The sequence below is a fragment of the Odocoileus virginianus genome, chromosome 2 (assembly GCF_023699985.2).
Source record: "Odocoileus virginianus isolate 20LAN1187 ecotype Illinois chromosome 2, Ovbor_1.2, whole genome shotgun sequence".
NCBI classification, from domain to species: Eukaryota; Metazoa; Chordata; class Mammalia; order Artiodactyla; family Cervidae; genus Odocoileus; species Odocoileus virginianus.
The window spans coordinates 45,293,054-45,437,232 of NC_069675.1; the positions used below are offsets into that span (position 1 = coordinate 45,293,054).

The window sequence follows — 144,179 nt, forward strand, 5'->3', positions numbered from 1 at the left end:
AGATAGAGTACTGTGTATAGTATCACTACTGAAGTGTGATCTATCTCCCAGCAGCACTGGCATCATCTGGGAACTTGTTTGGAAATACAGAACCTTGTCCTCATTCTTTTTTTTTTTTTTTTTGATGTGGACCGTTGATCATTTTAAAAGTTTTTATTAAATTTGTTACAATATAGGTTCTTTTTCATGTTTTTTAGGCTGCGAGGTATGTGGGATCTTAGCTCCTCAACCAGGAATCGAACCTACATCCTCTGCATTGGAAGGAGAAGTCTTAACCACTGGATCACCAGGGAAGTCCCTTGTCCCCATCCTTGACCTACTGAACTGGAATCTGCATTTTAACAAGATTCTTTACAGAAACACCAGTGTTTAGTGTGATCCTATAAAGGGGAAGCCTTCTCATGTGTCATGGCAAAAATGGATAATCATCTGCCAAAGTCCGACCTTTCCTTCTACGTTAACTTCTCACTTTTAGCTGGGTGCATGGCCACCAGGGGCAAAGACTATGTTTCCCAGTCTTTCTTGCAGTTGGGTGGGACCATGTGGCTGAGCTCTGGCCAAGAGGACAAGACTGGAAGTGAAGAGGGTCATTTCTGCATTGTGCCCCTAAAAGGGACATTGCCCGAATCCCACTGGTTGTTTCTTACTTACATTGTCTTTTTTTTAAGTGTGCACTCATTTTATTTATTTATTTTTGGCTCTGCTGGGTCTTTGTTGCTATGAGGACTTTTCTCTAGTTGTGGTGAGCAGGGGCTACTCTTTGATGTGATGCAAGGGCTTCTCATTGCGGTGGCTTCTCTCGTTGTGCAGAACCCCTCTAGGGCATGCGGACTTCATCAGTTGCAGCACACAGGCTCTAGAGCACAGGCTCAATGGTTGTGGCTCACAGGCTTAGCCACTCTATGGCACTGGGATCTTCCTGGACCAGGGATCAAACCCGTGTCTCCCGCATTGGTAGGTGCATTCTTTATCACTGAGTCACCAGGGAAGCCCTGTTTCTAACTCTCTGCTAACTGAAACCTATCAGTCACAGTATCAGCCACTATATGAGTCTGTTCAGCTGCCATAACAAAGTACAACAGTCAGAAATTAACTTTCTTCCAGTTCTGGAGGCTGGAGAATCCAAGATTAAGATCTGGCAGGATGAGACCTCTTTATGGCTCCCAGGCTAATGTTTTGTTCCATCTTCACATAGCCTTTCTTTGGAGTGTGTGTGTGTGCGTGTGTGTGTGTGTGTGTGTGTAGAGTTCTCTTTCTTTGTGTGTGTATGTGTTTACTTTTCTCTTTTTCTTTTTAAAGACCACCAGTCTTTTCAGATTAAGGCTTCACCCTTTTGACCTCATTTAACCTTAATTACTCTCTAAGTCCATGGGGTCATAAAGAATTGGACACAACTGAGTGACTGAACTGAACTGAAAGGCCCTGTTTCCAAATACAGTCACGTTAAAGGTTAGGATTTCAACATATGAATTTGGATGGGGGACACAATGGACTCCACAGCAGTCACCTGTGACTCAGCTAGAAACTGCTGCAAAGATTGCCATTTCTCTCACCTGCTTACCGCTAAACTGTTAGATGAGAGACAAACTAGTACATTATTCAAGACTTTGTACTTTGGTTCTCTTTGTTACAGCACCTTAGACTGTTTCCTAACTGACTCTTACATTTGTGTTCCCCAAGGGCCACTGAGCAAGAGGAAACATAGGAAATGAAGCCCTCTAAATGGTTACTGTTGATTGCTACAAGGGTGGGAGTGCGGAATGAATTAAGAGCATTGAGGTAAAAAGTTATCCAACAGCATTTTAAGGTTTACAATCATACCCAACATTCAATGACTATGGGAAACACGATTATTTTCCCTTTTGTAAGACTCCTTATAGCAGGGTTCTTACTTATACTGAAGCACACATATTCCTGCCCTTCATACATACCGGTTTCCCTTCTTCCCTCCCTCCCATCTTCCTTCTATGGCGGGGATGCTGTGCCCCAGGTCAGGCCAGGGAGTCAAGTCAAATCAGGCAGGCCAAGTCAAACAAGCACAGTCTTGGTGCCACTGGATTGTCTTTCCAGAGTTTTATTTTTAGTTCTCCGATCCATACTCCAAGGGATTTCCTTGTGAGAGGGAGGAATTTCCACAGGGCCCTTAGAAGGTGTTCTCAGCCTACCTACTGGTAAAATGGCATCAAGGGCCCCCATCGGTTCAACATGGGAACCTTGACTGTACAATGAGAAGGGCAGGCACAGCCGGGCAGTAGAAAGTAGCCTTTGCCCACGTCTGGGGCAGGCTGTTGCTCAGGCTCCAGAAGACAGGGGAAGTCGGCACCCTGTCGAATCCGGTTCGGGTCGCCGTGGGCCAGGTACAGAGCATGGGAAGCTGGGTACACGGATGGACAGACGCTGGTGAACCTACATTCATCCTCCACTGGGGCCACATGGTCCTGTGATGGGAAGAAGCCAGGTTGCCCCAAGTCCTTGGCTGTCATGTGGGGTCTTTTGAAGGCAGGGTATCCATCTTCTAGCTTGGGGTTGGGGCTGGGGGTGGGTCTGTAGAACTCTTTATCCCGGAGTTGGGTGTCCAGCTTTGCTTGCTGTGGAAATAAATCATACACAAAAAGAGGGCGGAGAGAGGCAACAATGGAGCTTCTTCCCAGGAAGTCTCCAAGACAGAGCACACTTGGGACTTCCCTGGCAGTCCAGTGGTTAAGACACCATGGTTCCACTATAGGGGGCATGGGTTCAATCCCTGGTTGGAGATCTAAGATCCCACATACCACAAGGCGGCCAAAAAAAAGAAAATTAAATTCAAAAATAAATAAATAAATGAGACAGGATATGCTTTTCTTTATTTTCCAGAGATTAAATAGTTTTTGAATGGTAAGATATACAACAGAAGGATGTACTGAAATAGTACAAAAGGGTGTATAGTGAAAAGTAAGTCTATTTCCTACCCTCCTTCTTTCTCAGTTCCCATCTCCAGGGACAACCACTGTCATCAAAGTGTTCTGTGTCTTATCAGAAATATTTTATGTACATGTAAACTTATATGTATATGTCCAGATGCCTTTCATCTGTACACACGTGATATATATTATTATTTCAGTCTGCACTTTGCTTCTCCTAAATAATTTAATCTCAGAAACTGTTCCACCTTTGTTTGCAGAGATCCTCTTATTAATTTTAGTGGGGTTACCTCAAGATAGAAAAACATGTCTTGAATAAGACTTATAAAGAGCAAGGGTTTCCCAGGTAGCTCAGTGGTAAGAATCTGCCTGTAGTGTAGGAGCTGCAGTTTTGATCCCTGGGTCAAGAAGATCCCCTGTAGAAGGAAATGGCAATCCACTTCAGTATTCTTGCCTGGAGAATCCCAGGGACAGAGGAGCCTGTTGTGCTACAGTCCATGGGGTCTCAAAAGAGTTGGACACACACGACTTAGCAAATAATCAACAATAAAAAGAGCAAATGATAAAGGAAAAGACTGATACATCTACCTATATTAAAATAAGAATTTCTATTCAGTGAAAGAGTGAAATGACAAGTCACAGACTGGAATTTTGCCACTTGGACTGTAGCCTACCAGGATCCTCAGTCCATGGGATTTTCCAGGCAAGAATACTGGAGTGGGTTGCCATTTCCTTCTCCAGGAGAGACCCAGGGATCAAACCTGGGTCTCCCTCATTGTAGGCAGACGCTTTACTGTCTGAGCTACCACACACACACAAGGGAGTGCTTAACCCAAAACTCAGAAGAATGATTACCTCTGGAAGTTGGGGGAAGGGTGGGAACAGGGAGGGGCACGCAGCGCTCTAAAGTGTTGTGTTTTTAAGCTGACTGATAACAGGTACATTGGAGTTTATCAACATTGTGTGTGTTAGTCGCTCAGTCGTGTCTGACTCTTTGTGACCCCATGGACTGTAGCCCACCAGGCTCCTCTGTCCATGGGATTCTCCAGGCAAGAATACTGAAGTGGATTGCCATTTCCTTCTACAGGGGATCTTCCTGACCCAGGGATGGAACCCAGGTCTCCTGCATTGCAGGCAGATGCTTTACTGTCTGAGCTACTAGCTGCTGCTTTATCAACATTATTTAAACTGTAAATGTTTATTATTTACTATGTGTCATATGGGTGACATACTTCGTGTATATTTGAAAACAATACACATGAACTTCCCGGGTGATCCAGTGGCTAAGACTCTGCCCTCCCACTGCAGCGGGCACTGGTTCCATTCCTGGTTGGGAAGATCCCGCATGCCCTAAGGCATGGGCAAAAAAGTAAATAAAACAGTACACACACATACACACAGAATACCTTTTTAGATCTCCTGGCTTCAGACATCGTTCTCAGTAAGTGCCCTCAATGTCCACACTCACAATAAAAATGGATAAAGAGGATTTCAGTGGGCCATTGAATGGAAGGCAGGACTGAGTGACTTCTTACCTCTTCTGATGTGACCCTGGCGTATTTGTGTTTCCCATAGGGTTTGTAGTCGATCATGTAGGAGCTTTGGTATATGTCCAAATCCACAGGGGCCTAAAGATCAAGGGAGAACACTAAACAAGAGATTTCATCCTGTTGTTCTTCCACTTAAAGGCTTTCAATGACTTCTCATTGTTTGTAGGACAAAGGTTAACTTTTGAGCCTGGAATTTGGAGCTCTTCTTGATCTGGCTTCTACTTGACTCTACCATCTCAACCCCCTTGGCCCAACTCTGCCCACTACCCCAGCCTCACTGCTTTTGACTCTTCCAAGTGGCTGGCACATATTCTTATCTCCGGCTAAAAACATAAGCTATATTCTTCACCTGCTAGCAAACTCCTACACATCCTCCAAAACCCGTATTAAATCCCTTCCCCCCAAATTTCTTCCTCCCATCTCTCTCTACCTTCCAACAATTAAACTCTTTTTCCTCTGCTTCTACGGCACATTTTACATCCCTCACTACAGCAGTTATCATGGTGTGCTATCGCTCACTTAGTGAAGGATACTTGATTAGGATTTAATTCTAGGCATCTCTTCAACCTCAAAGCTCAATGCATTGCCCAACACACCAAGGGTGACCAATACATGTACACTAAGCAAGTAAAGGAATCTCCAGAAAATCGTAAACTCTTAACTTTCTTCTGCTTATTTAAAAAAAAAAAGGAACACCATGCAGGGATGGTAACCAGAGGGAGCTTCAGGGAGCCTGGCCCTCCCTGGGGCTGTTTGTCAACGCTGACAATCTTGAGGTGGTCACAGCGATCAGAAGCTCACAACACTCACCTGTCCAGGGAACACCATGCCTGACATAGCAGACGACCTAGACACAGACAAGCTGGTTAGCCCCGCTTCTGCCACAGGCAGGGAAAATAGTCTAAAACTCCACCAACCAATCACATTACTCAATCGCCAGGCACTGGTGATGGCAGCAGGGATAAATGGGTTGGTGCACAGGGGTCCTGGGGCAAGGGGGCTATAGCAGGACTCAGAGGGAATCACAGTTGTTGAGAACATCAGATCTACCCCTCAGGCAGAGGTGAATCTGGTAGCAAGGCAAGTGTTGTGCTGGTAAATGTTTAGCAATCTCCTTTTGGGCGGGGGAGGCAAATAAACTCCAGTTTTTAGCATTTGCAAAGTTCTGCTAAGTTGTTTCCACCCTGGCCCATTTCGACCCATTCCAGTATTCTTGCCTGGAGAATCCCATGGACAGAGGAGCTGGACAGGCTACAGTCCATGGGGGTCGCAAAGAGTCAGACAAGACTGAAGCAACTTAGCACTAATGCGAACAGAATGTGCTCCCAGAGCTGGGATGACTACAGTGCACGGGGTCCCTAGGAGCCAGGGATCTGAACAGCCCGGAGAAAGCAACGGTCAGGCCTGGAACTTAGAGGCATCCTGATGCAGAAGCACAAATTATGTTTCTAGTGGAGACCGAAGGGATCCAGGGTGAAGGTTTTGAGGCTCTGCATTCTCGGTGGACAACAGCCATGGATGGGTCCAATCACCCCCCAATCCTGCTATCTTAGTGGGGAGGCCTTTCTGCCTGGGCTTGGGGGAGCTCTCTGAGCCCACTCTGTCTCATGTACTTGGCTCTCTAGGTTCTGGATGGCCCCTCCATTTCGTTCCCATGGCATCCTGCCCTGAGGGCCATTCCATTCGGGGACCGTGGACTATCAGGGTGGTTGACAGACCTCAAATAGCCCCCGTGTCCCTTCCTTTTTGTGCATAGACAGCTCCTCTCCCAGACAGGGGGGAAACTTCAATGCAAACAGCACCTACCCTTCCTTCTGCCAAGAGGATAATTATGTTTCAGCCCTGCCAATTCCAAGTGTCCCTGCCACCTGGACAGTCTTGATGCTGTGTCCCTCACCACAGCAGTCTGTGAGATGAACCCTGACCCATACGATGTTGGCTATTTTGGTCACAGTCCCTGGGCATTGTGATGGGGTGACTGGCCAACCTCCTGTGTGTCAGTCCCCTTATCCCTGGCCCACCCTCTCTCATGGAGAGCTGATGGTATTCCAGCATACCTGAGCCAACACGAAGCCTGGCAGCAGTGAAAGGTACCCAGGATGCAAGGCTTTCCAACGCTCTACTGAATCGGTCTATTTGCAGGTTAAAAAGAATCTCATAGGGATTATGACATCAGACTTTGTGTGACTGAAACCACCTCATACCAGAGCCCTTCCAAGCGTCTGTTGCCTGAAAGCCTGTCTTATCCCTCCTCTGTCTGTCAAAATTCCACTCTCCTTCACAATTATTTGGAACAAAAAATAGTAAGTGTAGACGAGAATGGGGAGAAACTTGTGCATTGCTGGAAGGAATGTAAAATGATGAAGCAACTATGGATAAGTGCTTGATGGTTTCTCAAAAAATTAAGCATAGATTTGCCATGCATGCATGCATTTGTGGTAAGTTGCTTCAGTCATGTCTGATTCTTTGTAACACTATGGACTGTAGCCCACCAGGCTCCTTTGTCCATAGGATCCTCCAGGCAAGAATACTGGAGTGGGTTGCCATTTCCTTCTCCGATAGATTTGCTGTTTGATCCTGCAATTCCACTTCTGAATATGTACCTAAAAGAACTGAAAGCAGGGACTCAAACATATATTTATACATCTGTGTTTCTGGCAGCATTATTCACAATTGCCAAAGGATGGAAACAGCCCATGGTCCATCAGTGGATGAATGCCTGAACAGACCGTGATGTATACACACTATGGAATATTACTCAGCCTTCAAAAGGAAGGAAATTCTGGCACATATTACATGTATGAACTTTGAAAACATGCTAAGTGAAATAAGCTAGACCATAAAGGACAAATATTGCACGATTCCATTTATATAAAATACCTGAGTCAAATTCATAGGTACAGAAAATAGAATGGTGGCTGCCAGAGAGCTGGGAGGAATGGGTATCAAGTTTCAGTTTGGAAAGAAGAAAAAGTTCTGGAAATGGAGAGTGGTGATGATTGTGCAACATTGTGAAAGTGTCTAATGCCACCAAACTGTGAACTTAAAATGGTTCAAATGATAAACTTTACAGATATATACAATTTGCATAAATGTTAATATATTTACTCTCATACACATAAATTCCACTCTAAGGGCCACCTCTTCCACAAAGCTTTCCTTGGTTTCTCTCCAGACACACTGTAGACTCCTTTCATTGACCCAATCAATATTTACTGAGGACTTATTTGGTGTTGGGCACCGTTCTGAACCTTGCAGATTCATCAGTGAACAAAGTAGATGGATATTCCTGCTTGCATAGGACTTACATTCTGGCATGAACAAGACATAGAGTAAACCAAGTACCAAGTGATTCAGCCTCCATTAGATCCAGCAAAGAAGCAAGATGAGGGAAACTTCCCTGGTGGTCCAGCGCCTAAGACTCTGTGCTACCAATGCAGGGGGCCTGGGTTTGATCCCTGGTCAGGGAACTAGATCCCACATGCCACAACTAAGACCCAGCATAGCCAAATAAATAATTTTTTTTTTTTTAAGAAGCAAGATGGGGGAATGACTGAGGCATTTCAGATTGGGGTGGAGGTTGTCCAAAAAGGAGAGAGATATTAAAGCAGCAATCTAAGCAGAGAAAGAACCAGCCCTGCAACTATATAGTTCCATATATACAGTAGGTCCTTGTTGTTCATATATTTTATGTATAGTAGGGTGTATCTATTAATACCAAATTCCCAATCTATCCCTCCTCCCCTTCCCTTTTGGTAACCATGAATTTGTTTTCTGTATCTGTGAGTCTATTTCTGTTTGTAAAGTCCATTTGTATCTATTTTTCTTTTAGGATCCCACATGTAAGTGATAGCATATATTTTCTTTCTCTTTCCAAACTTACTTCACTTAGTATGATCATCTCTAGATCCCTCTCTGTTACCAGCAAATCATCTTTAGTTCTTTATTGATAAAACATATATCCATAGATTAGATGGGAAAACTAAAGGAGAAAAGGGCTTTCCCACTGGTTCAGTGGGGAAAGACCTGGAGAGAAGGGCTTCCTAGCATGCGGGTCAGGAGTGCAAAACTTGTAAGACAGGAACAAGAGTGGAACAAGAAGAGCCAAGGAAAGGAGTGGGTGAGGGCATGAAACCAAGAGAGGGAGCATGTTGTGCATCTCTGACTTCCCCCTGTTTCATTCCAGCTTCCCTTTAGAGAGCTGTTTCTCTCCCTTTCAGGAATCATGTAGTTTGAGTGGTGCTGATCCTACCCCAGCTCTAAATGGGTGTTGTTGTTGCCAGAAAATTCCAGCTCTAGGCCACCATTCAGGGAGAGGATGGTGACCCAAGGTGGGCTGGTGAGGACCATCCCTAGCTCTCGGGAAAGAGGATCTGTCTTTCTGAGACAGTGTACCTCAGGGTCCCTATTTCTTCACTGAGAGTTGAAACACTGTGTTACTCTTCAGACTTCCTCCAACAAGACTTCAAATAGTCAAGAGATTTTTGTGAAGCTTGTGATGGACCATGCAAAATATCATGTGGTGCCAATTTTTAAGTTTGTACAGTGTGATTATTGTTTTTCAGTTGCTAAGTCCTGTCTGACTCTTTGAGAACCCATGCGCTGCAGCATGCAAGGCTTCCCTGTCCTTCACTGTTTTGACAGTCCATGGGGTTGCAGAGTCAGACGTGACTGAGAATGCACACATGCACAGGGCCAGGTTGGGTCTGATAAAAACAATAGTTATAGTGTGATACATGTTATTTTTCTGAAATACACAACACAGGTAAATTTCTCATGGTTCTTGCCTTCTCCTTCAACAGCATGTGTGTGTGTGTGTGTGTGTGTGTGTGTGTGTGTGTGTGTGGTTGGGGGGGCATCTTTTCCACACTCAGTAGGTATGAAAAAGAAACCAGAAAGCAAATCCTGGTTGTTATACTTTTAAGCCTAAATCACATACAAGTGTTAGCTTCAAATTGTGTGCGCTAAGATAAACTAAATTTCATAATACACCAACATGAGTTCATAACACACCAACACACACCCACACAAAATAAATAACACACCAACACAAGTGTATTTCTGAAAGCATGGTTAAGGTGAAGTAAATGTTGTTTAAAAAGCACACACAAAAAGATAGTGTGTGGACAGGATTCAATAAACAGTGTATAACAAAGCACAGAGCACAACAAAGGCTCTCAAAAAATCCTCCCCCGCTGCCTCTGGGAGGAGATTAACCTCTGCATCTTTATTTCTTTTCTTTCTTTACATTGAAGTGCAGTCGATTTACACTGTTTCAGGTGTAGAGCAAAGTGACTCAGTTACACACACAAACACACATTCTTTTCCAATTCTTTTCCATTTTAGGTTATTGTAAGATATTGACTATAGTTCCCTGGGCTAGGTAGTAGATCCTTGCTGTTTATTTTTATATATAGTAGTGTGTATCTATTAATTCCAAATTCCCAATTTATCCCTCCTCCCCTTCTCTTTTGGAAACCATGAATTTGTTTTTATTCCTCTCTGTAAGTCCATTTCTTTTTGTAAAGTTCATTTGTATCTATTATTTTTTTTAGGATTCCACATGTAAGTGATATCCTATGATATTTGTCTTTCTCTGTCCAAACTTAACTTCACTTAGTATGATCATCTCTAGGTTCCCCCCTGTTGCTGCAAATCATCTTTATTTCCTTATTGACAAAATACATATTCATAGATTGGAAGGGAAAGCTAAAGGAGAAAAGGGCGTTCCCAATGGCTCAGCCGGTAAAGAATCCACCTGCAATGCAGGAGACACAGGAGACACAGGTTCCATCCCTGGGTGGGGAAGATCCGCAGAAGGAAACTGCAATCTACTCCAGTATTCTTGCCTGAAGAGTCCCAAGGACAGAGGAGACTGGTAGGATACAGTCCTTAAGGTTGCGAAGAGTCCGAAAGGGCTGAGCGAATAGGCAAACAAAGGAGAAAAACGCGCACAATGCCTTGGCACCTGATCAGATATGCTGTAGGAGCTTAATTATTGCAACCTTCATTCATCTGAGAGAAAATTCCTATTGGCTTTCTCTGAAGGAAAACCTGGGCCCGCAGTTTCTGTCTATGCAAATTCAGCTTGCTAATGTTGTTAAATCACAGGAGGAAATTCTTCTGGAAGCCCTCGAGTTCCTCCAGGCTTATATTAAAGGGATTACAATCCATTTCCTTCCTAATTCGCCTAATGCGCTCTGGGAAGCCCTCAGGCCCGGGATTAAAGCATTTACGCCTTTAATTAGGAGCAAACCTCCCCCCAGAGCCTGAAGCACAAACAGCGAGGCGACACTACAAAGACCTCCTCCCAGAGCGGTGGGGATATTGATCCCCCTCCGGGAGCCCGGAGTCTCGGAGGGTTTAGCAAACGCTGCTTTTCCCAAACTGGGTATCTGAGCCGGGAAGGCCCTCAGTAGAAATAGAAACCCCTTCACGCCAAGAGCAAACAAACAAACAGAAGTCGATCCCTGGAGTTCGGCAGCAGCGGAAGCATCTTCGGGAGGGGGAGGGGGAGGGGCCGCGGCCTGGTCCCACCGCCTGGCTCTTCTAGGTTTTCCTGTATGCTCACCACCGGGTCATTCGCTTTGAAGTGGACGGCTCTGAAAATTAAGCTGTGTTTGCGTATCAGCGAGGTCTGTCCCCACACGGATGCTTTCGCCAGCTCCCAACACAGTCTGCCAGCCCCTTCCATGCCAGATTCCTGGGAAATTCCTGGGTCGCCAGGCTGTGGATTTCTTCAAGGGCAGCGCGGTGGCTGCTTCAGGGTCGCCTGGAATGCGCATTAAAACCCAGATTTCGGCTGCCACCTTCAGTGCCAGAATCTCTGGGAGCGGGAGCCAACCAGGGAATCTACCTTTTCGCAAGCTTCCCCGGTGATTCTTAGGATTCCTACACTCCTCCGGAAGGAAATCCTGGCGGGGCTACCCCCAGCCTTTGTTCAGGAGGGAGCTGAGACCCAGAGCCTTCCAGGATCTTGTACAAGGGCAGACAGTCAATCGACTGGCTGGGATTAATACACTGTGGTGGATGTGTAGGGTACTCCAGAAATGATGCCAAAAGAGCTGGGGAAATTGTTAAATTGGGGCAAGAATGTGGGGCATTTGGCTTCATTTGTTCAAGACAAACCTATGACCACCTTAGGCGACCGAGGCATGTGTCGGATGCTGCTGCCATGTGTAGTAGTAGTAGCAGGAAGCGTGTGTTGTTGGAGTGATGATAAAAAATGGAAAACACAGACTTCCCTGATGGTTCAGTGGTTAAGGCTCTGCACTTCCAATGGTAATGGACTTCCCAGGTGGTGCAGTGGTAAAGAATCTGCCTGCCAAGGCCAGGGACACAAGACGTGAGGGTTTGATCCCTGGGTCTGGAAGATCCCCTGGAGAAGGGCGTGGCAACCGACTCCAGTATTCTTGCCTGGAGAATCCCATGGACAGAGGAGCCTGGCGGGCTACAGTCCATGGATCACAAAAGAATTGGACACGACTGAGTACATGCAAACACACTTTCAATGATCAGGGAACTGAGATCCCACATGCCACTTGGTGCCACCAAAAAAAGAAAAAGAAAAACACCAGGTTCCTGCCATCCAGCACTTTATAACCTGGTGAGTGGGGAGGGGGGGTGGGGAGGAAGAATGAACCAGCACAGGTGGGCCTGTGGAGCCAGGACCACCTGGTATAGAGTGGGGCCTGGAGACTTGGCAGACACGTGGTGGTGAAACCAAGTCTTAACTGAAGAGCTTTCTTTTGCCAGAACCTGGCACTTCTCTGAAGGTTCCATTTCCTGTCCATCCCTGCTCACCCACACCCCTTTTCTCTGAACATTTAAGACACTCCAACAGACATCTGTCACTTTTATAGATGCTATTTCCATTAGGTATGCATTTTTTACTTCCTCAAGAGATCTGAACTGCCTTTTGCCTCTCCACACCCTCTGAGCCTCCCAGACTAGACCTGTAAATGCTGGGTCTTCCATGACACTCTTTGATTGTCTGGGGAATTTTCAAGGTCAAGCTGGAAGGGCAGGCTGCGGTAGGACAGTAAAGGCCTTCAATGCTAAGGAGTGTGGACTTTCAGACAAGAGGCTGAGTGTGAAGAGGAAAGAGTTTGAGGGTCAGATGACTTTGCATTTGAACCCAGCTCTATCACTTACTGGCTTCCCAGGTGGCTCAGTGGTAAAGACTCTGCCTGCCAATGCAGGAGATGTGGGTTGGATCTCTGGGTCAGGAAGACCCGGAGAAGGAAATGGCAACCCACTGCAGTATCCTTGCCTGGGAAATCCCGTGGACAGAGGAGCCTGGCAGGCTACAGTCCATGGGGTCACAAAGGGTTGGACATGACTGACCATGCACCCATGCACTACCACTTAACAACAGTGTGTGCTTGGCTAAGTTACTCATGTTCTTAAGTGGTCAAATGGGGGTTGAAAATGCCTTGCTTGGTCCTGCTCAGCACAATGCCCAACACATACTGCAAATGGGAAGTACTCAGCGAAGGAGACTGAGTGTGGTAGATACCGCTCAATAGTAACATGATGAAAGGGATAGTTTAAAGAGGTCAGTGTGGATGAGTGTGCAGCAAAGACGGGAAAGGGGACACAGCGGAGAAATGACAACGTCTGGAGCCTCTACAATCAACCCGGCACTTGAGAATTGGCTGGACAGTTGGAGATGCTGGTAACAAACAACAGAGCATGTACCCTGTGCTGGTCAGTGTCCTGACAGCATCATCGTAACCCTACAACACAGATTCTTCTTCTGTTTGATTGTGCTGGGTCTCAGATGTGGCTTGCGGGATCTTGTTCCCCAACCCACGCCTCCACTGCATTGAGAGTGTGGAGTCTTAGCCAATGGACCACCAAGGAAGTCCCTACACAAAGGCCTTTTCATCCCTCTCTCCATTTTGTAAATGAGGAAAATGAGGCACAGAGAGGTTAAATGACTTGCTTAGGGTCCCTTGTGCCTCGTAAGTGGTAGAATCAGGATTGCAGCCCTGGCTGCCTTGGGCCAGAGTCCACATTCTCCATCCCAGGGCCATACAGCCTCCACACACCTGGAGAGACAATGGACAGGGTTCTAGAAGAGGGTAACCTGGATGCTGCACTCCAGGGGATGGTCTTCCTTTCAGTGTCCTGAAACTGCCTGAGAAAGTGAAGTGGTTCCTAATCTAGAGACTGGCACCCACGGCTGGGCTGTGGTGTCCTCCTGCTAAATGTGAAGATTCACATAACACACACATTCGACAAGACCCCTGTGACTACAGTGGATCAAGGCAGAAACAAGACTACTCTGTAATTATGTCTGAACCCAGACAAAGGAGGAACCCTGTCCAACACACAAAAATGACCAGACAGCTTCATTCTGGCTAATGAGTCACTCCTGCTTCTCAACTTAACCTTCCTTCCTGATAGACAAAAACTATTGTGATACCCAATTATAGAATTACACCTGCTTCAACATTGTCCGATACAGACCAAAGCCTCGCTTCCTTGAACTTTCCCTCAAAACCCTAACACAAGCCCAAATCCTATGATCGGTACTTCCTGACACCCCATTCTAACAACCTCCCTTGTGTGTCTTCTCTCTCTTTGCAGCTGGACACAAACCCAGCTGTTCAGTCCCAGGCAGGTTCCTGACAGTCGCTGGATGGAAGTCACTGACAAGTCATTGGAAATCCTAGTGTTTCAATAGCTAAGCTGTTTCCCAGTTTGCCTCTCCCAGTCAGAAGTGGGGTCTTGGTCAGGCTATGCCATGACTGGGGCCTCAGAAAGAGTCACTATAATCATCTTTGTGTTTCCCTAATCCCAGGTGGCTCAGTGATAAAGAATCCACCTGCCAATGCAGAAGACTCTGTTTTGATCCCTGGGTTGGGAAGATCCCCTGGAGAAGGAAATGGCAACCCACTTCAGTATTCTTGCCTGGGAAATCCCATGGACAGAGGAACCTGGTGGGCTACAGTCCATGGGGTCACAAAAAGTCAGACACAATTGAAGGACTGAGCATACACGCAATCTCCTTTACAGAAAAGAGAAAGAATTCTTCATTAAAGTGATGGCGAGGATCATATTGACATCAACAAATTGTTAAGAAGATTCAACAGGGACTTTGGTCCAGTGGTAAAGAATCCACCTTGCAGTAAGGGTTCAATCCCTGATTGGGAAACCAAGCTCCCACATGCCTTGGGACAACTAAGCCCATGAGCTGCAACTAGAGAGCCTGTGTGCAGCAAGCAAGACCTGACCCAGCCAAATATTTATATAGGGCTTCCCTGGTGGCTCAGCTACTAAAGAATCTGCCTGGAATGCAGAAGACCTGGGTTCAATCCCTGGGTTGGGAAGATCCCCTGGGGAAGGGAATGGCTACCCACCCCAATATTCTGGCCTGGAGAATTCCATGGACTGCATATAGTCCATGGGGTCACAAAGAGTTGGACATGACTGAGCTACTTTCACTTTTTTGTTAAAGGAAATTCAACAGCAGAACATGCAGCCATGTCTAGCATGGTGACTGGCAGAAAGAGCTTAGACTGCAATTCTTAATTCATGTTATTGTTATTTCAGCAGTGCTCAAAAGCATTAAAAAAAATTCATCCAGATTATTGGCTTCTCTGTATTAAAACAAGGCTCAAGTTATGGAATATAGGTGAAGAATGAGGTATTGAATGCCCCTATATCATACGTTTTTCCCAATAATGAAACTTACTCTTCTAAAAATGGAATATTATAAAAATTAAACTGTGTCATATTAAACAATCTTTTTCTTGTGTTTAGCATAGGATTAGGCATTTCTCAGGATAAAAATACACAAATGACCAATAAATGTATCATTTCAAGTCAAAGGAATGCAAATAAATATGAAATTTCCTACTTATGAGTGCCAAAAGGAATTTTTATTAATAACTATAACATCCGGTACTGGCATGAGGCAACAGGCACTTTTTCATACACGATTATCATGAGTATAAACGACCATAGCTTTTTCAAAGGCAGTTAGAGCTACCTGCCTAAAGATTAGAAGGCTGTACCCTTTGACCCAGCAATTACACTCCTGGATGTTGGTCTGACATCAGTTATCACTCACATGTACCAAGACAGGCATAGCATGGTTCATTATGGAATTGCTTGAAACAGGAAAAACTTGCAACAAATGAAATCTATATTGGCAGGAGCTGATTAAATAAACATAGATAAATCCACACTGAAATATTAGCACATCTTTAAAGGAAATACAGTAGACTTTCAGATGAACTGAAATGAGAGGATGTTCATGTCCAAGAGGAGATACTATTTCTGTGAAGATATTAAAGAATAATTGTGATATCCTTAGAGATGGTTGGATAAAATCCTTTTGCCTAAAGACCTGGAGGTGAAATGGAGAATTACACCTCTCGGGATCTCTTTTCCATAGTAAATCTAATCTGTGACTGCTCAGTAACTAGTGATTATTGTGATGGTTGATGATGAAGAAAGAAGTGGTAAAGATTCTATGCCCCAAAGAATTAGAACACTATTATCCCTGAAAGATCTTACTTTGCCTAACAGTTACTCCAGCATATCAGCAGCTCTTATTTTGTCTCTGTGTACCTCTGTTGCCTTCCCTAAATTCTTTCCAGTGCTTTTTGGGCTGTGGGTCCGGGGTCAGTGGTGGGTCGGGCTGTTAGATGTTGAAAGGGCAAGGTGATCAGTAAGTCACACTCCCATCCCCTCCCTACCTGACCTGGCACTGGCGCCGTAATCTGTGAGAAGATCTGCCTTCATGCCATCACATTGGAATGAAGTGCCGAGAGGAGCATCTTCCCAAGGAACCCCGTTGACAGATTGGTCAGTCACCTTGAGGTCAGACCCCCTCATACCTCATACCACAAACCTGGCCGCGAGAGGTTGGGAAAAAAGAATGACTTTTTTGATCACAAACACTTTCAAGGTAAGTTGGTGGATCTTTAAGTGTGGTCTTTGGACCTCCACAAGTAACTGCTAAAAACACAATCTCAAAATCCCATTCCCCATCTTCCAAATCAGATTTTGATGGGAGAAGCTGGTGTCAGGCATGGGAGTCAGCATGTTAGACAAGTTCTCAAGAAGATTCTTTTGTGCCCTGAAGCTTGAGGACAACCTAGACAGACTTTGGTGATATTTTGCCCATAGGCAAGTCTTTCAGCAACCCATGATGACTGATCATATCTTTGTGTTAAGCATTTGCAGACAGTCAAGTGACCTTATGTCTCCATTATCCTGAGGTAGAGAATAACTAGAAGTAAAAAATGCAACTTGGGACTTCTCTGGCAGTCCAGTGATAAAGACTTCACCTTCCAGTGCAGTGGGGTGCAGATTCCATCCCTGCTCCAGGTGCTAAGATCCCACACACCTCGGGGTCAAAAAGCCAAAACATAAAGCAGAAGGAATATTGTAACAAATTCAATAAAGACTTTAAAAATAGTCCACATTAAAAAAAAAAATCTTTAAGAAACAAATGAAGCTTGATTTAAGTGAGTGCCTCTGTGTATATTCCAGCAAATTTCAGATGGAAGATAACACCAAAAACAATGTTAGGAAGACAAATAAGAAAATTTCAAGACATAGTGTATAGATATATGCCATTTACTCTGTGTGTGTGTGACTGCACTTCATGGCATGTGGGACCTTAGTTTACCAACTAGGGATTGAACCCATGCCCCCTGCAGTGGAAGTGAGGAATCTTAACCACTGGACTGCCAGGGAAGTCCAATACGCCATTTACTGATTCTTAGCCAACAATTATTGAACAGCTCAGAGAGATAGATAAGAATTTATGAAAAAGAAAGACTTTAAAACTTGAAATAATTACCCTTAGTTCTGAGGTTTCCTCCCCGTTTATGTATATTTGTAAAATATCGTGGACACAGGCTCCAAACCTTCAGTGACTACTTTTCATTCTTCCAGGCCTCACATACCAGAGTGTCCTAGGCAGGGAAGGCCCCTTCCCAGCTCCAGGACAGTGTGTCTGAAGCATTTCTCGTCTGCTTTTGTAGACAGTCCCTGCTCAGTGAGGCAGTAACACCTGGCTCTGCCTCTCAAAGCCCCGACGTGCCCCAGACATCTACCCAGTTCCTGACTTCCATCAGACTTGAGCACAGGTTTTCCTGTCCGTCCCACTCCTTCCAAGTCAGACATGATCCCAGATCCCTACCAGATCCATCCCATAGCCCAGTCTCGGCCTTGCATCACCTCCTCCATCCCGGGGACATTCTCAGTGTGTGAGGGGGACGCTAAGGGTGACAGAGGCTTCCTGGAGGAGCTGAGCCCTAGGTTGGCAGGTGAGGTGTGGGAATGGCTAGGGCTCTACCCTTCACACACTCACATACACACACACAGGTGCACCTCTCAGCAGGTAAGCTAGTTTTTGTTGAATCACGCCCCTTATCTGAGGCTGTCTTTGGTATTCATTTGAGCTGAACTGAACTGACAAAGAAAAGCTGTGGAGTCTACACGGAGCCTATGGCCAGCCAAGGCTGAGACTTTTAATAGCTTCAACACTTGATGAGAGGGGTGAACGTTGTGGAAAGAAAGTGGACCAACTACCAAACACTTGTTTTCTTGCCCAGCTTGCCACTAACCAGCTCTGTCACTCTGGGCAGCTCATCTACTTTTTCAGAGGGCAGGAAAGAGGTAGGAGTAACAAGACCTAGTGAGGAGAAAGGAGAGAGAGAGAGAGAGAGAGAGAGAGAGAGACATCATTGGTACCTGGGATCTGTTTCCCTGTGACACAGACTTCTAGAAGGCAAGAATCTCTCATGATTTAAAAAAAAAAAGATTTGTTTATCTGGTGTGTTTTGTTTTAGCTGTGGTGCATGGGCTTAGTTGCCCCCTGGCATGTGGCATCTTAGTTCCCCAACGAGGGATCAAACCTGCATCTTCTACATTGGAAGGTACATTCTCAATCACCGGACCACCAGGGAAAGTTCCAAAGCTCTCATTATTTTATTGGCTATTATACTTCTAGGGTTGGACTATACTATGTCTTTAAAAAAAGAAAAAACCATCCTCAAAATAAAAATGTTAGGAGCTGTGATAAAATTTCCCCTCAATTCTCTGAGTCAGGAATAACAAATTTGACTTGTTTTATTTGTTTAAATTTATTTTACTGAAGTCTCATCAATTTATGTGTTAATTTTTGCTGTACAACAAAGTGACTTAGTTAAACATGTATGTGCATATGTTCTTTTTCATATTCCTTTCCATTATGGTTTATCATAGAATATTGAATACAGATCCCTGTTGCCATATAGTGGGACTTTGCTGTTTATCCCAAACCAGATTTATTTTAAATTTCAAGGGTACTGCAGATCCTCTGCCATGTTTAACTTTTATTTTCTTCATAACCCTCTCACCTTGCTGGTGAATCTGTCTGCCTCAGTGGGACATGGTACCTTAGCACCTCATTTGGAGATAAGAAGAAGCTGTTCTTTTCTTCTCACACCTGTAACATCACTTCCAGGAGTCCAGCCAGCTCTGACTCCCATCCGCAGACCGTGGGCATTTCCACCCTGACTCCGTTGTTTCCTATTCTTATTTCCCCTACTTATTATTTTGTATCTTGTTGTGTAGTCTGTATTTTTGCAAATCACCCTGAACCCTTCTAGAATAAGGCCAGGCACACACATGTACCTTATTGATCATCAGCATTCTCTTTCGGAGACCACTGGACTGCTTTATTCAACTCATTCCTTGGTTAGAGTCTGTTACCCACTGGTCTTTTCATACTGTTCATGGGGTTCTCAAGGCACCTTTCACCATCTGATATGAAGAGCCGTCTCATTGGAAAAGACCCTGAAGCTGGAAAAGATGGAGGGCAGGAGGAGAAGGGGGTGATAGAGGATGAGATGGTTGAATGACATCACCAACTTAATGGATGTGAGTTTGGGCAGACTCTGGGAGATGGAGAAGGACTGGGAAGCCTGGCATGCTGTGGTTCATGGGGTGGCAAAGAGTCGAACATGACTGAGGAAATGAACAACACACTGGTCACCCTGCTAGGGGGAGGGCAACACTCACTGTACAAGTAATCAAAGAAAGAAAATTGTTAGCAGATAGAATTAGTGCAAAGAAGGAAATAAGCAGTAAAACAGGGAAGGAGGGCAGCATTTACCCAGGAAGGTGCAGGCAAGGCCTCTCTGAGGACCGGACACTTAAGCAGGGACTTGGAGGACAAGGCGAGGTGGCAGAGGTGAGCCCAGGGGAGAAGCACAGAGAAACAGTTTGGGTGGCTTTCAGGAGGGGCAGAGGACGATGTGGGAGGGGAGGGGAAGGGTAGCAGGGAAGGCCGAGGAAAGGCAGCAGGCAGGCAGAGATGTGTCAGCCAGGTATGTAGATTTTGGTTTCAGTGCAATGGGAAGGCCCCTCTTGTACCTGGAAATGACAGGTTCTGTTTCTGAAGATGACAGCCATACCACTGAATACCACTTGGAATGCAAAAGGAAAAACTATGGATACATGCAATGACTAGGATGGATCCCAAGAGCATAATGATGCAGGAAAAAGAGAAGCCCATCTTGAAGGGTCACAAACCGCATGATCCCATTCATACAACATTCTCAAAATGACAACAAGATAGACAAGGAGTTTATAGACAATTATAGAGTGGACTTCCAGTATTCTTGCCTGGAGAATCGCATGGACAAAGGAGCATGGTGGGCTACAGTCCATAGGGTTGCAAAGAGTCAGACATGACTGAAGCAACTTAGCAGGCACCCACATTAAGTGGATGCCAGAGGTCAGGGGAAGAAGACTGGGTGATACTATGAAGTGTAGCGTAAGGAAGATCTTGTTGTAATGGAACAGCTCTGTATCTTACAAAATATATATTAATTAATTAATTACTTTGGTTGCACCAGGTCTTACTTGCGACACTGGGATCTAGGTCCCAGGCCAGGAATAGAACCCAGGCCACGGAGCACAGAGTCTTAGACATTAGACCACTGAGTAGATTACTCAGAACTCACAAAATGGATGCAAAACAGCAATGTCTTAGGTTTGTCTAGCATCTTGTGTGTGGACACATAGAAATATGTACATAAGACATTTGTGCTTCAGAAAATATTTGCGTACATAGGTCGTGATTTATGAGCATAGTAATAGATCATTCGATGAGTGGAATCCATTTACTGGGGGACTCTGGTATTATTATGTGGGGTCAAGCCTGTGGGTTCTGAGACATAAACACAAGTAACACTGATGAAGGATTACAAACACAGAAGAGCTTCCAAGAAGCAGTGTGCTTGGAGGAAACCAGTCGCAACTGATGCTGTCAGTGGTTGTGGTGAGAGGGTCAGAGCCCTTTGAGGAATAAAGATACCCTGTAGCACTGAGGTTAGGATCTCACCTCAGGGTATGGTTGGCCTAGGGCAATGTCTGAAGGAACTTTTGAAGGAGCTACCTTAGAACTGCAGGTCAGATCCCTGCCCAACCTCCCATTCACCCTGTTCTGCAGCCATATTGGCCCTGCCTTGACTCTCTAGCCCAATCAGTGCCCTCTGAGTTAACACTAGGGGACCTGGACTTCGTGACACCACCAGCCCAACAATTCTATCCTTATGGTTATTAATGTCAACATCAGTGAAAAGGCCTTACCTACAGAACCCTTCATCTGGCCACACGGATGGTTGTTGTCATTTCAATGAGATCAGTGCTGCCAGAACTGGACAGGAAGCTCCCATCCCAGGGCCATCAGGATAGAAAGAGCATTTTAGCTCTTCATATCTCCTGGTCTTGAGAACTAAAAAAACACTTGCTTTTGCCGAAACAAATGTTCTATGCTCCCACTGATCTTTGGAATTATATTAGAAAGTTTTTGTTTTTGTTTTGGCTGTGCTGTGCAGCTCCTGGGATCTTAGTTCCCTGACCAGGGATTGAACCCCGGGTGACAGCAGGGAAGAGTCCTAATCACTGGATGGCCAGGGCACTCCCCACAAAGCTATTTTCTGGAAATAGGTACAGAAATTAACTTGACTTTTTAAATGAACTCTGATTTATTTGGTTGCATTGGGTCTTGGTTGTGGCATGTGGGATCTAGTTCTCTGACTAGGGATCAAACCCGGGCCCTCTGCATTGGGAGTGCAGTCTTAGCCACTGGAGCACCAGGGAAGTCCCATTAACTTGACATTTAAGACTTCACAAGTAGTAAAGGAAATAGCAAGACAAAAGGGATATCTTGCAGCAAGCCCTGAAGTTCTTACCGTCTTCCTCAAGTATTTATAATATCCAAGACTGCGTGATGTTGTCATGAATGGCTCTCCTCCTTGCAGCCTCAAAAAGGAAATAAAAACCTTAAAGAATATGAAGATTTGACCATATTCCAAGGCTCAAGGTATTAGAAGCTTAGAGCTCTTTGAATTCAGATATTTACTTGAATGTCTCATGGCATCTCAAACTGAACTTGGCCGATGCATACTTGGGGAGATACACTGGAAAGAAAACCAAGGAGGCAATACACAGGAAATCAGGATGTCAGTTACCTCTGTGGGGCGGGCTATTTGTGATCAGGAAGAATGCTGATGGAGTGAGTGATTTGCAGGGTTCCATTTCTTAATCTGGGTAGAGATTACTTACATATGTTAGAATAATTCATTACATTATGTACATTTTAAGCATTTTCCTTTTTACTTATTCATTTATTTTTGGCTGTCCTGGGTCTTCGTTGCTGCACAGACTTTTCTCTAATTTCGAGGCATAGGGCTACTCTCTAGCTGCCGTGGACAGGCGTCTCATTACAGTGGCTTCCCTTGTTGCAGAGTACAAGGCTCAATGGCACATGGGCTTAAGTAGTTACAGAACGTGAGCTCAGTAGTTGCAGCTCCTAGGCTCTAGAGCATAGACTCAGTAGTAGTGGTGCACAGGCTTAATTGCTCCTCAGCAAGTGGAATCTTCCCAAATCAGGGACTGAACCCTTGTCTTCTGCATTGGTGGGCAGATTCTTTATACTGATCCATCAGGGAAGCCCCAAACAATTTTCTTTATGTGAACTTTTTTCCACAATCAACAAAAGAAAAAGTTGTGCTGCCCATGCAAGCCTGGTCTTCCCTTCTCTACCCTTTCAGTAATTGGTGACACCACCCTCCATCCAGTTACTAAGGTCTAAGACCAGGCGGGTTATTCTTGACTCTTTTCCTCCACCTCTACACCCACTCCATCACAGCCTCAAAAGCTTCCTCCTTTCCCTCCACGCTTCACACCTCCACTGCCGCTATTCCATCCAACCTCCATCAAGTCTCTGTGGATAACATTACCACTGACATCCACTCTTCAACACAAAGACCATGAACTTCTTAAGAAAACTTTCTATTTGAAATGATTGCAGATTTACAGGAAGTTACAAGTACAGAGTGTTCTCGAGTTGCCCCCAATGTTAACATCTTGTGTAAGTGTATTATGCTGTCATACCAGGAAATTGACATGGATATAATCCATGGAATTTATTAAGATTTCACTGGTTTGACCTGAGCTTATTACTCATTTGTTGGGTTTTTTTTTTTCTTTCTTCTTCTTTTTTATTTTTGGCTGCATTGTGCAAGAGGGATCTTAGTTCCTGGACCAGGGATTGAACCCATGTCCCCTGCACTGGCAGATGGATTCTTGACTAGTGGATCACCAGAGAAGTCTCAGCAACCAATTCTTAATTCATGCCACTTAACATCATTTATTATGATGTGCCAGAAATTTTACAAAACACCCTGCAAGGCTCACTTCTTTTTGTCCTTCCCCGTGGGTCACACAACTTGGACAAAAAAAGGTAACTTGCCCTAAGTTGCAGACTTAAAGTATTGAGGCACTGAGGGTCAAACTTCGGTTGACTTTGCTTCTCTGCTTCGTGGCCTCTGACACTGCTATTGAACTCAGTTCAGGTACTGGGTTCTGCCAGCTGCTGTCCATACCAGCTCTGCGCTGGCCCAGGGCACTGCTCTGCCCTGCAGCTGAGAAAGTCAACGATGAGGCATATTCCCAATATTGCTGATGGCAGATGGCAGTGTCTGTACTAACAAAGGACATTTAAATTCTACATACCACTTAGTGAATTTTATTGGTTCTACCTAGAACAACTGGTAAGGCCCAGCTCAAAAGAGCCTGGAGCTCACAGTATTAAGGGGAAAATGCCTGGTTGCTTCTTGTGCACATGGTTCTTCTGTCTCCTGCCTCACAGGGACCACAGCAGACATCTGTGAGCATTTTCTCTGAGTCAGAAACTGAGTGAAGGACTGAGATTTTGGGTTTAGCAAATGCAAACTAGTATATACAGAGTGAGTAAACAACAAGGTCCTGTATAGCATAGGAACTATATTCAATATCCTGTGATAAAACATAACAGAGGACTTCCCTGGTAGTTCAGTGGTTAAGAATCCACCTGCCAAAGTAGGTGTGATCCCTGGTCCAGGAACTAAGATCCCACATGTCTCACAGCAACTAAACCTGTACACCACAACTACTAAAGCCTGTGGGCACTAGAGCCCATGCTCTGCAACTAAAGAAGCCACTGCAAGGAGAAGCTCGTATACTTAAACTAGAGAGTAACTCCCACTTGTCACAACTAGAGAAAGCCCTCCCGCAGCAATAAAGACCCAGTGCAGTCAAAAATAAATGAAAAAAAAAAACAAAAAATGGAAAAGAGTACATTGTGTCTAACTTTTTGCGGGCCCCATGGACTGTAGCCTGCAAGGTTCCTCTCTCCATGGAATTCTCCAAGCAAGAATATTGAAGTGGGTTGTCATGCCCTCCTCCAGGGGATCTGACCAACCTAGGGATCTAACCCGGGTCTCCTGCATTGCAGGCAGATTCTTTGCTATCTGAGCCACCAGGGAAGCCCAAATACGAAGATGATTAACAGTCAACTTTAACTACATTTCCCATAAATAAGTAATAAAAACCCATTTGAAATGGTTTAAAAGTTCAATGTTTAAAGCAACAGTTAGTGCTTCCACACTTTTTTTTCTTTGGATAATCTGATGAAAGCCACGGAAACTTTTTCCAGAAATGTGGATTTTATGTGCAAAAAAATCCTATCTGCACCATCAAGGATTTCTCAGAGCCCCTGAGGCCCATCCATTGACCCCAAAGATAAGACTTTGTTCTACAGATTTACAAATGGGCAAATCCTTTGTGAGGCAAATATTCTTCCTCTGACTTGCATTTTATAACTCTCTCTCCTTCTCACTCTGTATCTCTCCCTCTAAACACATACACATCACTGTATATTTGCTCATGAACTGTCCACTATTATCTTTATTCATTATCAGAGTAGTTTTCCCTTTTTTATATTCTGTATTGCAAACCCATGTTATCATAATAAGTCTCACAAAACACTAATTAAGCAAAATTTTAGCTACATCATTTAGCTAAACTTATACTGCAGATCTTTAATTTTCAACTGATTTTGCCTTTGAATTGATTTGTAAATTTCTTGCAAAATATGTTCAGTATTGCTATAGTTCTAGAGTTACAGAACCAAATCCATCTGAGAAAGCAATTGGGGGATAGGATACACCTTTGCTACAATAGTAGGCCACTTGTTCACCAAGATAAATATGGACTGTTGATAATATAGTCGTCTCTTCTGGTTACTATTTGCAGGGGACTTGGGATTTAAAGGGGCCTCCCTGGTGGCTCAGATGAGAAAGAATCTGCCTGCCAATGCAGGAGACACAGGAGACATGGGTTCAGTAAGGGAATGGCTACCCACTTTAGTATGCTTGCCTGGAGAATTCTATGAATGGAGGAGCCTGGTGGGCTACAGTCCATGGGGTCTCAAAGAGTCGGATACGACTTAGAGGCTAAAACAACAACAAAACAACAACAGGGAACTAAGATCCTACATGCCATATGGCATGATCAAAAAAAAAAGTGATCATGCACTACTTACTCCATGTATATTATCACTAGTCCTTATGACAATCCTGTAGTGGATAAGAATGCCAGTTTTACAGATGAAGAAACTGAGGACCAGAGAATATAAGGACTTTGCTCAAGAGCACACAGCTAGGAAGTGACCAATGATTTGTTTGGCTTAAAAGGCCACTCTTTCAGCTACCATGCTGCCTCTCTGGTTTTGGCTTCAGTTTGGACGGGGATACATGTTTATAGAGTATACCCCCTTGCAAGTAGAAGTGTTCATTTTATCCTTAAATAGGCCTCTACTGAAATGTCTTATATCACTAAAACTTGAAACTGGGACTTCCCTGGTGGTCCAGTGTTTAAGACTCCGCCTTCCAATTCGGGGACTGAGGGTTCAGTCCCTAGTCAGGGAGCTAAGATCCAAAAAAACCAAAACATAAAGCAGAAGCAAGATTGTAACAAATTCAATAAAGAGTTTAAAAATGGTTCACATAAAAAAAAAAAATCTAAAATAAAACAAACAAAAAACCCTTGAAAGTGACAAAATGGATCCTTCAACAGAACTAGCATAGAATTTTTTTAGGTTGGTGTCTTTAGCACCGCCATACAACCTGCTTATTTTTAGAGTAAGCAAGGAATTTGGCAATTTAATTCAGAACACTTTTTTTTTTTTTAACCTTAGCTCATGCTGGGCTAGAGGCTGATTCTGAACTGAAAGAGCAGAGTCTCCATTCCAAGTATGCCTAAAAAAATTTTTTTTCTTCTAAGAATCATTCCCAAATGGATAATTAAATCCAAGATTTTCTCCCATTGGCCCACTTTTTCTCTGTTAGGTAACATAAACCTGTCCTAGAAAAAAAAAGTCTAGGGTACCAGACAACCACCTGCTTTCATTGATGGACAAGCAAAGCAAGACGTGGCCTTTCGCATCAGGAGATAATTAAGCAACTGGACAGTTTCAGTTTGTGTCAAGAGTCACCCTCTCCCTTTGATCTATACTTCAGCTAAGGTGCATCACAGATCTTAGGGGTCATGGGAGAAGAGGGCAGGGCAAGAGAGAAATTTCAGTGCACCTTGAAGTGTGAAGTGTTTGCTTTTCACCAGACAGCTCATCTCACTTCCTCTCTAGTGAAAACCTACCCTCCATACTTCTTAATGAACCCACCCTAGCATTCTTCAGCTGCCTTTCCCAAAACTTTAGGAAGCTCAAAATGAAGTTATTGCTTTCTGAAATACCATGAAAGCTGTGTATTCTAAAACACCCTGAGAGGTTTTTTTGGAGGCTTCTCTGGGTTTTTTGCTTTTGTAGGCAGAAAGTGTTTTGTGGCCAGAATCTAAACACAACATCTCTGAACTACTGAAAATTGTCATCATAAGAATTTAAGTAAGAGTTACAGCATTTTAATGAACCCCGCAGTTACAACTCTCCTTTTATCCCTTATTCCATGAAGATTACCTCACGCTGAGGGCCCTACAGACACACATATGCAAAAAGAGGGCTTTTATCTGGTCTGAAAGGCTGAGGGGAAAGGTTAAAGATTTCCAGTGACTTTTTCTAGCCTTAAAGCTTTCTTCTTATCTTTTCTGCTGCCTATGTCTTCATACCATCAACAACGCAGTAAAATTTGGAATTCTCTCTCTGTACATCTTTGTGCTACCTCCAACCACAAAACCCTGAGGCTCCGTTAATTTCAAAATGATTAGACAGAGCAGAGATAAGGGACCCGGGAAGCAGAGCCACTATCCCAGGAATGCCGACCCTATCCTTCTTCTTCTTCTCTTTTTAAATATTTATTTAAATTATTTATTTCGTTGCACTGGATCTTAGTTGCTGCCCTTGGGACCTTGCATCTAAGTTGTGGCATGTGGGATTGAGTTCCCTGACAAGGGATGGAACCTGGGCCCAGAGTCTGAGTCACTGGACCACCAGAGAAGTGGTCCCCTCCCCCCGCGCCCTACACCCTACCCCACCACAGTCATCAAAAATACTTTCATCTTAATTTTAGAGATCAGAAGTCCTAGAAAAGAGCAGGGATGTCACCAGCATCCTTGTCGAAGACATAGCCTGCAGACAAAAACATGGGCTCCCTAGGACTCCGGGCTTCCATTTCTTACCCTGTGCAACTGTGAAATAAACTATCTGCCATTATATTTTGAAGAAGACACTGATGCAAGTGATTAGCTACTGAAGGCAGAATAAAATGTGGAGCTACTGCTTTCTGATGTGTGTGTGCGTGCTAAGTTGCTTCAGACGTGTCTGACTCTTTGTGACCCTATGGACTATATATAGCCCGCCAGGCTCCTCTGTCCATGGGATTCTCCAGGCAAGAATACTGGAATGGGTTGCCATGCCCTCCTCCAGGGGATTTTCCCAACCTGGGGAACGAACCTGTATCTCCTTAGACTGCTGCATTGCAGGCAATTCTTTACCAGTGAGACACCTGGGGAGACCTTTTGATGTGTAGATACAGCTTTTTGAAAGGCTGATAGGGTGATAGCTATGTTCCCCTATGCCCCTCCATCCCCAGTAGGGCAATGATTTTGCTCCAAGAGATGAGGCATTTCTTTATTCAAGGACCATTTGGACATAGGCTTCAACAATTCCTGGGCTGGCGATGTCCCTGGTGGTTCAGTGGTTAAGACTACACACTTCCAATGCAGGGGGTGGGTGTGCAATCCTTGGTCGGGGAACTTAGTAGCATGACCAAAAGAAAACACACAGAAAAGCAAAAAAAAACCACACACACAAAAAAACTACTTGCTGGGCTGTGTGGACTTGCAGATGTTCCTGGACCTCTCTGGACTTCAGCTGCCATCAATAAATAGTGGTGGTGTTATTAGTTTCCGGGGGAGCTGAGAGACATGGAAATGGATGAACGATCTGGCTACCTGTCTCCACTACTGGTCCGTTCCTTTTGGGGAAAAAGTAGATCCTACTTTTTCAGAAGTAGGATCCAGAAACTGGAGGAAGTTTACCCGAGGAGGCAATTTGGTCATGCTCTTATAGCTGAACATCCTGTTGTATCTTTTGAGCAATGACCACATATGGGTGTTGTTTTTGTTTTTGGCCACACTGCATAGTATGCAAGAGAGTTTTCTGACTAGGGATTGAACCTGTGTCCCCTGCAGTGGAAGTGCAGAGTCTTAACCCCTGGACCGCCAGAGAAGTCCCTATGGTTTTGTTTAATTGAGAAAAATATTTGTTTTCTCTCCGTGATTTCCATTTATACTCCAGACTTGGGCACTGCCTTTGCTGTCAGTCAATTCTCTGTTGACTAATGAATGCTCCTGGGTTCTAGAGCTTGTAAGTTTTGGTTTAGCTCATCTTGGCTTTCATACTCAGCCAGCTGAGTGGCTTTTTAAGTGGAGAACTGGGTGGTTTTTTAGGTTACCTTGTGCCTGGCAGGTACTGCGCAGGACACAGAAGAGGGGCTCACTGTTGATTAAGGAAATAGAGGCCTGGGTTCAGTTTCATCTTAAAGCTTCCAGAATCCAGGTGTTCCTCTTGGCACATCCAGAAGTTGGGTGACATCAGTCCAAGGGTGTGCTCTGCATGTGAGAAGTAATTCTCAGAGACTTGCACTGCTTCTCTGTGTCTAAACACTTAGACAGAAGTTTATTTTCTTCTTATTTAAGAAAGATTTCAAAATCTTATGCAGGAAAAAAAAAGTTTAGAAATAAATCACCAAAATGTTACCCAGTAATTGTCTTAGATTGGTGGAACTCTGTGTTCTTTCTTTCCTTTCTACATTTGAATATTTTCTAAGTTTTCTGATAAACAAGTTCAGTTCGGTCGCTCAGTCGTGTCCGACTCTTTGCGACCCCTTGAGCTGCAGCATGCCAGGCCTCACTGTCCATCACCAACTGCCTGAGTCTACCCAAACCCATGTCCATTGAGTTGGTGATGCCATCTAACCATCTCATCCTCTGCCATCTCCTTCTCCTCCTGCCCTCAATCTTTCCCAGCATCAGGGTCTTTTCAAATGAGTCAGCTCTTCGCATGAGGTGGCCAAAATATTGGAGATTCAGCTTCAGTATCAGTCCTTCCAATGAACACCCAGGACTGATCTCCTTTAGGATGGACTGGTTGGATCTCCCTGCAGTCCGATATACATGTATTAGTTTATAATATTGTATAAACTTTTTTTGAGCTTTAAAAAATTAAACTTATTGAGATAATTATAGACTAGCATAGTTTTAAGAAATATGCAGAGGATTCCCCAGTGGTCCAGTGGTTAAGAGTCTGAGCTTCCACTGTAAGGATCATGGATCCAATCTCTGGTTGGGTGGTTGGGAAAGTTTCATGTGCCACACAGTGTTGCCAAAAAAAAGAAAGAAAGAGAAAGAAATATGTAGATTCTATGTACCCTTTCCCCATCTTCTCCCAAGAACAACATCTTAAAAAACTGTAGCACATTGGGATTAACATTTTATATAAAATAGATACCATCAGAATCTTTAAAATAGATAACCAATATATATAAAATCTTGCCTGGAAAATCCCATGGACAGAAGAAACTGGTGGGCTACAGTCCATGGGGTTGCAAAGAATCAGACATGACTGGGAGTCTGAGCATATATAAAATAGATAACTGACCAGTATATATAATGGACTTCCCTAGTGGCTTAGACAGTAAAGGGTAAGGAATCAGCCTGCAATATGAGAGACCTGGGTTCGATCCCTGGGTTGGGAAGATCCCCTGGAGGAGGGCATGGCAACCCATGGCACGCTGATATTCTTGCCCGGAGAATCTCCATGGATAGAGGAGCCTGGCGGGGTACAATCCACAGGGTTGGAAAAAGTCGGACATGACTGAGCGACTAAGCACAGCACATGTATATGTAAAATAGATAACCAACCAGGATGTATAAAAACAATAACCAACAAAGACCTACGTGTAGAGCACTGAGAACTATACTCAATACTTTGTAATAACTAACAAGGGAAAAGAATCAGAAGAAGAATAGATGTGTATATATGTATATCTGAACCACTGCTGCACGCCTGAAACGAACACGACATTGTAAATCAACAACACTTCAATTAAAAAAGAAAATTAAATTTAAAACACGGTAGCACGATAGCATAACAGGATACTGACATCCATAAGGTCAAAACACGTTTCCTTCAAGTTTTTTTTTATAGCCACACTGACTCTTATCCCCCAACTAACTTTTAAAAATGTTTATTTATTTATTTGGCTGTGCCAAGTCTTAGTTGAGACATGTGGGATCTAGTTCCCGGACCAGAATGGAACCTGGGCCCCCTGCATTGGGAGTGTGGAGTCTTAACCAATAGTCCACCAGGGAAGTCCCCAACTGACTTTTAATGCTGCCTATATCAAACATATATACTCGCAAAGAGTCGGACATGACTGAGCGACTGAACTGAACTGAACTGAACTGATACCAGAGAACAAGGTCAGATGCTAGGAAGATAAACGTATAGGGACCAACGGAGACTCCAGTCCGGATGCCAGCCTACATAAATTTGTTTTTTTCTAAAGAAACTTTTTACCAGTGATCTGAATTAGTATTTAAAATATGCAAGCTCCATCTGTCCAGTGCTCCTTTCATAATCTTTCTCATGTTTTATTTCTATGAGGAGACTACTACTATCAAGTATAGATTCAAATAACCACCACAAGAATGTCTACTGTCTATACTAGATACTATTCTATATTGAATATTGAGTGTGAAATACATTGAATTACGTGAGGACCAAAAACGGCTTGGACATAGTTTGAATGATAGCTGGGGAGATGCTACATAGGGGCACATATTTTAGTAATACAATTGGGGAAGTCTGACATCCCTATTTTGTCTTCCTGGGTTTATTCCTGGATTTGAAACTGTCTGGGTTATATTCGGTGGTGCATAAACATCTGCTTGAAGGAAGACTTTGAAGAGATCTCTGCATTAGTGTCATTCACATAGAAAACTGAGCAGTCACAAGGGGCCAGAAACATTGTTAGGAAAAGAACAAATATAGCTGAGAGGTTTATGAGAAGCATTGCCAGTTTGATTGTTGCCTATTCCAGCTGACATTTTGGCTGTGTCTCCTCTTCCATCACTGCAAGTTGTCAGGGTGTTTGTGGATAAACAGAGTCCCTTCTCTGGGTGATCTATCTTCTTGCCCTGCTTGGTTTGTGCATGGATCACTGCCTATCCTTGGTGAAATGGCATAGAAACTTCAACAAGCATTTAAAAAAAAAATCAAATGCTGACTTAATTCTTCTACAAATGAAAGATACTGTCTCTGTATCTCTGTATGGCTCCCTTTACACCCTGAGTGAACTGAAGAGGTCTCATCACCTACTGGAAGCATCCTGGCTTCTTACAGATTAGAAAACTTGGACATCTTAGGTTCTTCTTGGCCTGATCCCAACCTTGCCCCTCCCTTTCTCCAGTTTCATCTACCACTTCCATTCATTTTCCAAAATGATTTTTTCTCCTTACCATCTGTCATCTTCCTTTCTTAAAATTCTGTCCCAAATGCTCATTCTTCCTTCTTCAGCAATCAGCCAGCTCAAATGCCACCTGCCCCCCGCTCCCAGAAGCCTTCTCTGATTGCCCCAGATTTTCACATCACTGTCTCTTTATGGGCCCGACTCCTATCTCAAACAGGCTGAGACTATATTTGAAAATTCCAGGTGTGGGAGATGCTGAATGATTCCTTGCTGCTGGAATGGTACAGCTTACTGAATTCATTTATGTATATAGTTACTAGCACCAGGAAATTTAAAAAAAAAAGCTTTAATGTGCTGCATTCAGCAATATTCTCTTCTTATACTTGTTCCTTCTCAGTACCTGCCCTGGCAGGTGGGATTTCTACCTAACCCAGCATCCTCCAGGGGACCAGTACTGGAGAACTTAAAAGATGTTCTTCTCTTCACTTCGTGTCTGGTTTCTAAGACTGTTGATTTGTTATAATGTCACGGGCCCAGCAGACCACTGGGTGAAAATCAATTTACCAAACAACCAGTTAGCTGAACCAAGCTTTGGGCTCCCTTGGTGGCTCAGCTGGTAAAGAATCTGCCTGTAATGCAGGAGACCTGGGTTCAATCGCTGGGTTAGGAAGATCTCCTGGAGAAGAGAATGACTACCCACTCCAGTATCCTGGCCTGGAGAATTCCATGGACTATACAGTCCATGGGGTTGCAAAGAGTTGGACATGACTGAGTGACTTGCACACACACACATACAGCCCTATCTTTATAGTAGTAAGTCTGGGAGGCAGACTTGTGAAAAGGAATTATTTAGGCTAGATCTTAAAGAATGGGCAGAATTCAGATGAACGATGATAAGGGAGGGAAGAAAAATCACATTCCAGAGGAAGAAACCAGCAAGAGCAAAAAAATTTCCAACAAAAAAAAAAGAAAGAAATAAAAGGGGGAAATAGTTTCAAAATAGATGTCTGGTGAACGCAGGATACTTCCCTGTGGGTACATATGCTCTTATAAATACAAATGAATAAGTCGTCCAAACCTTTTGTCTTCATTAGATTAGCTCAGCTCAGTTCAGTCACTCTGTTGTGTCCGACTCTGCGACCCCATGGACTGCAGCACGCCAGGCTTCCCTGTGCATCACCAACTCCTGGAGCTTACTCAAACTCATATCCATCGAGTTGGTGATGCCATCTAGCCATCTCATCCTGTCATCCCCTTCTCCTCCCGCCTTCAATCTTTCCCAGTATCAGGGTCTTTTCCAGTGAGTCAGTTCTTCGTGTCAGGTGGCGAAAGTGTTGGAGTTTCAGCTTTAGCATCAGTCCTTCCAATTAATATTCAGGACTGATTTTCTTTAGGACTGGCTGGTTGGATCTCCTTGCAGTCCAAGGGACTCTCGAGAGTCTTCTCCAACACCACAACTCAAAAGCATCAGTTCTTCAGTGCTCAGTTTTCTTTATGGTCCAAGTCTCACATCCACACATGACTACTGGAAAAACCAGACCTTGCTTAGTAGCTGCCTCTGTTCTTCTATTTCTTGGTGACATAAGTTCTGCTAAAGGATGAAGATCTAGCCCTGAAGAATAAATTTGCCTCCCTAAATGTTCAACTTCTGTCAGTGGACATGGACTTGAGTTAAATGGAAGTTAGCTCAAGCTGTCACACAGCTGGGTAAGGAAGGTGAACGCCAGGATATTTTTGTTCAGTGGTCCAGTGTTCAAGCCTTGATCTGAGAATCTTCTGCATGGTGATGGCAGAAGGAGGAGTAGTGTGTATCACAGAGTACCGGCTCCAGGAACAGACCCAGACTCCTATTAGTCTCTTCAGGGGTGGAGCCAAGAATCTGAATTTTCAGACCTGGTGTTATTTTATTTATTCAAGTTTGAGATTAAATGCAAATAAATAAATACACCAAGACTGAAATGCAAATCTTAAAAACATTTTTTTTTTTATAGGATTCAAGACCAGCCTTTCCATTCAATATATGTGTCTTGGTATTCCTTCTTTCAGGCAAAAGAGCTACTTTAAATGTCTAACACATAAATACAAGATAAACACCTAAACATCACAAAAGTCAGAAACTATTCGATTTCTGACTTTTGTCAGGAAGTCGCTGTTGCCTACAAGACATCCACTTTAAATATAAAGATACAATAAAATAAAAGTATAGGAAAATATATACCATGCTAACACTGAAATAAAGGTTGGTATGGATATATGAATATCAGATAAATATTTCAGATTCCAGAGATAAAGATAATAATGAAAAGTTTGCTTCAACAAGAATACAGAACAATCCTAAATGTTTGTGCATCTAATATCACAGCTTCGAAAACAAAGTAAAAATGGAGAGGAATACAAGGAGAAATAGATGAACCTACAGTTAAAATTGAAAATGTCAATTCTCATCTATCTCATTAATATTAGATAGAACAAGTAGACCAAAAATCAGTAAGGACATAGAAGATTTGATTAATACAATTCACAAATTTAATCTATTTAACATTTATAGAATATTGTGTCCAACAGTAGCAAAATATACATTCCTTTCAAATTCACATAGAACATTTACCAAGGTTGACTACGTTCTGGGCCATAAAACAAGTCTCAAGTAAAGGAAAAAAAAATTTTTTTTTTAGGTCACGCCATGCAGCATTAGGAATAATTCCCCTACCAGGGATTGAACCCATGCCCACCATACTGGAAGCATGGAGTCTTCACTACTGGACTGCAAGGGAAGTTTCCAAGTCTCAAGAAATTTTAAAGGATTTAAATCATACAAAGCATGTTCTCAGACCACAATAGAGCTAAATTAGAAATTAATCAACTCTCTGGGAACTCTCCAAGCATTAGAAAACTAAGCAACACACTTTTAAAAACTCACAAAGAAATTTTAAAAGGGAAGTTAAAACTATTTTAAACTGAATGAAAACAAAAATGTAACATCAAAATTTGCATGATACAGATAACACTTGGAGAGAGATTTTTGACCTTAAATACCTATAGTAGAAATGAAGAAATGTCTTAAATTAGGGTTGCCAGGCTTAACAAATAAAAATACAGGATACTCAACTGAATTTCAGATAAACAATAAAATTTTATCTTGTGTATGTCCCATGCAATATTCAAGATAAATTAAAACATTTTTTATGTAAAATTAAAATTTAACTGAGCATCCTATATTCCACCAAGTAACCTATCTAAATTAATGCTCTCAGATTCCACCTTAAGAAAGTAGAAAAAGAAGATCAAATTAAAGTCAAAGGAACCAGGAAAAGGGGGAAAAAATAAAGCTCAAAACAAAAATAAACAAGAAAACAATAGGGAAAATCAATGAGACCAAAAATGGTTTTTGGAGATTAATAAAACTGATAAATCTTTAGCTAGATTCTTGAGAGAGATAAACTACAAATATCACGGGACTTCCCCTGTGGTCTCAAACTACAAATATCACGGGACTTCCCTGTGGTCCAGTGGTTAGACTCCATGCTGCCAGTGTAGGGGGCACAAGTTCAATTCCTGTTTGGGGAACTAAGATCCCACATGCCACATGTTTAAAAGATTTTAAAAAAGAAGAAGAAGAGAAAGAGAAAAACAAACAAACAAACATCAGGAGTGAGACAGAGGGAATACCACTACAAATCCTAGAAATATAGCAAGGATAATAAGAAACTACAAACAGGACTTTCCTGGTAGTGCAGTAGATGAGAATTTGCCTGCCAATGCAGGGGACACAGGTTTGATCCCTGGCCCAGGAAGATTCCATATACCGCGGAGGAACTAAGCTGCAGGGCCACAACTGCTGAGACCAAGTGCTGTAACTACTGAAGCCTGAGCACTTAGAGCCCGTGCTCTGCACCAGGAGAAGCCACTGCAATGAGCAGCCCACACACCACAACTAGAGAGTGGCCTCTGCTTGCCCCAACTAGAGAAAGCCTGCCCAAACCCAACAGAGACCCAGGGCAGCCATAAAAAAAAAAAGTGGACAACTTCATGTCAGTAAACTTAACAACTTAGATGAAATAGACAAATTCCTTGAAAGATACAAACTACTAAAACATACTTAAGAAGAAATAATAACCTGAATGGTCTTATATTTATTGAAGAAATTGAATTCATAATTAAAAATTTCCCACAAAGAAAACTTCAGGCCTACATAGCTCCACTGGTGAATTCTATCAAGCATTTAGGAAGAAAATACCAATTCTATGCCAACTCTTCCAGAAAATTGAAGACAATGAAACATCTCCCAATTTATTTTGTGAAGTGACGTTATCCTTATATCAAAACCAGATAAAGACCTTATCAGAAAAGAAAACATACTAATATCTCTCATGAACATAGACATAAAAATTCTTACCAAAATTTTAGAAAATCAAATCCAGAAATAGTCTTTTAAAAAAGATAATACTTCAGGACTAGATGGGGTTTATTCTGGGAGTGAAGAGTTTAACATTTGAAAATCAGTTAGTAATTCATCAAACTAACAGACTAAAGAGAAAAAAACCCTATCATCATTTCAAAAGATGCAGAAAAAGGATTTACAAAATTAAACACATGTTCCTGACAAAAACTCTTAGTCAAGTAGACTTATAGGGGAACTTCCTCAACTAGAAAACCTACAGCTAACATCTTCCTCAATGGTACAAAACTACATATCTTCCCCTTAAGATTGGAAACAAAGCAAGGATATCCACTCTGACCAGTCTTATTCAATGTCATTGGAGTCCTAGCTAATGCAATAAGTCAAGAAAAAGAAGCAAAATCCACAGATACTGGAAAAGAAGAAATTGTCACTTTTTGCAGAGAACAGAATTACCTATGTAGAAAATAAAAAAGAATATACAAAAGGGCTCCAAAAACTAAAGTTTAGCAAGATTATAGTATATAAGGTAAACAATAGAATCTCATTTTATACCTTGTAAAAATTAACTCAGAATGAATCACAGACCTAACATGTAAAATCTTACACTAAAAAACTTACAGAAAAAAATATAGAAGAAAATCTTTGGGATAGGCAAAGATTTTTCAGATACAATACTAAAAAACCTGTCCATAAGGAATTTGTTTCATTCCTCGTTTATGGGGGTGGTTCAGTTCAGTTCAGTTCCGTTGCTCAGTCATGTCCAACTGTTTGCGACCCCATGAATCACAGCACGCCAGGCTCCCTGTCCATCACCAATTCCTGGAATTTACTCAAACTCATGTCCATTGAGTCGGTGATGCCATCCAGCCATCTCATCCTCTGTCATCCCCTTCTCCTCCTGCCCCCAATCCCTCCCAGCATCAGGCTCTTTTCCAATGAGTCAATTCTTTGCATGAGATGGCCAAAGTATTGAAGTTTCAGCTTCAACATCAGTCCTTCCAATGAACACCCAGGACTGATCTCCTTTAGGATGGACTGGTTGGATCTCCTTGCAGTCCAAGGGACTCTCAAGAGTCTTCTCCAACACCACAGTTCAAAAGCATCAATTTTTCGGCACTCAGCTTTCTTCACAGTCCAACTCTCACATCCATACATGACCCCTGGAAAAACCATAGCCTTGACTAGACGGACGTTTGTTGGCAAAGCAAAGGTTACACCTCCACATATGTTTGTCAAAACTCACAGAACTGTACACTAAAAACACAGTGAACTTAGCGTATGTAAATTGTTACTTAATAAAAAAAATCAAATGTAAAATAAAGGTTTGACACATTTTAAATACTATGCAAAGCTTATTAGGAACTAATTATCCTGCAGGTGACAAATGCAGTGGCATTGTTTGAGTTTGGAGGCAGACACAACTAGGGAGAGGCTGAAAATGGTGAAAAGCAAGAAATCACTAAAGGATTTGAAACAGTAGGAGCTGGAGAAGAGATGATCAAGCACTCAGTGTGAGAAAGAGAAGAGGGAAACACATGGCGCCTTAAAGTGAAGTTGCTCAGTCGTGTCCGGCTCTTAGCGACCCCATGGACTGTAGCCTGCCTGGCTCCTCCGCCCATGGAGTTTTCCAGGCAAGAATACTGGAGTGGGTTGCCATTTCCTTCTCCAGAGGATCTTCCGGACCTAGGGATCTAACCGGAGTCTCCCGCACTGCAGGCAGACTCGACGGTGCCTTACTCCCCCTTTAAATAACACAGCAGGAGGGTGGTGGCTGAAGTCTGGTTGGCACTGACGATGGAGGGGGACCCAGGACAAGCCTGGAGAGAGCAGCCCTGTGAACAGATCGCTGTGTACAGAGTTTAGCACATCACCATTATATCAGCGTGCAATGGGAAGAACACGGAGCCAGGAGTCCAGATATCTAGGTTCCAGCCATATTCCAGCCAGGTGAAGCCAGATAAACCCGAGACATCACATTTGTCATGATAGTAATGATGGCTCGCAAGCCTCTTCCTCTAACAGTCTTCCAGTCATGTAGTTTATACCCCGAGTCTGACTGAAATACACTTTTACCCAGTCTTTAGTTAATGAAGCGCTGTTAGCACCGGCCTCATTCATCCGCTGGAGGCGCTGCGGAATGTGTGTTGTTACTTTTGTGTGTGCTCGGTTGTGTCCGGCTCTGTCGCTCCTGGACAGTGGCCCGTCAGGCTCCTCTGTTCATGGGAATTTTTTCAGGCAAGAATACTGGAGCTGGTTGCCATTTCCTAGGCCAGGCGATCTTCCCGACCCAGGGATCGAACCCAAGTCTTTTATGTCTTCTTATTCACCTTTTACATCTGAGGAAACTGTTAAACAGTCTCACTTAAAGTCATATTAAGTCCTATCCCTTTCACCCATCCCATCGCGAGGGGCAGAGTGGTGGTGACTTTGCTAGGTAGAAGGCTTTGGGCTGAAGTTCAGACAGAAAAGCTTGCTATCTCCAGTGAGCTAAGGAGAGCGTGCCAGGTGCATAAACAACTCTTTGTCTGCATCTTAGCTATTGCTCCTGAAAGCCCTACTTCCAGTTCCCAGTTTTGTAAATACTTGCAATAGTTGGTGCGTAGGCTGAATACTGGCCTTGCAAAGATACTAGGGTTCTACTTTCTAGAATTTGGCAATATGTTACTTTACATGTTAAAGGAGATTTTGCAAGTGTGATTAACTTCAGGATCTCGAAGTGAGAGATTATCCCTGGATTATCCAGGTGGGCCCATTGTAATCACCAGGGTCCTTGTCAGATGGAGGCTAGAGGGTCAGAGTAAAAAAAAAAAAAAAAGTGTGAGGATGGAAGCAGAGTTTGGAGTGGTGCACTTTGAAGATGGAGGGAAGGGACCGCAAGCCTAAGAACGCAAGTGATCTCTGAAAACTGGAAAAGGCAAAGAAATGAATTCTCCCCTGAAAACTCCAGAAGGAATGCAACCCTAGTGATACCTTGATTTTACACTTCTGACCTCCAGTATTGCAAGAGAATAAATTTGTGTTGCTTTAAGTCACTAAATTTGTGGTAATTTATTATAGCATTAATAGACATACAGTAGGGAAGGAGAACACTGAATTAGATGTGTTTATAAAATGTAAAGCCAGAAATTGTTTAATCCTTGCCCCACATTTAAAACAAAGCAAAATGTGAACACACACACACACATATCCCTGCCAATGGCTTAAGCAATATAGCTCATTTGTCCTATTAAAAAAAGGACCTTAGTTTTGCGTGTTTAGCAGATATTATTTAACACAAAGAAATTTCTATATGATTCCCTCCAGGACACCAAATAAATTAAGGACAAATAAAATCCTTTTCCAGACTTCCCTAGAGGTCCAGTAGTTAATAGAATGAGCTTCCACTGCAGGAGAAATGGGTTCAGTCCCTGTTCAGGGAACTAAGATCCCATGTGCCTTGTGGTTCAGCCAAAAAATAATAATAATAATTAAAAAAAAAACATTCTTCTCTATCCAGAACTGTACTCAGACAAACAAACGCAAGGGTAACATTTACTAATACAAACTCATTTAGGGCTTGAGTGGAGACACATAATGGTTTAAAATCCACTTGGAGGTTTTGCTCATTTATGTCCATAATTTTCAGCTCCAATTTTCAAATTTTCCACCTTTATCTCCATAATACATTCAGACTTCTCAGATACGGATTTCTGATTCAGAATAAAACCATTCTTAATTCTCTGAAAGCAAGCATTGAACTACCTCAGGAGTTTATAAAAGGGTGTATGGGAATAAATCTTCCTTTTTACTTTGAAAATTCGCTTAACATTTGAGCCGACCTCTGGTTTTGAGAGTGACCTCCCGCTCCATTGTCCGGAGCATGAGTTTCTTGGTCATTCCAGTCCTGTGTTAACAGACAGTGACATCATCCGCAGCCCAGAGATGGCTCTCAGGTTACCACACAGATTGACTTCAGCTCCAGAGAGGATTATAGGGCAGACCTTGGCTAAGTGTGGAGATGCTGTTACAGCTAAATCAAAGGTAACTGTGAGGTCTCTGGCAGCCACCTGTCAACAGGTAAGGGAAGGAGGAGCCCATAAAGGAACCTTGAGTCATGATGACATTCTCCAAGCTTTATTTTTATTTCAGGTTAAAGGGTCAGACAGAAAAGCAATTCGCAGTGGTCTTTATTTATGGTTCTCAGAGGCCCGGTTGGTGAAGCATCTTGAAGAAGAAGGATGGCTCAGGTGGGAGTCTCGTTTCCCATCCACCTGATGACAGACTGAGGGCCTTGCACTTTGTGAAAGCCCAGCTTTTTATGAATGGGCATTAATGTTTGCAGGCACAACACGAGAGCCATCCTCTCTGCCGTGCAGAGAGCTGTGTGTTTTCTCTCTGTCTTCCCTTCCTGGCCACCTGAAAGATATATTCCTATCACCTGTCACTGACCTTTGCAGGCCAGGTAAGGAGACACAAGCATCCCTGGCTGGCAAGCTTGGCTAGAGATTCTCACACTCTTCTCCAATGCTCAAAAGCCAGTGCAAGACTTCCCTTGTGGTTTGGTGCTTAAGAATACACCTGCTAATACAGAGGATATGGGTTTGATCCCTGGTCTGGGAAGTTTCCACATGCTGTGGGGCAAATAGACTTGTGTGCCACATCTACTGAGCCTGCACCCCCTGGAGCCTGCACTCTACAAAAAGAAAAACACCACAGTAAGTTCTCACAGCACAACTAGAGAGTAGCCCCTGCTCGCCACAGCTAGAGAAAGCCTGTGTCCATCAATGAAGACCCAGTGCAGCCAAAAATTATTACATTAAAAAAATACAGTGCAAATTTATTTATTGTGCCTTCTCTTGATGCAAGAATAAGACTCCATTCTTTGCAGAGGTCATCTTCCCTGAGTAGGTGCAGTGCTCAGAGGAAATGGGCAGAGAGGAGCAGAGAAGGAAGGAGACCCCTCACCCTGTTGCTCTGGGTCCTCTCTACCTCCTTCTCATCCTTTAATGTTCAGTTTGGACCTCTCCCTCACCCCCCAATCTGATGGCATGGTCCTCTACATTTTCACGTCCAGCTGACACAGTGGGTTGGCAGACAGAATGGCCAAGGTGGAGGGGGTGGGGTGGGACTGAATGTTTTCTTTGCCAACGAAGGCTTTAGGACCTCAACATCTGGGAGCTAGATTCGTTCTCTGTGAAGTAGATTTGATAAAATCAGCCTCCAATGCAGTGTGTTGAAAATTACCTTTACCCCAACTCATTGCCTGGCTGTCTAGTTCTCATTCTTCAGAGAGAGGCCTGCCCTTCACCTTCCCCCTCACCCACCCTTCCAGAAAAAGCGAAGGAACCTCTTCTGTATTGTTCCATAAACCTGGCCCATAGAAGCTGCTCAAAAAGTATTTGCTGAATGATGCAGGCTTAGCCAAGCCTCATGGGCAATATCATTCCAGACAGTCAAAGGGGGCCCATCACAGCTCATGTAACCCTCCCATCTAAAATATTTTACCAAGAAAAGAAGAGCTGCCTTAATATTCAAGTAATGGTGGGACTTCCCTGGTGGTTAAAAATCTGCCTTGCCCTGCAGGGGACATGGGTTTGATCCCTGGTTGAGGAACTAAGATCCCACACACCGTGGAACAATTAAGCCCTAACACCTGCTACAGCTACTTTAAAAATATTCAGTTAATGGCACTAAAGGGGTAGACTGACAGAAGAGTGATCTGGGATAGATCAGGTTTGGCCAATATATGAGGAATCGGGTCTCAAACATCTTTTTACTTTTCTCAAGAGACCAAAAGCTGGCCAGGGGTGGGTGATGGCTTGTTCATCCCTGTATTCCTGCACCTGGCAGAGTACCTGTACCCAGTTATCATTACCCTGTATCATTTAAGCAAAATGATAGGTAGATAAATAAATCAAATGATTTTTGAAATGTGTTTGCATGCAAAGATAAATATGAGATATATTGTTTTCTTTGTTACCTCCACTGCAAGTAGAGCTTGCGCCTTCCCTACATGTGTGCCTTGACCCCTTCCTTGATCACCTGGAAAGACTTGTTTCCATTGTCATAACTGGCCTGTGAAGGACAGGTGAGTAGGTACAAGCATTCATGACTGACAGACTTGGGTCTGGGAGATTCTTATATTTCATAAGGCAGCTAAACCCTAGTAACAGTATTCACTGATAACTGATATGTTAGTTAATAATAAAGGCTACCCTTTCCAAAAGACACTGCCACTTAGTCTGATGATTCTTTTTCTTTTTTTTAGCTCCTCTGGGTTTTCTGTTGCTGAGTGTGGGCTTTCTCTAGTTGGGCGGCTCTTCTCTGGTACTCTCCGGCTTCTCATTGTGGTGGCTTTTCTTTCTGCGGAGCACAGACTCTAGGCACATGGGCTTCCATAGTTGCAGCACATGGGTTCTAGAGCGTGGGCTCAGTAGCTGCAGCCCACAGGCTTAGCTGCTGTGCGGCATGTGGAATCTTCCCAGACCAGGGATCGATCCTGTGTCCCCTGCAGTGGCAGGTGGATTCTTACCCACTGCACCATGAGAGAAGTCTTACTCTGATGATTCTTGAAAACAAGAGATTTTAGCACACAAAATAGCAAAGTTATAACAGACAAATGAGTGGAAACGATACTTTGGAACACAGAATAGCCTCAAGATACTAGTTGAAACAATTTTCATCATCCCCAAAGAAATTCCATACCCCTTAGCAGTCACTTCCATTTCCTGCCTCCCTCCGCCTTATAAATGGAATCTTACAATATATGGTCTTTTGTAATTAACTTCTTAGCTTCATGTTTTCAAGGCTGATCCATGTTGTAGCATGTATCAGTATCTCATTTCTTTTTATCGCCAAATACACTTCCTTGTATTGCTGTATCACTTTTACTCATGTGCTCATCAGTTAATAGACCCCTGGGTTGTTTCCCATTTTTGGCTGTCTCTCCAAGTTTTGAAGACACTTCAATATTTCTCCCCCAGTTATCATTGCTATCTACTGCAATCCTCTGTGTGTGACTTTGGACTTTTACTGTTATACCTTTCAGAATATTCTCTCCATTCCTAATGTAGAAATTTCATGATGATGTGCCTTGGTGGAATTTGAATTTATCATTCAATGCCCTGACCTCTCAATGGAACTTTTTAACTGAGATACCTGAGGCTTCAAAACTGGGAAATTTTCATGTATGATTTCTTTATACTTTCCTTTCTTCCATTTTCTTAACTATTTTTTTAATTCGTATGACTGGATGTTGGATCTTCTGGCTTGATACTTTCTTATCTTCTCCTGTTTTTCATTTCTTTAATTATAGTTTCTAGAACATTCTTATAACTTCATTTTCTAACCTTTCTGTTAAAGTAGCATGTATGTGTGTTTTCATACAAAAATGGACATCAGTATTCTAAATGACACACCTGAGTATTTTGTTCTAACCGAAAATGTGGTCATTACTCACTCAACAAGCTTCAAAATAAAATTTTAAAAGACAATTAAAAGCTCATTTTCACATGTAAAGGATCTCTTATTGCATGTTATAGTGTAGGCACCTTCTGCTAAAAAATAGTTCACAACCCATCTCATGTGTAATCAGTTGCCACATGTTTGTTCTTTTACACTTGGCCATTTTGTGATCTGGGCTTCCCAGGTGGTGCTAGTGGTAAAGAACCCACTTGCCAATTCAGGAGACTAAGAGACGAAGCTTTGATCCCTGGGTCAGGAAGATCCCCTGCAGGAGGGCATGGCAACCCACTCCAGTATTCTTGCCTGGAGAATTCCATGGGAAGAGGAGCCTGGCGGGCTACAGTCCTTGGGGTCCCAAAAGAATCGGACACAACTGAAGTGACCTAGCATGCAACATTTTGTGATCTGGGTCAGTTGGTTCCTTGGGCAGAGGGCAAAAGGATACCATGAGAGGGGTCTTCATTTTTGTCTCGTCTTCTACGATATTTTGTGGGAAATGATGGTAAAGCTAAAGAGTAAAACGTCTTTTTGGGGTGACGTGTGGCTTCACACACCTTCTTCTTGCTGACCATCCCTGAAGCCTTTCACCTTCTTGGGAAACAAAAGAGTGTGTGGTTTAGTACACATATTCTGAACCCTGAGAAACTTGCTTTAAAAATACTGACCTTGACCGTCCAAGCCATAGGATCTTGGCCCTGAACTCCTTCTGTCTCAGTTTCTTCATCTGTAAAATGCAGTTAGTAATAACAGCCACTCATGGCGTGGCTGTGAGAGGGAGCTCTGTTGCTATGTGGGAAGAAGCACTTATAGAGTCCAGCCAAGCAGCGCTGTTAGCCCCTGTCCTCTGGTATTGGTTTTCCATTGCTGTTGAGTGGCCTAAAAAAAAACACAGATTTATGATCTTACAGTTCTGGGGGTAGTAAGTCCTAAAATCAAAGTGTCAACAGGGCTACATTCCTTTTAGAAGCTTCAGGGGAGTATTTCACTCATTGCCTTGCCTGTTCCAGCTCACCTATATTCCCTGGCTCATGGCTCCTTCCTTCATCTTCAAAGCACATCATTTCAGCATCAGCTTCTGCTTCTGCTGTCCCATCTCTGCCTCTGATCCTCCTGCTTCCCTTTTATTTATTTATTTTTATATTTATTTATTTGGCTGCATCGGGTCTTAGTCGCAACATGCGAGATCTTAGTTGTGGTGCATGGACTCGGGAGCAGGGGATTCAGTAGTTGTGTTGTTCCAGCTTAGTTGCTCCATGGCATGTGAGATCTTAGTTCCCAGTGTGTGCGTGTGTGTTAATTTCTCAGTCGTGTCTAACTCTTTGCAACCCCATGGAGTGTAGCCCCCGCCAGGCTCCTCTGTCTGTGGGCCTTCCCAGGCAAGAATACTGGAGTGGTTTGCCATTCCCTTCTTCAGGGGATTTTCCTGACCCAGGGTCAAACCCAGGTCTCCTACACGCAGATTCTTTACTGTCTAAGCCACCAGGAAAGTTCTTTATTTCCCAGACCAGGGATCCAACCAGCGCCCCCTGCAGTGGAAGCTCAGAGTCTTAACCACTGGACTGCCAGGGAATTCCTTCCAAAGTTCATTTTACTAAGTGAGGAAACACAGTCACAGTGGCCAGGTAATCTGGGGATATCTGTATCTTCGGAACAGCATTCTTTTGCCTGCCACAGCTGTGTTGCAAGTTGGTGGAAACCCTGTCCCTCTGTGTGTTATACAGGACTTCCCTGGTGGCTCAGATGGTAAAGAATCTGGCTTCAGAGCAGGAGACCCAGGTTCGATCTCTGGGTGTGGAAGATCCCCTGGAGGAGGGCATGGCAACCCATTCCAGTATTCTTGCCTGAGAATCCCATGGACAGGGGAGCCTGGTGGCTACAGTCCATGGGGTCACAGAGTCAGACACGACTCAGCACGGACCACCACCACCAGGTACGAGTAGAGAGTAGCTCTGGCCCTGAGAAGAGGATTAGCAGGAATGGAAGGCCTGTGTTGTGAGAACGTATGTACAGCAACAACAAGAAGAACAAATCCCACTTGTAGCTGTGGGCATGAGACTCCTTTCCTTCCCAAAATTAAAAGAATAAGGCTTTGGAGGCCAGGGGAACAGTGCCGTGAAAGGGAAGGATTTGGACCAGGCCGGGGGGCCAGCTATGAGGAAGCAGCAGTCAGCTGTTTTAAAGGATGGATTAGACACACACTCCAGGTGTTTTGAGATAACTCTCCCAACGCACTCAGTGCTCTGCATTCCTTTCCACAACTCTCTAAGAAAAGTGTCTCTTCTGGCTTAGGAAGAATAAAAAAATTGCCACTCCAACTCCCTCATCTTAATCCCTTGCCATTTGGAGAACAATAGAGAAAGCACACCTGACAAAGGTGTTGGGCTCCTGTCCAGGGCCTCTTTGCTTTGTGAAGGGCTCACAGGGAAGCTTCATCTTCACGCTTCCTCCAAGGCTGGAGACACAGACCAAGCCAAGCCCCTGATTTCAGTTTCTTTCGGAAATGTGTTAACACAGACATTGGAAAGATGGCTTTGGGAGTCATCATCTGAGGCTGGTGCTTCTAGCCCTGCGGCTCCCAAACATTACCTCCATACTTTATTTAAATTTGAAATTAGGGGACCTTCCTGGTGGTCCAGTGATTAAGATGCTGTGTTCCCACTATGGGGGCACAGGTTCAATCCCTGGTTGGGGACGATCCCATGTGCCGTTGGTACAGCTAAAAAAAAAAAAAAATCATAGACTTGAAAGTAGGTCTCTTGTCAGACCTAACTTTTTTGCCAGATGAGAATTAAAAATATCAGGACACTGAGATGCATTTTCATATGCGTGGTAGCAGGGACACTGCCTACTGTAAAGCAGCTGCAATGCAAATGTTCTCCCAGAGACTACTCAGCAAACAGTACCAAAGCATCACTGGATCTTGTTGCTGTTCAGCCGCTAAGTGGTGTCCGACTCTTTGTGACCCCATGGACTGCAGCATGCCAGGCTTCCCTGTCCTTCACCATCTCCCAGAGTTTGCTCAAACTCATGTCCATTGAGTCAATGAAGCCATCCAACCATCTCATTCTCTGCTGCCCCCTTCTCCTTTTGCCTTCAATCATTTTCAGCATCAGGGTCTTTTCTAGTAAGATGGCTCTTTGCATCAGGTGGCCGAAGTACTGGAGCTTTAGTTTCAGCATCAGTCCTTCCAATAAATATTCAGGGTTGATTTCCTTTAGGACTGACTGATTTGATCTCCTTGCTGTCCAAGGGACGCTCAAGAGTCTTCCTCAACACCACAATTGAAAAGCATATCACTGGATATAAGGAACATGAAAGTCTTTTTTCAAATGACTTTCCCCCAAGTACTCTCCTTTAATAATGTCCACAATAAAAATGGACTAATTTCAGGCAATAAAACCAAGCAGATGTGTCATATGGGAAAGTCATAATCATATCTTTCTCTTCTAATGATTTTTGTAGGAGCCATCGCTGTATGGAGTGCAACAGAACAGACTGACGATTGAGGGGCTGTGATTCTTCTGTGCTGCCTTTCCCCCTCACTTCCTTGAAGCTGAAATCATCTGCAAAGAGAAAACCTGAACAACGGGCAGGAAGGTGGTTTATTAGAAAATGCTTTCAGGGCTTCCCTGGTGGCTCAGTGGTAAAGAGTCTGCCTGCCAATGCAGGACACATAGGTTTGATCCCTGATCCAGGAAGATCCCTCATGCTACAGAGCAACTAAGTCCATGGGCTACAACTACTGAGCCCACATGCCACAGTTACTGAAGCCTGCATGCCCTAGAGCCTGGGCTCTGCAATAAGAGAAGCTATTGCAATGAGAAGCTCGCATACCTCAGCTAGAGCAACCCCTGCTCACTGCAACTAGAGAAAGCCTACATGCAGCAATGAAGACCCAGCCCAGCCAAAAATTAATAAACAAAATTATTATTTTTTTAAATAAAGTGCTTTCATATTTCAAAAATAAAGTGCAAAAATTCTTCATTGGTCATTAATAGATAGATCCCTGGATGTAGGGAGGCATTTTCACAGAGTAGGTTGCCACAGGCTCTGCACACTCCCTGGTGATAGTGAGAGATGGAAATAAGACTAAGGAAGAGAAGAGCAAGAAACTACCAGGGTTGGACTTCCCTGGTGGTCCAGTGGTTAAGACTCTGTGCTACCAATGCCAGGGGGTACGGGTTCAATCCCTGATCAGGGAACTAAGAGGTGAGGTGAGGCCAAAAGATCTTTTTAAAAAGAAGAAAGAAAGAAAAGAAACCACGAGAGTATAACCCCAAACCTCTGATTCTCCAGAAGTCTTGACTGCATGCCTCACTGTTATTTTCCTGAGACATCAAATGAGAAATTTCAAAAAACAGAAGACTGAAAGTACACTTTTTTAGATTCTCTGTGGTTTCATTTTATAAGTGATTCAACATCAACTACCTTTATGGCATGCTTTCCAAGTGTTCCACTGGCCATAATTTTTTTGTATTTATTAATTAATCAATTAATTACTTTATTACTGAAGTGTAGTTGACTCATAATATTGTATTAGCATCAGGTAACAGCAAAGTGATTTGGCTATATGTACATATGTATGTATCTATGTTCTTTTTTTATGTTTCCTGCACTGGCGGGCAAGTTCTTTACCACTAGCGCCACCTGGGAAGCCCCTTCTATATTCTTTTTTTGAATTCTTTTCCATTATAGTTTATTATAAGATACTGAATGTGGTTCTCTGTGCTATGCAGTAAACCCTTGCTGTTTCTCTCTTAATGTTTAATTAAAATATTTGCTCATAGAAGACTTACCATTCATTCCTACAAAAGAGGCAGAAACTTTGAGCAATCTAGGTTTTAAAAAAAGATAGATACACAGATATATTATATATAATGTAGCTCACATCTATATCTCAGAAGTTTAATTTAATAGTCAATAGGCTATATACCTTTTTGACTAGGACACTTGTCAAATGTCAATAATAGTATCAAAAAGTATATCAACAATAGGAAACCATGGAATCCTAATTACCTTTGTTTTACCACCACTCCTATTACAGATTTTCCTTAAATGTCAGTGTCATGGGAGAAGGAGAGGGTGGGATGATTTGAGAGAATAGCATTGAAACATATACATTACTGTATGTAAGACAGATGACTTCCCTGTAGCTCTTAAGTTAAAGAATCTGCCTGCAATGCAGGAGATCCAGGTTAGATCTCTGGGTCAGGAAGATCCCCTGGAGGAGGGCATGGCAACCCACTCCAGTATTCTTGCCTGGAGAATTCCATGGACAGAGGAGCCTGGCGGGCTACAGTCCATGGGGTCACAAGGAGTCAGACATGACTGAGCGACTAACACTACTATGTAAAATACAACTATGTAAATTAGATAACCAGTGTGGGTGCTCTGTGATGACTTGGAGGGATGGGGTGGGAAGGCAGGTGGGAGGAAAGGTTCAGGATGGAGGGGATACATGTATGCCTACGGCCGATTCATACTGATGTATGGAAAAAGCCATCACAATATTTTAAATTAATTATCTTCCAATTAAAATAAATCAATAATTTTTTAAAAAAATTAAAAGGCAAAAAAGAAGTGTCAGTGTCACTTTAGACTAAATAGCCAACTGTATAAATGAGTCTCTGACTGAGAATTTAACTTCCTTCAAGAAACAATGAATGAAGTTATGGAATAAGTAATTTTATTTCACAGAAAAGGCTAGGAAAATTCCTATACATAATGTTTTAGCAATTCAACAGTTTTTAAGGGTCCAAGCCTCTGCTGGATGGAGGCACAGAAGCCTCAACCCTGTCCCCAGAGTTGAGCAAGCATTTCTCATCAGCACTCACTTGCCCAGGAAGGGAGTTCACCTTCTCAGCCCTGCATGTGGACAACTTCGAACCAGAGTACAGAACTGGAACTCATCAAACTCATTGACGACCAATGGGTTTGCCCTTCCCCAAGTTCAGCCCTTCCCCTCTGCCAGGTCATTCATGACATCCTAAGATGTCAACTACTTCTTTCTCTGCCTCCTTCCTCTCTCTCACAGCTCCACTGCCTTCCTCTCTCAACACTCATTCATTTATCCAGCAAATATTTATGGAGCTCCATCTTTGAAGGTGAGCGCAATAGATATGGCTCCTGCCCCTGGAAGTTCGGAGTCCAGCACTACAAGGACACATCAACCAAATAGTCACACAATTACACATTAGTTACCGGCTGTGAAAGTACTATGAATACAAGTAAAATGAGCACTTTCCTGGTGACTCAGTGGTAAAGAATCCACCGGCCATTGCAGGAGATAGGGGTTCAATCCCTGCTCTGGGAAGATCCCACATTGCTCAGAGCAACTAAGTCCGTGCACTGTAACTATGGTGCCTGTGCTCAACAGCCCGGGAGCCACAACTACTGAAGCCTGCATGCCTTATAATGCATGATCCACAACAAGCCACTGCAATGAGAAGCCTGCGCACAGCAACTAGAGAGTAGCTCCCGCTCATCACAGCTAGAGAAAAACCCGAGCAGCAACAAAGACCCAGCACAGTCAAAAATAAATAAATACATTGGAAAAAAAAAGTAACATGAGATGATTATAAAGGAGCCCTCACCTACATTGGGAGGGAGAGGGGGGAAGGAGCTAGAGCTGCTTTTCTGAGGATGAAGCTTTGAGCTGGCATCTGAAGAATAGGTAGCAATTAACTGGCTGAAAGACGGGAAAGTGGTCCAGGCCCAGGAAGGAGAATTTGCCAAGACCCTCAGGAGGCAAGGCGTATTATTTCTCTTTTCTTTTCCTAACTCTGAGTTACCTCTTATAATTATCCCCAACAAAGGAGCATGGAGGTGGGGGACAGGAGGTGGGGGGGAACTGCATCTATAAGAATTGAAATTCTTGCTGCTGAGCAAAAGTTATTGAGAAGTAAGTTCAGGATGAAACAGTGGCTCAGTCATGTCCGACTCTTTGTGACCCCATGGACTGTAGCCTGCCAGGCTCCTCTGTCCACGGGATTCCCTAGGTGAGAATACTGGAGTGGGTAGTTATTCCCTTCTCCAGGGGATTTTCTGACCCAAGGATAGAACCCAGGTCTTCTGCATTGCAGGCAGATTCTTTACCATTGGTTTTAATGTATGAGGATGTAGGACTTGGGGAGGTGTGATCCTGACTACCAACTATACCCTGGTATCCTTTCCTTCTTTCTTTCAGCACAAGAGCTACGCCCCTGCCCACTGGATCTGTTGTTTTAGAAGGGCAAAGATCTCCCACAGACTACAGTTTCCAGCTTCCTTTGCAGCCATGGGGTGTTCACCTAAGTTCCAATGAGATTTCAGTGGAAATAAAAGTTGCTTCCTTTAAGGGAGATTGCTTGTTTTCCCTCCCCATGGCCACATTCTTAACCAGTGGACCATGAGGGAAGTAAGGTCTACCATGCTCTCTTCTGATAGAGAAAGTTCCTGGGTCACTGGGAAGGTTCTGGTGCAGAGTCACACCCCAGGTCAGGACTGTTCCATGTGACAGAAGTTCACTGTAATATTGCATTTGGGGGGTTTCCTTAAGTTAGCCTGTCCCTTAATTAACAGAGAAGTGGTTATCTTATTTAGTCATTTGGTCTTCATAATGCCAACCAAGACAAAAGTCATCACCAAAATCATGATGGAAAAGATGAAGAAATTTGATTATCTAAAAGTTTTGTAGGTTAGCAAACACAAGTCAAATCAAATGCCAAATGCCAAAACTGGAAAACAGTATTTGCAACACAGGATAGATGAAAGACTAACATCACATACCTTTTTCTTTTGGCTTCGCCTCTTGACTTGCAGGATCTTCGTTCCCCGACCAGGGACTGAACCTAGGCCCTGGCAGTGAAAGTGACAAGTCCTAACCACTGGACTGCCAGGGGATTTCCACATACATTTTATTAAGTATTAACTACATATCAGGCACTGTGCTGAGTGCTTTATAAGGACTGTCCTGATTAAGACTAACTATAGGGACTTCCCTGGTGGCTTGGTGGCTGACTCCATGCTCCCAACTCAGGGGACCCACGTTCAACCCCTGGTCAGGGAACTAGATCTCACAGGCTGCAACAAAGATGAAAGTGCCACAACTAACCCGGTGCACCCAAATAAATAAATATTTAAAAAAAGACTGACTATAACCCTGTATGAAGGTGCAATACAACACAGTGATTAATCACGGACTCCAAATTCATCACCGACTTGCTGTGTGGCTTTGGGGAAGTGACCTAAAATGGGGATAATAATAGTACCTTCTTTCTAGGGTTTATGAAAATTAGATGCTACAGCATTGCTACGAACAGTGGGGCGGGCAGGCGGTGCCCTGTATAAGGACAAACTAGTAAGGCAATAATTAGGTCTGATACCCAGTGCCTGCTCTCCAAGTCAGGTGCCTTAGTGCAGGGTGATACCAGCCTGAGAAAGCAGTGCCTTTTTCTAATTTTCACAAAGATGCCTTATGGACTAGTGGCCCTGAAATGAGATGGTAGGAAATGCTCCCTGGGAAGACCAACAAATCAGCAGGGGAGCAGGGGCTGCTCAGGACAAGTTAACAATTGTCACTAACATTGTTCTCATTCTCCTGATGAGAAATCAGGCTTAGAGAGGCTAAGTGATTTCTCTACCACAGAATTCAGACATTCTTATAGATGCATAACAAAAAGACAAAAAATCCAACAGAAATACATAAAGGACACCCTTCACAGAAAAAAATAACACACATACAAAATCACTCATAGTTAAAGAACTGAAATTTGGACTTCCCTGATGGTACAGTGGATAAGATTCTGCCTGCCAATGGAGGGGACACAGGTTTGATCCCTGGTCTGGGAAGATTCCACATGCCTGAGAGCTACTAAAGCCTGTGTGCCAGCCACAACTACTGAGCCCCCAGTGCTGCAACTATTGAAGACGGGGCACCTAGAGCCTATCCTCCACAACAAGAGAAGCCACTGCAATGAGAACTCCGAGAACTGCAATGAAGACTAGCCATCATTCACTGCAACTAGAGAAAGCCCGCACATAGCAATGAAGACCCACCCAGCAAGACCAGAAATAAATGAATAAAATAAAGAAGTGAAAGTTGAAACAGTAAGTGAGACATTTTTCATCTCTTAGATTAGTAAACATGGGTTACATTTAGTCTTGAACAAAACTGTGAGGAAACAGTCTCTCGCACTGTTGATGGGCCTGTAAGTTATCCTGGGAGGCTTCTTCCTACCCCGAGTTTCATAACTAATCATTGAATTCCAACGCTTTAAATACTCAGGGCTTCTGATCTAGGATAATGGTCAGTTGATCCTGGACACGGGCAAGTGTTTGCTGGTCAGTGGCTCATCACTACAAGGTTTTCTCCGAGGTTTTCATATTTAAGCTTAGATACTGTGCTGTGCCTAGTTATTCAGTCTGTCAGGCTCCTCTGTCCATGGGGATTCTCCAGGCACGAATACTGGAGTGGGTTGCCATGCCCTCCTCCAGGAAGTTTAGATACTAAGAAATTTTTATTGTTTCAGAGCTTAAAAAGAAGAATGCTTCAGGACTTCTCCAGTGGTTCAGTGGCTGAGACTCCTCAGTTCCAAGGCAGGGAGCCCAGGTTTGATCCCTGGTCAGGGAACTAAATCCCATATGCCACAACTAGAGATCCTGTAAGCTGCAACAAAGATCAAAGATCCTGAGTGCCAAAACTAAGACCTGGCAAAGCCAAATAAATAACTATTTTTAAAAAGTACAGAGATTCAAATTTAAGTTTCCTTTTTTTTAAAAAAAAAAAGAGTGCTTCATTTTACGCTTTGCATTGAATTTATCTTGGCTTTGGGTCAATAAGATGTAAACTTCTGAAATAATTGCCTTTAAAAAGGCAACAAAATGGGAATCCCCTGGTGGTCCAGTGGTTAGAAGTCTCTACATCTCCACTGGAAGAGATGTGGGTTCAATTCCTGGCCTGGGAACTAAGATGAGATGGTGGCTATGCTCAGCCGCTTCAAGTCGTGTCCGACTCTCTGTGACCCCATGGACTGTAGCCCACCAGGCTCCTCTGTCCATAGGATCCTCAAGGCAAGAATACTGGAGTGGGTTGTCATTTCCTATTCCAGGGGATCTTCTTGACCCAGGGACTGATCCAGTGTCTCTTATGTCTCTTGCATTGGCAGGTGGGTTCTTTACCACTAGCATCACCTGGGAAGCCGAAGATGGTGGAGGGGGAGGCAACAAAACAAAAAATGTTAACATGAGTGTTTACAATTGTCCTGTATAAATCATTCCTCCTCTTGCCTCTTGACAGAGACTATACAACATCGTTTAATCTTTTATTGAAGACTCAGGGCCATCATTATTGAAAATCAATGACTCTGTCTTCTCAGAACTCAACATCAAACTGTTTCATATTTACTTACAGGCCCAAATAAATTAAGGGGAATATTCAATACATGATGTTGGGACATCCAAGTGGCCTTCCGGAAAAAATAGTTGGATCCTTACTTCTCATCTGGATCAAATCTTTGAATATAAAAAATGGAACTATAAATAAACTAGAAGAAAACATTATTTTATAATCTCAGAATACGGAAGAACTGACAGCTATGACATGAAATTCAGAAGCCCTTAAAAAAGATAATGATATTTGATGATATAAAAATGACACCTGAATGGTAAAAGACAAAACAAAAACCAAAAAAATCACTGAAACAAAGTCAAAAGACAATATGAGAAAAAACATTGTAACTCATATTATAGACAAGGGGCTCAGTATCCCCAAAACAAATGGAATACTTAGAAATCGATAAGAAGTTATTAATATCTTAGAGGAAAGTATTATCACAACTCCCACAGATTCAGCCTAATCATTTCCCTTTTTTTGTTTGTTTTTCCTTAGCCAGGGGTAACTTGAGGGCGGAAACTCTATTTCTTATGCCTTGTCCAGAACCTGGCACATCTTTGTCACTTCATTAGGGTTTTGTTTTCCCCCTAAATTAAAAATTTTCATAAGTTATATACTGCATTTGCAACCATTTGGCCAGATACTGTCTCCCCTAATAAAGTGAAAGCGTAAGTGAAGTTCTCTCAGTCATGTCCAACTCTTCGTGACCCCATGGACTATATAGTCCATGGAATTCTCTAGGCCAGAATACTAGAATGGGTAGCCTTTCCCTTCTCCAACAGATCTTCCCCCCAACCCAGAGATTGAACCCAGGTCTCCTGCATTAAGATTGGTCCAAATAATGCTCTACAAGGGGGAAACCTCATATTTTAATTTTTCTAGGGGACTTACCTGGTGGTCCACTGGCTAAGACTCCATGCACCCAATGCAGGGGACTCTAGTCAGGAACTAGATCCCACATGCCACAACTAAGATCCAACACAGCCAAATCAAAAAACAATATTAAAAAAATTTTTCCAGCAGAGAAGTGTCCATTGATCTTTACTTTGTGTTTCTGAGCTGTGTCTTATCCATGAATGAAGGCAGTGCACTTCATTCCCAGGTTTATAAATTCAGAAAATAAAAAAATAGGCAATGATAAAAACTACCACTTATTGACTGCTTAGTATTTTACACACAATCCTTGGAATGATTCTATTTTAAAAAATAATTTATGTATTTATTTATTTATTTTTGGTTGCACTGGGTCTTGGCTGCTGCACACGGGCTTTCTCTAGTTTCAGCTAGTGGGGGCTACTTTTTGTTTTGGTGCATGGACTTCTCATTGCAGTGGCTTCTCTTCTTGCAGAGCACAGGCTCTCTTCTCTCATTGTGGAGTGCCTGGGCTTCCGAAGTGGCAGCACTCGGACTCAGTAGTTGTGGTTTGTGGGCCCTAGAGCACATAGGCTTCAATAGTTGTGGCACATGGGCTTAGCACGTGGAATCTTCCCCGACCCTGGACCCAACCTGTGTCCCCTGCATTGGCAGGCAGATTCTTATCCACTGGACCACTAGGGAAATCCTTGGAATGATTTTAGTATTGTCATCTACATCTTATACCTGGGAAAAGCAAGATTCAGAGCTTCAAGTAGTTCTTTAAATGATGGTATCACTCTCTAAGCTTAATAAGCTGCTAAGTTGACACCAGAACTGAGGTCTCTCAGGCTACAGAAACCAGAGAGATGAAACATTCTGCTCTGTCACCAAAAAAGCTTCTGAGGCCCTTTATCAGAGGTTCATGAGAGGCTCTGCCTTAGAGGGGCAGATGCAGCTAGCATCCCACAGTGACCTGTGCCCTCTGTATTCAGGTTCACTCCATTCTCACCTCTCAACTCTATCTGGGAGGTTTCCTTTCCTTCTAATACCACCTCTTCCCCACCCCCCAAATATATGTAGAAACAGACCCATAGACACAGAAAACAAACTTATAATTACCAAAGGGGAAGGTGAGGAGGGATAAACTAAGAGTTTGGGATTAAAAATATACACACTACTATATATTCCTGGCGGCTCAGATGGTAAAGAATCTGCCTGCAATGCAGGAGACCCAGGTTCGATCACTGGGTTGGAAAGAACTCCTGGAGGAGAGCATGGCGACCCACTCCAGTATTCTTGTTTGGAGAATCCCAGGGACAGAGGAGCCTGGTGGGCTATGACGGTCCACAGAGTCATAAAGAGTTGATCACGACTGAAGCAATTTAGCACTCATATATAAAACAAATGACCAATAAAGACCTGCTATATATATATAGCTCAGAGACCTATACTCAATATCTTGTAATAACCTATAATGGAAAAAGAGTCTAAAAACAAAGAGATACATTAATATATGTGTATATAGGTATAACTGAATCACTTTGCTGTACATCTGAAACTAACATGACATTGTAAATCAATTATATTCAATAAATTTTTTAAAAAACCACTATATATACATAGATAGATAGATAGATAAACACATTCATATGAAGTGCTCCTGATTACCTGATTATTTCCATATCTTGTATCCCTACTTTCTGCATCTGCTTCCCCACTTCTGAGGGATGATATAGGCACATGCTTGCTAGTTGTGGCTCTTCATGTCATCTCCAAATGGAGATCAGGTCAAGGACTCCTATAATTTGAAAAATAATTTGATTGATTCTGATGATTCTCTCTGATCTCCCCAACTTGAGAATCATTGCTTTATCACTTAAGTGTATCTATAAAGGAATGTTTGGGACTTCCCGGGTGGTCCAGTGATTAAGACTTTGAGCTTCCACCGCAGAAGGCACAGGGTTCAGTCCCTGGTCGAGGAACTAAGATCTCACATGCTGTGTGGTGAGGCCAAAATGTTCATTTTTTTTTTTTAATTTAAAAATATAAAGGAATGTTTGCCCTCATTTTTAAAGTATTGAATAGGTGATTATGTCCCCAAATTCCAGTGTGAGGATCAGTAGGGGTGGGGGTTAAGAAGTGTAAAGCCTGCAGGCATCCTATTATAGAAACTCAGTCTCCATGAGGTGGAGCCAAGGAATCTCCATTTAACATGCTTCCAGGGTGACCCTGCCACAGGACAAGGAAACACTGGATGGGAAAAGGTCAGCACAGCTTCTCCAATTTCAGCCCCAGGTGAGTGGATCTAGAGTCAAGAGGAAGCCAAAGGATCAAGGTAGTCACCAACACTTTCATCATCATCATCATGCTCCCAAACCATTCACAGAGTGCCTATTAAATGAAAGGCAATTGTTGTTCAGATGCTAAGTTGTGTCTGACTCTTTGTGACACCATGGACTGCAGCATGCCAGGCTCCTCTGTCCTCCACTGTCTCAAGAGTTTGCTCAAATTTATATCCATTGAGTCAGTGATGCTATCTAACCATCTCATCCTCTGCCATCCCCTTCTCCTCATGCCCTCAATCTTTCCCAGGAATAGGGTCTTTTCCAATGAGTTGGCTCTTTGTATCAGGTGGCTAAAGCATTGGAACTTCAGCTTTAAAATCAGTCCTTCCAATTAATATACAGGGTTGATTTCCTTTAGGACTGACTCATTTCAGTTCAGTTATCAGTTCAGTTGCTCAGTTGTGTCTGACTCTTTGCGACCCCATGAACCACAGCACACCAGGTCTCCCTGTCCATCACCAACTGCTGGAGTCTACCCAAGCCCATGTCCATTGAGTTGGTGATGCTATCCAACCATCTCATCTTCTGTCGCCCCCTTCTCCTCCTGCCCCCAATCCCTCCCAGCATCAGGGTCTTTTCAAATGAGTCAGCTCTTCACATCAGGTGGCCAAGTATTGGAGTTTCAGCTTCAGCATCAGTCCTTTCAGTGAACACCCAAGACTGATCTCCTTTAGGATGGACTGGTTGGATCTCCTTGCAGTCCAAAGGACTCCCAAGAGTCTTCTCCAACACCACAATTCAAAAGCATCAATTCTTTGGCGCTCAGCTTTCTTTATAGTCCAACTCTCACATCCATACATGACTACTGGAAAAACCATAGCCTTGACTAGACAGACCTTTGTTGACAAAGTAATGTCTCTGCTTTTTAATATGCTGCCTAGGTTGGTCATAACTTTCCTTCCAAGGAGTAAGCATCTTTTAATTTCATGGCTAAATCACCATCTGCAGTGATTTTGGAGCTCCCCAAAATAAAGTCAGCCACTGTTTCCCCATCTATTTGCCATGAAGTGATGGGACCAGATGCCATAATCTTAGTTTTCTGAATGTTGTGCTTTAAGCCAACTTTTTCACTCTCCTCTTTCACCTCCATCAAGAGGCTTGTTAGTTCTTCTTCACTTTCTGCCATTAGGGTGGTGTCATCTGCATCTCTGAGGTTATTGATATTTCTCCCAGCAATCTTGATTCCAGCTTGCTCTTCCTCCAGCCCAGCATTTCTCATGATGTACTCTGCATATAAGTTAAATAAGCAGGGTGACAATATACAGCCTTGACGTACTCCTTTTCCTATTTGGAACCAGTCTGTTGTTCCATGTCGAGTTCTAACCGTTGCTTCCTGACCTGCATACAGGTTTCTCAAGAGGCAGGTCAGGTGGTCTGGTATTCCCATCTCCTTCAGAATTTCACTCATTTCATATCCATGCAATCCCAGGGACTCTCAAGGGTCTTCTCCAGCACTACAATGTGAAAGCATCAATTCTTAAGTCTGAGACTTCTTTATGGCAATTACCAACCTCAAAAGGTACAAGCAAAGCAAAGGGCCCTAGGATAGAAAGACTATGGGAACTGTAATTAGAAGAGTGAATCTGGGTTCAACTGGAGGTTGGTTAAGAAGAGGTGTCAGTGAAATATATCTGATCCAAAGGTTTTATACATAATGGAATCTAGCAAACTGAGGAAGCCACTGATATTACAAAACCAGCTCATCTTTGTGTATTTGTCAGACACAGGCTGAATTAAGGCCATGGTTACATATTGATCTGTCTACTCATACATCTAAAGAAGAGAACTGGGTTTTACATTTATTGACCAGGGACTTCCCTGGTGGTCCAGGGTAAAGAATCTGCCCTTCCACCACAGGGGGCATGGGTTCGATCCCTGGCTGCTTGGGAAGATCCTGCATGCTGCACAGTGCAGCCAAAAATAAATAAAATAAGATAAATATACTTAAATTTATTGACCAGTTCAAGGCAAACCATGATAAAGCTTGGGAATGATGCATTGGGAAAAGCTTGGAGGGTTCTAGGACCGTGGCCGGTTAACAAGTGAATGGACTCCCTTCAGGTTGTCTCCTCAAACTCCCAAAACTATTCATCTTGTGTACATTGGGGAACTCTCAGCCATAGGAAATAGGCAGGAAGATTCTAGGACGCAATTAAAATAGTCAAATATATTAGGCACAGGCTCCTCTGGTGGCTCAGACAGTAAAGAATCTGCCTGCAGTGCAGGAGACCTGGGTTTGATCCCTGAGTTGGGACTGGAGAAAGGAATAGCTACTCACTCCAGCATTTTGGCCTGGATAAATCCATGGACAGAGGAGCCTGGTGGGCTACAGACCATGGGGTTGCAAAGACTCAGATACAACTTAGCAACTTTTAATTTTCATTAGACATAGATCACTACAGTGTCAACCTTTTGAGACTGAAAGACACAGGCTGAAGCTCCATTCTTGTCTTTTTAAGATAGGAGAAGAATTAAGTCTTTCTAGAAGAAAATTCTATCTTCATGGACATCATATGCATGATTGGGTGAGGACTTGCAAATCAGCATATCTTTAGATAAGTTTTCCTCATTTGAAAGCCTAATTTATCCTTAAAGGACAAGCTTGTTTCAGAATTCCCAAACCAGATAAACTGACCTTGGGGATTATAAACTTGTAGTCTGGGTCCTCTGGGTCTTTTCATCATGTGGGTGGGAAAATTCTCATCATTTGAAGCTACATGGGAGCAGAAATTTATAGTTTATAAAGTTTGTCTGGAGCCAGAATCAGGGTCTATCATGCTCAATAAATACTTCTTGAATTCATAGATGAGCCTGTTTATTAACTTATCCAAAATACTTGCTGAAAGTATTTTGCAGGGATGAAGAAACATTTGTCAGTGTTGATAAAAAGGATTTTATAAGCATAATCCAACAGTGGTCAGAGCCCAAGAAATAATTTCTCTACTACTTTTTGGATTATGCCTTCACAAATTTGTAATAGATTCTAACAATTACTTCAGAAACCTTCTTAAATCAAACATTTTTGAATATAAGTTAGCCAAACCTATCAAATGGGTCAATTAAATACCATTTTCCATTCCCATGCTAACACACGTAAGCTGTAATTCTTCATGCTGGTTAAAAAAAATTCAAAAAACAGAATTTGTTTTATTAATGTAAAACAAGTGTGGCGTTTAATGTAGGGTGCTAGCATGTTTAGTTGTGTCTGACTCTTTGCAACCCTTTGGACTGTAGCCAATGAGGCTCCTCTGTCCATGGGATTTTCCAGGCAAGAATACTGGAGTGGGTTGCCATTTCCTCCTCCAGGGGATCTTCCTGACTCAGGGATGGAACCTGAGTCTCCTGTGTCTCCTGCATTGCAGGCGGATTATTTACCTACTGAGCCATCACGGAAGCCCTACTAATATATGCTGTTGCTGCTAAGTCACGTCAGTTGTGTCCAACTCTGTGAGACCCCATAAACGGCAGTCCACCAGGCTCCCCCGTCCCTGGGATTCTCCAGGCAAGAACACTGGAGTGGGTTGTCATTTCCTTCTCCAGTGCATGGAAGTGAAAAGTAAAAGTGAAGTCGCTCAGTCATGCCCAACTCTTAGCGACCCCATGGACTGCAGCCTACCAGGCTCCTCCATCCATGGGATTTTCCAGGCAAGAGTATGGGAGTGGGTTGCCATTGCCTTCTCCTACTAATATATAATTTTGTCTTAATCCTATTTATTTATTTTTAATTGGAGGATTATTGCTTTACAATGTTGTGTTGATTTCTGCCATGCAACAACATGAATCAGCCACAATCATAGAAATATATAAAGATATAAAGATATAAATATATAATATATAAATATAAATAATAATAAATATATAATATAATAAATTATATAATATATAATAAATATATAATAAAATATATAAATATATAAATATATATAGATATAAATATATAAATATATATAGATATATAGATATAAATATATATCTTTCTTCTTGAACCTCTCTCACCTTAATTTTTTAAAGTTGAAGTATAGTTTACAATGTCCCATTTATTTATTTCACAGTGTTGTTCTTAATCTTGATTTAAAAATAAACATCATTAAACTGAACATCACTTTGATACTAAACTGATCATAAGTCATGCTGTTCTTTTTACTGAGGAATTTATTTTCAGGTTTCAATCTTTGCTAATGGAATTAAGTTTACAGTTACTTATATTACATCTTTCATGTTTTTATTTTTAATCTTTTTGAAATTTAACATTATTGAAGGTAACAATTTTTTCAGCAATATTAATGAACAAAATTAATTTAAATTGTGTGCCTTTTACCTATGGCAGTGATATATAAATCATACAATCATAATAATCATATAATTATCATATGATCATATAATTAAGTATATATATGTATATACTTAGTAATAATGCTATATGGTTTTCCTTCCAAATAATGGAATTTAAAAGTTGAACCAATTAAAAGAAAATATTAATAATTAGCATAAATGGGTTAGAATCATGAAGAGGACATCAGAAGGGCTAGATTTAGTGGAAACACTGAGAGCAGAGCCAGTATGGAATAGAGACCAGGCTGGCTAACAAGATGAGCTGCCTCTCCTGGGATCACCTACACCATGCTATGGAGTTTACATTTTATCCTAAGAGCAGTGGGAACCACTAAAGGGTTAAAATCAGTGTCATGATGACATTTGCTCTTCTTTTAATATAAAATCATTATGGGGAAGAGAGAGGATTAGACGTGACAAAAAGAGCCAGGGAGGTCAATTAGGAGCCAACTGCAAAAATCCAAGGGAGGGATGATGGTGGTCTGACTCCTGGTGTTGCCAGCAGGATGAAAAGAGTAAAGACCTGCCATGGCCTGGCTTGGTCCTTGAGGTAGAAGAATCTCTGGTTCTTGGTTTAGACAACTGGGTCAATGGGGGGAAGGAGGTCTCATCACGGGAATATGGAGAAGTGGATTTTAAGAAGATAATGATGAGATGCTTAGATATGTATTGAAGGTGACTTGTATGAAAATGAAGAGGAAATAAATATTCAGTAGGAGCTGGTGACTGGGCCAGGACCTCACATGAGTGAACTGGATGGGAGTTGCTGTTGTTCAGCTGCTAAGTTGTGTCTGACTCTGCGTCCCCATGGACTGCAGCACGCCGGGCCTCCCTGTCCCTCACAGGGAGTTACCAGCACTCAATCTTCCTTTTGCAGTGGATAAAATCCTACCTGTGTGTGTTTGCTAGTGCTGCCAAAGTACTGGGTTGGCCAAAAGCGTTGTTTGGGTTCTTCCATATGATGGTACAGCAAAACCCAAACGAACTTTTTGCCCAACTCAATACAGACTGAGTGGTTTCAACCACAGAAATTTATTTCTTCATAGTTCTGGGTGTTAGACGTCTAAGACCAAAGTGTCAGGGGGCTTGGTCACCTCTGAGGGCTTCTATCCTGGGCTTAGATGACTGTCTTCTCCCTATGTTCCCATGGTCTTTCCTTTGCATGTGTGTCTGTGTCTTAATCTCTTCTCATAAAAACTTTAGTCATTTTGGATTAGGGCTTCCTTGTCCTAAGAACCTAATTCACCTTAATTACCTCTGTAATGACCTTTTCTCCAAATAGTCACATTCTGAGGTATAAGGAGGTAGAAAGTCAACATTGTGGTTTGGGGGGAATGCAATGCAGCCCATAATGTCACATCCTAACTTGTTAAATCAGAATGGAAATCTGTTGGCTAATGAAAACAGGAAGTTCAACAGGATGAAGGAAGATTATGAATAAAGGGATTCAAATCTTGGATCCAGGACATGTCTTCATTCCTGTCATTCAGCTTTACATGATGTCACCTGCAGCGTCATGGTACAAACGATGGTCATTTCAGGACCACATCCTCTGTACAGGAACCAAGACTTGTGAAGAAAGGAACTTTTTCCTGATGATCCCAAGAGAAATACTGAAGATGATCTTAAGTGACCTTTTCTTTTTTAAACTTTTTTTTTTGGTATTAGAGTACAGCCGGTTAACAATGTTGTGATAATTTCAGGGGAACAACGAAGGGACTTAGCCATACATATACACGTATCCATTCTCCTGCAAACTCCCCTTCCTTCCAGTCTGCCACAGAACATTGAGAAAAGTCCCATGTGCTATACAGTAGGTCCCTGCTGGTTATCCATTTTAAATACAGCAGTGTGTACATGCCCATCTCAAACTCCCTAATTTTTCCTTCATTCCAACCTTCCCCCTGGCAACCATAAATTCATTCTCTGTGTCTGTGAGTTTGTTTTTGTTTTGTCAATTCATTTGTATCATTTCTTTATAGATTCTTCATATAAGGGATGTCATATGATATTTCTCCTTCTCTGACTTAAGTGGCCTATCTTGAATCATTCATCCGCCTCAAACAAATCACTGGTGTAGGAAAAAGTAACTCTGGGCAAGGGCCAAGTCTGAGTCTCCAGATTTTCCCTGTCCAGTGGCCAATCCCACACAATTCTTACAAGTTGGCAAGTATAGCTCTTCTTCACAGAGCTATTAAACAGGCAGTAACAACTGCAAGGAACCATTACAAATAAAGCCACAGGTGTGGATATGGCAGCTCATGAAGAATGTGTGGGAGGAAAAGAAGAGGACTGAATTAGGAACCTGAGGGGGGGAAAAACAATATTCAAAGGATGAGATGAGAAATAGATAGACATCCTTTAGGAAACTGCAGAAGACATAGGAAGAAAGACAGGACAGAGTGTTATCATAGATGCCAACAAAAGAGATAATTTTAACAAAGAAACCACCATTTGCAACACCTGAGGGTGAAAATTAATATCTTTAATCACAAAGAGCTCAGACACATCCATTTTTTTAAAAAAGAGAAAAATGGCAAAAGGTCAGAGTAGATAGTTCATAAAACAAAAAAAATTAACATGACGTGTGACCAGGTATTCATTCATCAAGGAAAACAAACCGAAACATTTGAAATATCCTTCTGTGCTTTTAAGATCAGTAAATAAAAAGACTTGAACACATTCAGCTTCAGCAAAAGGGAAGGAAAATAGGCATCCAAAAAATGCTGGTGGTATAAACTGGGGCATCCTCTTGAAGAACCATTTGTCAGAATCAAATGTTTAAAGGCATGTACTCTTTGACCCAGAAAATCCCAGCTAGAAATTTACTTGTTGTGGTTGCTCAGTTGCTAAGTCCTGTCCCACACTTAGTGACCCCATGGACTGCAGCACGCCAGGCTTCCCTGTCCTTCACTATCTCCTGGAGTTTGCTCGAACTCATCTCCATTGAGTCAATCATGCCATCCAACCATCTCATCCTCTGTCTATCCCTTCTCCTTATGCCCTCAGTCTCTGTCACCATCAGGTCTCTCTAATGAGTTGTCTCTTCACATCAGGTGGCCAAAGTATTGGAGCTTCAGTCCTTCCAATGAATATTCAGGATTCATTTCCTTTAGGATTCACTGGTTTGATCTCCTTGCAGTCCAAAGGACTTTCAAGAGTCTTCTCCAGCACCACAATTCAAAAGCATCAATTCTTCGGTGCTCAGTCTTCTTTATGGGCCAACTCTCACATCCGTACATGACTACTAGAAAAACCATAGTTTTGACTATAAGGATCTTTGTTAGCAAAGTAATGCCTCTGCTTTTAAGCCATTTTCATTAAAAGAGGTAGTTGTAATCTCCATCTAAAGTAGGTTAAATTCAAAATATTGCCTAACAAATATGGAGGGATACCACCAAATTAAAACAGACACAGGCTGTAAACCATTCTTACAAAACAATACTGCTGGGTCCTCACTGAACATCTCATGAAGGGGAACACCAGGAAGACAAAATGAGGCAGACATTTGGACACATGGGCTGCTTTGGAAAGTTCTCCAAAACATAGTAATGGAAGTAGAAGGTGCAGAGCTATCTGAATGGCATGGATTCTGCTTTCAAGGCATATATCTGTGCAGGTTAAATACCTCCAAACATTTTCTGGAGGAAAGCATATGAAACTGATAGGGGATAGGAGGTTGAAGGGGTGAGACTTATCATTTCCATTTTACATCATTTAGTGCTTTTTAACTTTTTAATTTCTTTAAGCAACAAACAATAATTCAGCATGCACCAATGACAGGCACTGAACCAGCCACTAGGGAAATACTGGAGGAGACAATTAATGATGAGGCTTCCCTGGTGGCTCAGTTGGTAAAGAATCCCCAGGCAACACAGAAGGCCCAGGTTCGATCCCTGGGTTGGGAGAAAGAAATGACAACTCACTCCAGTATTCTTGCCTGGAAAATCCCATAGACAAAGGAGTCTGGTGGGCTACAGTCCATGGGGTCACAAAGAGTCAGAAATGACGGAGTGTCTGAGCATAGCATATATAATTATTGCCGAGGGCTCCCAGCCTGGGCTTCGTGGCTTGATCACCTGGCTCTGAATCAGCTTTGAATCTTGGCTGCACACTTAGAAATTACTTAACTTCTCTGAGACTTCATCTGTAGAATGTGGAAGTAGAATGTGGACTGACAGTTCTTATCTCACAGAATTGCTGTAACAAGTAAATGAGATAATGCATGTAAGATGCTTACATGCCAGGCATTTAGTACATGTTTCCTTAATTGTAAGCAATCAAAAAAAGTGAGCCACAGAGACACAGTCCCCAGCCTCAAAGAACACTCAGTATAGTGAGTGGCTGAACTGGAGAAGAGGAACTGGTTATTAGAAATGAGGGTCCAGAGAATTGGATGAACCTACCAAGCCGATGCTAAAGCCATCCAGCAAGACAGGAGGGCTGGAGGGCATTTGTTCCCTGAGGAGGGAGGAGTTGGGGGAAAAGTAGCCTCAGGACACCATGGGAGGATCCCGGGGAGCCAGGATGCTTTCAGAGCACAGAGAGACACTATCAGGCACGTCTTCCTAGGAGAGCTGAAGACAGTCTGGGAGCAGGTCTGGAGCACAAGGAAGGGTCTGAGAAGTTAGCTGAGGAAGCTCAAGAATGGGGCTAATCAGCTAGAGCCAGAGGCCAGTGAAACATTCCAGAGGATTGGGGAGGGGAGAGTGAAGCACTGGGAAGAGGTGTAAGGTTCAAGCAGTCAGTGATGTAGTAGTAACTTTGTTCAAAGGGTTTGTTGGATCAAATTATTTCTCTTATTCTTCTGGACTAAATACACAGAACTTCGGTGGTATCCTCAGAGGCTTCAGCCCACAAGAATCCCAAGGAGTCATCCTTTTTGCTAGGCATCCTGTGCCTAATGTTCACAGTGGGAAGAGTGCCATAAGCCATGGGGGTAGGCTGGCCTATGGCCAGGTAGTCCCTGCTTCTGAGCCTCCCTGCACTTGACTTTTGCACCCCACCCCTGGTATTTGGGCTTCCCAGGTGGCAGCAGTTGTAAAGAATCCTCCTGCCAATACAGGAGATGTAGGAGATGTGGGTTTGATCCTTGGATTGAGAAGATCCTGGAGGAGGAAATGACCACTCACTCCAGCATTCTTGCATGGAAAATTCCATAGAGAAGCTAGCGGACTATGGTCCATGGGGTCACAAAGAGTCAGACCCAATGAGTGACTGAGCATACACAGACCCCTGTATCTGCAGCTCACTCCAGTCTTCTTTGACTCCCAGCTGGTTTAGTAGGGGGACCAGCAGGGGCAACTTGGCCAAGGTTAACATGAACAGCTTACAGGTAAATGTGTTCTTGGAAAAGAAAACAGATGTAAGCTGGTGAAAAACCTGCTCTCCGAGTGGAAAAGAGCTGCCTCAGTTTCCCATCAGCTCTTAGATTCAGTAAGTAGAGCCTAAATGTTTGTTAAATACTGATGGACAGCACCTCTGACTTCTGCTGCATCTGCAGTGATGGGCTGGGAGGGGACAGAGGCTCTTCAGTGTGGTCCTCATTAATGACACTACCAGTTGCTATATGTGTGTATGTATACATACACACACACACACATATATAGTATATATATATAGGAGTCACTCAGTGGTGTCCAACTCCTTGCAACCCCATGGCCTATAGCTCATCTTTCTCCTCTGTCCATGGGATTCTCCAGACAAGAATATTGGAGTGAAACAATCAAAAAAGAATACTGGAATGGGTCGCTATTCCCTTCTCCAGGGATCTTCCCTACCAAGGGATCGGACCCAGGTCTCTCGCGTTGTGGCCAGATTTTTACGGTCTGAGCCACCAGGGAAACCCCCAAATGAGAACCAATTAAGTGGTCAGCAGTTGGAAAAAGTAAGGAATGAGGTGATGGGTCCAGCTCCCATAGATGCAACATCTTTTCTTCAATAATCCATCCTTTCTTCACCAGAAAAATCTTACATATTTTAGCCTATGTGGTAGTTATTCTTACTTCATTTCCCCCAAAACTGTATTCTTTGATTACAATGAGTTTTCCCACTTTCTTTTAATTTTTTAATAGCTGCTAAGTCTTTAATTGGGCTTCCCAGGTGGTTCAGTGGTAAAGAACCCACCTGCCAATGCAGGAGACGTGTTGGATCCCTGGGTCAGGAAGATCTCCTAGAAAAAGAAATGGCAACCCACTCCAGTATTCTTGCCTGGGCAATCCCATGGACAGAGGAGCCTGGCTGGCTACAGTCCATGGGGTCACCAAGAGTCAGACACAATTGAGTGACTGAACAACAACAAACAGACATCTCTAATTACTTTTTGCATTAAAAATTGACCACAATCAATATTCCCTATTGATGAGCCACAAACATTGTGTGTGTGCTTGAGTGTATTTTCTTTTTTTCATTTGGGGTATAGTAGCTTTAAAATATTGTCTTAGTTTCTGCTGTATACATATAGCTGATTCAGTTCTTGCCTTCTCCTCTCACCTCCTCTTGTTCCTTTTTCATCTCTACTTGCACCAGAGTTTGGTTTTTATTTTACAGTGACTTCTTGTTTCATCAAGGTCAAATGTCTTACATCTTATTGAAGACCAAAAAAGCGGGTATTTTCTAAAATATTTTCCATTACTCTAGTAAATCATTTTCAGAGTTGGACTCCTCTGTATACCTGAGTAATGCTTCTATTCTTTTTTGCTATAGAAAAAATTTCCAGGCCTCAGGGTTCCATTTTGGATGTTTGGTTTGTGTGTGTGTGTGTTTACTAATCTTTGAATGGGCTTATTTATATTCCAATATGACATTTTTAAGTAGTCGTTCCTTAATTAAGGAGGTATGAATTTTTCAAAAATTGATATTTGTTTATCTTCTGGTGGGCAAAGTGTTCCAAAAACTGAATTACATATAACGATTTGTCTTCAAAGGGCCTCTGATTTATGAAAAGTTAAGACAGGTATACTAACTATAGTGAAAGGCAGAAAGCTAGGTGGGGGACATGGGTAGAATTCATAACTTCTGCTTGTGGCCTTTTTCATAGATGATACAAAGTAAAACCATGACATTGAGATTGAGAAGGACTGACTGTGCACAGTTCAATGTTGTTCTAAGTTGCAACTATGGGACCTCCCTGGTGGTCCCGTGGGTAAGACTCCAAGCTCCCAATGCAGGAGGCCTGGGTACGATCCCTGGTCTGGGAACTAGGTGCCCCATGCATGCTAAGGAAGATCCTGTGAGCCACAACTAAGACCCAGCACAGCAAAAACACATAAATAAGTTGCAGCTATCAGGAATTAAGAGCACTGAGGTTATTTCCAATTTATATTACCTTTTTCTTCCTCAGTAAATATGGAAATGGATAAGGAAATGGCAACCCACTCTAGTATTCTCGCCTGGGAAAATCCCATGGACAGAGAAGCCTGGCAAGCTACAGCCCATAGGGTCGCAGAGTTAGATCCGACTAAACAACAGAAATATGGACAAATACTAGCAAATGCCATAGTGCCAACATTTCTAAGCTATAAATCAATGAGTGTAAAGAATTTTACATGTTAAAAATGACTACATTGCATTGTAAATTACTGTTGTGCAAGGAAGCATCAAGAATGTTACCAAATATCAGTGGAAAATAAATGAGAGATTTTCTTCAGGTTGAACAGTTTCCCAAAATATTTTATTTTCCAGTGATGAAAACATGCAACATCTACCTTTGTTTTACACCATTTTACACTGGTATAGGAACATTGATCAATTGTCTCAATTATATTCTTTTGTGAAAAGGCAATTTAACAAAACATTATTACAGGGAACTTGCATTTTATGCCTAGGTTTTATTCTATTTGCTTTCTTTTTTTTTTTTTCAAGTGTACCAAATGTTTCAAAAATTTGTTTAAAATTCCATGTGGCTCAGCCAGTGGTAAAGAATCCACCTGTTAATGCAGTAGACATAGGAGACTTGGGTTCCATCCCTGAGTTGGGAAGATCCCTTGGAGGAGGAAATGGCAATCCTCTCCAGTATTCTTGCCTGAAAAATCCCATGGGCTGGGGAGCCTTGCAGGCTACAGTTCATGGAGTCGCAGAGAATCAGACAGGACTGAGCGACTGAGTACATACACACGGATTTAAGATATTATTTTAATGTTGACATTAAAAACCAAGACTGTGACCAATGATAGTCTTAAGTTTAGCTAATTAATATGTGATTTAAAACCAAATAGAAAAAAGTATGATATCCAACCCTAAGCAGGGGTGAACTGTTCACTTCACAGGTCCCTATCTGGATGTCTGCTGTAACAGAGCAAAGAGCCGCTAGGTGGCTCCATTAATTTAATAAAATTAAAGTCGGGAAAAGATAATGCATAGTCAGGGAACAAAATCTCTCTTGTAAGCAGAACCTTTAACCAAAGCAAGAAACAATGATCTTTAATCATGGCCTCTCAGAATAATTTGGAATATAGGGTTAAGAGTTGAACTAAAAAAAAATCTGCAAGACTGCAAAGTATGTATGGGTAATCAATTTGCTAAAGAAAATTATATTCTTCAGGACATCAATTACCAAGGGAGAGATGGTTTCAAATCTTTCCTAATTTATTACCATCTAGTTTGCCAGCTTTTCTTTTGAACTTTTTCTCTCTTTTTTTGTTTAAACTTTAGGAAAAAAATATTAAATTTGAGCATTTATTAATTCACTAAAAATTGCTCTCCAATTTCTTGACCTACAGCTGCCATCCTTATTAACATCCCAAGAAAAATATCAAAACAACTTCGTCTGGGCTATTTGGGAAGGAAAACAAAAGCACTGTGCTTACCTAAACTAACTCAAAATACAACTAAGGCAAACACTATTCTATACAATTTGCAGGGAGATTGAAAGAAACTGTGTGACAAGAATTCCTTCCCGGATTCACAAAAGACGAGAAAAAAATGTTACATTTGAAGTGTGAGCTGCATTTTAGGTACCCAAGTTGCCTAAAGATCTCGGGATTTTATTTTTTAAGAAGTACGTTAACCGAAGACGATCATTTTCCTGAAAATACATAAGGAACTGTCACGAAAATAAATGCGAGGTGGTGGGGGTGGGGGTGGGGTGGGTTCCGAACTATTAAACATTCTAAACCGTCAGTCTGCAATTGACAAATAGGAAAAAAAATTTTTTTTTCCTTCTCCCCTCTCCCTTAAAAGAGAATCTCAGACCTGTCACCGCTTAAGAAAATACTTAGAACTCAATTTAAACGTAAAAGAAACAAGTTTCTTATCGTTCGGAGTCAATAAATAATGCTGGCGCGGCACTTGGGAGTCTCCACAGTATTTTGCTGGTTTTGTTTGTTTTTCCAGGCAGGAGCTATATTAGAAAACTTCATAAAAGTAGAGGGCAAGTCGTCTGCCGTAATTCGTTGAGACCGTTTTTTGTAAACGAGCGCTTCCAGCAGTTTAAATTACAGTTGGCTTTAAAATGCTAATTCCGAACCCACTTATTTAAATATCTTTGAAAACGTTTACCCTTCTGTTTTCGAAGACAACAAATCACACCCAAAGTCTGCGCAAACTGGACCTAAAATGCGTATCTGTTTCCCAGATAGGAACGAACCTTATCGCTATGTTTAGAGAAATCAAAAAACCGATTTCGGTCCTTCCATTCAAAGAATTCCCGAGGACAAGGGGACGCACCAAGAATGCTCCTTAATATCTACGGCGTACTTCCAAAGACTTGTAAATCCCGTCTATTATTCTCGACTAGGAGCCGACCAGTTGAGACCGGACGTGAATCCTGCAACTGATCTCAAAAGATGTAGAGGCTCCAGGTCGAAATATCAAAGGTTGGGGCGTGGGGGTGTGTGGGGGGGGGTGGCAGGCAGGTGGGCTGAGTGGTCACCCAGAGTTAACTCACAGACTTTAGAACAGTCGGACTGTCCTGAAGATTTTCTCTTTGTTTTGATATTCGTTATTTTATTTCGTTCTTGTGCTGAGGACACAATGGTTAGGAATGGGGAACCGGTTGCTTGAATCTCGGAGGCGCCGGCCGCCCCCGGGCTTCCCCGGTTCTTCCCGGCCTCCCTCCGCGGCATCCCGGCCCGGAGAGGAGGGGTTGCAGCGGCGGGGCAGGCGCTGCGGGCGGCCCGCGGTTTCCGCGCGCTGGGCCGGGATGCGCGCCCGGGCAGGTGGGGCGTGGCGGGGGCGTGGAGAGCCGGGGCCCGCGGGCAGCCGCCCAGCCCCGCGACCGGCCCGGGAGGAGCCGCGCCTCCGACGGTTATAAGAGGCCGGCTCATCGGCGCTCCGCGCTCACCCATCAGTCCCCGCCCCTCCTCGCCGAAGACCCGAGTCGCCGAGCCAGGGCCGCAGGGTTGGCCCCCAAAGGGATGCTCTTGTCCGAGCGGCGAGGTCAGCCCCGCTCGCCCCTCGCCGCCGCCGCCGCGCCGCGCCAGCCGACGGCCGCCGACATGGCTCTCTACTGCGGGGACAACTTCGGCGTGTACTCGCAGCCCGGCCTGCCATCGACCGCCGCCGCCGCCGCCGCCGCCCCGGGCGCCCCCGCACCCACCCGGGCGCCCTACGGACTCACCGACTACGCCGCGCCGCCAGCCGCCGCCGCCAACCCCTACCTGTGGCTCAACGGGCCGGCCGTGGGCGGTCCCCCCGCCGCCGCCGCGTACCTGGGCGCCCCCCCGCCGCCGCCGCCGCCCCCGGGGGGCGCGCCGGGACCCTTCCTGCAGCCGCCGACCGCCGCCGGCACCTTCGCCTGCGCTCAACGGCCCTTCGCGCAGCCCGCGCCTGCCGCGCCCGCCTCACCCGCCGGACCCGCGGCGCCCGGGGAGCTGGGCTGGCTGTCCATGGCCAGCCGCGAGGACCTGATGAAGATGGTGCGGCCGCCCTACTCGTACTCGGCGCTCATCGCCATGGCCATCCAGAGCGCGCCCGAACGCAAGCTCACGCTCAGCCACATCTACCAGTTCGTGGCCGACAGCTTCCCCTTCTACCAGCGCAGCAAGGCCGGCTGGCAGAACTCCATCCGCCACAACCTGTCTCTCAACGACTGCTTTAAGAAGGTGCCCCGCGACGAGGACGACCCAGGTGAGGGCGGACAGGTACTTCCCGGCCGGACCCTTACCCACACCCGCACCCCACTACGCCCACCCCGCAACTCACGCACACGCAGAGGCAGGCCAGGGTGGGATAAAGGTCAAAAGCCTGAATCCTTAAGCCTAAAATCACTCCTGAGTGGTGTTCCTTAGGCGGTTGGAAGGGAGGGTCGAGTTACCGGTAAACGGATTAGGAATAATAACACGGGTGGGCTCTCAGATAAGGGACGGCTGTAAAGAGATTCAGATGAGCCGAGAATCCCATCACATTTCAGGAGAGTGAGGTGGGGAGAGACTGGGAGTTGGTACCCGCTGTACGCAGATGCGTTTCAAACTTTATCTGTTTAGAAATGTAAAAATGGAAACCCCAAACGTGCTTTATGAGGATCTAAGTCCCGGAGGTGAGGAGGGCTGGGTGATAGTGGCTTGTTAGTGGTTTCCCTCTTAGCTGAGGAATGAGGTAAAGAAAAGCTCAACAATGACAGAAACAGATTCTTACTGGAGGTTTTCAGAAGGAGCTCAGGAATAGGAGTGTGGGGTGAGAATCAGGTTAGGGAAAAGAGAAAACTGTATCGTAGCCTTCTACAGCAGGAGTCCCCAACCTCTGGGATCTAATGCCTGGTGATCTGAAGGGGAGTCGATGTAATAATAATAGAAATAAAGTGCACAATAAAAGTAATGCACTTAGACTACCCCCCCCCGCCCCGCCCCCAACCATCCCTTGCCCCCTGCATTGGTGGAAAATGTTGTCTTGCAGGAGACCAGCCCCTGGTGCAGAAATGGCTAAGGATCAGTGAGGGATACAGGATTCTGTGTAAATTTTGTAAATGCTCTGAAGTAGTTGTATTGTTGTTCAGTTGCTCAGTCATGTCCAGCTCTTTGCAACCCCACGGACAGCAGCACTCCAGGCCTCTCTGTCCTTCACTATCTCCCAGAGCTTGCTCAAACTTAGGTCCAATGAGTAGGTGATGCCATCCAGCCATCTCATCCTCTGTTGTCCCCTTCTCCTCCTGCCTTCAATCTTTCCCAGTATCAGGGTCTTTTCTAATGAGTTGGCTTTTCACATCAGGTGCCAAAGTATCAGAGCTTCAGCATCAGTCCTTCCAATGAAGAGCATTGCTTTCCAGTTGAAATGCTGCACAAACCACACGTGGTTGAAAAATTGTCTAGTAGCCATGTGAAAAAAAAGTAAAAAGATTTTAAGAAGTAAAAAATCTTTTTACTTTTTAAGAAGTAAAAAGAGAATTTATTTTTTAAAGTAACCCAAAATGTCATTTCAACATGTAACGCATATAAGAAATTATCCATGAGCTTATTCTTTTGGTACTAAGTCTTCAAAATCCTATGTATGTGTTTTATACCATATCTCACTTGATACGAACCACTTTTCAAGTGTCCAGCAGCCATGTGTGGCTAGTGGTTACTTTACTGGGCAAGGCACGCAGGTCTCCAAGATGCATCTGCCAGATTTGGCCTCTAAATCACCTGAGGTGATCCTGTCAATTGTCACGTACACTCCTGGACTTTCTAAGAAGGTCAAGGATCTCAAGCCAGTGTCTTGTCAAAGCTTTTGGTAGCAAGGTGACACAATATAAATATTCTGGTAGGAGTAGGTATGATTGGTTGTTTAGATGGTAGTTACGTGAATTAAGTTTTTGTTCTGCAACTATTTGCAGAAAATGTGTTGGTGAAGGTAATGGATGTGGAAAGGTGTGTGGTAGTGGTTAAGAATGCTTGAGTCTAGAGACAACGTGCTTATATCCTGGCTCTACCAGTGCTAACTGGGCTTCCCAGGTGGTGCAGTGGTAAAAAAAAAATCAGCCTGCCAATGCAGTAGATAGATGTAGGTTCAATCCCTGGGTCAGGAAGATCCCCTGGAGAAGGAAAAGGCACTCCAGTATTCTTGCCTGGGAAATCCCATGCCCAGAGGAGCCTGGTGGGCCACAGTCCACGGGGTCACAAAGAGTCAGACAGGACTGAGCAACTAAGCACGCACACACCGTTGCTAACTGGGAAAATGACAGGTTGCTAACCAATCTGCACCTCAATTTCCCCATCTGAAGAATGGAGGCGATGATATCACCCGTCTCCAAAGAGCCGTGAGGAGTAACTAGAGTTATCGATGTGAAGAACTCACTACAAGATAAGTGCTTTACGGTATTTGCAAATGCCAAAGATTCTTTTTACCAGAAGTGATGAGAGCCATTGGGAGAAAAAATCCTCAAAGATGACAGATCTTTTTTACTTCCACTGTGCTAGATAGTGAGGGTTTTTTCCTAAGCAGAGGACTAGCGTTGCTTGCATTAAATGGGGCCTGGTGGAGGAAAAGCTGGGAAGACGTGCAAGGGTGCCTCTTGCCCAAGGCGAGGAACGGGTGTGGAGCTTCCTTGTACTTCCAAATAGATGCCATCCAAGGTGTGTTTAAAACAGTCAATTTAACTTGTCCTTTCTGTTGGACAAGGCAGAGGGTTGGGTATTGGAAGTTGTATTTTTCCAGTGGAGTATTTTTTCGGGGCAATTAATATACCCTTTCAGCAAATGATAATGATAATAGATACCTTTTTCTTTTCACTGCTCACTGTGTATGGCTTCTTTGCGGAGATCTATCATTTACCCCTCACGGCCAACCTGTGAGGTGAGTACTGTTCTTACCCCTATTTTTATAGATAAACAGAGGCTCAAGTTCAAGTAGTGTCATCTGCCCCAAAAGGAGGAATTTAAACAACAGAGTGGATTGAGCATCTCTGTCGAGTTTCATGAGAGCCTGCCTCCCTCATCTCAGACCCAAAGCTGAGCATGTGAAGCTTCCCTGGTGGCTCAGTGGTAAAGAATCTGCCAGCCAATGCCAGAGGCGTGGGCTTGATCCCTGGGTCAGAAAGATCCCCTGGAGAAGGAAATGGCAACCCACTCCAGTATTCCTGCCTGGAGAATCCCGTGGACAGCGGAGTCTGGCAGGGCTACAGTCCATGCAGTTGCCAAAGAATTGGACATGACTTAGTGACTAAATGATAACATGGGCATGTACGCCTCCTCTAACCCATCTTTCTCATCTTTGCAGGGAAAGGTAATTACTGGACCCTGGATCCGAACTGTGAGAAGATGTTTGACAATGGCAACTTCCGTCGGAAGCGAAAGCGCCGCTCAGAAGCCAACAGCACCCCCTCGGTGGCCGTGGCGACCTCGAAATCAGAAGAAGGGCTCTCCCCGGGACTGGGGTCTGGAGTGGGTGGGAAGCCAGACGGAGACAGTGCCCCTGCGTCGTTGAGACCCTCCCAGTCCCCAGAGCCTCCTGAGGACACCAAGAGTACTGCCTCCTCACCGGGAGTGTCCATGCTTTCCTCCACCCCTTGCCTGAACAGCTTCTTCAGCAGCCTCAGCACCCTAAGCGTCGGTAGCAGTGGGAGCACACAGCGGGCACTCCCTGGCGGCCGCCCCCTAGGGATCCAGGGGCCCCAGGTGCCCTCAGGCGGCGTGTTTCCCCCCAGCTCCGTCCCGGAGCCCTCGTCAGACCCCTTACAGCTGAGTCACAGTTCCAGCAGCAGCAGCAGCAGCAGCAGCAGCAGCAGCCAGAGATCTTCCTACTACGGCCCCTTCCCCGCCAGCACCAGCGGGGCCCCGAGCAGTCCCTTTGGCAGCCCTTTCTACAACTTCAGCATGGTCAACAGCCTCATCTACCCTCGGGAGGGCTCCGAGGTATAGAGCCCCAGTTCCCAGACTCAACCGTTACACACTTGAGATCTCATGAAAATACAGATCTCCAGGCCATAGGTCTGGGGCAGGAACTGAGATTGCATTTTCTCCAGTGCTCACTGCAAGGTCCACTGACCACACTCGGAACAGCATGTGGATGCAAACTTCTCCTTTACCCGGCAAGCTTTCTCTGGATAAAGGGCCTCCCTGGAGAGAAATCCAGTCCAGTCTGTCCTGGGATGGTATCCGAGAGCCCTGTGAGGGCAGGGACCTGTCTGTTCATCACTGACTATCAGGGTCACAGAGTCCAGTGGGCACAGACTTTAGCTGCAAAAACAAGTGAATGAAGTTACTGGGTCAGAAAAAAAGGTAACAGTTGGCACTGGAAGCAGCAGGGAATGGTTGGGACTGACCAGCTGCAGGCTGCTGTGGGCAGCTGGTCTTCTCTGCTTGGCAGCATTCTGTTTTTTCTAGAAAAGTCAGAGACCTGCAATTTTCCAGGAAACCTCCATTTGTCTTCTTTGTGGCTAATGGAAAGTTTTTCAGATACTGTGCCAGAAAGCACAGCAAATGCTTGAGCTCTCTACCCAGCTCACAGATCACCTCTATTTATGCTTAGTGTCAAGGATGTGTCAGACATTAATAGTGATAGAAATGCCCAGACACACCCTGTGTGCCAGGCATTGTTCTAGACACTTACCATGTATTAGCTCATTTAATCCTCACAACAATCTTGGAACAAAGGTATTTGTTACTCCCCCCCCATTTTCTGTATGGTGGCAGTAAACTGCCAAGATGTTAGGTCCACACAGTAAGTCATGAAGCCTGGATCTAGTTTTTTGATTTTTTTGTCTGTTTTTGTGTGTGTGCGTTTAGTTTTCTGTTTTGTTTTGTTTTGTTTTGGCTGCACTGTGTGTCTTGTGGGACCTCAGTTCCCCGATCAGGGATTGAACCCAGGCCACAGCAGAGAAAACACCAAATCCTAATCATTAGACCACCAGGGAACTCTCACCAGGATCCAGTTTTAAAGCAGTTTGGCTCCAGAGTCTGTGCTTGTAATCTTTGTGTTCTAGTCCTTGAAAAACAAAGGCATTAACATGCATAGGCAGACTAAGTGGTGTCTAAGGAGTAGGAATGAGCTGGGTTTCATCTGACCAAAGATTCTGGCTGAAATCAGTATCACTTGGGACGTTCTGAGCAGGAAGGATGGACACCAGCTTTTCCTTACTTTTGCTGCCATATTTCTGAGGTCTCTGGTGACCATCCTAGTTAACTGGTATCCTGTCTTTTTTAGCTTTTGTCCTGGGTTTTTCATCTTTAAAACAAAGTTTTAGTATTTTATTAAAAATAGCTTTTAAATGGAATTTTTATTTTTAAAAGAAAACATTTGTGGTCAAAAAATTTTTTAATGTAATATATTTTAACACACCCTTTTACTTCTCAGGAGGTGTCATCATTTGAATAGTTTTTATGGTCACCGTCTTGGTGCCCAACAGAATGTCTGTATTTGGTAAGACGCTCAGCCACAGTTTGAACTTATCCAAAAAGTGTTAATGCAGGTAGTGTGATTTTATTGGAATAGTGATGCATTAAGATGAAGTTAATGTCCTATGAATTACCCTTGTACCATGTTGTTTGATCTTTGATGGGAACATTGCTGGTTTTTAATTTTTTTAGAAAAAGGAACACAAATTAATTGTAAAAAATTGTTAACTTTTCCCTGTATATTATTTGAGATTCACAGCATTATTGTTAAATTGGAAGTTTGAAATAATACATATAGAAAATTATTTTTTTAAAAAATAGTCTATTGAGGTATAAATAATGTCAACATTACTTTTTAAATATTATACAGGAAGACAACCAAAGAAACTACCTACCCTCATACTGTGTGTACAAAAAACCCACTTTCTATGGATATTTTTGTATGTGAAAAATTGTATGAACTTTTATAAATATTGTTTCTAACACAATTCTATATTTGTAAATTAATTTATAATGTGAACTGGGACAACTTTTTTTTTCCCCAAGAAAGCACACTGCATGCTGGAAATCACGTAAAATAAACTTTAAGTGGGATGACTTCTGGCTCCTTTTTAGGCATCTTGTTTTCCTGTCTTTAACTTCTTTCTATAAAGGAATAGAGCTGTAAGCAGCATGGCACCGAAACTGCTACCGGATTTTTGTGTGTTGAGAGAGCAAGCAATTAACACCAAAAGCATTTTGCATTGGGATATAGCCGATTAACAATGTTATGATAATTTCAGGTGAACAGCGAAGAGACTCAATTATACATATATCGATTCTGCCCTGATCCCAATTTCTTTATTGGACTTGTTCTACCTGCCCACATCCTAAGGGATTGGAATGAATCAGTTCTGGAGGATCTCTAGACATTGGTGTCTTGTTTGTATTTTAACAGAGTAATGTTTCTGTCCAGCTCAGCTGGTGAAGAATCCTCCTGGAATGCAGGAGACTCCTGGTTGATTCCTAGGTCAGGAAGATCCCCTGGAGAAGGGAATGGCAAACCACTCCAGTATTCTTGGGCTTCCCTGATCGTTCAGCTGGTTAAGAATCTGCCTGGAATGCGGGAGACCTGGGTTAGGAAGATCCCCTGGAGGAGGGCATGACAACCCACTCCAGTATTCTTGCCTGGAGAATCCCATGGAGGACAGGAGCCTGACGGGTTACAGTCCATGGGGTCACAAAGAGTCAGGCATGACTGAGCAACTAACACACAAGATCACTCCAGCTGGAACATTCCTCAGGGGGAACTCTGGCTTCCAGTGCTGTGGTCCTCATGGAGGGTACAGGCAGCCCATCGTCTCTAAGGAAGTCGCTAGGAAACTTGAATTTGGCCCCAACTAGAAAAAACCTGAAATATAAGGTTTCTAGCCTAGGGTTTCTCAACATGAGCAGTGTAGGTATTTGGAGCTGGATCATCCATTGTGGAAGATGCCCTGTGCATCACAGAACGTTTAGTAGCAGGCTGGAAGCCCTTCCCCTCTTTCTTCCCCCGATACACGCACCGCCGCAACCCCCCCAGCCCCTGCTCCCAGGCCCTGAGACATTAACAAATGTCCCGGGGTGGGGATGGGGGGCACAAAATTAGATCTGATTGAGAGCCACTGATCTAGACCAGTGCCCTCCTAATTTGCCAATAAGATGAAGGCCCCTCACTCCCCCTCACAGAGTCCTTAATAGTGGAGCTCAGAATGAATAAGGTCTCTGATACAAGACACTTTCTGTCCTGCGAAATGGCTTTTCTCTCTTTTTAAAAAAAAATTATTTTGTATTGGGGTGTAGCCGATCAAAAATGTCTGATGGTTTCAGGTGAACAACGAAGGGACTCAGCCATATAAAAACATGTATCCAAAAAAAAAGATAAAAACATGTATCCACTCACCGCTATATTTAAAATGAATAACCAACAAGGACCTACTCACTGTATAGCACATGGAACTCTGCTCAATGCTACGTGGCAGTCTGGATGGGAGGGGAGTTTGGGGGAGAATGACTTGTGAATGAGTTGTGAGCAGGATAGGCCCAATCATCGAGGCATTTCTCAGAACTGAGAAATCTGTTTGCCTGTCACATTGGAGGTAGATGCCTGCCATATTTTAGTAGCTTGTTATAGAAATGCTTGTGGTAGCCTCCTTCTTGGCATCTAATTATATCTATTAATAGAGGCCTAGACTGGGAATAATTCTGACCAAACAATAGTAAATTGTCTGGGTTATTATTATTTGATAGGGATGGTGGTGGGGAGGACAGGCTTAAGGATATCTTGGAAAGAAAAATATATTAAAAGAATGTGATGAACCTATATTTGGAAGCATCTAGATGTGGGTGTTTGATAGCCATGAAATGCCAGAAAGATGGCATTTATGAGAACAAAGGCAAAGAGAAGAATCCACTTCTGATCTCCCAAAAAACCAAAATGGGCAGCAGGGTGGCTCAGTCCTCACAGGAACCAAAGAAGATGTGCTGGGGGGCAAGTTGTGGCTCCTGCTGGGCCTGGGATTAAAGGGAAACAGTCAGAGCTGCCTCTGCCTGTGATGTTTCCAGGTCAAAGTCTGCACCAGCACTCCAGTTGGCACCGATTTCCTGCATCTGTGATATGTTCTCCCTGGGAAACAGGTCAGAAATTCTGGACCTGAGCTAGATATTGTGATTTCTGTTGTTTGAGACAGCACAGAGGAAAAGATGTCCCTCTCTCCCTACCCCCACCCCACCCCATGTAGTTAACGCACCCTTCTTTCTCCAGGGTTCTCGCAGACCAGAGCCTGGTGTCAAGTTGCAGCCCAAGCTGAGGACCTCTGGGCACAAGGCTAACTTAAAGCAGCTACCTTTCAGCTCTCTGGGCTTCCCTGGTGGTTCAGATGGTAAAGAATCTACCTGCAATGCAGGAGACCCGGGTTTGATCCCTGGGTCAGGAAGATCCCCTGGAGAAGGGAATGGCTATTCACTAAAGTATTCTTGCCTGGAGATTTCCATGGACAGAGGAGCCTGGCGGGCTACAGTCCATGGGGCGCAAAGAGTCAGACACACCTCAGACACCAGTGAGTGACTAACACTTCCTGCCTTCTAGGACCTAGTGTATCTTTAAGAATAAGAAAGGGGCAAAGGAGAGTTTGAAAAACTAATAAGTAGGTTTCAGGTTTCCTTCTTGATACTTTTAGATCCTTCATCTCATTCTTGAGCTTACTGGGAAAAGACAGCTGGGGAGCCCAGGGGCTGCGCAAAAAGCTGCGCCTTTGCCCCCAGCTCCTCCTTGCACTCAGGGCAAAAAGGCAGGGCCAAACTTTGGCCCCTGAGGAAGAAAGACCGCCACTGACCTTCCGAGGAAGCTCCTCCACGGGGACTCTCTGCCTTCCTCAGACTTTCTCGAACTTGGAAAGAGCCTAAAGCTTTAGTATCTGTTGTTTCCCCCCTCTTTGTCTTCCTGAGCCACCCCACTAGCTAAAACCTTGAGGTTTTTAATGAAAAAGAAACCTGGGCTTGTTTCCTGAGGCAGGGATTTGCTGGTTCTCGGGTAGAGACCCGCGGGCCTGTGGCCTTGCCTTTTGTCATGGAAAGCATCAGCTGGGTTCGTGGCTGGGTGGCTGGCAACGCAGAAGGAAGAAGGAATTTTCTATCTGGTCTGAAAACAAAGCAAAACAAAAGGTCAAAAAAGACCTGATTAAAAAAAAAAAAAAGACCTGATACCTATGGAATTCCTCCCAGCCTTTTAATTCATGATGTCTGGTGATCAACGCCAAACCCCTGGGAGGCGTGGAGGACAGTCCTTTATCATTTTAAAAAAAGTAAGCATTATAATAATAATAACTCAGTTATTGGGTGCCAGGCACTGTCCTAAAATACGTGTATATATACTGTGCTAAGTCGCTTCCATCGTGTCCGACTCTTTATCTGTGGACCGTAGCCCGCAAGCCTCCTCTGTCTATGGGATTCTCCAGGCAAGAATACTGGAGTGTGTGGCCAAGCCCTCCTCCAGGGGATCTCCCAACCCAGGAATCTAACTTGTCTCTTTCCTCTCCTGCATTAGCAGGTGGGTTTGTTTGTTTGTTTGTTTGTTTTACCACTAGCACCACCTGGGAAGCCTATATATACTATAGTGTATACTATATATATAAAATTTAAGATAGCAACTCTTTGAAGTAGACACTGTTACTCATTTTACTACTGAGAATACTGAGACCCAAGAAGTTTGTATCACTGAGCCAAGGTCAAAAATCTAAACAGTTGCTGCAGGTAAGTCGTTGAAATAAGATTCAAAATCAGGCCATTTGATGTCACAGCCTACCTGCCCTTAATCTATAATACTGTAATGCTTCTCCATTTTGAAGAGGAGAAACAGAGAAGTTAAGTGACTTGCCCAAGGTCACACAGTTTTCTGGTTGCAGATGTGGGCTTAGAACCCAGGTTTCTGCCCTGCCACCTACACACTTCTCTTTTGGCACCTCATTTGTAAGCTCCCTGAGGTTGGCTTTTGTGTTTGGAGCTCCTCTTCAGGGACACAGGAAGGTAAGCAGAGAGAAGTCACTTTTCCTTGAGATTTCCTCCTTTATAGGGTTAGCCTGCAGCAGATCAGAGTCCCAGGTCTCAGGCTTTGAAGCTGCTGAGGAAAGCCAGATGGAGATGCTGATTTGAAACCTCAGACTTTGAAAATAAAATTGGAAATTTACCCACTGACTCTCTAATTCCCTTTAGGCATCCAGGTGCTGGGCATTGAAGATACTAAGATGACTAGACCCATTCAGATCCTTAGCAAGCGGGGTTGGGGCTGAGCACAAATGTGCACAGGGTAGGGAGGATCAATCAATCCATCTTCATGGCAAATAGGTGGGGAAACAGTGGAAACAGTGGCAGATTTTATTTTGGGGGGCTCCAAAATCACTGCAGATGGTGACTGCAGCCATGAAGTTATTATTATTTTTTTTTGAAATGGAAGTTTTTGTTTTATTATTAAAGTTGTGTTTATCGCAAGTACAGTTGTGTATTATTTCAACCTGGATTCATTTATTTATACATCCAGTTGATTTTTCTTTCTTGCTTCTGGGTTTGAAATTACCACACTGTTCAGTGCTTGGAAGTATAGATTCTTCTGGTTTGAAGGTACTTTTTTTTTTTTCCATTTATTTTTATTAGTTGGAGGCTAATTACTTTACATCATTGCAGTGGTTTTTGTCATACATTGAAATGAATTAGCCATGGATTTACATGTATTCCCCATCCCGGTCCCCCCTCCCACCTCCCTCTCCACCCTGATCCCTCTGGGTCTTCCCAGTGCACCAGGCCCGAGCACTTGTCTCATGCACCCAACCTGGGCTGGTGATCTGTTTCACCCTAGATAATATACATGTTTCAATGCTGTTCTCTTGAAACATCCCACTCTCGCCTTCTCCCAGAGTCCACAAGTCTGTTCTATACATCTGAGTCTCTTTTTCTGTTTTGCATATAGGGTTATCATTACCATCTTTCTAAATTCCATATATATATGTTAGTATACTGTAATGGTCTTTATCTTTCTGGCTTACTTCGCTCTGTATAATGGGCTCCAGTTTCATCCATCTCATTAGAACTGACTCAAATGAATTCTTTTTAATGGCTGAGTAATATTCCATGGTGTATATGTACCACAGCTTCCTCATCCATTCGTCTGCTGATGGGCATCTAGGTTGCTTCCATGTCCTGGCTATTATAAACAGTGTGCAGCCATGAAATTAAAAGACACTTATTCCTTGGAAGGAAAGTTATGACCAACCTAGACAGCATATTAAAAATCAGAGAGATTATTTTGTCAACAAAAGTCCATCTAGTCAAAGCTATTGTTTTTTCGGTAGTCATGTATGGATGTGAGAGTTGGACTGTAAAGAAAGCTGAGTGCTGAAGAATTGATGCTTTTGAACTGTGGTGTTGGAGAAGACTCTTGAGAGTCCCTTGGACTTCAAGGAGATCCAACCAGTCCATCCTAAAGGAGATCAGTCTTGGGTGTTCACTGGAAAGACTAATGCTGAAGCTGAAAGTCCAATACTTTGGCCACCTGATGCGAAGAGGTGACTCACTTGAAAAGACCCTGATGTTGGGAAAGATTGAAGGCAGGAGGAGAAGGGGATGACAGGGGAAGAGATGGTTGGATGGCATCACCGACTCAATGGACATGGGTTTGGGTGGACTTCAGGAGTTTGTGATGGACGGGGAGGCCTGGCGTGCTACAGTCCATGAGGCTGCAAAGAGTCGGACACGACTGAGAGACTGAACTGAACTGAAAGGAAATCAACCATAACTAATCACTGGAAGGACTGATACTGAAACTGAAGCTCTAATACTTTGGCCACCTGATTTGAAAAGCTGACTCATTGGAAAAGACCATGATACTGGGAAAGATTGAAGGCAGGAGGAGAAAGTGATGACAGAGGATGACGTGTTCGGATGGCATCACTGACTCAATGGACATGAATCTTAGCAAACTCTGGGAGATAGTGGAGGACAGAGGAGCCTCACGGGCTGCAGTCCACGGGGTCACAGAGTCAGACATGACTGAGAGACTGAACGACAAGGGAGGATTCACAGGGTGGGGCTGAACTTCCCCCACCAGCTGCCAGCCTCCGGTGAGGGAGGCAGAATGGCTTCGCCTCCTGGAAGAGCAGCAGTTCGTTTCCCAGCGCTGGGCTGAGAGGCTGCAGCCCGCGGAGGGCTCCTTCACCCCTTCCCTCCGCTGTGCTCCTGCTGGGAGGAGTCAAGCACCTCATTCAAAGCCCTGGTGCTTCTGGACTGACAGAAGAAACAGAAGCTGCCACCTTCAAGCAGAGCTGTCTTCAAGGCCTCAGGCCCTGGTACATGACTAGAGTCACTTCCCCCACGCCCTTGCCCTTCCAGCACTAGCCGTGTTCCAGCCATGCCAACATCGGCATCAATACTCATGGCTCCAGGTCCCCTGCTCTTCAAAGGAGGTTCGAGGCTACAAGCATGTTGGAGTTTCCTCCTCCCCAGTTTGTTGTTCAGCCGCTAAGTCGTGTGCGAATTTTTGCGACCCCACGGACTGTAGAACGCCAGGATCCTCTGTCCTCCACTATCTCCCGAAGTTTGCTGCAATTCATGCCCATTGAGTCCGAAGTTCACTCTCTTGAAATGTATTAAGCAAACCACAAGGCAGGTGCCTCTGCTCCAGGTTGGGATCAGCAAGCTGGGCATTAATAAGCACAAGGACCTCTTGCCTCTCAGCCCTGAAGATGATGCCAACTCACCCCATCACATCACTGCTCACCTCCAACTCCCCCAACTTGGACTGACCCACAGGGACTGCAGCCGGGGCCCAAACATATTGATGCAAACTCCCTGGGTCTCAGTCTCCTGGATAAAATTGATAATAGTGACAGCTCCTTCACAGGGCTATTGAGAGGGTTAATGCATCTATTTTATATTGAATCTGTGTATCCAACTCTTTGTGACTTCATGGATTATAACCCACCAGAATTCTCTCTCCATGGAATTCTCCAGCAAGAATATTGGAATGTATAGCCATTCCCTTCTCCAGGGGATCTTCCGGACCCATGGATTGAACCCGGGTTTCCTGCACTGCAGGCAGATTCTTTACCATTTGAGCCATCAGGGAAGCCCCAACTTCCAGAGGGGCCTCAGCATCCACTCACAGAGGCTCCGCTTGTTTCTTCTCGGAAAGTCTGAGGTCGATGTTATCTATTTGTTTGCCCAACAGTCTTGGAGAGTATTATTAGCCTCATATTATAGAAAGGCAAGGGATTCCCAGGTGACGTGACACTAGTGATAAAGACCCTAGCTGCCCATGCAGGAGACGCAAGAGACCTGAGTCCCGAAGGGTTTCTTGCCATGCCCTGGAGGAGGGCATGATAACTCACTCCAGTATTCTTGTCTGGAGAATCTCATGTACAGAGGAGCCTGGTGGGCTACAGTCCTTGGGGTCTCAAAGAGTCGGACACAACTGAACACGTACGAATTAGCACACATGCATGCATAGAAAGGCAAAAACAGAGTGGGAATCTTGGCAAACAGTTGGCTGTTAGAGGCCATAGAAGTCCCACAGGAAAGGGAAATTCACTCATTCCCACCTCCAATGAGCCAGTGAGTCAGTTAATAAACATTCCAAACACCTACTAACTCTTACTTTGCTTCCTGTGTTCCTCTCTCATTCCACATTCTTGCCTGAAAAGGGGACTATTGGCTCTAGGATCCAAAATTAGTCTCCAACCCAGGACTTCCCACAGGCTCCTGGGCCAGCGCCATGCCTCCTGCCTGGAGGTCACAGCAGCCCCAAACTGGCCTCCCAGCTTCCACTCCTGGCTCCCAACTCTGCACCTCACACCCATCCCTACCTTTCTGAGCTCTTTCTCTCTTTGGAACCCAGAATCATCTTTTAAATAAGAGGTATGAGAATATTGCTTTCCTGCTTAGAATCTTCGGGAAACTTTCCTTACTAGCAAACTCCAAAGGTCTTTTTGGCGTTGCTTAAACTAGTTCCCGCCCTTACTCCCCTCAATATCGTCATTTCTTGGCTCCAGACACCGCTTTGCAGCCCCTCAAATATTCCAATCTCTTCTGTTTTCGGGTCTTTACAGTTATTCCTTCTGCCACAAGAGTTCAATTCCCCAGATCTCTTCAGGCTTTCTCTCAGAGGCTCATCTCTGGAGCAACTGTCCTCTGAGCATGTCACCCTCCCAGTCCCCCTTTCCACCAAGTCCCGTCGAGATGCCCTTTATAAATTGTTTTTCCCATCTTAACTGAACCCCATTTATGTCTGTTCCTCCTATTTTATTTTTTATTTTTATTTTTGGCTAAGTGGTGCCACATGCAAGAATCTTAGTTCCCTGAACAGGGATCAAACTCATGCCCCCTGCAGTGGAAGCAGAGTCCTAACCACGAGACTTCCAGGGAAGCCCCTCTTCCTATTTTAAAGTAAAATAACTGTCTTATTGATCTAAAAACAAAAGTGTGTTTTCCCTCTTTCCTTTGTGGGGAAACTGAGGCACAGAGCATTCCTTTTGCCCAGACTTTGATGAAACACCTCATTTGCCCATTTGGGGTATCACCACTCAGTACATAAAAAAGAAAAGTTCTCTTTCTCCTCCAGTTTTAAGTGGGCAAAACCCCAAGAATTTTCGCTATGTTTAGCCTGGATTTAGAACGCAGCCGTCCCCATCTCCCCACACATCGCTTCCTTCTTTCCGCGTTCATACCTCCCTGTGTTCTCCTGGGGACTGGAGTATCAGCCAAACACCTGGAGTCTTTGATCATCAACCCATCAGCTGCCCCCCAGCACTCGCTTCAACTAGAAGACTTTCAAGTTCTCCCCCTTCACTAGGTCTGGGATAGGAAAAAAAAAAAAAAAAACCCACCCGTAGCAGCTGTTATACCGCACCTTTCTTTGCCTACTGGTGGTAAGTGCCAAGGAATTGCTACTTCAGCAGAGATTTTTAAAAGCCTTCCTTCGATGGGATTAACTTCCGCGCAGCCGACACACGATGGCTGCCGCTCAGCAGAGTAATGTTAGCTGTGGAACCCCAGCCACTGCCTTTCCAGGCTGTGTGCCCAATGTCCTGCTATGTCTAGTTTCTTGATTCAGGAACTACTGAGAACATACGTATCTTAATAATAGGACTGTTGCCATTGCTAAAGTAAATGTGGGGCTGACACTTATGAGATAATGATCTTCCTTTCCAGCATCTTACATGCTAAGATTCCTCCAAAAGGGCAGCATTATAATTCATTCTGATTCTCCCAAATCTAGTGGTCCTTCATTCAGCACTTCTTACTAACCACTTTCTTTTTTTCTTTCTTTTTTTGTTGTTTTAATTTTTATTTTACTAACCGTTTTCTATGCCTACTCGCTGTGTTTGCTCAGTGTTTGCGCTAAGTCGAGTTCAGTTGTGTCCGACTCTTTGCGACCCCATGGACTGTAGTCTGCCAGGCTCCTCTGTCCATGGGATTTCCCAGGCAAGAATACTGGGGTGCATTGCCATTTCCTCCTCTAGGGGATCTTCCCAACCCAAAGATCGAAGACCTGGTGAAAATCAAGGTCGCTGTAAGGATGGCGCTTACATTCTAGGGAAGGAGGAGAAGGACAAGAAGGGGTAACAGCACAGACAAAGTGCTTTGCTGGGAGAAGTGCAGGGTGCTGTGGGAATCTCTGGGAGAGACCCCACCCCTGACCGGAGTAAGAGCTGTTGAGGCCAAGGGGGCAGGAAGGAGGGAAGAGGTATGGGGAGGTGGAGGCTGAGGAAGTAGAATGGAGGTCTGGAAACCAGAGTTCATGGCTCCTATGGGAACTGAGAAGCAGCCCTCGGAGGCAGGGCACAATACAGCAGAGTTTTTAGGCAAGCAGGGGGACATTTAGGAGGTAGGAAGGGGCAGACTGTGATTTCCAGAGAGTGGTGCTTGAGCAAGAAGCAGGACTCCAAGATGACACCAGGGTTCTGCCCCAAGTCGTGGTAAAGGGTGGTACCATTCACCAGATCCAAGACAATACAGAACAGGGGGGACTGTCTGTGGGTCCTCCAGGAGGAACTTTCCAGCAGGCTCTGGAGTCCATAGATTGATTAGGAGGGAGGACCAGGTTCGCTATGTAAATCTGGGAGGTATCAGAATGTGGGTGAGACATTTAATTTAGTCATTTAATAAATATTTCTTAGCAGCTACTTTGTGCCAAGTCCTGAGCAGGCTGGAGATTCAATGATGAGTAAAATAGACTTGTTCCCCTCTCTCTTAGAGTTTATAGTCTAGTGGAGGAGACCAACAACAAGGAAAAAATCTTGCTGAAAGTGAAAGTTGCTCAGTTGTGTTGTGTCTGGTTCTTTGCAGCCCCATTGGTCTGTGGTCGCCATGCCCCCCGCCACCACCCATGGGATTCTCCAGGCAAGAATATTGGATTGGGTAGCCATTCCCTTCTCCAGGGGATCTTCCCGACCCAGGGATTGAACCTGGGTCTCCCACATTGCAGGCAGATTCTTTACTGTCTGAGCCATAAGTCATTATGAAGTGGCTTGAGTGCTGTGAAGGTGCGCCCAGGCAGGGTGGGGAGGCAGGGTAAGTTCTGTGAGCATAAAAGGTGGGGCATCAGGAAGGGTTTTCCTGAGTGCAAGAGGATTGAATCAAGATCTGAGAAAGTGGGCAGGTGTGGACCAGGTGAGGGGAAGGAAAGCACAACCTAGACAGAGGGAGCAGAACTGACAAAGTCTCCATGATGAGGAGGACACAGCACTCTGGAGGGGCTGATCAGGGCTGCAGGCTGTGTAGAGCAGTATGTGAAGATGTAATCAGATTTGCGTTATGAATGGTTGTTTGAGGTCATGGGTCTTCAGTAATGAAGCAGACAAAAGTAGGATATTATTGCAGTTCAGGCAAGCGACTTGAACCACTAGTGACAATAGAGGAAGAGATGAATTCTTTGTTGGTTTTTTATTTGTTTTAGTTGCTGCATGTGGGATCTAGTTCCCTGACCAAGGATGGAACCCAGACCCCCTGCACTGGGAGGGCAGAGTCTTCCCACTGGACTGCCAGGGAAGTCCAGGGACATGAATTCTTGTGAAAGGTATCCGGGAAATAAAATCAACAAGACTTGACGAGGCATTGGATGTGTAAGAAAAAGTGAGTCAAGGATGAGTTTTTGGTCTATAACCTGGGAAACTGGCTGATACGGGAGCTCTTTTGGAGATGAGGAAAATCAAAAGATCAGCTGTTATTTGATGTGTGTGTACATGTATGGGGGATCATAAATTTGGTAAAATATACTGAGTTGAGATACCTCTGAGACATTTAATTGGGAACACATATGATTCTGGAGCTCAGAGAAGCCTAGGCTAGAAATTTAAATTATGAGTCATTGGTGTAGAACTATTAATTAAGGGACTTCTCGTTTTTGACAAGCAAAGATCTTGGAAGTTATCAGTTCCATGCTCACACTAAGAAAAAGCTGAGCAAACTGAAAGTCAACAACTCATCTTAGATTCATCAGAGAATTGGTCTCCCAAATTGGAAAGAATGATGAACACTGAGAATCACACTTTATTGGGAGAAAATTTCACAAAGAATTGGACATGGCTGAGTGACTAACGCTTTCACTTTTACTTCACCCTGCTTACTATATACTAGGCACTATTTCAGAAGTGCTTTCAAAGTCAATGTGTTAGTCACTCAGTCATGTCCAACTCTGTGTTACCCCATGAACTGTAGCCTACCAGGCTCCTCTCTCCTTGAGATTTCCCAGGCAAGAATACAGGAATGGGTTGCCATTCCTTTCTCCAGGGGGTGTTCCTGATCCAGGGATTGAACCCAGGTTTCCCGCACTGCAGGTAGTAGATTCTTAACCACGTGAACCAACAATGAGGCAGGTATCATTATTTATGGGATGGGTCCCTTCGGTCCTGTAACAAGCAGCATCTTGGAGCACTTCAGGCAGCGCTAACAGGCAATAATGTGGGAATTCTGGATTTGCTTTGCTCTTTGTTACTTTGACCAAACTTCTTTGAGATTTGTTATCTCCACTGAAAATCTCCACTATCATTCTTTTATTAACTATAATCACCTTGTACCCCAAATAAAACCTGTTGTCTTGCCATAGTCATTAATACAAATAGTCTTTAGACAACTAATGGAATACATAACTACAATTCCATGAAGGAAATAGATACAATGGAATAACCTTAGGTCTGGAGAATCTTTGAAGACCATGTATGGCGGGGCTGGCCAAATAGATAAAGAGAAGACATTCCAGCCAAAGATAGAGTATGAGTAGGCAGCCAAGGTGAGAAAGGACAGGGGGCAGATCACTGGGACTCAAGTTCTTGAGTCAGGTGGAAAATGGGAAACAGAGGGAGGAAGGCCAGAGAGATGAGCTGTTCACAGCACTGTCAGCCAGGAAGAGGATTTTGAGCATTGTTCTGTGAACACTGGGAAGCTGTTAAAGGGTTTTAAGTAGAGAAATGACATGAGTAGCTTCCCAGATGGCTCAGTGGGTAAAGAACCTGCCTGCCAATACAGGAGCCACAGAGAGTCAGAAAGATCCCCTGGAGAAGGGAATGGCAACCCACTCCAGTATTCTTGCCTGGAGAATCCCATGGACAGAGGAGCCTGGCGGGCTTACAGTCCACGGGATTGCAGAGTAGTACATAACTGAGCAACTGAGCACAAAGTATCATGTTTACAAGACTCTTATCCATGCTGCAGTACGGAGACAAGGTAAGATAATTCCATAAAGTCAGTGGTTAAGAAATCAATATAGAAAACATATTTCATTTCTGTTGTACAGTATTAACAAGATAGAAAAGGAAACTGGAAAAACAAACCCCACACACAAGGGAAACCAAAGGTTTATAATAGAAGGCGGAAACAGAAGATAAACCAAAGTACTAACAGAAGAAATGTTTCCAGAGGTTAAAAGAAAGACTAGAGTCTTTCTAGGTTTCATTATCTCTCATTTTGTATTTCTTTTAACAATTAACTAGTTGATATTTATAATCTTCAGATGGAAGAAACTCACCCACTGCCAAGCGGGATTTTTTAGGGGGGTGGGGGAAGACCTATGCATCAAACTACCGCATAATTGCACTCATCTCACACGCTAGTAAAGTAATGCTCAAAATTCTCCAAGCCAGGCTTCAGCAATCCGTGAATCGTGAACTTCCAGAAGTTCAAGCTGATTTTAGAAAAGGCAAGAGGAACCAGAGATCAAATTGCCAACATTCACTGGATCCTCGAAAAAACAAGAGAGTTCCAGAAAACCATCTATTTCTGCTTTATTGGCTATGCCAAAGCCTTTGACTGTGTGGATCACAATAAACTGTGGAAAATTCTGAAAGAGATGGGAATACCAGACCACCTGACCTGCCTCTTGAGAAACCTGTATGCAGGTCAGGAAGCAACAGTTAGAACTGGACATGGAACAACAAACTGGTTCCAAATAGGAAAAGGAGTACATCAAGGTTGTATATTGTCACCCTGCTTATTTAACTTATCTGCAGAGTACATCATGAGAAACACTGGGCTGGATGAAGCACAAGCTGGAATCAAGATTTCTGGGAGAAGCATCAATAACCTCAGTTATGCAGATGACACCACCCTTATGCAGAAAGTGAAGAAGAACTAAAGAGCCTCTTGATGAGGTGAAAGAGGAGAGTGAGAAAGTTGGCTTAAGCTCAACATTCAGAAAACTAAGATCATGGCATCTGGTCCCATCAGTTCATGGCAAATAAATGTGGAAAGAGTGGAAACAGTGGCTGACTTTATTTTGGGGGGCTCCAAAATCACTGCAGATGGTGATTGCAGCCATGAAATTAAAAGACACTTACTCCTTGGAAGGAAAGTTATGACCAACCTAGATAGCATATTAAAAAGCAGAGAGATTACTTTGTCAACAAAGGTCCATCTAGTCAAGGCTATGGTTTTTCCAGTGGTCATGTATGGATGTGAGAGTTGGACTATAAAGAAAGCTGAGTGCAGAAGAATTGATGCTTTTGAACTGTGGTGTTGGAGAAGACTCTTGAGAGTCCCTTGGACTGAAAGGAGATCCAACCAGTCCATCCTAAAGGAGATCAGTCCTGGGTGTTCATTGGAAGGACTGATGTTGAAGCTGAAACTCCAATATTTTGGCCACCTGATGAGAAGAGCTGACTCATTGGAAAAGACACTGATGTTGGGAACAATTGAAGGCAGGAAAAGAAGGGGACAACAGAGAATGAGATGGTTGGATGGCATCACCTACTCAATGGACATGAGTTTGGGTAAACTCTGGGAGTTGGTGATGGACAGGGAGGCCTGGTGTGCTGTGGTTCATGGGGTTGCAAAGAGTCAGACACAACTGAGCGACTGAACTGACTGACTGGACAGTCTGGTAAAACTCTAGAAATCCAAGGATAACACCTACTAGGAAAGGAGAATCAGATGGACAGCAGACCTTACCCCAACAACACCGTATCCTTTGAGGACTTCTTGGTGACACACAAGACAGATCCCAGCTAACTGAGGCTAAGAAAAGGAATTTATTAGGAGTGTATGTGGTAATTCACAGAATCAAAGAAAACCTGAAAAACTGTCTTCTCGGGGGAGAGAATCATATTAGCTCTGATGGTCTCAGCAGCAGATGTCCTCTGGACTCCATCATTGGGAGGAAGGAGCTGCAGCCAACTGTAGTATCTGTGTCACTCTGCATAAGATGAAAATTCCAAGGGAAAGTTTCTGATTGACTCCTGGCCAGAGAGGGAAGTGGGACATCTTGCACTGAGCGGATACAGTTACCAGAATAGTGAGGATGAATTTACAGTCAAACTACACATTAATTCATACAGTCAGTGCACGCTTATTGAGTCCTTCTATGTGCCAGGAACTGTTCTGTGTGTTGGACAGAAGCAGTGAACAAAACAGAGACCCTATTCTCGAGCCTACATTCTGGTATGGAGGGTGAAGATTGATGCAAAATAAATTCAGCTCCTTGAACTCTTTTCTCCAGTGATGAAATAGAAAAAGTTCTGAAGAAGTAGTATACTTGTCCTTAGGCAGTATTTTTATTATTTTGTAAAGACAATTTTTGTTTGCATGCCAAGTCATGTCCAACTCCCTCTGACCCTATGGACTGTAGCCCACCAGTCTCCTCTGTCCATGGGATTCTCCAGGTAAGAATATTGGAGTGGGTAGCCATTCCCTTTCTCTAGGGGATCTTTCCAACCCAGGAACCTGGGTCTCCTGCATAAATAAAAGGTAAATTCTTTACTGTTTAAGCCAACAGGGATGCCCTCTTTTGGCCACATACTCCTTTAATTCTTACTTGTAGAGAAATCCATCGTTTCCCCCTTGTACTTGAAAGAATATATTCAAGGTATGGAAATCATGGTTGACATGAGTTTCCCTCAACTATTTAAAGATGTTATTTCATATCTTCTGGTTCCTGTTATAAGCTGTCTGAATAACTGTCATTCCTCTGGAGAGGATCTGTCTTTACTCTCTGGTTGCTAGTAACATGTTCTCTTTGCCTTTGGTGTTCTACAGTTTCACTAATATATGTATAGGTATGGATTTGTTTTTGCTTACTCTGCTTGGTATATGCTATCCTTGTATCTGTAGATTCTTGTCTTTTATATATCCTGGAAAATTCATGGTCATTAGCACTTTATTTTGTTTCAATTTTTTTTTTGCCACACCACGTGGCATGCAGGGATCTTAGTTCCCCAACCAGGGATCAAAACTCCTGCATTGAAAGCACTGAGTCCTTTTTATCCGACATCTTAGCGAGGCGGCAGTGGTCGCAGTTGTTCTCCGGCCTTCGCTATGCCGCCCAAGGACGACAAGAAGAAGAAAGATGCCGGAAAGTCGGCCAAGAAAGACAAAGATCCAGTGAACAAATCTGGGGGCAAGGCCAAAAAGAAGAAGTGGTCCAAAGGCAAAGTTCGGGACAAGCTCAATAACCTAATCTTGTTTGACAAAGCAACATATGACAAACTCTGTAAAGAAGTTCCCAACTATAAGCTTATAACTCCAGCTGTCGTCTCTGAGAGACAGAAGATTCGTGGTTCCCTGGCCAGAGCAGCCCTTCAGGAGCTCCTCAGTAAAGGACTTATTAAACTGGTTTCAAAGCACAGAGCTCAAGTGATTTACACCAGAAACACCAAGGGTGGAGATGCCCCAGCTGCTGGTGAAGATGCATGAACAGGTCCCACCAGCTGTACAGTTTGAAAAATGAAACTTTATTAAATAAAAAAAAAAAAAAGAAAGCACTGAGTCTTAGCCACCGGACCACCAAGGAAGTCTCTATAGCTTTCTCTTTTATTCTTATTTATTTATTTTTTTATTTGGCTGCAGTGGGTCTTAATTGTGACATACAAGATCTTTAGTTGTGGCATGTAGCATCTAGTTCCCTGGGTACCCTGCATTGGAAGCGCAGAGTCTTAGCCAATGGACCACCAGGGAAGCCCCTGTCTCTTTAAATACTATTTCTCCTTTATCCTCTCCATTTTCTGTTTCTGGGACTATGATTTAATGTATGTCATATTTCTCATTCTACATATGTTACCTCTCTCCCTATCATATGTTTCACCACCTTGTCTCTCTGGTTTGCATCCTCCATAATGCTATTAGTTACCTTCCAGGTTACTCAATCTTTCTTCATTTCTCCCTGGACTTTGCTTAACTTTTCTACTCTACTATTGATCTTTGAATTTGAATAATCACACTTTTCATTTCAAGAAGTCCAATTTGTTTCTTTTCCAAATGTACCCTAGCATTTCAGATAGTCTCTTGTGAATTGCTTAGCTTTACAATCCATCTTTTATTTTGTAAACATGTTGTAAATATATATAAAAAATGTGTATTTTCTATATATTATCTTCTGGATCTGATAATTTCAATATCTGAAGTCTTTAGAGGTTTAAATCTATTGATTATTTCAGCTTACTCTCACTCAAGGCAGAAGAAATCCTGGAGAAAGTTCTGAAAGTGCAAGAATATGAGTTAAGAAAAAAATAACTTCTCAGATAGTGGAAACTCTGGGGATCCAAGAACAGATGAATCTGGGGATAAAATAAGACACAAGACTTGAAATCTATAGCCTGGGCTTCTACTTGGTGCTGGATAGGCTAGGTTTCAGCACCACAGGACAGGCTGCATTAGGGCCAAACACAGAATCAGCAAAGAGGAGGCCACTCGCTGGTTCTAGCAGTACAATGGGATCGTTCTTCTTGGCAAAATAAACTCCCATTTCTATTCAAAAGGTCAATAAAAAGTTCTCAGTGGAAAAAAAAAAAAAAAGAAACCCTCACATTAGTAAATTCCTGCATTTTGAATGCTACACAACAGTAAATAATTATATATAGATGAAATGGAAACATTTCTAGGAATACTGTACGTCAATTAATAAAACTCACACATGATAGGAAGAAGCCCTGAACAGATGATAACCACAGAAGAAATCTAAATGGCAGTAAAAAATCTACACCTAAAAAAGGCACTAGACAGAGAAAGACTTATGAGTAAGCTCTACTGGTGTTTCAAAGACCATATTACCCCAATGAGACCTTTAAACACATGTAAGTATAAAAACTTATTCTTTTGTTCTACGAAGCCAGCAAAATCCAGATAGCTCTTAAACTGGCTAGCTCTCCAAAGAAAATTTCAGACAAATTTCACTTACAAATATATGCCAATATAGGACTTCCTTGGTGGTCCAGTGGTTAAGACTTCATGTTTCCACTGCAGGGGGCAAGCGTTTGATCCCTGGTCAGGGAACTTCCACATGCCATACAGTGCTGCCAAAAACAAATATACGCCAATATACACAGAAGTTTATTGAGAGACAGGCTCTGTGGAACTCTTGTGTTTCCACCCATCTTGCAAACAGAGGTAATAACTGCCCTTTTGTTCCAGGCTATGATTTCAAGGATGCTTGCATAGTCAAAACCCTGGAAGACAGCGATAGAACCTCCAGCTGGAATAGAGGGAAAATTGCTTACTGTATGATAAAAGTGATATCTCTCTCCGGTGTCTTTTCTTGTTGTTGTTCAGTCACTAAGTCATGTCTGACTCTGACTCCATGAACCATAGCACATTGAGCTGCTCTGCCCATGGGGTTCTCCAGGTAAGAACACTGGAGTGGGTTGCCATTTCCTTCAGTCCCGGACCAGGGTCTGAACCCATGTCTCCTGCATTGGTAGGCAGATTGTTTACCATTGAGCCACCAGGGAAGCTTATCTTTGCTTATTTCTCTTCATAAAAGATTCAGGTTCCTAAACCTTGGAGTTCTTCAAATGTGATACAATCCTGCTGGCTGAATAGCTCCTTCCTGTATTGTGGGATTTACGGAGCAAGGGAAACCAATGGAAACTTGATGCTTGTGCTGTTTGTTGTGCTGTGAATAATAAAGTTGTCTGTCTTTGACCCATGGTCTTGTGTATTCTTTTAGTTTATATGATACTATGGTTCACTTCCTAGCTTGCAAGCTAGGAAAAAAAATCTCAGAACTTTCACAGTTCTCAAAAAAGTCTGAAACTATTATAACTATTATCAGGTTGAATTCAGTGTGTGTAAAGATCATGTATCATGGAAAATAGTGTTTATTCTAGTTGTTCAAAGATGATTCATCATTAGGAAGTCTGTTAGCATAATCGACTATAATAAAAGAACAAGAAAATGAAGCATATGCTGAAAAATCATTCATTAAAATTTATTGCTTATTTATTATTAAAATTAAACAAAACAATGAACATTAGCAAAACCATTACTAAGCTAGGAGTAGGAAAAAAAACATTGTTTAATTTAAGAAAATGTTTTTACAAGGAACAAACAACAGCTCTTTCAAAATATTCCCATTAAAGACAGGAACAAGACAGAACTTTACACTATTACGTATACTTTTCAACATTAAGCTAGAGCTAACTAGGCAGTAAGAATAATGAACAAGAGGAATAAATAATTGAGAAAGAAGAAAGATTTGCCATTTTGCAGTTGGGTAATATTAACCTCTAAAAAATGCAAGAGAATCATCTAAAGAACTATTAAAACTAATGAGATACTTCAGAAACACAATCATGATCAGATATAAGATTTATACACAAAAATCCATGGCTTTCCTTTATAGAATCAATAATCAATTAGAAAATATAAATGAAAAATATCTCATACTAAATAGCAATAAAATCTATAAAATTCCTAGGTATAAGTTTAATAAGGAAAAGGCAAGCTCCATATCACATATACAGATTTTTTTAACCATTCATAAAATCTCACTGAATGTCATAAAAAGAAAAACATGCTCTTGAATAGGAAAACTTAATACATAATGATGTCACTGTCACCCCAAACAATTAGTAAATATAATTTAGTACCACTTAATGTTCCCAAAGAATTTTTAATGTAACGAAAGAATTTTAGGAACTTCCCTGGCGGTCTAGGGGTTGACTTCCACACTTCCATCATAGGGGGCTTGGGTTCAATCCCTGGCAGGAAATTAAGATCCCATATGCCAAGAAGCCAAAAAAAAAAAAAAAAAAAAAAATCCCAACACTTATCTGGAGCAGGAAGTAATATATGAGACAATTCTGGAAAAAAAAATACATATATGTATACATCCTCCATCCCTTATTAGCTATTAAGATACAGTATTTACAAAATTTAAAACAGCATATTCAGTTTAGTTCAGTGCAGTCGCTCAGTCATGTCCGACTCTTTGCGACCCCATGAATCTCAGCATGCCAGGCCTCCCTGTCCATCACCAACTCCTGGAGTTTACTCAAACACATGTCCATTGAGTCGGTGATGCCATCCAGCCATCTCATCCTCTGTTGTCCCCTTCTCCTCCCACCCCCAATCCCTCCCAGCATCAGTGTCTTTTCCAATGAGTCAGTTCTTCGCATGAGGTGGCCAAAGTACTGGAGTTTCAGCTTCAGCATCAGTCCTTCCAATGAACACCCAGGACTGATCTCCTTTAGGATGGACTGGTTGGATCTCCTTGCAGTCAGAGCATAAAAACACAGGGGCTCAAGAAGACAGTCTTGAGATTCCATTAAGGAACCTACCTACATTTAGAATATTCTGGAGGCATTTAAATCAGTGGAAAAAGGAAAACACACCTAAAGAGTTAGAGCACTTGGAACCCATGAAGAAAATGTAAATTTAAACTCTTATTTATTACATTTTACTGTAATTTCTTTCTTTTTTTCCTCCTGTCCTTTGCTTTTCAAGTCCTTTTGATTAACTTCTAGGTCTGTTTCATCTTCTGCAAAATGAAAAGTTTAATATTTATTTACTCTCTCATGGGGTCTCATCTTTGCTTCCTGACAATTCGTTTGGAACCTGCTAAGTTCATCTGTCTATAGAATTTTCCAGGCAAGAATACTGAAGTTGGTTGCTATTTCCTACTCCAGGGAATCTTTCCAACCCAGGGATTGAACCCAAGTCTCTTGGGTCTCCTGCCTTGGCAAGAGGATTCTCTACCAATTGCACCACCTGGGAATCCCCAAGGAGGCTCAATTCTTTATTGGCTTCTGACTTCAACTTGTCAGTCTTCAAGAGAGAGAAGACCATTTTCTCACTGGGCTTCTCTCTGCCCTCTGCTAACTGTTGGTAACTGCTTCTTGTGAGAACAGTGAACTCCCAGCCCTGATTGCCTGCCAGGGTTTTGCTTGGAAAAAGGAGTGCACAGTTTGGTTTGCTTTTGAAACTAAACATTTCTACAACAGGAACAAGTAGACAACACCCAATCAACCAACTAAACAAAATCACCTAACTTCTGGCAGAGCTAGGCACAGAAGATCACAGGGGTGATCACACCAATTCAGAGCCTGAAGGGAACTGCTTCATTGTGAGCTCAGCCTCACCTGGGCCCAGACATCAGTTCAGCCTCCTACATAGGGCTGCCTTGACTCCCCTTCTCTTTCTGATTACACCAGAGGCACAAGTGTCCTGGCCTGCAGATAGAGATGGAATGTGCGCTTGAACTCCACCCTAAAGCACAGGAATTTGAGCTTGGGGCTAATGTCTCTGCTTTTTACTATGCTGTCTAGGTTGGTCATAACCTTCCTTCCAAGGAGTAAGGGTCTTTTAATTTCATGGCTGCAATCACCATCTGCAGTGATTTTGGAGCTCCCCCCAAAAGAAAGTCAGCCATTGTTTCCACTGTTTCCCCATCTATTTGCCATGAAGTGATGGGACTGGATGCCATGATCTTAGTTTTCTGAAAGTTGAGCTTTAAGCCAACTTTTTCACTCTCCTCTTTCACTTTCATCAAGAGGTTCTTTAAATCTTCTTCACTTTCTGCCATAAGGGTGGTGTCATCTGCATATCTGAGGTTATTGATATTTCAAAAAGCAGAGACATTACTTTGCCAACAAAGGTTCATCTAGTCAAGGCTATGGTTTTTACAGTGGTCATGTATGGATGTATGGATGCGAGAATTGGGCTATAAGGAAAGCTGAGCACAGAAGAATTGATGCTTTTGAACTGTGGTGTTGGAGAAGACTCTTGAGAGTCCTTTGGCCTGCAAGGAGATCCACCCAGTCCATCCTAAAGGAGTTCAGTCCTGGGTGTTCATTGGAAGGACTTGATATTGGAGCTGAAACTCCAATATTTTGGCCACCTCATGTGAAGAGCTGACCCATTGGAAAGGACCCTGATGCTGGGAAAGATTGAGGGCAGGAGGAGAAGGGGACAACAGAGGATGAGATGGTTGGATGGCATCACCTACTCAATGGACATGGGTTTGGGTGGACTTGGGGAGTTGGTGATGGACAGGGAGGCCTGGCGTGCTATGGTTCATGGGGTCGCAGAGAGTCGGACATGACTGAGCGACTGAACTGAACTGAACTCTAGAAGCAACTTCCAGTAAATCTGTGTCCTCTTTGGTTGGGAGGAAGCCCTATCACTGATGCTTTCTGGGCTTTGTCACTGTATTTGTCCCCTTTCCTAGACCCTCAATCTCTGTTGTTGTTCAGTCACTAAGTCTTACCCAACTCTATGCAATCCCATGGACTGCAGCACGCCAGGCCTCCCTGTCCTTCACTATCTCCTGGAGTTTGCTCAAACTCATGTCCATTGAGTAGGTGATGCCAACCAACCATCTAATCCTCTGTCACCCCCTTCTTCTCCTGCCATCAGTCTTTCCCAGCATCAGGGTGGAAGCCCTTTTTTAATTCACTCTATCCAGAGCCTTCTTGTCATTGATGGTGTCATTCCCAGATGAGGCAAAATTCTCTCTTCTTTTTCTAGTTTGGCCCTTAAGGGTACAGTAAAGGCTGCTGTTAGCCCAGATACCCCAAGATTGGAGCTATGTCTGCTCTAAGTACCAGGGCTGAATCTCCAGGACTTGGTTGGAATTTCCTAAGATTTGCAAAGCTCTCCCTGTAGAAAACTCCATTTTCTGGCATTGAAGGTGTGTTTTCTGGCATCTCGTTTGGAGGACTGCCTGAGCAGACAAAAATCTATTTCCTAAGTATCCTAAAGCAGTGTTTCATCCTAACCACATGAAGTCCCTGATAAAGAGGGTAAGGGGCTTTCATTCCTCAGTGCTCTTGGGCTGGATAAAAGACTTCTCTCAGCCTGACCTCTCCAAGCACAGGGTGAGGCAAACATCCTCATCCTGTGTAAGATGTGGGTTGGCAATATCCAGTGTAGAGCCACTATAGACACCCCTTGAGAGATCTGGTATTGGGAAACAATTTCAAGGTCCAGATTTTAAACCTGCCTTGTAAGCTACCTTTAAGTCTGTATTCTGTTTTATCCATTCTTGGAAAGTGTAGTCACTGAAAAAGAGAGTGAGTGAAATGTTAGTCGCTCAGTCGTGTCTCTTTGTGACCCCATGAACTGTAGCCTACCAGGTTCCTCTGTCCATGGGATTTCCCAGGCAAGAATACTGGAGTGGCTTGACATTTCCTTCTCCAGGGGATCTTCCCAACCCAGGGATTAAACACTTGTCTCTTGAGTCTCCTGCATTGCAGGCATATTATTTCATCACTGTGCCACCTGGAAAACACATTCTTGGTAACAGTAATCATTGAGTAAGACAGAATCCTCGTAAAAGAGTTCAAGTGACATTGCAAATGGGCATCCTATTGTCAGAGTCTGAAGGCTAGAAGAGAAGCTCAGAATATCTGGAAGAAAGGATTTGTGACCCAGCAAGTTGGGACAAGGGCTTCTCTGTGGCTCAGTGGTGAAGAATCCACGTGCCAATGCATGAGACATGGGTTCGATCTCCTGAAGGAGGAAATGGCAACCCACTCCAGTATTCTTGCCTGGGAAAGCCCACGGACAGAGGAGCCTGGCAGGCTACAGTTCATGGGTTCACAAAGAGTCGGATATGACTTACCGACTAACCAAGAGCAAGTTGGGACACGGACCCCCATAGAGATCTGGGGAGCTCTCATCTACCTCAATCTAAAAGGCTCTCTCCAAAAAAGATTTAAGGGGCAGAATAGATCTAGATCAGGAGTCAGCAACCTACAGCCCTTGGACTAAATCCCACCTAAGGCCCATTTTTGTGCAGACCCTGAGAGGTTTCTTCATTGTTAAATATTGGGGAAGATCAGAAGAATCCTCTTTTATGATACGTGAGAATTATATGAAATTCAAATTTCAGCATAAATAAAGTTTTATTGGAACACAGCCTCTCCCATTCACTTACATATTATCCCAGGCTGCTTTTAGGCAGCCACTGCAGAGCTGAGTAGTGGACATAGACCATGTGACCCTCCAGGCCTAACATGTTTACTCTCTGACACTTTACAGAAAAAGTGTGCTCACTACTAGTTAAGATCATAGACAAATAAAGCCCTTGATCTGACATTGCTGTTGCTGTTGTTTGGTCATTAATTCACATCCACATCCAACTTTGCAATCCTATAGACTGTAGCCTGCCAGGCTCCTCTGTCCACAGAATACTCCAGGCTAGAATCCTGGAGTGGGTTGCCATTTCCTTCTCCAGGGGATATTTCTGACCCAGAGACTGAACCGCTATCTCCTGCACTAGCAGGCAGATTCTTCACCACTGAGCCAAATTGAAGCATAGTAGTTTTACTCAATTCTTTGTCAGTTAAAATGAGTGTCTTCTTTTCCTCCTTCTCCTTCTTTTTCTCTTTCTTCTTATTTTGGGGACTATGATAATGAAATGGCCAGAGCAGCCATGGTCAAGGGTAGTCTTTGCTTTTGAGCATTTTTTTTTGCCATTTCTTTCAGCTGCTTTTAAAATTTTGTGGGAATGCTCTTAGTTACTTTTATTCCCCAGAAAGTTTTCTTTAATATCTATGCTAAATAAATAGCATTTACATACATACCACCCAAGACTTTTGCAAGAATCTAAAGTGTACAAAATCCAAGGTAAATGTACAGAGGTGCATCAACTATTTCAAATTCTAAAATCAAACATCTGTATATAAGTAGTTACCTGTTACTTTTGTTATTTTCATTTTTTTTTCATATGCCAAAACTTTAGTGTATCTCAAAGTGTAAGATGCTATTCTTTCACCACTGAAGTACAACTCATTAATTCTACAGATAACCTCCTGGTGGCTCAGATGGTAAAGAATCTGCCTGCAATGCAAGAGACTTGGGTTCGATCCCTGGTCAGGAAGTTCCCGTGGAGAAGGAAATGGCAACCCACTCCAGTATTCTTGCCTAGAGAATCCCATGGACAGAGGCTGGTGAGCTAGAGTCCTTGGGATCACAAATAGACATGACTGAGCATTTAACACTGAGCATTTAACACTACTCCTATTACTTCCTAAGAGCTGGATATTGTACTGGCATTCAGATTCAATGGCTATTGTCACTGGTCCCTGTCCTCAAGGACTTTAAGAAAAGACAAGCCAATGAATGAGCATTGACAAATTCACCATCTATTTTTAATTTTTTAAAATATTTATTTTACTTATTTGGTCACACTGGGTCTTAGTTTTGGCATACAGTATCTTTTTTTTTTTTTTAAGTTGTGGCATTCGAACTCTTAGTTGCAGCATGTAGGATCTATTTTCCTGACCAAAGATCGAACCCTGGCCTCCTGCATGGGGAGCCCCGAGTCTTAGCCACTGGACCAGCAGGGAAGTCCCTATGTTTCTTAGTTAAAAGGAAAACGTGAAGCCTGTGAAACAGTGACAGAGGCAGCACTCAGGGACTCGCTCAGTTCCCCTTGTAGGCACCAGTGCCACCTAATCATTTGCCCCACACAAAAGGTGGATCAGAGAAAAATCACTTCTTTATTCTTCTCCTTTACATCATCTCCCCCGCACCTGGGGAGTCTGGATACAGGGAGACCAAGTACAACACACATATGATGATGGGTTGCACCAAAGCACACCAAGGTCTAAATCCTTCCCAGATTTATGGAGATTTTCCGTAGCTTAACTAGATTTCTAATTGTCCTGCCACCTGTACTGAAATGTACAGTGTGTGTTCATCTCAAATTCTTTTCTGTTTCCATAATCTTGATAAAGTTTCCTGCACTCAAACAGTAAATCCAATTTGGTCCAGGGGTTTTAAACAGGGAGCCAAATTCACTTTTATGCTTTTCAGCATAAAGGCTTCACTGGAGGTATTTGGGCAATGAAAAGGCCTGCACAGTTTTTGTGTTCCCTATGCTATGCTTCCAGGCTGAAAGCCTGAGTTTATGTGTCTTTGTCTCATTGCAAGGTTCCTATCATTTCAGAGGAGTTTAGAAAGACATGGTGAAGGGTTTCCATATATTCAGCACACTGAGGGCTCTTCTCCCTACAAACTGTTCATTTGGAGATGACAGTTCCCAAACGCCTTTGTTTATTTCCCATGGACAATGAGGATATAGCATAAAAGGACAAACTCGGGACTTGTTTACACAACTATTCTTCTGGACATTTTTGGAAAATATGTATTTTTAAAATGTTATTAGTTATTTTTTGCTGAAGCTGAAGTTCCAATACTTTGGCCATCTGATGCAAAGAGGCAAACTCATTAGAAAAGACCCTGATGCTGGGAAAGATTGACGGCAGGAAGAGAAGGGGGCAGCAGAGGATGAGATAGTTGGATGGCATCACTGATTTAATGGACACGAGTTTGCTCAAACTCCAGGAGATAGTGAAGGACAGGGAAGCCCGGCTTGCTACAGTACATGGGGTCACAAAGAGTCAGACACAACTGAGCAATTGAACAACAAAGTATTTTTTGTTGCACTTCAAAAGAAGAAACCTGATTTTCTGAATGTCCCTTCTTTGTCCTGGATTCCCCAGACACAAAGTTAAGGGCAGTTTTTTTTTTTTCTTTAATTGAAGACCTAGAGTTCTGTCCTTTGGTAAGCTATTTGTCCTAGCTTCAGTTTCTTCATCTGGAAAGTTTCATCTTAAGAAAAAAAATTATATGTATGGATATGGAAAAGAATCTGCTTGCAATGTAGGAGACAAGGGTTCAATCCCTGAGTCAGTAAGATCCCCTGGAGAAGGGAATGGCTACCCACTCAAGTATTCTTGCCTGGAGAAGTCCATGAACAGAGGAGCCTGGCGAGCTATATAGTTCATGAGATTGCAAACAGTCAGACACGACTGAGCAACTAACACGTTTACTTTCAGTAAGATGTTACCATTAGAGGAAGCTGAGGGCATGGTACATGGATCTCTTTGCACCATTTTCCCAACTTTCTGTGAGTCTAAACTACTACCCCCCATAAAAAAATTAAATTATATATAAAGCTCTTGACACAATGCCTGACATATTTTAGAAACTTATGTATAGTAGGTTAAAAAATTAAGTGGACAGGTCAAAGTTTTTTGTGCCATAAGAATATATAAACTTGAACTTTATTATTAGTAGTATTTATGATATTATTATCTAACATCATACTAACTAATAATATTTGTTGAATATTTACTATGTACTGGACAGCTATCTTAATATTATATTATTTAATTCTGATAATATCCTTAGGTGGTAGTTACAATTACCACCCCCAGGTTTACAGATGAGAAACCTGGGGCACAGAGAGGTTAGGTAATTGGTCTGAACTCATATAGTTTAGAAATTGAGGAGTCAAAATGCAAACTCAAAAAAAAAAAAAAAAAAGCAAACTCAAGAAGTATGATTCTACAGTTCTTATTCAAAGAAAATATCATTATTTAGGCATCTGGGAAACTTTAGCCAAGATGAAGCCCCCGGGTGGGAAGCCTACACGCTTGTGCTCTCGATTTTCTCTTTTCTTCCAGGGTGCTCCCTGGAGGATTGTGTTAGGTGAAATTGGAAATATCCCCTGGAGGTTTGTGGTAACCCACTCTGGTATTCTTGCCTGGAGAATCCCATGGACAGAGGAGCCTGTCAGGCTACAGTCCACAGGGTTGCAAAGAGTTAGTCACGACTGAAGTAACTTAGCATGCATGCAAGAACTTCCCTACCTCCAATAATTTACTTCTCCCAGTGCTCTGGCTGGTAGAAATTCCACTGATGGGGAGTTGTCTGAATTATGATGGTTATTCACAAATGGGCTTGCCTGATTAAAAATGCACCTTCCCTACCACAGTTCCCAGTAATCCCACACCTGGGCATATATCTAGAAAAAACCATAATTCCAAAAGATACCTGCACCCCAGTGTTCGTCACAGCATTATTCACAATAGCCAAGGCACAGAAGCAAACTAAATGTCCATCAAAAGAGGAATGGATAAAGAAGATGTGGTTCATATATACAGTGGAGTATTACTCAGCCATGAAAAGGAACATAGTTGTGCCATTTGCAGAGATGTGGATGGACCTAGAGACTGTCATATAGAGTGAAGTAAATCAGAAAGAGAAAAACAGATACTGTATTTTAATGTGTATATGTGGAATATAGAAAAATGGTACCAATGAACCTAATTGCAAAACAGAGATGGAGACACAGACATGGAGAACAAAGGGACACTAAGTGGGGAACAGGAGTGGTGAGATGACTTGGGAGATTGGGATTGACATATACACACTATCGATACTATGTACAAAGTAGATAACTAATGAGAACCTACCGTACAGCACAGGAAACTCTGCTCAATGCTATATGGGGCCCTAAATAGGAAGAAAATACAAATAAGAAGGGATATATGTATACATAGAATTGATTCACTTTTCTGTACAGCTAAAATTAACAAAACACTGTAAAGCAACTATACTCCAATAAAAATTTTTAAAAATTGCACCTTCCCTGGCCTCTGCTAAATGGGGCCACATTCAGTGGTCTGGGCTGGGGTTCCAGAACCTGGATTGTTAAAAGAATCTACAGATGGATTCCTCACACTTGTGCTCGTGCTCAGTCCTGTCTGACTCTTTGTGACACCATGGACTGTAACCCACCTGGCTCCTCTGTCCATGGAATTTTCCAGGCAAGAATACTGGAGATGGTTACCATTTCCTCCTCCAGGGGATCTTCCCTACCCAGGGATCAAAACTGCTTCTCTTTGATCTCCTGCATTGGCAGGCAGATTCTTTACCACTGAGCCATCTGGGAAGAAGCCAAGATGAAGCCATCTGGGATGAATCCAGATGGATTATCATTAGACAAATTTTGGGGAAAATGACTTAAGATTGTATTTTCCAGAGATATCTAATATAAAGCATATGGTGGTTTGGATGAGCAGAGTTTGCAATAAGGGATAAACATCTCATCAGGGACACTCAGACAAAAGTGGATTTGGGAGCAGCTGGTCTTGAGTTCTGATCCTGATTTTCTGCTTTTGAATTCTGTGGTCGCTTACTTTCTGTTTTCTCATCTTTGAAATGGAGACAGTTCAACTCATCTCACAGGGGTACTATGATGATTCACCTTAATGTCACAGAAAGTGTACTTCGTATATTATTATTGTTGTTGTTAACTTACCATCTACTAACACAGTAGTCAGACACAGTTTAGTGACTGAACAGCAAACCACATAAATGAGCTTCCCAGGTGGCTCAGTGGTAAAGATTCTGCCTGCCAATGCAGGAGATGCAAGAGCTACAGGAGACATGGGTTTGATCCTTGGGTCAGGAAGATCCTCTGGAGGAAATGGCAACCCACTCCAGAATTCTTGCCTGGAAAATCCCATAGACAGAGGAGCCTGGTGGGCTGCAGTCCACAGGGGTGCAAAGAGTTGGACATGAGTGAACATGCATGCACAATATAAATAGGACTGATTTATCAGCCAGGCAGCCAGTCACCTTGGAGGATGGAAAGTCAGACTCAGGGAAATTTCAATAGTATGGTCAATTTTGATTAAATGGAATCAGATTTCCAGAGACAGAGGAACACACTGGAGGGTCTTGGGCAAGTAAAAATTTATCCCTTGGGAAAGCAGCTCTAACAAGACTTGCCTCTTTAAAAAGCCAACAGTAGTCAGCAGAGGAGTTGATGATGAACAATCACAAGTTTATTACCACTACTGAAAGAAACCCTGGAATGAACGAATCAAGCTCACTGACTTTGGGGAGTAATGATTGCTGTCGTTCAGTCTCTAAGTTGTGTCCAACTCTTTGTGACCCCATGGGCGGCAGCATACCAGGCTTCCTTGTCCTTCACCATCTCCCAGAATTTGATCAAACTCATATCCATTGAGTTGGTGATGCCATCTAACCCTTTCATCCTCTGTCGTCCCCTTGTCCTCCTGCCTGCAATCTTTCCCAGCATCAGGGTCTTATCCAGTGAGTCGGCTCTTCAAATCAGATGGCTAAAGTCTTTGCATAAAAAAGATTGGCTTTTTCATCAACCTATTGGTGCCAGAAATTATTCTACCCTCCAAGACAGACCTGGACTTTTGCCTTCATGTGTGAGGTCTCATCATTACAGACCTTGATAAGATATACCGTCATGATATCAAGTTTCTTGCCATCTTAGCAATTGTGCATGACTGGAGTAGATGTCCTGATCACTCATTCAATCACATGTCAATGTGCACATCTATAACAAACATCTCTTACCCTCTCATGGAGTCTCTCTGGAGATAAGTCAGTCAGCCCAGGTAAGAGGTTTAATGACCATTTAAAGCTTTATTAAGTCTTCCCTGGTAGCTCAGTTGGTAAAGAATCTGCCTGCAATGCAGGAGATCCCAGTTCAATTCCTGGGTCAGGAAGATCCCCTGGAGAAGGGATAGGCTACCCACTCTAGTATTCTTGGGCTTCCCTGATGGTTCAGCTGGTAAAGAATCCACCTGAAATGGGGGAGACCTGGGTTCAATTCCTGAGTTAGGAAAATCCCCTGGAGAAGAGAAAGGCTACCCCCTCCAGTATTCTGGCCTGGAGAATTCCATGGGCTGTATAAGTCTGTGGGGTCGCAAAGAGTAGGACACCACTGAGCGATTTTCACTTTCACAAAGTTTATTGACTGACTTCCCTTGTAACTCAGTTGGTAAATAATCTGCCTGTGATCCAGGTGACCTGGGTTCAATTCCTGCATTGGGAAGATTTCCTGAAGAAGGAAATAAGAAATATTTTTTTCTAAATTTATTTCATATTTTATTAATTGAAGCAAAATTCATGAGAACTAAATAGGGGAAACTCAGAGTTTCCAAATTTGGGCGGCTTTGTATATCTTAAGATCCATGGAGCTAGCACTTTGGGGGCTGCCATTTATTTGGAAAATAAAATAATTATAACGGGCAACTAGGTAACAAAGGGGTCATGCGAGAATGTTCCACAAGCACCCACCTTCCAAAACAAAGGTCTTGCCTATAGTTGTGTGTTAGAATTGTCTAAGAAATTAATAGGAGATGTCCTGACCTTACTGTAAGGTTTTGAGCAAGAGGCCTAGCTGGGAGGCTTCTAGACCCAACATTTCTGAAAAGCACTTCCCCCCACCTAGTGATTCAAATTCATGCCAGAATTTGAGAACCGCTGTGCTAGCGGATTTGATGGCTTTGTTTCCCCATAAGAACTTGACATCATCTGAGCCAGCAGCTGGTCCAGCTCCCTCTAGATCTCCTCCAGCTTCTCTTAATCCTATGCCAGGTATGTGTCAGTTCATCCTCTGGCCATTCCATACTCTGCCCTGGGCAAACACCTTGGCTGGTCCAGGTTCCTTGCCTGGGAGGGTGATCTAAACCTTTTTCTTTCTGAAGGATCTGATCCAATAGCAGACCTGCATGCACTTGAGCTATTGTAGTTTTCCACTGAATTTTATCTACAGGAGTTCTAAGAGGACCCCAGGGAATCCCTGCATTCCAGAAATATACTCCCTGACCTCCACTGTGTGACTGCAGCCTAATTATCTCTTGAGAGTCAGGATCAGTCACCCCAAACACTACAGTGAACTCTTTGTCTGTTGATTCACTGGAGGGAGGAGGCAGTGTGGAGCCAGGTGGCCAGGTGGCCACCCTGGCTTTCTCTTCAGGGGCCTCCCCAGTTGTGCCCCTGGGGGACAGCTCCCAGACCCCCTGCCCTTGGTGACTGAGACCTCTCCATCAGCAGGGCACAGAGATGTGAAGGCAGGAAGCCAAATGCTGGCTGTGGATCCACAGGGCTAACCGTGAGAGGAGCCACTCATGTCCCTGCCCCACGGTCCATGGCCAATGGATCCTGGAGGAACAACCGTGTGTGTAGGTCACTGACTCATAGCACACATGACTCAACCCCTGCCAGGTATTGCCACCCATTTGGTGGCATACATAACTGAGTCCTGAAAAGGCCATCAACTATCATATAAAGGCTTTGCTTTAGGACAATAAAAAACATGATAAGAGAAATGAACTCTATGATCCTAAGTCCATTGTCCTCATTTGCTGTAAAAGAAACTCCTTGGTCAGAAGAAATGCTATGTGAATGAAGGTGAGTGAGACACTCTGTGGACTTCCTTGGTGGTCCAGTGGTTAAGAATCTGACTTCCAATGCAGGGGACTTGGGTTCGATCACTGGCCAGGGCAACTAAGATCCCACGTGCCATGGGGCAGGTAAACTCTCACATTGCAACGAGAGAGAAGCTCGCTCTCTGTAAGGAAGCATTCCATGTGTTGCAACTAAGACCTGATGTTGCCAAATAAATAAATATTTTTTTAAGAGACACTCTGTAAGTCCCCAAGGGATGGTTTTATTTATTTATTTATTTATTTATTTATTTTCCAAGGGATGGTTTTAGCATGAAGCTTGTGGGCAGCAAAGCACGCCTGTAGGCAGAATGTGTAGTTCAGAAAGAATACATGACAGCAGTGGTACAACCTACTTTTTATAGTATCTTGGGAAAAAAACTTAAATTCAAAATGTAGCAAGTAAAGGGGAAAATTCAATTTACTCTCATCCCTTACTTTTCCCCTTCTCCTGTACATACATAATCCCAATACTCTCACCAGAGCTTTTAACCATCCATCTTTGTGGTTGCATTCTCTCTGCACTTTCTTGTGCATTTATACATATATATGTGCATATAGAATCAGAGCTTTTTATACATATATATGTGCATATAGAAACAGAGCTTTTTTTTGTCTTTAAATCCTAACGAGCTCTTATTACATATACTATTTCAGAGCTTTCTATTAAAATCCCTTTTCTTCATTAACTCTTTTTTATTTTTTTTTCCATTTATTTTTATTAGTTGGAGGATACTTACTTTACAACATTGCAGTGGTTTTTGTCATACATTGAAATGAATTAGCCATGGATTTACATGTATTCCCCATCCCCATCCCCCCTCCCACCTCCCTCTCCACCCGATCCCTCTGGGTCTTCCCAGTACACCAGGCCCGAGCACTTGTCTCATGCACCCAACCTGGGCTGGTGATCTGTTTCACCCTAGATAATATACATGTTTCAATGCTGTTCTCTTGAAACATCCCACCCTCGCCTTCTCCCAGCATCCACAAGTCTGTTCTATACATCTGAGTCTCTTTTTCTGTTTTGCATATAGGGTTATCGTTACCATCTTTCTAAATTCCATATATACGTGTTAGTATACTGTAATGGTCTTTACCTTTCTGGCTTACTTCACTCTGTATAATGGGCTCCAGTTTCATCCATCTCATTAGAACTGATTCAAATGAATTCTTTTTAATGGCTGAGTTAATATTCCATCGTGTATATGTACCACAGCTTCCTCATCCATTCGTCTGCTGATGGGCATCTGGGTTGCTTCCATGTCCTGGCTATTATAAACAGTGCTTCGATGAACACTGGGGTGCACGTGTCTCTTTCAGATCTGGTTTCCTCGGTGTGTATACCCAGAAGTGGGATTGCTGGGTCATATGGCAGTTCTATTTCCAGCTTTTTTAAGAAATCTCCACACTGTTTTCCATAGTGGCTGTACTAATTTGCATTCCCACCAACAGTGTAAGAGGGTTCCCTTTTCTCCACACCCTCTCCAGCATTTATTGCTTGTAGACTTTTGGATAGCAGCCATCCTGACTGGTGTGTAATGGTACCTCATTGTGGTTTTGATTTGCATTTCTCTGATAATGAGTGATGTTGAGCATCTTTTCATGTGTTTTTTTGCCATTTGTATGTCTTCCTTGGAGAAATGTCTGTTTAGTTCTTTGGTCCATTTTTTGATTGGGTCATTTATTTTTCTGGAGTTGAGCTGGAGGAGTTGCTTGTATATATTAATCCTTTGTCTGTTGCTTCGTTTGCTATTATTTTCTCCCAATCTGAGGGCTGTCTTTTCACCTTGCTTATAGTTTCCTTTGTTGTGCAAAAGCTTTTAAGTTTCATTAGGTTCCATTTGTTTATTTTTGCTTTTGTTTCTAAAATTCTGGGATGTGGGTCATAGATGATCCTGCTGTGATTTATGTCGGAGAGTGTTTTGCCTATGTTCTCCTCTAGGAGTTTTATAGTTTCTGGTCTTACATTTAGATCTTTAATCCATTTTGAGTTTATTTTTGTGTATGGTGTTAGAAAGTGTTCTAGTTTCATTCTTTGACAGGTGGTTGACCAGTTTTCCCAGCACCACTTGTTAAAGAGGTTGTCTTTTTTCCATTGTATATCCTTGCCTCCTTTGTCGAAGATAAGGTGACCATAGGTTCGTGGATTTATCTCTGGGCTTTCTATTCTGTTCCATTGATCTATATTTCTGTCTTTGTGCCAGTATCATACTGTCTTGATGACTGTGGCTTTGTAGTATAGTCTGAAGTCAGGCAGGTTGATTCCTCCAGTTCCATTCTTCTTTCTCAAGGTTACTTTGGCTATTCGAGGTTTTTTGTATTTCCATACAAATTGTGAAATTATTTGTTCTAGTTCTGTGAAAAATACCGTTGGTAGTTTGATAGGGATTGCATTGAATCTAGATTGCTTTGGGTAGTATAGCCATTTTGACAACATTGATTCTTCCAATTCATGAACACGGTATATTTCTCCATCTGTTTGTGTCCTCTTTGATTTCTTTCATCAGTGTTTTATAGTTTTCTATGTATAGGTCTTTTGTTTCTTTAGGTAGATATACTCCTAAGTATTTTATTCTTTTTGTTGCAATGGTGAATGGTATCTTTTCCTTAATTTCTCTTTCAGTTTTCTCATTGTTAGTGTATAGCAATGCAAGAGATTTCTGTGTGTTAATTTTATATCCTGCAACTTTACTGTATTCGTTGATTAGCTCTACTAGTTTTCTGGTAGAGTCTTTAGGGTTTTCTATGTAGAGGATCATGTCATCTGCAAACAGAGAGAGTTTCACTTCTTCTTTTCCTATCTGGATTCCTTTTACTTCTTTTTCTGCCTTGATTGCTGTGGCCAACACTGCCAAAACTATGTTGAATAGTAGTGGTGAGAGTGGGCACCCTTGTCTTGTTCCTGATTTCAGGGGAAATGCTTTCAGTTTTTCACCATTGAGGGTGATGCTTGCTGTGGGTTTGTCATATATAGCTTTTATTATGTTGAAGTATGTTCCTTCATTCGTGCTTTCTGGAGAGTTTTAATCATAAATGGATGTTGAATTTTGTCAAAGGCTTTTTCTGCATCTATTGAGAGAATCACGTGGTTTTTATCTTTCAATTTGTTAATGTGGTGTATTACATTGATTGATTTGCAGATATTAAAGAATCCTTGCATTCCTGGGATAAAGCCCACTTGGTCATGGTGTATGATTTTTTTTAATATGTTGTTGGATTCTGTTTGCTAGAATTTTGTTAAGGATTTTTGCATCTATGTTCATCAGCGATATTGGCCTGTAGGTTTCTTTTTTTGTGGCATCTTTGTCTGGTTTTGGAATTAGGGTGATGGTGGCCTCATAGAATAAGTTTGGAAGTTTACCTTCTTCTGCAATTTTCTGGAAGAGTTTGAGTAAGATAGGTGTTAGCTCTTCTCTAAATTTTTGGTAGAATTCAGCTGTGAAGCCATCTGGTCCTGGGCTTTTGTTTGCTGGAAGATTTCTGATTACAGTTTCGATTTCCTTGCTTGTGATGGGTTTGTTAAGATCTTCTATTTCTTCCTGGTTCAGTTTTGGAAAGTTATACTTCTCTAAGAACTTGTCTATTTTATTGGCATAGAGCTGCTGGTAGTAGTCTCTTATGATCCTTTGTATTTCAGTGTTGTCTGTTGTGATCTCTCCATTTTCATTTCTAATTTTGTTAATTTGGTTCTTCTCCCTTTGTTTCTTAATGAGTCTTGCTAATAGTTTGTCAATTTTGTTTATTTTTTCAAAAAACCAGCTTTTAGCTTTGCTGACTTTTGCTATGGTCTCTTTTGTTTCTTTTGCATTTATTTCTGCCCTAATTTTTAAGATTTCTTTCCTTCTACTAATCCTGGGGTTCTTCATTTCTTCCTTCTCTAGTTGCTTTAGGTGTAGAGTTAGGTTATTTATTTGACTTTTTTCTTGTTTCTTGAGGTAGGCCTGTAATGCTATGAATCTTCCCCTTAGCACTGCTTTTACAGTGTCCCATAGGTTTTGGGTTGTTGTGTTTTCATTTTCATTCATTTCTATGCATATTTTGATTTCTTTTTTGATTTCTTCTATGATTTGTTGGTTATTCAAAAGCATGTTGTTTAGCCTCCATATGTTTGAATTTTTAATAATTTTTTTCCTGTAATTGAGATCTAATCTTACTATACTGTGGTCAGAAAAGATGACTGGAATGATTTCAATTTTTTTGAATTTACCAAGACTAGATTTATGGCCCAGGATGTGATCTATTCTGGAGAAGGTTCCGTGTGCACTTGAGAAAAAGGTGAAGTTGATTGTTTTAGGGTGAAACGTCCTATAGATGTCAATTAGGTCTAGCTGGTCCTTTGTGTCCTTTAAAGTTTGTGTTTCCTTGTTCATTTTCTGTTTAGTTGATCTATCCATAGTTGTGAGTGGGGTATTAAAGTCTCCTACTATTATTGTGTTACTATTAATTTCCTCTTTCATACTCATTAGCGTCTGCCTTACATATTGCGGTGCTCCTATGTTGGGTGCATATATAATTGTTATATCTTCTTCTTGGATTGATCCTTTGATCATTATGTAGTGTCCATCTTTGTCTCTTTTCACACCCTTTATTTGAAAGTCTATTTTATCTGATATGAGTATTGCGACTCCTGCTTTCTTTTGGTCTCCGTTTGCATGGAATATTTTTTTTCCAGCCCTTCACTTTTAGTCTGTTTGTGTCCCTTGTTTTGAGGTGGGTCTCTTGTAGACAGCATATATAGGGGTCTTGCTTTTGTATCCATTCAGCCAGCCTTTGTCTTTTGGTTGGGACATTCAACCCATTTACATTTAAGGTAATTATTGATAGGTATGGTCCCGTTGCCATTTATTTTGTTGTTTGAGGTTCACGTTTATACCACCTTTCTGGGTTTCCTGTCTAGAGAAGATCCTTTAGTATTTGTTGAAGAGCTGGTTTGGTGGTGCTGAATTCTCTCAGCTTTTGCTTGTCTGTAAAGCTTTTGAGTTCTCCTTCATATCTGAATGAGATCCTTGCTGGGTAGAGTAATCTATGTTGTAGGTTATTCTCTTTCATTACTTTAAGTATGTCCTGCCATTCCCTTCTGGCCTGAAGGGTTTCTATTGATAGATCAGCTGTTATCCTTATGGGAATCCCTTTGTGTGTTATTTGTTGTTTCTCCCTTGCTGCTTTTAATATTTGTTCTTTGTGTTTGATCTTTGTTAATTTGATTAATATGTGTCTCGGGGTGTTTTTCCTTGGGTTTATCCTGTTTGGGACTCTCTGGGTTTCTTGGACTTGGGTGGCTATTTCCTTCCCCATTTTAGGGAAGTTTTCAGCTATTATCTCCTCGAGTAACTTCTCATGGCCTTTCTTTTTGTCTTCTTCTTCTGGGACTCCTATGATTCGAATGTTGGGGCGTTTCACATTGTCCCAGAGGTCCCTGAGGTTGTCCTCATTTCTTTTGATTCTTTTTTCTTTTTTCCTCTCTGCTTCATTTATTTCCACCATTTTATCTTCTAACTCACTTATCCTATCTTCTGTCTCTGTTATTCTACTCATGGTTCCCTCCAGAGTGTTTTTGATCTCATTTATTTCATTATTCATTTTTAATTGACTTTTTAAAATTTCTTCTAGGTCCTTGTTAAACATTTCTTGCATCTTCCCAATCTTTGTCTCCAGCCTATTTATTTGTAACTCCATTTTGTTTTCAAGATTTTGGATCATTTTTATTATCATTATTCTAAATTCTTTTTCAGGTAGATTCCCTATTTCCTCCTCTTTTGTTTGACTTGGTGGGCTTTTTTCATGTTTCTTTACCTGTTGGGTATTTCTCTGCCTTTTCATCTTGTTTAGATTGCTGTGTCTGGAGTGGGCTTTCTGTATTCTTGTGGTCTGTGGTTCCTTTTTATTGTGGAGGTTTCACCCAGTGGGTGGGGTTGGACGATTGGTTTGTCAAGGTTTCCTGGTTAGGGAAGCTTGTGTCAGCGTTCTGGTGCGTGGAATTGGATTTCTTCTCTCTGGAGTGCAATGGAGTGTCCAGTAATGAGTTTTGAGATGGGTCTATGTGTTAGGTGTGATTTTGGACAGCCTGTATGTTGACACTCAGGTCTATGTTCCTGTGTTGCTAAAGAATTTGCGTGGTATGTCTTGTACTGGAGCTTATTGGCTCTTGGGTGTTGGTTGGTTTTGGTGTAGGTATGGAGGCTTTTGGATGGTCTCTTATTCCTTAATGTTCCGTGTAGTCAGGAGTTTTCTGGTTTTCTCAGGTTTTGGGCTTAAGTCTCCTGCCTCTGGATTTCAGTTTTATTCTTCCAATAGTCTCAAGACTTCTCCAACTATACAGCACTGATAATAAAACTTCTAGGTTAATGGTGAAAAGATTCTCCACCGTGAGAGACAACCAGAGAGGTTCACAGAGTTACATGAAGAATAGGAGAGGGAGGAAGGAGATAGAGGTGAGCAGGAGGAGAAAATGGGCACTCAAGAGGAGAGAGACAGATCTATGCAGTTATCTGTTCCCAAAGTGTTCTCCGTAGCCCAGACACCCACAAAGATTCACAGAATTGGATTGGGAAGAGAAGGGGAAAGGAGGAAATAGAGGTGTTCTGAGGTAGAAAACAGAGAGTCAAAAGTGGGAGAGTAATCACCACACTCCTGAATAGAAATGGGAACTGAATATTGGATTCTTAAATGTCCAAAATTTATATCACATACTGAAAAACAAAGATTAAAAATCTAGTGTAGAGGTTAGACTCTTTGAAATACAATATTTAAAAACAAAAACAAAAACACAAAAAAAATTTAGAAATGTATATGAAGTTCGGTTTAAAAATAGTGTTTCTCTCTCTCTTTTTTTTGGCAAGGTTATAATGAAATGAAAATGAAAATTAAGGAATAATAGAGGAGTATTAGGGGACTTTAAAAGGAAATAGGAGAGAAAAACAAGAAAAAAAAAAGAAAAAAAATTTCTTTTCCCCCTAATTAAAAAAATCATAAAAATATATGAAAATGAAAGTTGAGGAGTAATGGGGGAGTAATAGGGAATTTTAAAAGAAAATAAAAGAGAAAAAATAAAAAATAAAAAAAAAGGAAAGAAAACAAATTTTTTTTTTAAATTAAAAAAATATATACATATATATCTAGGAATTTCTCTGGAGTTGTTGTGGTCAGTGTAGGTTCAGTTCAATTTCAGATGGCTCCTCTTTCCAGCTTACACTTCTAGATATCTGTAGGCCCCTTCCGGTGTAGTCGGTGTTACCTTCAGGGATTTTAATCTGTTGCACCGGTCCTTTCTGAAGCGGTTCCCTTTGTTTATTTGGCTTCTGTTTGCCGTCTCTTTGGTGTCTAATTAACGCCCTGACACAGGCGGGCGGAGGTGATCTCTTATTTAGGTTCGCTAGTTCAGTTCAGTCCTGCTACGGGGAGGGCGGGGTGCTGCAGACAGATACCGGTCTGTGTGGATAGCTGGTTACTTTTGTCCCTTGCTATCCCACAGTTTAAAAAAGCTCCCTCCGATTGCTCTCAGGGTCTTCGGGCCGGTCCTTACCCTAAGCAATGCCGCCCGCTCCTCTCCATTCCGCCCCCGCTTGTTGCTGGTGGGTGCTGGCGTCTGGGGTACTGTTCTGCTGGGAGTTGCTTTTAGGCACGTAATCTGTGGGCCTTATTTAATTTTTCCTCCCAGTTAGATTGCCGAAATCTTCCCCCAGTCCCGCCAGTGCGAGGGTTTCCTGGTGATTGGAAACTTCCTCTATTAAGACTCCCTTCCCGGGACGGGTCTCTGTCCGTAGCTCTTTTGTCTCCCTTTTTATCTTTTATATTTTGTCCTACCTCCCTTTGAAGACAATGGGCTGCTTTTCTGGCACCTGATGTCCTCTGCTAGCGATCAGAAGTTGTTTTGTGAAATTTGCTCAGCGTTCAAATGTTCTTTCGATGAATTTGTAGGGGAGAAAGTGGTCTCCCCGTCCTATTCCTCCGCCATCTTGGCTCCTCCCCATTAACTGTTTTTTTAAAAAATTTATTTATTTTGGTCTCTGCTGGGTCTTCGTTGCTGGGTGGGCTACACTCTAGCTGCCGTGTTCAAGATTCTCATTGCGGTGGCTTCTCTCGTTGCAGAGCATAGGCTCTAGGGCTCTCAGACTTAAGTAGTTTCGGCATTTGAGCTCAGTAGTCATGGCTCCTGGGCTGTCGAGCACAGGCTCAATAATTGTAGCATATGGGCTTAGATGCTTTGCAGCATGTGGGATCTTCCCAGACTAGGGACTGAATCCTGGTCTCCTACACCGACAGGAAGATTCTTTTGCCACTGAGCCGCCAGGGAGACCCTTGCTCATTTTCTAATTGCATTCCCACCCCCACCCCACCCCTTACTTTTGAGTTTAGAGAGTTTTTAATACATTCTGGGTACAACTTCGTTGTTGGATGTGTGATTTGCAAACAGTTTACCACCATCTGTGGGTTCTTTCCATCTTCTTAACAGAGTCTTTTACAAAGCAAAAGTTTTAAACTTTGATGAACAGCAGTTTATCAATTTTTTTACTCTTGTGGATCATGCCTTTGTTATCTAAGAACTCTTTACCTCTCCCTAGGTAAGGAAGATTTCCTCCAGTGTGTTCTTCTAGAAGTTTTATAGTTTCAAGCTTAGCATTTACCTTGCTGATCTAATTTGAGCTAGCTTTTGTTGTGTGATTCAGGTAAACATTCTTTTATACCTGTGAATATCAATATTTTCAACACCATTTGCTATAAAGATTATCCTTCCTTCATTGAATTGCTTTTGTACCTTTGTCAAAATTCAACTGACAAAACTTTGTGTGCATCTATTTCTGGACTGTATTCTGTGACGTGATCTAAGTGTCTTTCCCTTTTGATGCTGCACTGTCTTAATTACTGAAACAATTTCAGTAAATAAATAGGCCTCAAATTATACAGTGTGAGTTCTCGCACTTTATTCTTTTTCAGAATTGTTTTGAATGTTCTAGTTTCTTTGTCTTTCCATATACATTTCAGGATCAGGTTGTCTATATCTACAAAGAATCCTGCTGGGACTTGAATAAATCAGTTTAGGGAAAATTTACACTTTTACTATGTTAGGTCTTTCAATTAATGACAACAGTATTTCTCTCCATTTATTTGGATTTTTAAAAACTTTTTAAAAATCAGTTTTTAATTCATTTTGTAGTTTTTAGCACATAGATTCTGTACATGCTTTGTTAGATTTATACCCAATGTTTCCTTTTTATTGTTAAAGCAATTTTAAAGAGCGGTGGTGGTTTAGTCACTAAGTCATGTCAGACTCTTTTGATCCTATAGACTGTAAGCTCGCCAGACTCCTCTGTCCCTGGGCAAGAATACTGAAGTGGGTTGCCATTTTTTTCTCCAATTATAAAGAGTAGTGTGCTTTAATTTTTGTTTCCAATTGTTCACTTTTAGCATTGATTATTAGCATGACTGTTTTTTGTGTGTTGATGTTGAATCCTGAGAATCTGCTAAGCTCACTTATTAGTTCTAGGCATTTGAGGGATTTTGGTTTTGTTTTGTTTTTGGTTGATTCCCTTTTGTTATTATTATTATTAATATTTTGGCTGCATGGGTGTTTCATCACAGTGAACTGGCTTTCTCTTGTTGCGGCACACAGTCTCTCTTGTTGTGACACGCAGGATTAGTTGCTGTGTGGCATGTGGAATGTTAGTTCCTGACCAGAGATTGAACCCATGTTCCCTGGATTGGAAACAGATTCTTCACCATTGGACAACCAGGGAAGTCCTCTGATTGATTTCTTGGGATTTTCTAGACAATAATGTAAATCGAGATAGTTTATTTTTCCCTTTCCAATTTGTATTTCCTCCGCTCTCCTTTTCATTCATTGGAACTTACCCTGACTTACTTATTCATTCTCTTGTTAATGGAAACCCAGCTCTTACTTTATCCCAAGCACCTTTTCTGATACCTGTACATGTCCATATTCTTTATTCAAATCTCTAGGAGCTAGTCTTGTTTGGAATTCTGATTTTTTTTTTTTAATTTAAAAAAGATGGTTCTTTGTACTTATTGAATATTTCATAACACTCGCAGCAATATCTGGGGGAGCATCATATAATCAGATATATTAATTTTTTTGCAAAGAAATTAATGTGTATTCATACAAATGAGATAAAGTCTAAAAATAACTCCACTTCAGTTCTCATTGGGTTTTGCTGCAAATGTTTGTGCCAAACTTAGGGACAAAAACCTCTCTGTCTTAAGAGTTTTTGGATTTTGGAATTGCAGATATGAAATTCTGTGTCTTTATTATTTGACTTAGAGTTTGGTGTGGCTTTGAATTTGTTCTTCCTCACCTTAGTTTTGCCTAAGTATTTTTGGAGTTTCTCTTCTCATTCATCTGGTTCCCCTCTTTATTCAGTCTTCTGGGAATTCTTCATGATTTCTTCTCTGCTAGTGGCATCTCTCCAATTTTCTATGATAATCTTATTCTTTATCTAAGCCACTTTTCTTTCATTTTAAGAGTTGGAGAGTTGCATGAGACAGGGCACTAAGCGCCAGTGCACTAGAATGACCCTGAGGGATGGGATGGGGAAGGAGGTGGGAGGGGGGTTCAGGATGGGGGACACGTGTACACCCATGGCTGATTCGTGTCAATGCATGGCAAAAATCACTACCATATTGTAAAGTAATTAGCCTCCAATTTCAATAAATTAATTAATTTAAAAAAAGAGTTGGAGACTTGATGATGTGTGTTCTCATCTGCCACCTTGATCTGATATCCCAGATCCGTTATTTCTGCTTCACATATTCACAAGATACACAGACGTGTGCATGCACACACATACAAAGTGTTTTTTAACAATGACCATGTGCTACTTTTGTAATCAGTAAGTGATCATGGCCTTAAGGTGTCTAATTGGGATTCCTTTCCCTAACTCCAGTAAGATGAGTATTGGTTGCTTTATATATGTGTATATTCATCTATTTTCGGCTGCACTGGGTCTTCATTGTTGCACAGGCTTTTCTCTAGTTGCGGGGAGTGGGGGCTGCTCTCTAGGTTGCATTGCTCACTGGGGTAGTTTCCCCCATTGCAGTGCAAGGGCTCCAGCGTGCAAGTGGGCTTCATGTGTTGCAGCATGTGGGCTCAGTAGTTGGGCTCAAGGTCTCTAGAGCACAGGGTCAGAAGTTGTGGGACACTGGTTTAGTTCTACTCTGAAGCAAGTAGAATATTCCCGGATCAGGGATCAAACTCATGTCTCCTGCACTGGCAGGTAGATTCTTCACCACCGAGCCACCAGGGAAGCCCAGTTGCTTTACTTTGAAGAGAACCAAGAAACAACAGAGAGCAGGTACTCATTCAAAGTGGGCATCCTTCCAGAGCTTCATCCTTCATAAGACTCAGGTCAGAACAAAGAACAGAGGGAAATGTCCGACACGCTACCAATGATTGGTCAGGTCACAGATGATATTCACTATCTCTTACTTTTCCATATTTTTCAGATTTTCTGTAGTGAACATATAGTGTGTGTGTGTGTGTGTGTGTTCTTTGACTGCACTGTGTGGCTTATGGGATCTTCCTTTCCCACCCAAGGATCGAACACCAGGGTGGTCAGTGAGAGTGCTGAGTCCTAACCACTGGACCACCAGGGAATTCCTGGGACTTTTTTTTTTTAAACTTTTTAATGTCTTGGTTACAAATAGACAGCTCAGTTGTCACATTTGCTTCTGAATTCAATCTGTTGTGCTATATTTTATTGCTCAATTCCATAAAGAAAAATCTAGTCTCACGTGGTTGTGTAGTTGGAAAGGTAGGTATTTACTGACACCCCAAAGGATGTTGGTAATTGCTGTGATTCTTGGCTCACAAGTAGGCAGTTTTTATGGAGTAAAATTAATGTGCTATCCTTTTTTAAAAATAAAGGTGTATAATTCAATGGCTTTTAGTATGTTTATAGAATTGTGCAACCAATATCACCATCAATTTTAGAATTTTTCACTACCTCAGAGAGAATCTCTTCATCTTTCCACTATCCACACCTTCCTTCCCTACTCCCCAGCCCCAGTTCCCATCCTTCTCAGACCCAAGCAATCATGAATCAGCTTTCTATCTATATTTGCACGTTCTAGACATTTCATATAATTGGAATCTTATAGCAAGTGGCTCTTTGTGTGTGACTATTTTTGATCATAAGGTTTTCAAGATTTGTTCGTGTTATAGTTTATAATTCATTCCTTTTTATGACCAAATAATATTCCATTGAATGAATATACCATTTTTGTTTATTCATTTGTCAACTGAGAGACACGTGGGTTGTTTTCACTTTCTGGGTATTATGAATAATGCTCATATAAACACTCATGTCCACATTTTTGTTTGGACATATGTTTTCCATTTCTTGGGGAGAATTCCTAGGGGTGGAATTGCTAAGTCAAAAGGTAACTCTTGACCTGGTGGTCGAGTGGTTAAGAATCTGCTTTGCAATGCAAGGGATGTGGACTCCATCTCTGGTTGGGGAACTAGGATCCCACATACTAAGGAGCAACTACAGTGCACCACAACTAGAACAGCTGCATGCCTCATCTAGAGTCCATGAGCCACATCAAAGATCCCACATGCTGCAACTAAGACCCAATGGAGCCAAACAAATAAAGTAAATAAATAAAAAAAAAAAGTAACTCTATATTTAACCATTTGAGGAACTGCCACATTCTTTTCCAAAGTGGTTTTTTGCCACTTGAATGGCTGCAGCATTCACAAGAACTGTGTAAAAGACCATGTAGACTTCTATAATAAAATAACGTTTGTATTTTCTTTATCCAAAGCTCCAATAATTTGGCTACCTGATGCGAAGAGCCGACTCATTGGAAAAAGACCCCAATGCTTGAAGATTGAAGGCAAAAGAAGAGGTTGACAGAGAATGAGATGGTTGGATGGCATCACCAACTCAATGGACAAGAGTTTGAGCAAGCTCCAAGAGATAGCGGAGGACAAGGAAGCCTGGGATGCTGCAGTCCTTGGGGTCACAAAGATTCAGACACAATTTAGCAACTGAACAGAAACAATAATTCTCTTCCTCAAAAGAAAGAAATAATACTGAAAAATAGTTGTGAGTTCTAATTTTATGTCTCCTGCAAGGAGCAAGTCATTTTGTTTTCATCTATAAAATGGGAACAACCAACCGTACCGTCTGAAATTCTCTGACAGAAGAAACTGGTCTGTGCTTGCTAAATACCATGAACAGAATTCTTTCACGGAAACTCTTTGAACCTGAAACTGAGTAGTACTCAGTGACCAGGGGTCTGCAGTCTTAGGAAAGCCTTAATCAACCTTGGTCAGGGAGGCAGAACCGATATAGGAGTATGTGGGGTCTGCCCCCAACCCTCAATTAAAGGGCAGTTTATGCAACATGCCTCCTTTTTGAATCAGAGCCAGGGTCATTGTTGGGCTGAGGTAACATTAATTATTTTTCCGCTTGTCGGATTCCATGAAAAAGATGTGAAAATGGCCTGTTTGTGAAAGAGTGCAGGCAGAGGCTGTGAGCTGATTATGTCAAACCTAGTCAAAGCTTCCTTGGTGTGGGAGATTGTAATCAACAAAGCATGGGGGCATCTGGGCCCGTTACAGGAGGAACCCCATCCTGCCTGGCTCCCAGTGGAGACCAGAAGCCAGCTTTAACCCTTGCTGGACGGCATTGCCTTGATTGAAGCAGGGAAATTTTACTCTCACCAAGTATCTAGTACACATTTAAAGTACAGAGCAATGAAGGAGGTAATTGTTCTTGTTTTACAGGAGAGAAGATGTTGAATTTCTCCCTCGCTAGAGCAGCATTAATTCTTTTTTAAAAAATTTTACTTATTTTTGGCTGTGCTCAGTCTTCATTGCTGCCCACAGCTTTGTCTAGTTGCAGCAGGTGGGGGCTACTTTCTAGTTTCGGTCTGCGGGCTTCTCATTGTGGTGGCTTCTCTTGTCGTGAAGCACTGGCCCTATCCATGTGGGCTTCAGCAGTTGTGACACACGAGTTTAGTTGCTCCATGGCATGTGGGATCTTCCCAGACCAGGGACCAAACCTGTGTCCCCTGCGTCTGCACTGGCAGGTGGATTCCTAGCCACTGGACCACCAAGGAAATCCAGCATCAGTTGTGACTTTGGCAGCCATACAGATGAGTTAAGGCACTGAGCTGCAAAGCTTGCAAAATACAGAAATAAGCTAAAAAAAAAAGAAAAAAAAAAGCCTGAAAAAGAGCTCAGAGATCATTAGCAGGGTGCTTCATACTTTCTACATAGGTGGGATTTAGGTACTATGTTCTGATGGAAAGAGGTGTCCCTGGATAGCAATGGGTAAACATTCACTTTATGCAAGATTGAGAAGTCTTCAACTGTCTCATCAGAGGACTGGGTGAGGCAGCTGATGATGCTATGGACAAAGGAAAGCTCATCCCCTCTTGGCAAACATTCAATCCGAGAATCATTACATGTGTTGGACCCAATTTTCTTCCTTTTTTTAAAAAATCCCCAACATTTGTTATGTTCCCCATCCTTTCCTGATATAGTATTGATAACAAAGCCTACTTCCAGGGGGACTTCCCAGGTGCTAAGACTCCATGCTCACTATGCAGGGGGCTCAGGTTCCATCACTGGTCAGGGAACTAGATCCCACATGCCATAGCTAGGAAACTAAGAGTTTGAATACCGCAGCGAAGATCCCTCGTGCCACAACTAAGACTTGGTGCAGTCAAATAAATAAATAATATTTTAAAAAGAAAGCCTACTTTCAGACATGACTAGATAAAAATCACATGCCATGACATAAACTGTTACTGATCTACAGTGATACAAACAGCTTATATCAGAAATGAAAGTCAACTATCTTGAAGCACACTATTTAGCTCAATGGACATTTTTTCCACAGCAAAACTTTCCTGATGAAGCAAACAAGATGCTAGTCTCCATTCTGATGCAAGTTTCTTATCTAGCAACACACTGGGCATTTTCAAATAGCATTGCTCTAGATGATATCATGAAGTGATCAGATGGCATTCATACTTCAAGTCAACATGAACATGACAGTCACAAGTGAACACTGATACAGGCATATAACATTGGCAATGTAAGTAAAGCCTGGGTACTATTATCACTAGTGGTATGATTTCCCCAAATTATAGTAAGTGTTAGTCATTCATTCGTGTCTGATTCTTTGCAACCCCATGGACTGTAGCCTGCCAGGCTCCTTAGTTCATGGGGCTCTCCAGGCAAGAATACTGGAGTGGGTTGCCATTCCCTTCTCCAGGGGATCTTCCTGACCCAGGGATTGAACCCAGGTCTCCTGCACTGCAGGCAGACTCTTTACTGTCTGAACCATCAGGGAAGCCCCTAAATTATGGTAAAGTTCTAAGTAAAAGTCTGAATACATAAACTCTTCTCTTGGTTCCTAATGAAGTTGCACTTCTGGAAATTTCAGTGCACATTAAACCATTTATGTGCAATTCAACATTTGGTTCTAGGCTCTGATCAACCTCATCTGAGGTTTTTCTCCTTCTGCATGAATGTCCAGAGGAACATCAGAAAATTCTGGGACAGGCAGTGCAGTTCTTCAGGGTGAGGAACTCCCCACACCTGAAAAACCTCTAGCATCTATGCTGCTTGTATCCTCCATATAGTCATGACCCCCAATCACTAATGAATAAAAATGCTCTCATACATTTCCATAATCCAAAACCTGAGACCATCACAGATGGTCCTAGGAAGGAAGTGGCTCCCCTAAGATGACACATGAGTCCAAGCGGACACCGAGATCAGAACTTAGGTACTTGATTCTTTATTCAGCCCAAATGTCACCAGTCCAAAAGTTCTTAGGGTTGCTGCCCACACATAATCCTGCTCATTTCTTACTGGATGCCAGTCCTGATGGAACCAGTCCTGCTGACCATTAATTCACTATTGCCTGTAAGCAATTAATGATCTAAAATGTTAGCTTAAACCCTTCTAAATCTTTCTGCAAGATTTTGATAAAGTAACCCCCACATGACTCCAAGTTAGAATGTCTATGACTCAGGGATTTCCCTGATGGTCCAGTGGCTAAGACTCTGTGCTCCCAAATCAGGGGGCTGGAGTTCAATTCATAGTGAGGGAAGTAGATCCCACACGTTGCAACTAAGAATTCATGTGCCGCACCTAAAAGACCCTGCATGCTACAACTAAGACCTGGAAGTAAAATATTTTTTTTTAATTGAAAATGAAAGGAACATCTATGACTTGCTCACCTTCGAGAGCAATTTTCTAATGTCAGTGTTAGAATATCTACGGAAAAATGTTTCATGGGTAGATATGTTTTGAAAGTCCTGGACTAGCTAGCCAGAGCTGACACATTATTCTTCAGACTCTTTAATACATGAATGTAAGTGTGGATTTCCACTTCTGGAATGTGACTTGAGTCATTTTTTCAGTTATTCAATCATGAAGTGCCTCCATTCCCTGCTTTGTTGTTTTGTGCTTAAGAAGCTATTTGCTAATGAAATGTGGATGATTTTTTAATATTTATATTTATTTTTTGTTTTTAGTTTTTACAATGTTGTGTTGGCTTCTGCCATACCACAAGGATCAGCCATAATTAAACATATATCCCCTCCCTCCAGAGCCTCCTCCCCTGTGATGACCTGGAGATGTAGAGCATTCACATCTCTATCCTCATTTTTGTGGATAAGAGAGAGGAGACACTAGATACTGACTGAAGTGAGAAGTTAAAAGAGGTTATGAGAAGTTTGTGCACTGTTTCAAGTAGAAAATAAAGGAGAGAGACATTTGATCCTTTTTATTTTAATTCTCTAAGTTCATGTCTTGTTTTCTTGTTGTTTGTTTGATTCTTTCCATTGGTTGGGTGCAAAGCCTGGCCCATCATTGTTACTTAAATAATATTTGTTAAATGAATTACTTAATACATTAAATAATCAATAGTAATCTACTTAAAATGTGGTGGGACAGTTTCAGATTGTTCTGGAAAGTGAGATTTTTCCTTATATTTCTTAAGAGAACTCCTATAGCAAGAGCATCAGCAAAATGTTTTAATGCCCACATATAATACCAAAATTAATCAGGATAGGCAGGAACGGTTGTACAGGTTATGCACTACACAAATTATTGGGGTACCATTCACCATTCACCATTCACAGTGTTTGGGTTGGGTTGGGTTGAGAAGACAAACAGACATAAATAATTATAGACCAACCAAAGATAGTTTGTAGTTGTTTTCCATGCCAGGGACTGCTGTGGTCCACACTCTGGTATACTGTGTTACTGTTTGTATGATCCTTGGCTGACCTTATGGGGTACAAGCAAGTCCTTGGATGACAGAGAGTAGATACAGATGTTCAGAAAATGTTTATGTAGTAAAACCTTGTCCCAAACTTTCTGCATATTACCAATTCTTGGTTATACGCTCTACTTCCATGCCTTCGCCCAGGCTGTTCCCACTGTCTGAATCTACTTAAATCTCCTTCCTCTGGGCTTCCTGACACACTGCAGTTTATCCTTAAGGGCCCAGTTCCAACGTCACTTCTCTGTGGCGTCCTTAGACTTCACTTTGGCATTCACCTGCCATGGCAGAATTCACTGTTTCCTTGTATTCGTACCAGCAGCACTTTTAACAGAGACTGCTAGTGCTTATATGAAAAGCAAGAGAGGGAAATGGTTATGTGCTTTACTATCATTTTTAAAATTTTAAAACATTTACTCATCTGCACTGGGTCTTAGTTGCAGCATGTGAACTCTTAGTTGTGGCATGTAGGATCTAGTTCCCTGACCAGGGATGGAACCTGAGTCCCTGCATTGGGAGCACAGAGTCTTAGTCACTGGATCACCAGAGAAGTGTCAACGGTTATGTACTTCAGGTCAGATAGGGGAGCTTTCAAAATCTAGGGGCTTTCCCACTAATAGCTATAACATCGGGGAAGTTACTAACCTTTTCTAAGCTTCAGTTTTCTCTCCTTTATTTCCCCCCCCACCCCCGCCAGTGGGTTACGATCTTTTTTTCCCCCCCATTTATTTTTATTAGTTGGAGGCTAATTACTTTACAGTATTGCAGTGGTTTTTGCCATACATTGACATGAATCAGCCATGGATTTACATGTATTCCCCATCCCGATCCCCCCTCCCACCTCCCTCTCCACCCTATCCCTCTGGGTCTTCCCAGAGCACCAGTCCCGGTCTCTTGTCTCATGCATCCAACCTGGGCTGGTGATCTGTTTCCCCCTTGATACTATACATGTTTTGATGCTGTTCTCTCGAAACATCCCACCCTCGCCTTCTCCCACAGAGTCCAAAAGTCTGTTCTGTACATCTGTGTCTCTTTTTCTGTTTTACATATAGGGTTATCGTTACCATCTTTCTAAATTCCATATATATGCGTTAGTATACTGTATTGGTCTTTATAGTTTTCTCTCCTTTAAAATGGAAATAGTAATAGTTACAGTAAAAGTAACAGTAATAGTGAGATGATGCTGACATTTAAGGGAGATGATATATAGGTAGGATATATGTCTGCTTTGCATTTCTCCAAAAGAGAACTGATTATCTTGCTTCAAGGAGAATATTCTTTTTTTTTTGGCCACACCGTAAAACTTGCAGGATCACAGTTCCTCAATCAGGTACTGAACCCCCAGGCCCCAGCAGTGAAATTCTGCAAAGCTCCAAGTCCTAATCACTGAACTGCCAGGGGATTCTCAGAATATTCTTGAGAATATAGCTCCATGTTTATTTTCTGGGAAAACTATCAAAGTAAATACTACCAGTAGTACTTACTTGCTTAAAATGATTTATTAATGACTAAATTATAAATGCATCTTTTATTTCTTTCCTCCCTAAGCCCTTTCTTCTTCTTTGTTCATAGTGAGCTACCTCTGCCCAGTTCATTTGTTGAGATGATGTGCTAATTTATTTGAGAATGAGAAGGCAGTGGGAAGCATTAGTATTATGTTTCTATCATCAATGGTTGGACAACTCTGGAAAATACTAATTCACTTTTGCTTGTTTGTCTGTTTTTGTGGCCACATGGCATGTGGGATCTTGGTTCCCCAACCAAGGATTGAACCCTCACCCCCTGCACTGGAAGCACAAGATCTTAACCACTGGACTTCCAGAGAAGTCCCTGGAAACTACTAATTCTTACCTCCATATGGTCTGATAGGAGAGAGACACTAACAGTCAGGATTTACTGTGGGTTGGGTTGTCTTGACTGGAAAAGTGGTCCTGGTATTTACAGAGTTGGCATTCCCAGGAATGCCCCAGAGCAGCAATCCCATGCTTGACAAAGGCTGAGTAATCCACTATCCAAAATATCACAGCAACCATCAAGCCTTTCTCCAGCCTGATCAAGGGGCTGTTTACAAGGTCAAACCTGAATCAACACACTACCCATTCCCTGAGTGAGATTCAATTCCGGGCCACCTTGAATTTATTGATCAGTTCTCCAAACAGATCTTAAGAAGTTCAGTCCACAAGTGAAGCCCATGCTTAGTCTGTACAAAAAACAAGGATTTTCAGCTTCTCGATGTTTCAGTAATAACCATGTTCCCTCAAATTGTGCACACCTTCATGCTATGGGCTACTCTCCCCTGAGCATATTCTGTCTTATTGTCCTCTCATCTAACATGAGTATGAGGAAAACACTATTAAGCTTGTTATAGCCTCTTCATCTGCTTCACTGACCCAATTCCATCCTTCCCTTTAAAATTGTTCCCTTGGGCTTCTTCCAGTTAAAGATGGCGGAGTAGAAGGATGTGCCCTCATCTTTTCCTGTCAGACCACCAAAACTATAACTAGCTGTTGAACAACTATCAACAAGAGGGCACTGGGAACCCACCAAACAAGACACCCCACATCCAAAGACAAAGAGGAAGCAGGTAGATGGGGTGAAATCATGATAAAATCAAATCCCATACCTGTCAAGTGGATGACCCACAAACTGGAGAACAGTAATACCAAAGAAGTACTCCCACTGTTGTGAAGGTTCTGAACCCCATGTCAGGCTTCCCTGACTGGAGATCCAACAAAGGGACTGGGAATCCCAGGGAATCTGACCTTGAAGGCTAGCGGGATCTGATTATAGAATTTCCACAGGACTAAGGGAAACAGAGACTCCAGTCTTGGAGGGCACAAATAAAATTGATCACTTGGGACTTCATGGCAGTCCAGTGGCTAAGACTCTGTACTTGCAATGCAAGCGTTGATCCCTGGTCAGGGAACTAAGATCCCACATGCTGCATAGCACAGTCAAGAAAATATAAAAAATAAAATAAAATGGTTCACTGGTACTATATATGAACTTGAAACCAAAACTCTGCATCTCTGTATGTTCTCTTATCTTTTTCAATGATTGAACATAGTGTTTTGAACATAGTTCTTTTTTATTCATTTGAAATTCATCATGTACCCATTCTGTTTCATTTTATCTTTCCTTATCTCCCACATGTTCACTGCATTTATATGGACCATACCTACTTAAGTGTTACTTGAAGAATTTATCATTTGCCATCTTGCTAATAAACAAGAATTTTCTTGGTTTATTTTTGTTGTTGTTATTGAGGGTTGTTTACATTTTTCTCTCTTATAAAGGGCACTAGGACCATCTTTATGCCTTTCATTTTCATTATTTCCTTGAAAATATATTTTACAAGTAGAATTATCTGACCAGAGTTCTTGTAATATTTGCACATTACTTAGCCAAACAATTTGTATCTACCAAGTCACATGTAAATGTACCTGTTTTTTCATGATCACAGAATGTTACTCTTTTCATTTCTGTACTCAACTTGATAGAGATATAATCATCTCCTAAACCTATTTTGGATTGCCTTTTTTTCTCTATTAGGAAGCTAATAAATTTTTCAGATTATATACTATCTGCATTGCCTTAAATATAAACTATATTTGGCCACAGAATGAGTTACCCTTTTCTGTTGAACATTTAATAGCAATTAGACATAATCACAGTGGAAATGATGTTAATGACAATACCAGGCGTAATACAGAGCTAATCACTTAATAAACCATTAGGGAATATAAAGAGCTATTTTAAACTCCCCAAATAGAAGATTTTCACAAAACCACTAAGTGGAAGATATGGTCATCTTCACAACAGGAAGGGATCAGTGGGGCAGACATGATTTCAAGCCTTTCGAAGATTAACAGTGTCAGCCTGCATGCCAGCAGAAATACTGAATACAACCACTGTCCCTCTTGTCTTAGATTGTACCATTCAGATGCCTACAAGGGCTAGGTAAGGAACATAAATGTTTATTGGGCCAGATAATATAATGGAAGGTGAGGAAAGGAGAATTGGCAAGTCATGCCTATCTGTGACATTGAACTCTTATTAAGGAAAACATCCTCCCCCACACACCCCCGTCCCTCCTACCAAAAAAAGGCAAAACAAAACAAATTTGGTCATTTTCTGCCAGACTGTGCTCTCTGGTTAAGGCTTCTTTTGGAGACTATACTCAAATGTCAAGAGGGGTCTTATGCAAACAAGTGAGGTATGAATAACAGTTCAGTTGCCTTTTTTTTTTTTTTTATTTCCCAACTGATTTATTTTATTTATTTATTTTTTCATTTATTTTTATTAGTTGGAGGCTAATTACTTTACAATATTGTAGTGGGTTTTGTCATACATTGACATGAATCAGCCATGGATTTACAAGTATTCCCCATCCCGATCCCCCCTCCCACCTCTCTCTCTACCCGATCCCTCTGGATCTTCCTTTTACTACTACTAAGAAAAAGGGACTTCCTTGGTGGTCCGGTGGTTAAGAATCCACCTGCCAATGCAGGGAACATGGGTTCGATCCCTGCTCCAAGACAATCCCACTTGCTGCAGAGCAATTAAACCCGTGCGCCCCACCCACTGCGCCCGTGTGCTGTAACTACTGAAGACACCATGCTCCACAACAAGAGCAGTCACCGCAATGAGAAGCCTGTGCACCGCAGCAAAGAATAGCCACCCTTGCCACAGCCAGAGAAAGCCTGAATGTGGCAATGAAAACCCAGCACAACTAAAAATAAATAAATAAAAATTTAAAAATACTACTAAGGAAAAGAGTAGCACAAGCCCAGTGAATTGTAACTATCTTCTTGCCTCAAAGGCAACAGAGCAGGTTGGAGATTGTGGCCAATTGGAGAATGTATACCTCCATTTTTTGGCTTGTTTTTAACTTTTTATTATGGACATTAAGAAATACAAAATAGAATAGAATAGTATAGTGAAGCCCATGAGCTCATCACCCAGCACATCATCCCTCACCAATTATAGGGTTCCCTGTTCATTTCTGCCCCTGGTGTGTGGGCGCAGGCCCTGTTCCAGCCCACTTGAGAGTGATGGGCCAGGACATGGAACCAGCAGTGTCAGATTTTTAAAAGAAGCCAGGCATTTTGATTTTTACTTAAGGCCTCATGACTTTTCTATGTTGGCAATTTGTTTAAGTTTTTTAACACAATGTACAGGTAAAAATGTGCTCCCAAACTTAGTGAATGAACTTACAGTTGCCAGGTGGAAAGGATGGGGGTAAGGGGTAGTTAGGGAGTTTAGGATTGACATGTACACTCTGCTGTATTTAAAATGGATAACCAATAAGGTCCTACTGTATAACACAGGGAATTTAACTCAATGTTATGTGGCAGCCTAAATGGGAAGGGAGTTTGGAGAGAATGGATACATGTATATGTATGGCTGAGTCCCTTTGCTGTTCGCCTGAAACTATCACAACTTTGTTAATCAACTATACTCCAATATAAAATAAAAAGTTTTAAAAAAAGATTATGCTGTCAGTTGCTGACTTTTCATAATGATATATGCTTGGAGAAAATGCTGGTGGTGAGAGAGGAAATGCAATCAAATGCTGAGCTGATCCTGGGCCCCTTAGAGATAACTGTGTGCAAAATCATTGCCCCATGGATGGGCCACAGTTGGGCTAGACATGGCTCTGTGATGACCCTTCTAGTGGAGGAGGTTTTCGTCTTCCCTTAGATACTGAGCTCCTTGAGGGACAGTATATCTCCTAGGACCCAGCAGGTAATAATAACCAGTAGAGTTCTGAGGAATGAATGAACAAATCAAAACACAGGAGCCTTTCTGATATGCTTGAGTCTTAGAGTCACTTCCAACACCATCAAATGGAGGTATCTCCAGGTCCATTGTAACGACTACTGTTTTCCTTGTTGCTTAGAGAAGCATTTTATTGTAAAATGCTCTATTCTTACTAATTAAAATTTGAATAACGAATGCAATGTATTTTCCAGACCGATTGATATCTTTCTTGTTTAGGTAATGAGTTGATTAATTCATCAAGAATAATGTGATTTATGGCTACTTTTGAAGATAAAAACACACAGTATTGATAGTTATGTGGTGTTGAACACGAATGTTTGAATACTGAAGATTGTCAGCTATTTGAGAGTGAGGACTATGCCTTAGCCTTTAAAAAATTGATATATAATTCACACGCCATAAAATTCACTCTTCTAAAGTTGGAAAACTCAGTGGCTGTTAGTATATTTGCAAAGTTATGCAACCATCACCACTATCTAATTCCAGAGTATTTTTATTACCACCAAAACAAAGCCCTGTACCCATTGTTAGCTACTCACCATTCCCTCCTTCCTCCAGCTGCTGGTAACCACTAACCTGCTTTCTATTTGTATATATTTGCATATTATGGACACTTCATTTAAACAGAATCATACAATATGTGGTCTTTTGTGTCCAACTTCTTTCACTTGGCACGTTTTAAAGTTTATCCAAGTGGTAGCATATATCAGTAACAAGTTCTTTTTGGGGTTACCTCTTGTTCCATTGTTTGGATGCTTTTCATTTTGATAATCCATTCATCAATTGATAGACATTTGAGTTATTCTTACTTTTTGGTTGTGATAAATAATGTGGCTATGAATATTCACATGAGTTTTTGTGTGAACGTACATTTTTAGTTCTCTTGGGTATTTACCTAGGAGTGGAATTGCTGATCCTTGATAGCTCAGTTGGTGAAGAATCCACCTGCAGTGCAGGAGACCCCAGTTTGATTCCTGGGTTGGGAAGATCCACTGGAGAAGGGATAGGTTACCCACTCCAGTGTTATTGGGCTTCCTTTGTGGCTCAGCTGGTAAAGAGTCCACCTGAAATGTGGGAGACCTGGATTCGATCCCTGGGTTGGAAAGATCCAATCAGGAAGGGAGAAGGGAAAGACTATCCACTCCAGTATTCTGGCCTAGAGAATTCCATGGGGGTCCCAAAGTGTCAGATATGACTGAATGACTTTCACACCACTTTCATATTTAACTTTTTGAGAAACTGCCAGGCTTTTTCAAAGTAACTAAATTATTTTACATCCCCACTTGCAATGTATGAGGATTCAAACTTTTCCACATTCTTGTTAATACTTGTTATTGTCCATCTATTTGATTATAGTCATCCTCAGTTCAGTTCAGTCACTCAGTCATATCTGACTCTGTGACCCCATTGACTGCAGCATGCCAGGCTTCCCTGTCCATCACCAACTCCCGGAGTTTACTCAAACTCATGTCCATCGAGTCAGTGATGCCATCCAACCATCTCATCCTCTGTCGCCCCCTTCTTCTCCTGCCTTCAATCTTTCCCAGCATCAGGCTCTTTTTAAATGAGTCAGTTCTTTGCATGAGGTGGCCAAAGCACTGCAGTTTCAGCTTCAGCATCAGTCCTTCCAATGAATATTCAGGACTGATTTCCTTTAGAATGGACTGGTTGGATTTCCTTGCTGTCTAAGGGACACTCAAGAGTCTCCTCTAACTCCACAGTTCAAAAGCAGCAACTTTGGTACTCAGCTTTCTTTATAGTCCAACCCTTACATCCATACATGACTACTGGAAAAACCATAGCTTTGACTAGATAGACCTTTGTTGGCAAAGTAATGTCTGTTTTTTAATATGCTGTCTAGGTTGGTCATAGCCTTTCTTCCAAGGAGCAAGCATCTTTTAATTTCATGGCTGCGGTCATCATCCGCAGTGATTTTGAAGCCTAAGAATATAAAGTCTGTCACTGTTTCCATGTTTCCCCATTTATTTGCCATGAAGTGATGGGACCGGATGCTATGATCTTAGCTTTTGGATGTTGAGTTTTAATCTAGCCTTTTCACTCTCCTCTTTCACTTTCATCAAGAGGCTCTTTAGTTCCTCTTTGCTTTCTGCCATAAGGGTGGTATCACCTGCATATCCTAGCAGATATTAAATAATACCTCATTGTTGTTTTGATTTGCATTTCCTTAATGATTAATGATGCTGAGCATCTTTTCATGTGCCATTTATATATTTTCTTTAGAGAAGAGTTATTAAATTATTTGTCTTTTACTTATTCATTTATTCTAAAATTTATTTGGCTATCCTGGGTCTTCGTTACAGCATGTGAGATCTAGTTCCCTGACCAGGGATTGAATCTAGGCCCCTGCATTGGGAGTGCAGAGTCATAGCTGCTGAACCATCAGGGAAGTTCCTGTCTTTTTACCATTGAGCTGTAATAGTTCTTTATACATTCTAGATACTGGGTCATTATCAGATATATAATGTTTTCTCCCATTCTGTGAGCTGTCTTTTCTTGGTGTTCTTTGAAGCACAAAGGGTTTTAATTTTGATAAAGTTCATATACCTAATTTTTACTTCTGTTGCTTGTGCTTTTGGTATCATATCAAAGAAACCATTGCTTAATTCAAGGTCATAAAGGTTGATACCTGTTTTCTTCTAAGAGTCTTGTACTTTTAGCTCTTACATTTAGGTCTTTGATTCCCTTTGAGTAAATTTGTGTATATTGTGAATAGAGGTCCAAATTCATTAATTTGCATGTAGATATCCAAAGGTCCCAGCACCTCTGCACTATGCCTTAGACTTTGAAAATTTTATTCATTGTAGGACTGAGTACAGTTCCTTTCACCTGGTGAGCAAGCAAATTGATTTGTTTAATTACAGTGGAATTCTGAGTAATTAAACTCTTTTTTTACCTAAAAGCTAAAGTTTTCACAGAGGACTTTACTCAAAGGGGTAACACTTTTCCGGAGTTTGGATACATGACACTGTAATAAGTTCCCATTGACTTCCTGGGCTGGAAAAAATCTAATCAGAAATACCAGAGGACAGCTTACCCAATGAGGTTTAGAGTCTTTGGTCTCTACTTTCTGGTGTGCAGAATTGGGCTAACAGGGTGATTCTTTCCCAAGAAGACTTTAGGAAAGTTTTATACTCTCCAGTACAGGCAGTCTTACCAGAGTGAGCAGATATGGTTGTGGGTGCCATCACCTGCCACCCTAGTGCCCAAGCACACGTCACAGATGGAACCTGACCCTCTTCCCCACTGAGCCCCAGTGCATCTCACAACCCTCTCCAACACTGGACTCCAAGCAGACCAGGCACTCATTCTAAATGAGGACAGAAACAAAACTTGTTTACCCTATGTGGCCAAATCAAAGAGACTCCCATTCCCAATGTGGCAAATTATGTGATTATGTGGTTCTCCCAGAAGTAGCTCTGAAAGTGAACAAAGACCTTTTTTAAAGCTTTTTTAAAAAATTAGGTTAGGTTATGAATTATAGTATTTGATTTTCTAAGTTTGCAACTAGTCTACATTTGTCAAATTTGTTCATGATATAATGTGCTTACTATTTAACACTCAGTTTATATATTCCATTTTGTTTTATTGGCTATGCTGTGCAGCTTGCAGAATCTTTGTTTCCTGACCAGGGATCAAAACTGGGCCCCAGAAGTGAAAGTGCCAAGACCTAACCACTGGACTACTAGGGAACTTCCCCACATAGCACTCAATTTAGATCATAAAACTGTGGTCGGATTTTTACTTTCATGCTGGCTTTCCTGGTAGCTCAGACAGTAAAGAATCTGCCTACAGTGCAGAAGACTCGGGCTCAATCCCTGGGCTGGGAAGACTCCCTGGAGAAGGGAATGGCAACCCACTCCTGTATTTTTGCCTGGAAAATTCTATGGACAGAGGAGCCTGGCAGGCTACAGTCAATGGGATCGTAAAGAGTTGGACATGACTTAGCGACTAACACTCTTGCTTTTATGCTCAAGTGTTTCTTTTTTGCTTTTCTTTAATTTTCCTTTTTTTTTAAAGGAATATTTACCGTACCATACAACAAGAAGTTCAAATGTAGATGAGCTTGAGGTTCCCTTTCTTGGAGGTTTTCTGGGCTTTTCCACTCTTTGAGGACAGAGGCTTCTTTATTAAGCTTCAGCCTGCATGTTGTCAAAGAAAACTACCCTCCACAAACCGCCTGGACACTTAGCTAGCAGATGCCATGGCTGAGCCAGCACAGCTGTCGCCAGGCATTGGAGATCAGGTGACACCTGATGGAGAGAATCAGAATAGGTGGCACGGCAATCAGCCTGGCTGAGGTCAATGTGGACATCCCTCAACCTCTGAATGAGGGTCGGGCCGACACACTGCTCCTCTGCAGGCTGCCCTGGCTTTGCCCGGGTGGCAGTGGTGGGAAGTGCCAGCCAGCACAGAATGAGGGGAGCCCAGGTAGCAATTAAGTGGGGATAAATAGCCATTACCAAGGAGGCCTGACAACTGTAGGAGACCGCAGTCTATTCAGCAGCAACTGCTTATTTTCCCATTGATCCTTGGCGGGATAGGGCCTTGCCTTCTGCAGCACCCCAAATAACAGGCTCGCAAAGCCCAGTGCTAAGAGGTGGCATCTGAGAAGAATCCGCTCAGGTCTTCCTGTCTGTTTCATCTTAAGGCCTGCCAGGAGAAGAGATAATTACGGGTCTGCGATATTCTCTCTATCACAGACAATGGAGGGATCAACAGATGCCTCTCTGAAATCAGATTAAAAAAATTTTTTAAAGGTTTCGGCTCAAGAGGATACCAGCATTTCCCACAGTTTCAGTTGGATGAAAACGGTAAGAAAGAGATAGAGAAGGAAAAAAGGAGAGGAGGGAGGGAGGAGGAAAGGAAGCTTGAAGTTCTTAAAGATGGAAATAACCAATGTGGGAGCTGCTAAACAGACTGTTTTCCTGTTAGGTTCTCCCAAGTATATTTCTCTCGGCCCATGGCACCACCTGAAAGGCTCCCACCAAGATTCATTTCAGGGGGCTTCCCTGGTGGTCCAGTGGCTAAGACTCTGCAATCCCAATGCAGAGTGTTCAGTCCTGGTCAGGGAACTAGACCCCTCATGCTTCAGTGAAGATCGAAGATTCCAAGTGCTGCAATTAAGACCTGGTGCAGCCCAACAGATGTATATTAATTATTTTTTTTTTAAAAAAAGGACTTATTTCATATGGAACCAAGAACTCCCCATGAGGCTCAAACCCCTTTTCAGTCCTTGTCACACACAACCCCCTGCCACACCGCTCACCCCTGCCAGCGAACTAACTATAATCTGATTTCCATCACCATGTAGCAGGTTTACCTAATTTAGAACTTCATATGAAAGGGATGTATATATATTAATAGTTTGTACTCCTTTTGTTGGGCTCTTTTCACTCAACATAATTGTGAGATTCGTCCATGTCATTGCCTGTAACAACAGTTCATTGTTTTTCACTGTTAAGTCATATTTCATTGTGAAGCTATATCTAAGTTTATCTATTTACCTATTGATGGACATTTGATTGTTTCCAGTTTAGGGCTACTGTGAATAAAACAATTATAAACATTTCTATGAGTCATTTTGTGGATATATTTCTACCTAGGAGTAGAATTTCCTGCATTTAAGAGAGGCAAATTTATACTTTTTATAAGAAAGTCACAATCTGATTTTCAAAAGGGGTTGTACTATTTTACACTTTATTATCTTTGTATGAGGTTCTGACTGTTTGGAATCCTTATCAAGTCTTGTGATTATCAGCCGTTTAAAATTTCACTATCATGTTGTCATATGTGTTTCCTTGATAACTCATGATGTTGAATACAATTCCATGTACTTCTTAGCCATTTGACAATCTTCTTTGGTGAAATTCCTGGTCTAGATTTTGGCTGTTTAAAAAAAATTGGGTTGATTTTCTTATTATTGAATTGTGTAGATCTTTTTTATGTTGAGATTCAAGAAAATTATCACATACATGCATTGTTAATACTTTCCTCCAGTTCTCATTCTTCATTGAAGAGTAAAGGTTTTGATAAAATCAAATTTCTTTCTTCTTTAGTGATTGATATTTTTTGCTTTATTTCCAAGAACTCTTTGCCAAAGCTAAGATTGCTTTTTTTATTTTTCCTCTGAAAGTTTAACAGTTTTGGCTTTATGTTGGTCTGTGATACATCTCAAATTAATTTTATGTGTGGGGTGAGATTGGGGTTGCAGTTCATTTTTTCCCTTAAGATCTATAGTTATTTCAGCATCATTTGTTAAAAAGACTATCCTTTACCCATTGAATTGACTTGGCATTTTGGTTGAAAATTAATTGATCATACGTAAGTAGTTTCATTTCTGGACTCTGTTCAGTTTTGTTGGAAGAATGGAAATATTAGCAACATTAGATGCTTCCAAAATAAGAATATAGCATAGGACTTCTCTGGTGGTCCAGCAATTAAGTCTCCCAGCTCCTAATGCACAGGGCATGGGTTTGATCCCTAGTTGGAGAAGATCCCTTATGCTTCATGGCACAGCCAAAAAAAAATTAAGAACATAGTATACCTATCCATTTTTCAGGGCTTTAATTTCAGCAATGTTTTGTTGTTTTCAGTGTAGAAGTCTCATACATACTTTGCTAAATTCATCCTAAATAAGTGATTTTTTAATGTTATTGTAAGTGGTACATTTAAAAATTTTGTTTTTCAATTGCTTGTTGCTAATATTGAGAAATTAAATTAGTTTCTGTATATGGACTACGTATCTTGCAGTCTTGCTGAATTCACTTTTAAAATGTGGTTGTTATTCTATAGAACTCTATGAAGACTTTCTATGTACACAATCAAGTTGGTCTGCAAATATCAATTTTCTTTTCCAGATCCTCTGCCTCTTTTTTTTTCTTCTTTTTTTGATGCCTCAATTTTGAGCAAAACTCCTTAGAGTAGACATCTTTGCTTTGTTCTCAGACTTAGTAAGAAATACTTCAGTATTACCCCATTATCATAATACTATGGAATTTAGCAGTACATTTTTGTAATTCCTTAGATTAGGTTGAGGAAGGTCCCTTCTGTTAGTTTGCTCTTATTGTGAAAAAGTGTTGAATTTCCACAGATGCTTTCTGCACATCTATTAAGGTTCTTAGTACCAGGGTTACATTGGACTCATAAAACTAATCAAGAAGCATTTCTTTCCATTCTATTTTTTGGAAAGTTTGTGTATGACTGATACTAGTTCTCTCTAAAGTATGATGGAATTCACTAGTTGAAGTCATATGAGTCTGGAGATTTCTTTGTGGATTTTATTGATAAATTCAGCATACTTAATAGAAAAGGACCTGTTTCACTTTTTAAAAATTTCCTTTTGAGTCAGTTTTGATAAGTTACATTTTGGAGAAATTAATCCATTTCATCTAGTTTTTTTTTTAATATGTACTTATTTATGGTCGCATCAGGTCTTGGTTGTGCATGCCAGATCTTCCGTTGTAATGCATGGTCTGTTTGTTGTGGTGTGTGGGCTTCTCTCTGGTTGTACTCAGGCTCCAGAATACATGGGCTCAGCAACCGTGACACACAGGCTCAGTCTCCCTGAGGTACTGTGATCTTAGTCTCCCAACCAGGGGTTGAAATGGAGTCCCTGCTCGCCACCCCCCACCCCCGGGCCGCCACTTAGAAGGTGAATTCTTAACCACTGAGCCACCAGGGAGGTCCCTTATCTAGGTTTTTTATTGCATTGGCCTGAAGTTGTTCATAAGATCTTCACATTTTTCCTTATAACTCTAGGATCTATCATAACTAAAAAGAACACTCCTGCATTGAATGGGAGCTGGCAGAAAATCTCCATGACTCTTCTTTCTGAAGGAAAATTCCGGGATTAATAAACTATCACAGGAAGAAAGTCTTGAGTCTTTTCTATGGTCCTCGGCGGCTAGATTTCTTAGTTCTTCAGCTGTAAATCAAAAACAGGAATACTTTTCTTACCTGAGGCATCTTTCCTCTTATCTCATTTTCTTTTCCTGCTCTCCTTTTGAGAGTACTTGTTCCAGTCTTGGGCTCTTTCATAAAGTAGCCTCAAATGGCTATTTGAATTTGCAATGGTAATTTGAATGCAGATGTTTCCTTAGCAACAAAATTTTGTGATTCTCAGAGGTCTAATGAGTACTTTTTGCTGTGCACATCATTTTTAACCATTGTTTTGAAAACTTAACAAAACCTTAAGGGAATTCCCTGGTAGTCCAGTGGCTAAGACTGTGCTCCCAATGAAGGGGGTCCAGGTTTAATCCTGAGTCAGGGAGGCAACCCACTCCAGTATTCTTGCCTGGAAAATTCCATGGACAGTGGAGCCTGGCAGGCTATAGTCTATAGTGTTGCAAAGAGTTGGACACAACTGAGAGACTAATATTTTCAGTTTCAGGGTGCTGAATCCCACATGACACAGCTAAGAGTTCCCATGCTGCAACTAAAGATTCCATATGCCGCAGCTAAGACCTGGTGCAGCCTAATAAATAATAATAAATAAAATAAATATAAAAAAATAATCTTAAAAGAGTTCAGGTTATTTTACCATGGCAGGGACAATACATGAATCACAAATTTCCCCAGCCCTTCCCTCATGAACTTCCCGGGACTAAAATTTGCAGAAACGTGTAAGGATGCAATACATTGGATGAAGGCATGTGAAACACCTGCTTCAACCCAGTAAGTCAACCGGATGTGAAACACTCTTCAAAAGACTGCCATTCTTCCCAATTTCCTGACCATTTTAATTCAGTAATAGTTGTTGCTCAGTATGAGAAAATTTTCATTCCTGGGTGGGATAGGAATACAGCATAAAATCTTGCTCCCTAACCACCTGCCACATCCCTTCACCCTAGCCCTCCACCCCTGCTTCAGGAGCGCGCGCGCGCACACACACACACACACACACACAGAGCCGTGTTCTGCACTGTTTCTTCTCCAAATTATCAAATTATCCCGTGGTCAAAAGGTATTTGGTCCCATCCAGTCCCTCTCAGTTTGTGGTAGGACTAATTTGTTAATGGGGCTCCAGAAGGAAAGTGCCTAATGTTTCTTCTAATTGGACATGACTGCTTCAGAATGACTGCGGCTCCTGGCCAGATCTCACTGTCCCTGAGGCTGGATAATAAGCTTCTGCCACTGGCCTCTGGGTCCTGCCTGGGACCATCTGCGGTAATGAACTTGGAAGGCTCATTGTAGATTACAGAAAAAGAAAAGAGAGAGAGAGAAAAGCACAGTCCAGCTCTTGTCAGTGGGTCCAATTATAGCTTCTGCCAGCTTAATAAAAGAAATTCAGAAAAGTTAGACTAGGAAGGGCCTGGGAGGAAGCAGGCAAGGAAGGATGGGGATCGGAACACCCATGCTGGGGGAACTGGACTGAAATTTCTTCAGGACCCAGCTTACTTTAAGGAGAAGATCAGAGTCCATGACAATTGGGGTTGACTCTTCAGTGAATATTCACTGGAAGGACTGATGCTGAAGTTGAAGCTCCAATATTCATGGCCACCTGATGCAAAGAGCCAGTTCACTGGAAAAGACCCTGTTGTTGGAAAAGACTGAGGGCAGGAGGAACAGGGGGGCCACAGAGGATGAGACGGTTGGATGAAATCACTGACTCAATGGACTTGAGTTTGAGTAAACAAACTCCAGGAGATAATGAAGGACAGGGAAGCCTGGCGTGCAGCAGTCCATGGGGTTGCAAAGAGTCAGCATGACTTAACCACTGAACAACTCTAGTGTCCAAACGTGAAACTCCTCATCCTTGGGCATCGCCAAGTGTCACTGGTCTGAGGGAAGAAGCTTCCCCACATCCCTTATGCTCACTATCAATCCCCATCACCCACATCAGTACAAGAATAGGGCCCACGGTGCCCATCTAGACTAATTACTATTAACATCACTGTTGATTGTTGGTTTCATTTTTTGGCTGCACCACATGGTTTGGGAGACTTTAATTCTCGAATAAGGGATCGAACCTAGAATCACGTCAGTGAAAGCACCAAGTCCTAACCACTGGACCAACCGGGAATTCCTAATGACTTGCTTTCTGAGACAGGATCTTAGAGTGCTCAACCTGGCATCTATCACTAAAACCATTCTGAAGATATTTTTATTTTTATTTATTATTTAAAAAAATATTTATTTGCTTATTTATTTGGTTGTACCAGGTCTTAGTTAAGGCTCACGGGATTTTTTATTGCCTCATGTGGGATCTCATTCCCTCACCAGAGATCGAATCCCAGGTCCCCTACATTGGGAGCATGGAGTCGTAGCCTCTGGACCACCAGGGAAGTCCCCACAATATATTTTTAAAAATCTTTTTTACTGTGAAATAAATACAAATATACAGAAAAGTGCATAAAACATAAGTATGCAGCTTAAGGTATTCTGAACAAGGGAATGATTGTAGAAAATCATATAGATGTAGATGTAGATGTAGAAATCATCTACATGTAGATGTAGGAAAGAAACAACTTTTCCAGAAGGCCCGTCCTACCCCATCCTGATCCCAGTCTCTTCCTTTATCCCTAAAGGTAACCACGCCTGAACTATTACGCTAATAATTTCCTTGCTTTCTTTATAGTTTCACTACCTGAGTGGACATTCCTAACACTATAGTTTGGTTTTGCCTGTTTTTGAGATTTATGTTTAAAGAAAGAAAAAAAGCCCAATTATCAACTGTTTAGAAGCTGTAGTGTATATTTATTCTTCCCACCTGCAGGGTTTAGAAATTAAAGTAGTAGTCACCATCAAACGGAGTTTTTATTCTTTTTCTATTCTCCTTTCCTTTTCAAATAAGTATTTATTTGGCTGTGTTGGGTCTTAGTTGTGGCACATGGGATCTAGTTTCCCAATCAGGGATTGAACCTGTACCCCCTACACTGGAAGGTGGAGACTTAACCAGTGGGCCACCAAGAAACTCCCCCATTTTCTTTTCTTTTTCCCTTTCCTTCTGTGCTTTCTTCCTCCTTCTATCACCAATACTCTTCTTCTCCTTAAAGTTATAGAGATTAGAATAGGTAATCTGGCATCAGACAACCTGGGTTTGAATTCTTGCATCAGAACCTATAAGCTGAGGGGTTTCCCTGGTGGCCCAGTTGCTAAAGCCTCTGTGCTCCCA

The 144,179-nt window shown here is 42.5% G+C and overlaps 2 protein-coding genes and 1 pseudogene across 4 annotated transcripts; 2 read left to right on the forward strand and 1 right to left on the reverse strand.

The window, feature by feature from the left end:
* Positions 1-2,028: 2,028 nt before the first annotated feature.
* On the reverse strand, positions 2,029-72,703 carry SPMIP9 (sperm microtubule inner protein 9). 3 transcript variants are annotated; one of them, XM_020893434.2, is made up of 5 exons: positions 72,612-72,703; positions 56,457-56,586; positions 44,227-44,437; positions 4,436-4,528; positions 2,029-2,588 (listed from the first exon to the last, which is right to left on the reverse strand). In XM_020893434.2, the coding sequence occupies exons 3-5, from the start codon at positions 44,242-44,244 to the stop codon at positions 2,166-2,168; spliced, it is 534 nt and encodes a 177-aa protein (XP_020749093.2). In that variant the 5' UTR covers positions 44,245-44,437; positions 56,457-56,586; positions 72,612-72,703; the 3' UTR covers positions 2,029-2,165. The 3 variants fall into 3 exon arrangements, with proteins under 3 accessions (XP_020749093.2, XP_020749092.2, XP_020749098.2); XM_020893433.2 differs by lacking the exon at positions 72,612-72,703 and adding an exon at positions 72,024-72,076; XM_020893439.2 differs by lacking the exons at positions 44,227-44,437; positions 56,457-56,586; positions 72,612-72,703 and adding exons at positions 5,261-5,297; positions 6,257-6,370.
* FOXI3 (forkhead box I3) lies at positions 71,902-78,303 on the forward strand. Its single transcript, XM_020893431.2, has 2 exons — positions 71,902-72,532; positions 75,599-78,303. Exons 1-2 carry the CDS (start codon positions 71,902-71,904, stop codon positions 76,237-76,239), a joined length of 1,272 nt encoding a protein of 423 aa, XP_020749090.2. The 3' UTR covers positions 76,240-78,303.
* A 15,676-nt stretch (positions 78,304-93,979) lies between these two features.
* On the forward strand, positions 93,980-94,461 carry LOC139037127 (small ribosomal subunit protein eS25 pseudogene; annotated as a pseudogene).
* The last annotated feature ends 49,718 nt before the right edge of the window (positions 94,462-144,179 follow it).

What these genes read in the sequence shown, in the direction of transcription:
- SPMIP9 (XM_020893439.2), bottom strand. Translation starts at nt 5,287, where the DNA reads ATGTCAGGCATGGTGTTCCCTGGACAG. An exon ending in GCATGGTGTTCCCTGGACAG is followed by an intron (nt 4,529 to 5,260) that starts GTGAGTGTTGTG and finishes CTTGATCTTTAG; the next exon opens with GCCCCTGTGGATTTGGACAT. An exon ending in CCAGGGTCACATCAGAAGAG is followed by an intron (nt 2,589 to 4,435) that starts GTAAGAAGTCAC and finishes TTATTTCCACAG; the next exon opens with CAAGCAAAGCTGGACACCCA.
- FOXI3 (XM_020893431.2), top strand. Translation starts at nt 71,902, where the DNA reads ATGGCTCTCTACTGCGGGGACAACTTCGGCGTGTACTCGCAGCCCGGC. An exon ending in CCGCGACGAGGACGACCCAG is followed by an intron (nt 72,533 to 75,598) that starts GTGAGGGCGGAC and finishes TCATCTTTGCAG; the next exon opens with GGAAAGGTAATTACTGGACC.